Here is a 144179-nt window from a genome sequence, read left to right on the forward strand (position 1 = left end):
TCAGTCATGAATACACATTCCATGACAAAGACACATGACAAGAACATGACCAATACACATGACAAGCACATGACCAACACAAACTATGACAAGCCCATGACAAAGGAAGCCAGCAAAATGACGCCAAATGGACAAATTCAAAATGGCGGCCACACAGCTTTTGATAATTATTCACTAGGAAAGAAAAACCTGTTTATAATTTAAAAAACCATTTAATTATCAAAATTGTGTATCTTTTTAAAACCAAAACTAAGTCTGTCTGTTTGTCTGCTTGATTGATTGTCTGTTTGTCTGACCGTCTGTCTATCCATCTGTCTGTCCGGATGTCTGTCTGTCTGTCTGTCCGGATGTCTGTCTGTCCGTCTGTCCATCTGTATTATCGTCTGTCTGTCCTACCGACTGTCCGTCAAATTCCGCTTGTCCGTGTGTCTGAAGCTTAAGATCTTGGTAACCGCTGAACTTCTTGGGCTCTACACTTTAGGGAATATAGCTACTGTTTCTGCAGTGGTTTAAGCTATTTTCTTTGTGAGGGATGAAGGGGGGTAAAAACTGGTTTTCTAACTGACTACTAGGAGACATAACTTGCGGTGGGAGACATGAGTTCGACCATCTGCACGACTGCGGCTCTTGTGATCAGCTGGTTCTGGACGAGGAGGACACAAACACCACCACCACTGCTAATAGGTACAGATAGATAGGTAGATAGATAGATAGATAGACAGTCAGACAGACAGACAGACATACAAACAGATATACAGACATACATACAGGCAGACAAACGAACAGACAGACAGACATACAGACAAACATAGAGACAAATATATCATCAGACACTCAGATAGACAGACAGACAGACAAACAGAGAGACAGTCCGACAGATCAATAAGACAAACAGACTGACAGAAAAATAGATAAATAAGAGACAGACCGTCATAAAGACAGACAGACAGATAGACACACAGACACATATATTAACAGACACTCAGATAGACAGACAAACAGAGAGACAGTCTGACAGATAGACACACAGACAAATATATTAACAGACACCCAGATAGACAGACAGACAGACAAACAGAGAGACAGTCTGACAGATAGATAGACAGACAATAAGACAGACAGACTGACAGTCAGACAGACAGACAGACAGACAGACAGATAGATAGATAAATAGACATACAGATAGATGGCCAAAATAAAAAAATTCCAGGCTAGGATTTCCATAAAAAATTAAAAACCTAAGAAAATTAAATAGGTAAATCAAATAAAATTTTAAGGCTAAAATATGGAATAATTGGTCTTATTGGCATGGTGCGTAGAAACCTGGCTCTTGTGTCCGCCAGCAAGGGTTCTCACCACCTGGAGACAGCAAAGTCAAACTTGGAGACAAAACAGGATTCGGAGTGTTTGTCAGACACAACCAGCCTTCTAGCGAACGGCGGCGGCTGTCTGCCCCGATGTGACTCGCCGCTGGTCGATGTTTCCATTTGCAGCCCGCCGCCCCCGCCGTTTGAAGAAAATGGCGGATTGAACGTAGCGGCGGCGGATATTTCCCCTAAAACTCTTGAAATGATTCAGGTTTACAATTTTGTCAGGGATCTTAAGGGATAAGACAATAGACAATAAATTAATCTGTACACCCCACATTTCCCCACCATTTCGTAGATTAAAGGTTTGTACAACCAGTCCCCAAAGTTTTTATTGCAAGGAATGAGAAAACGCGTTCGTAAAATATAAACTAAGCATTAATAACTATGTGTATTTTTTAGGAATCAATATATTATAACTAGGATGTTGCACAATATTTGCATGTACTCTAATATAATGAAACTCGAAGCTAGTTAAAATAACATTACCCCCTTCTCTTCTCTTCCCTCCTACTTGATTAACGAACTGACCAATATATGAGGTTCTTGTCAGCAACCTAAATTGACGACAAATTTCCCTTGTCATAATATCCACTTAAATTATATATCCATTATTTTAGGATTACCTGTCCCGAAGCTCCCGAAGTGATGATTCCAAGTGCCTGGCATACTCAATAGAATTCTATCAAAAATCTTTCTATCCCGGGCTATATTGTGGCAGGTGTTCTACATGCTTGCAAACCAGTTGGCCTATTCCGTAGCTCTAGAATTATTTATTCTATGGAATATTGATAAGTTTATTTGTATCATTTTTTCTATGATGTAACCAACTGGTCTAATCCATTGTTATAGTCTTATTTATTCTATGGAAGATGTTTTACTCAATAGAATTTTATCAAAAACTTTCTATGAAGATTTTGAGAAAGACTAAACTACATAACTTTTGTGTCACTTTGAGGAAGACAATTTCCTTTTCTCCCATCTCTTTTGAAGAGATTTTCTTCCCCCCCTCCCTTTTTTCTTTTCCCTTAATATGACGTCATATAGGAATCGTCTTCCTCAAAAGTGACACAGAAGTTATGTAGATTCTTCTCTCTCAAGATTTTTTTACTCAATAGAATTCTATCAAAAACTTTCTATGATGGTCTAAATTTTGTTCTACTTGCCTAAAAATCTAATTTCTTGCCTTAAGTATTCCATGGAAGACGTTGTACTGAATAGAATTTCTAATGATTTTTCTATGGATAGTACTTTACTTTTTTTTTAATCTATATTTCTTATTCTATGTATGTCAAAAAAAATTTGATTATAGACATGTTTTTTTTGCTTTTTTACTGTGATCTCATAAAATATTTAAACCAATTGTCATATTTAAAAATCATAAATAATCATAATTATACCAAAAAATCATTTATAATTTAAATATATATATTTTTAATGAAGAAACCACTGTAGACATTTTTTTTAAGCAGAGTTTTTATATAAATTAATTTGTCTGTTTCTTATTTATGTAATTTTGTGGCAGGAAGGATGGGGACAATGGGCTGTTTATTACAATAGTCCCCAAAGTTTTATAATAATGTTTTCTTATTCGTTGACTGAACAACATTGGAGACTTTTAAGGGATTTTGATTAGTTGGTTCATAAAGTTGAGTGTCCAATCGTTTCAATCACTAAATGTAGTCTAGAGAAGGAATAATTTTGTGTGTCATCATTGGGTATGTACATAAATTTATCGGCCATTGTCTTATCTCTTTAGATCCCTGATTTTATGGCCTGACCGTTCTTTTAAAAAAAGTTTAATCTTAATTTATTTGGAATATATGACATTAATAAAGAGTGGTCGTAGCTGACATAATATCGACATATCGATAGGATAATGATAATATAACTGCATACTTAAACCTTGATTGGTTGGTTCAAACTAGCAGTGTACGTACAATCTATTCAACAAATGAATTTAATTTACAAACGGGGAATTTTGATTATCATAAATTCGTATATAATGCGATTTTTTTCCTGTTGTCCTATCCCATAAGATTCTTAATCATACATTCCCGAGATACTAAGAAGTATAGAGACACACACACACATCCTAATTAATTAGCTAAACATAAACAAGGATGACAACATCCATAATAGCGAAGCTCTAAAAGTCAGACGGTAGGACAAACGAACTTGTAGAGTGTCAGAATAGGAATTTATAAGTCTAATCAAAATAAAATGAAAGTTGGTCACAAAATTTCTTAACTACAGGATTCTATTGAACCTCAGATTTTAAGGACTTGATTTTTAATAAAATGATTTTAAAATGAACATGTTTTAAATGGACTTTCTAGTAACGATTTTAGAGTTGCTTATCTTTTTACATCGCATTACATGCCTTTAAATAACGATAGACTGGCGCTAATTACAGAAAAGCTTTGCTTTTAATGATTATAATTCAAGACGCATCAGATATTAAGTCCTTTATATTGAATCTATAATATACAAAACAAAACAATAGACAATGGATATAAAATATACGTGGATATATTAACAGGGGGAATTTGTCGTCAATTTAAGTTGCTACTAAGGACATATATTAGTCATATCGTTCATCCAGTAGGAGGGAAAGGGGGTGGATGGGGTGTTGTCATTATATTAGCTAGCTGCGAGCATTACTTTAACAGAGTACATGAATATGTGGTGCAACATCCCAGTAATAGTATATCGATTATGTCTACTAAATCCAGGGATATGAAGGGATAAGACATTTAGTGAAGAATTTATGTACAACGAAGTAATTTATGATAATAATGGCAACATCACAGTTATGGAGTGAAAGTAAAACCCCTTCTGACAAATTAAACATGTCTTTAAGAGCCATAGGGTGCAACCACATGATACATAGGGAATATGTGTAATTGTGTTGTGATGGTTTTAAGCTATGTATTTTGGGTTAGGAACCACCATCCTCCCTCCCTTTTTTCTATTTAACAAAAACAAATATGAATTTAGGGGTGGACCTCCCCCACACTTTGGAGCGAATTTGGCTTCAGAATTTAATATTCAGTTCCGAATGGGCCCAACGTTGCTTTATCTGTAATACAAAGTAGAATGATGTCTGTCCGTCCGTCTAGTCTGTCTGTCTGTCCGTCCCTTAGGATATCGGTAACCACTGAACCGATCGGATTCTACTCTTCAGGGAATATACCTACTGGTCCTGTGGTGGTTTTAGGCTATTTACTTGGGGGGTGTGACACCCCCAACCCCCCCAAAAATGAAAAAAATCCCCCCTAAATTTTTTTGTTTTAATTATTTAAAATTTGTGGGGGCATCTCCAGAGGTACTTATTTATTTCTTTATAATTACCTCTTGGGGCAAAGCCCCTAGAGGCTAGGGGCGAAGCCGCTAGTGTCATCATAGAGAACATGTTAACGCTTCATCATCAATTCAGAACACTATAGGTATGCTATAGATAACATTAACATGAAAATGTAACATAGTTCACATGAACTTTCAGAAATCAGAGATCCGATTAGAATTGAACAGACGCAAAAAGTCATAATTACTACGAATCTTTTAAATTTATTTATATAAACTAATCAGGATTCAAATGTACTTAATTTTAAAAATGAGTATTACCTAATACAAATAAATGTAGTTTAATAATATTCTAATGAAAATATTGAATATATTCAATAGAAAAAACTTAGTTCAAATTTAAATCGTCATGCTAATATTTTAAAAAGTTAGCTACCTCTAGTGTCATACTTTTAAACTAAAATCAGAGTAGAAAGTGGTAAAATATCTCCCAAGGCACAATTAAGACAAAATATGTCTCAAATATCAAGATCCCCTCTTAAGAAAATGTTCTATTTATCTTGCTACTGTGATACATGACTAAATATAACATATTTTCTTATGTTAAATTTTTACTATTTTAGTCTTAAAATGTGTCAAATTTTATGGTCCCCTACTAAGAGATTTTTATAATCGATATATTATTACTTGGATTTGCACCAGATTTTCATGTACTCTGATAAAGTTATGCTCGCAGCTGGCTAAAATAACTTTACCCCCCATCCTCTCCTCTCCTACTGAATGAACCAACTGACCAATAAATAAGGTCCATATTAGCAAGCTAAACTTGGGACAAATTTTTACTTGATAATATATCCATGTATATCCTATATCCATTATTCTAAAGTCCCCTACTAAGTTATTTTTATCTTGCTATAATAGAAAAATTTCTAGGATAGAGTATGTAACATGTTAAATATTATAAGGGGAGGTAGTAAAATATTTAAACAAAATTCTTAGAAATAGGATCTATGTTTAGTTAAATTTTACTCAACAGAGTTCTCTTTTTAAAGTTTTTTTATAATATTTTACTTAAAGTAAACTAATGTACACATTTTTTTACAAAAGAATAAAAATATTTTTTTTTATAAAGTATAAGTTTTGTAATCATATAACAGATATATATATATAAAATTGGGCGGTTGCACACTAGTACAGCAACTATTCATAAATTTAACAACACAGTTCAATAGTACATCTTGTTTCAACTGTAATACAATACAATTTTGTTATTATTTTAAGGAGAGTATTCTCTTATTTGCGTTTCTAAATTCAGAGGTTACGCTATGGCTATGCCTTAATGTTTGAAGACGCGCTAGAGATAAGGTGGGAGGGACTGGACGATGTCGATACCCCTTCAATTACATTTAGTTTTAAGGCACCCTTGAATCAAGGAAAGCCCAGTAAGTCTAGCGGCACCTTTTTCTAGGAGCGATTTCTCTTGGGAGGTTGGTGGTACCCTACCCCAAAATAATTATAAACCTCCCCAGGAACTATAACAATCTACATTGTAAAGGAGAACAATATAGGTTCAGCGGTGAACGAGATCTTTTCAGACAGACAGACACGCACAGAGACATCCTGTTACTTATATATAAGGATGTTCTTTTGTCTTAGCGCTTCGCTTTTAAATATGTTGTCATTCTTGCTTAAGACAGTTCAATAAAAATACTCCACTCAAGAAAAAAGCATTTAATATAATTATGATAGTTTAATTAACGATAATTAGGTTAATTAGAATGATAATTATTGCTATAGGATCATTAAATATGTATATAGTGTTACTTTGAGTTTTTTTGTTTCTTTAGATCTCAAAAACGGCTGAGTACTTTATATACAGCTGTAAATATATACATTGAACTGTAAATTATACTTGTACACAAAGTTTTTAAACAGTTTATCTCATTTCTTGGATACAAACTTTTGACACATATATTAAACATTGATTAGTTGGTTTAAACCTGCAATATCTAAACTTTTCAACCAATAATTTTGGTCTACAGAAGGTAATTTTGTGTATTATCATTGGGGATATACTTCAATTTATCGTCCATTGTCTTATCCCGTAAGATCTGTTAAAAAGAACAATGCAAAGAATAATGTTGTTTATCTATATGTGTATTATTTTTATGTTTTAACAATTTAGCTAAAAAAAATAACTAAGCTTTCATAGGCAAATGGTTTAAAGTAAATATCTATCACAGAGACATCTTTACATGCCATTTTTGCGAACCCCCCTCTTTTATTTTCATTTTATTTTTAAAATCATCCAACTAGCCTAAATAGCAGCCAATAAAATCGGGTATCTCTGTTCAATTAAACGGACTTTATTAAATTTTGATTGGTTGGTTCATTAAGTTGAGTGTCCAAACGTTTCAACTACATAAAAGCAAAACAATAGAGGGGGAAGAGGTTAAATACCTGTATGTGACCTTCCTGATGACCCTGTGGCGACTTTCAATTGGATCCTTGAAAATCAACCAATAGCTTAGGGAATATTAACAGCAAAGTCACTACAAAAGAGTAGAAAGCAATTTCCTAGCAGACGAAAAAGGTCTTTAACAGGGGGATCGAGATAAAAGTCTGTTTATACATCTATGTACACTATAAATTTATTTCAACTTCTAATTGCAATCTATAAATCTATGTGACACGGGAAAGAAAAATATGACGTAAATGGAACTTGTTCCGCAAAAGTTATACAAAATTGGGACAGTTTGTAATGTGTCAATCTATGTTTTTTTTGCGACTGCTTGGGAACACCATGTATGTCTCTAGGACAACATTATAATCAATCAAAAATATATGCTATGCCCATACAAAACAACACAAAAAATGTTCAAGTTCTGTATTAGACTTATTAGACTTATTTATTTATGGTTTCTACCATATTATATCCTGGTGTTTTAGAGATCTTGTTTGCCAAACATAAAGAGAACACCCAACTACTTTAGTATATCTAATTACTAGCGGCTTCGCCCCTAGCCTCTAGGGGCTTTGCCCCAAGAGGTTTGATCAACCTAATTTTTCGTACTTTAGATTTAAAAAGAAAAAGTAAAAAAAAAATTTTTTTTTGGGGGGGTGGGGTATTTTTCATTTTTTGGGGGGGTTGGGGGTGTCCCATCCCCCAAGAAAATAGCTTAAAACCATCACAGGACCAGTAGGTATATTCCCTGAAGAGTTGAACCCAATCGGTTCAGTGGTTACTGAGATCTTAAGCTTCAGACGGACAGACAGACAGACGGACAGACAGACATCGTTTTACTTTGTATTATAGATAAGAGGGAGGGGACACTAGGTTGATTAATACAATTAGTCCTCAAAGTTTTATAAAACCTTTTTCTTATTAGTAGGTTAACTTTGGGGGGTTTTATTAAATTTCAATTGGTTGGGTTATATAGTTGAGTGTCCAAACGTTTCAACTACTAATTGTAATCAACAGAAAGTATGATTCTTTGTGTATCATCATTGGGAAGTGCATCAATTTATTGGGAATCGTCTTATCCCTTTAGACCCCTGATAGTGATATTTAATTGTTCATTTTGTGGAAATACCGATGAATAAACAAGATTGAGCAATGACCATATAAATGAATGCTTGCCATAGAATTATTATTAGTAGAATAAAATCTAGGTACTTTGATATGTGTCATAGATTAATATGCAGTAGAAACTAGATTAAGCATTAACCAAGGAAAAAATTCTTTCCACAGAATAATTATCAGTAGAATAAATACCAGGTACATTGGCATGCATAAATTGTTATTATGTAATTGTAGAAGAAACCCGTTTGAATAATAACCAGTGGAAATAAATTCTTTTCATAGAAAAATCATCAGTAGAGTGGAATCTAGGTAGTGCTATAAGTTTGCCATAGATTATTGTAGTATGTTTTACATAGAATAATCATTAGCAGAATTAAATCAAGGTACCTTAACATTTACCATAAGTTAATATGCGGTAGAAATCAAATTGAGCAATAACCATCGACAGAACTTTATAGATAGAGAAATCATCAATAGAATTTAATTCAGGTTCCTTGACTTGTATCATAGATTAATATAGAGTAGGAACAAAGTTAATCAATAACCATAGAAATATTATCAGTAGGAAGTTATCTAGGTAATGCTATATATTTGCCATAGATTATTGTAGTATGTTTTACATGGAATAATCATCAGTAGAATGAAATCCAGGTACCTTAACATGTACCATAGATTAATATATACTATTTAGTAGAAATCAAATCGACAGAACTTTACAGATAGAGTAATCACCAGTAGAATTAATCTCCAGGTACCTTGACATTTAACATAAATTAATATGCAGTAGAAACTAGATTGAGCAATTACCAAGGAGAAAATTCTTTCCATAGAAAAATCATCAGTAGAATAGAATCTAGGTCGTGCTATTGGTATGTAGTATAGATTAACATGTAGTAGAAACCCGTTTGAATAATAACCAATGGAAATAAATCCTTTCCATAGATTAATCATCAGTAGAATAGAGTCCAGGTAGTGCTATAAATTTTGCACAGCTTATTGTAGTATGTTTTACATAAAGTATTAATAATTTGACTGAAATACAGGTTTTTGAAGGATGAAACATAGATTAATATTTATTAGAAACAATATTGAGCATTTTCTACATTAATAGATTGTAAAAATATGTAAAAAATTATATTGCTATTCAATATTAATCGATGTATTATTTCTAAATTTTGCAGCAGATTTTCATGTACACTAATAAAGTAATACTCACAGCTGGCTAAAACAACAATACACCCCATCCATCACTTCTAACCCCTCCTATTGGATGAACGATCTGATTAATACATAATGTCCGTATTAGCAAGCTAAGTTGGCGACAAATTTCCCCTTGTCAATAAATCCACATATGTATATCCATTTCTATTTTCTATTATTCTAAGGAGTACTTGTACAAATACAAGAATGAACAATGACAATTTGTTATTGATAAACATACATGTATCCGTCTGTATCAATCCACATATTATTACTTGGATGCTGCGCCAGGGTTTCATGCTCTCTGAAAGTAATACTTGCAGTTGGCTAAAATAACAAAACGTCTCATCCCCCCTCTCTCTCTATTGTACGAACGAACTGACCAAGAAATGAGGTCCATATTCTATATTAACGATAAATTTTCCCCTGTCAATATATCGAGGTATATCATATATCCATTTCTGTATAGTAATAGATATCATATCAAACATTTAATCAATTTATCGTTTATCCTTATACTTAAGTAACAGGATGTTTGTTTGTCTGTACCGAAGGATCTCGCTAACCGCTGAACCGATTGGGTTCTCCTTAACAGGGTAGCTCATAGGTCCCGGGAAGGTTTATAACAATTTTCTTGGGGGGTGGGACATCCACAACCCCCCCCCCCAAAAAAAAAAAAATATTTTTTTAACTAAAATAAAAATGAGGGGGAGGGCATCCCCCCCCCCAAAAAAAAATAAATATCGCCCCCTCCCCCCCAAAATTTTTTTAAAAACTTTTTCTTTTAAAATCTAAAATAAGAAATTGGGTTTTCAAATTCCACTCTCCTCAAGTGCCCCTAGAGGACTCTAGGGGCGTAGCCGCTAGTTTATTCATATAGTAATTTATAATTTATTATTAAAATAATACCCCCCTTCCTGATAAATTTTTAATAGTTATCAATCATATCGTATTACAGACAGCTTTCCGCGGATATTAAAAGGAAAAATTATACGATTTAACAAGTTATGGTATTAATTTTATATATTTTTTTTATATCTGAGGAAAATTGTCTGTAATACTATGCTATTCATGATTTTTTAGTATGGCTGAGAACAGTTTCTTTTACAGTGGGCATTAATCGGTTTCGAAAACAATGTGGAAAATTCTTTACTTATTTTGAAGTGGTTTTAGAGGCCTCGAGGGGCGCAGCCGCTAGTAAAAAGGAAAGTACTACATTATATTTAAAAATCTTTTCAATGATGTAGATATCAATAACACCCATGAATAACTTCCAGGGAGGGAGGGAGGGAACATTGGGCTGTTTATTACACTAGTCCCTAAAGTTTTATTAAAAACCGTGTTATTTGTTGGCTTAACAACTTTGGGGACATTTATCAAATTTTGATTGGTTGGTTCATTATGTGTCAAAACGTTTCAACCTCTTAATTTTAATCAACAGATGGGGTAATTTTGTGAATTATATTCGGGGATGTTTATCAAAGTATCGGCCATTGTCTTATCACTTAAGATCTCTGGAGTAACTGCAGTTAATAAATATAAATACATCTTATCTTTAGTGTATGCAATATACAATAGCCAAGAAAAATAGATATAAATTAGTTGTCTTTATAGAATGTAACTCATAGAAAGATATGGTTGGCTCTGTAAAGAGCCGTTATCTGTTGTCTGTAGGTCGGTAAGGCAATAATCTTAAGCACGTTCTCCACGGATTCTCCTGGCGAGCTGGATATCCTTGGGCATGATGGTGACTCTCTTGGCGTGGATGGCGCACAGGTTGGTGTCCTCAAAGAGACCAACCAGGTAGGCCTCGCTAGCCTCCTGCAGAGCCATGACGGCACTGGACTGGAACCTGAGGTCAGTCTTGAAGTCCTGGGCAATCTCCCTGACCAAACGCTGAAAGGGAAGCTTGCGGATCAGGAGCTCAGTGGATTTCTGGTAACGTCTGATCTCACGGAGAGCAACGGTACCGGGTCTGTATCTGTGGGGTTTCTTAACTCCTCCGGTGGCGGGTGCAGATTTCCTGGCGGCCTTGGTGGCCAACTGTTTGCGGGGAGCCTTTCCTCCGGTGGATTTGCGGGCAGTTTGTTTGGTACGAGCCATTGTAGATGCTGAAAAATTCAACTGAGTAATGTTGACTGAAGTTTTATATTTATAGTTGAATTCATTATAGTATTTAGGGGGTGGGCATTTTTCCTTATGGGGGTGGGATTTAATAATTCAACCTATATCTAATAAAAAAGGGAGGGTGTATTTAACAAAATGCTAAGGGGGTAAGGTATGGGGGAGGGGAGAAGTGACGCTAAGCAGCATATATGCTTGGAGGGATAGAAAGGGGATTTAAAATTACCGCGGGAACAAATCAAAGATTTATACAGCAAGGATAAGTCAGTGGCCGATAAATTTAAGTACTTCCCCATTAATGCTGCACAAAATTATTCCTTGATTACAATTAGTGGTTGAAACGTTTGGACACTAAAATTAATGAACCAACTAATAAAAATTTATTAAAAAGTCCCCAAAGTTGTTAAGCCAACAAATAAGAAAACGTTGGGGACAAGTGTGTAATAACTCCATGTAACATGTCCCCTCCCTCTCTCTTTATACAGGCACAGAAATGTTTAGGGGATTAAAATTAAAAAATGTTTGACAAAGCTACCTGACGCTAACTTATTATGGATCGGGGGAAACTATACCGGTTTTGTAATATTTTTTATGGCTTCGAAACTGATGGATGACAACCGGTTCGCAGACATACTGAAAATTCATGTACTGCATTGCATTAAAGACAATTTTCTACAAATATTATATTATATATTATAAGATTAATACCAGTTTTGTTAGCTCGGACTTTCGGCCAATCGGGGCTAACTAAACTGGATTTAATTTTATGATTTTGATATTCGCAGATGAGCTGTCTATAATACGATGTAATAAATAACTATACTTAAAATTTTAAGTAAACATTTTATTTATAAGCCTATGCATGATGAAGAATGAATTTATTTTATTTTTATAGGCAAAGCTTTCAGGGATCTAAAAATATAAGACAATGGCCGATAAATTGATGTACATCCCCAATGTTTATACACAAAAATACCCGTTCTGTGGATTACAATTAGTGGTTGAACGTTTGGACACACAACATAAAAAACAAACCAAAAAAATATTCATTAGAATTCCCCAAAGTTGTATAGTCAACGAATAATTATACGTTTGTAAAACTTTGGGGACTAGTTTAATAAACAGTCCATTGTCCCCTCTCTCTCAGCAAAGCTTCTCTACATGAAGGGTCGGTCCGTCCGTCCGTAACAGAAAGCTTTTTTGATATCTTATAAGAATCATCATCTATCTAAAATTTTTCATCTGATTCTTAAGCAAAAACATACAATAATTATGTTCATTTCATTCTATGTTAACGGTGTTTTTGTAATACCAATAATTGTATAGGACACGAAATTAATATTTATTTTCAATCATTTATTAATTTATAATTAACTAGCGGCTTCGCCCCTAGCCTCTATGGGCTTTGCCCCATGAGGTGATAAAAAAATTAAGGCGATTTCGTTAAAGGACCAAGGAAATCTTAAGCATAAAAAAATGGGGGGGGATTTTTTTTGTTTTTGGGGGGTTGGGGGTGTCCCACCCCCCAAGAAAATAGCTTAAAACCACCACAGGACCAATAGGTATATACCCTGAAGAGTAGAATCCGATCGGTTCAGTGGTTACCGAGATCTTAAGGGACAGACAGACAGACGGACAGACAGACATCGTTCTACTTTGTATTATAGATAAGCCAAATTCTTTAAAGTTTTCTAGACTAACCTATGAGTTTTCTAAAGTAAACTTAAGAAATGTTATAGGAATAGGAGTAGGACAAAAGCTTTTATTTCAACATTTATTAATTATGGATGTAAACTAATTTTATCATGATCATATGTTAAACAATAAACATACCATATTTTGTTTTAAAATGTAAAAAATCTTAATTTGATTTTTTAGAATTTTCAAGGAGGACAACACCCAAATAAGCGAAGCTCTATTCTGAAACGGAAAAACAAAGAAGCATTAATACTTTTCACTGAATAAGCAGAACATAAATGTGCAAGTCGACACAAAATTGTTAGTATATTTGTTGCAAAACTGCTTAAATACAACATACTCTTTATTGACATGCTTACATATTTTTAAGACTATAGAGAAACTTTGTTGCTATTGTTCCAGGCCAATAGGATTTTTATATCATATCACATAAAAAAAGTTAGAAAATAGCTAACGGTTACAGGTCATCATGACTATATTAGCTATCCGGACCCTAATTATGAAAAAAATTTAGAAAATGTTTTTATATGTATAATTTATATTAATTGGAATATATATTATAACATTAGATTAAGATAAAATATATAATATATTTGAGGTTTGTAAAGAAACCTAATGTTTTGTTTTGTGATTTCCCTCCTAACTTCTTTGTCCTGATATTACTCCTCCTTCTCTTTCCCCTTTTATCAACATACCCCACGCCCCCCCCCCCCCAAGCGGCGAGTACTCAAACTACTGATGCGCGCTGTTGTACTGGATCGACGAGACGTGCATCCAATAGGAGGTCGAGGGATTCGTGTGAGTTGGGTATAAGTATAGCGTCAACAACTACATCAACAAAGTTTCATTTTTGAAATCAAACTATCAAGATGACCGGAAGAGGCAAAGGAGGAAAGGGACTCGGCAAGGGAGGCGCCAAGCGTCACCGTAAGGTGTTGAGAGATAACATCCAGGGTATTACCAAGCCCGCTATCCGCCGTTTAGCTCGCCGTGGCGGTGTCAAGCGTATTTCAGGTCTGATCTACGAGGAGACCCGTGGCGTACTGAAGGTCTTCCTAGAGAATGTGATCAGAGATGCTGTCACCTACACTGAACACGCCAAGAGGAAGACTGTCACTGCTATGGATGTTGTCTATGCCCTGAAGAGGCAAGGCCGCACCCTGTATGGATTTGGAGGTTAAATGTACTGCTCACTGGATGCAACAAACGGCCCTTTATAGGGCCAACCATATTAAACACATAAGAGATAATCTGTAAAAGTAAGCTGATTTATCATCAACAACTAGCGTATAGAAGATGAAATAGAACACAAAAAAAATAAAACATAAATAAATATAAAATAACTTATTTCATAAACAGCTAAAAGAAAATAAACACATGGTATGCTTCAACTTGTTTGTATTCCACGCCTTATTATGATAATTAAATAATCAAATTATGAAAAGAAATCTGTATGGTTCTCCCCACAATAAATTAATTTTACTAAATGCTATGACATACCTAAATATTTGTGTTTATAGTTTTTTTTTCAGGTTCTTACGGTTTATCATCCCCATAATATAGAAACAGTTTGTATCATAATTTCTCGCTAACCGCTGAACCAATGTAGTTTTTCTTTATTGGGTAGCTTCCCATTGATCCCCGGTAGGTTTAGGACTTAATTTGGACAAGATGGTTAAAATTAATAGGAGGAGTATCCCCTCATCAAATATATAGATGGTAAGGACTCAGAAGTACCTATCTATTCAACGCAATACATACATTTCGACGCAAATTACTATTAAAAATTTTTCTGTCACCAATGAGAGGGTTCTGTATTAGTTTCTTTTAATTTTAACTTTTAAGGATTGCATATTTACATTTAATAGAAATAGTTGAATATATTGTAAGATCATAATATAGATACATTTATTTGCATTGAATACATAAAGTAAAAACTAATATTTTTTAACCTCTAGCGAGTAAAATTTAAACTAAGCTAAGCTTATGGATTCAAACATTTTTGTTTATATAATTTTACAACCTAAATTCTCAATATTTAACATGCTACAAATATTTCTTTTTTAAATATTTTAATATAGCAGGATAACTAAACCATTTTTAAAGTCCCCCACTTAGTTTTTGTAAGATGATATCTTACGAGGGTCCTAGGACAAACGCTGGAGTGACAAACGTCGGAGTGGAAACCTAACCTATTTTAAAGCATCTTCTAGGTTTTTTAAATGCCTAATCCCTGCGGGGGGCTTATTTGCTTTTTATCACCAAGCTAGATTTCAATTTTAATTCTGAAAAAGTATATAAAATCATATAAAAGATAGTGGATAGAATAAAACACAAAAATAATAAAACATAAATAAATATAAAATGACTTATTTCATAAACAGCTAAGAGAAAATTTACATTAGGTTTCAATTGATCTTGAAACGTTCAAATCTCAACTTAACCTAACCTGTATAGAAATACTTCACTAAATTAATATTTTACCACTCCTGCGTTTGTTCACTCCGACGTTTGGGACTCAACATATAATATAAAAAGTTTATTTTTTTAGCAAGATAAAGAAGAACACGTTACTTTGGGGGTTGGGTCTAGAATCTTAAAAGGGGTAGTTGCGCGAAATGCATTTAAAATTTAATTTAGTGAACTGCATATTTTTTCCTGTTCTATGGTTTATACATTTATAGGGTATATATTTAAAAGAATTTCAATTTTTACCATGTAGTTTTAAAAAAAATAAGACTCAAAAATCACTTTGTGATAAATGCATTCTATATAGCTGGCTTATTTTCACACCAAAAAAAAACAGCATGACGGCTAATTTAGTGATGCCTAATTCTATGAAATCTATTGTAAAACAAAATTATATATGTTTGATGGCATTCTTGTAACTTATACTTGAAATCAGGTTTCTGAAATGCACTTCATGCAATTATCCCTTTAGGATATTTTCAGTTTAAATAAAAATAAAGAATTATTAAGATCTGTATCAATATAATACAGCATAAAAAGTAGAATCCATTTGATGGGGCAACTTAAAATTTAAAGACAATTTTGACCCCAATTGTATCAAGAAGGAATTAAAATAATAATGGTTTTCAAATTATCTTAATTTTCCTCGTGTTTCAATTCTTGAAACTAAATGGAAAGAACGATCATAAACTTTGTATGTAATATTTTTGTCATTTCAAATTATAGGGTGCTACATATAGGTCATATTATTCTTAAGTGAAGCCTTTGCATTTATTTTCTATAATTGTATTCAATGCCTAGATGGTTCTTTTATATTATATATTTTATTTTATTTTTCAGATTTAATTTTAAATTCTTTTTTCCATCATAAAAGCAATCTTGAGAAGAAGAAAATGCAGGCGCGAGAATCTGGGTAAGTTATTTTGATTATTATATTGTTTTTTTTAAAAATCTAGGATAAACGGAAGATTTAAAATCTTATTTTAATATAAAAACTTGTAAGGTTAATGATTGGATTAATTTTTATTAACGTGTTACATTATAATTCATTAAATACTTAAAATTTAAAGATTTTGTTAAAAGAATTGGAAAGTTTTAATGATTGTATTATTTTGAAAACGTTTTTTTGGGGTAAATTCGGTTTTAATATTTTAATATGTAAAAATTTTAAAAGATTTATTCTAATTTTATTTAGATTGATTCAATCTGCTAGTAGTTATGGGAAATTCATTCCACAGGTTTTCTCCAAAGAAATTGTAAAAACTGGGGCAGTTTTTACAGCATGTGCTAGGGCAAATTCAAGAGGCGATTCTTTAAATGGAGAATTTAAGATTTCGGCTTTTTCTACAGAACCTATTGATTTTGTGTTTAATTTGTCAAGCATTTTTGGAGAAACAAATCCAATTCCCGGTTGCAAAATGTCCTGGCCTAAATTGTTACAAGATCTTAAATTCATTGATAATAGATGGCACACTTGTTGGTATTCTCTACAGGACGAAATCAATGCTGGTAATATGTCTTTCACCAAAGAAGGTGTCACTGAGGAACCGTATAATGATTTTTTGAAGAGAATGAGAGCCCCATTTGCCAACAAGGAGCTAGCTATGATGTTTAGGTTAGTTTTATTCTATGAATATTAATTCTTTTGTGAAGTTTTAAAAAATATTTATATTTTAAGTTTTATTTTGAATTTTAAGACATTTTTTGTGTTAAATTTATTTAGTCTTTATGATAATTTAGAGTTCAATTTTAGGATTGAATGTTTTTCTCCTCCTTCTGGCTCAAAGATGTTTTTTGGAATCCGTATATTAATATATATTTGGCATTAAGTCATAAAAGTAATAATTCCAAAAATCTATCTTTAAAACTTCTTTAGTTAATATTATTGTAAAATTTCAAATAATTAAAATTCACATACATATTAAGAGATACGCTAAATTAACCTGCGACCGTATCTCAACACGTAAAGACTAAGTTACAAATTATTCATTCTGCTGCTTTGTCAGGTGAGCGAAATAAATATACAAAGTAGGGGGAACATGAGTAAGCTTTTTAGGAAAAGCTTTATTTACTAGTGTACTATTCTATGCAGACATCATATTTTCTCCTAGCAAAGTTTTCTCCTACTTTATATCTCAATCTGTCCGTCTGTAATGATCTGACGGTCATTTGATTTGCTGCCATTAAAGAAAGACACTGAATCAACTAATTTTCTTGGTCAATATTTTGTAAGAAAGTTTAAATTCTCATTATGATAGGTTTAGTTGGTCCTGTATAGGACCGTTGTTTCCATTGGGCAGAAGATCAACTTACTTGGAGCTGGTGTACTTGGTGACAGCCTTGGTTCCCTCAGAGACGGCGTGCTTGGCCAACTCTCCGGGAAGGAGAAGCCTGACAGCAGTCTGGATCTCCCTGGAGGTGATGGTGGACCTCTTGTTGTAGTGAGCCAGACGGGAAGCCTCAGCAGCAATGCGCTCAAAGATGTCATTGACAAAGGAGTTCATGATGCTCATGGCCTTGCTGGAGACACCAGTGTCGGGGTGCACCTGCTTCAACACCTTGTAGATGTAGATAGCATAGGACTCCTTCCTTCTCAACTTCTTCTTTTTCTTGTCTCCCTTAGCAATGGCCTTCTGGGCTTTGCCGGACTTCTTGGCAGCCTTTCCTGAAACTTTGGGGGGCATGGTGATTGATGTAGATATCAGATAGATGAATCTGATTCTTTCTTAATTCTCCTCATATAAATACATACCCTGTGTTGAGGCACTTCTCTGTGTAATTCCCGCCCATTTCAATCTCATTGTTGTGGACAAGGCAGGTGATCTTTATCACAAACATAAAGGGGGAGAGGGGTGTAAAGCTTGGGGTGTCCGTGACGAGCCGGCCCGCGCGAGGGATCATGTCGAGCAATGAGCCATTAAAGCCCTCCCACTTCTCGTGTGCGCATTGAATGTACAGGCACGACTATACAACATTGGAGGGAAATTTCAATTGTTTAATAAGAGAAAATAAACTTTTTGTCAAAATCATGTTTTTAATGAACCTACAGAATTTCTGGTAACGATTATACAGTTGCTACGAATTCTAAATTGTACCTAAATGTTACAGGAAACACCATGCAAAGTTTGAAATTCTAACATGCCTAAATTGACTTGTATAAATTTAATGATCAATTTAAACCAAGTTAAAAAGAATTTTTCATCTTAGAAAAAATCATATAAATATCTGAGAGTTAAGGTTTTCACTAATTCTCACTATTAATTACGAGTTAAGTTAACTATTTTCTTTATCCTTTTTTATAAAGTAGTAAGGTTTCCTAACGTAACTAAAGCTTAAGAGTTCAATTACTTCTTAATTGATTTATTTATCTATTTTAGAAAAGCTTCAGTTAGGTCATGTGATGGTTTTTGGCTATATTATTAACAGATTTAGGTTTCAGGAGGGTTTAAAGCTATTTTATAGCCACTCTGTCCTCCGTATCCGCTTGTATTATATAAAGTAGCAAGCTTTTATTTCTGTAGCAAAGGATCTCTCTAACCACTAAAACCAATATGGCTTTCTTTTACAATAGAGCTTCTTACAGGTTCTGAGATGGTTTTAGGCTATTTTGAATTTGATGTTCTTCCATATAACTCCCAATCTATAGCCCCTTGGTGTTAGGGGCGCAGCGACTATTTATCTATTAAGAAAGAAGGAAACTCAAAGTCCTAGCCTAGCACAGGAAAATTTATGTGATTTGGGCTATTATTTCTATTACGTTTCTGTTTAAAGTATTTAGGCATGTAATACGATATTTTTAAAATAAGTTATTTTGAAATTGCAAAATCAAATACATTTTGATTTAAACTTTCTTTGAAAAAAAATTGATACCTCTATGATATACATAAATTGCAATAGTTTCATTCACAAAAAGCTTCATAATCACGAGAGAAAATATAATTTACATGTATTGTCTAATTCCTTTTCTGTCTGTTTTCATATTAGATTTAAAGAAAGTGTTTGAAGAATATTAACAAATAAGAAGAAAATTAAATGTGAATTGTAAAAATTACATCGAAAGGACAAAGTAAAACAAAGAGTACTTGAAACAAAACTTTAGATATAGTCGGGGAGTACCTCAAGGTTGCATACTAGGTACTTAATATATAAAAATCCGTTAAAAATTAATTTGGCGGGAAAGGCAGGTGTAATTTTGTGAATAGGGAGGAGATACACATACAGCAGGGGGAGGGACATATTAGAGTTCAAAGAGATAAAAAGGGGGAGGGGGATACATTTGGTCTCAAAGTCACTGAGAAATGGGGAAAAGGTCTTATCAGCAAAAGAGAAGGAATTTCTAAAGATATTAAGCTCCGGTTGGGTATAAATATGGCAAATTTAAATTAACAATTCAGTTTCTATTTTAGCCGAAACAACCTAACCTAATAATCATTATGTCTGGCCGCGGAAAGGGAGGTAAAGTGAAGGGAAAGGCAAATAGCAGGTCTAGCCGTGCTGGTCTGCAGTTTCCCGTTGGACGTATCCACCGTCTTCTGAGGAAGGGCAACTATGCTGAGCGTGTTGGAGCTGGTGCCCCAGTCTACATGGCTGCCGTCATGGAATACCTGGCCGCTGAGGTTCTTGAGTTGGCTGGTAATGCCGCCAGAGACAACAAGAAGACAAGAATCATCCCTAGGCATCTGCAGCTCGCCATCCGCAACGACGAGGAGTTGAACAAGTTGTTGAGTGGTGTCACCATCGCCCAGGGTGGTGTCCTCCCCAACATCCAGGCTGTTCTCCTCCCCAAGAAGTCTGAGAAGACCAAGGCTTAAAAAGTTGACCGTTGTATCTGCTACTCTACTCTGTACCTGAAAACGCTCTCTTTATAGAGAGCCTAAAATATTACTTATTGAGAAAATTCTTCTTGTAAATTATAAGACAAGACTTAAATTAGCAAATTAAATAAACTAAGGACTTGTATAAAGTTTACCTATAAAAGATAAAGGATGTCGACACCCATAAAAGCAAAGCTCTGTAACCATAGAACAAACTAACATTAACGATAAAAAAATCAAGTAAACTTATTCCAACTAGATACTGGATACAAAGTACATAATTACAATTTTAGGAATTAATTGTAGAGATGCTTCGCTTCTATATTTATCGTCCTAATAATAAGTAATCAAATATTCAGAGCAAAAGGTAAATTTTATGAAATAAAAAATTGTCAAAACAGTTAATATCAACATGGTATAAACATACATTATGGTAACGAATATAGAGTTCCTACACTTTCTAAATCGTAACTAAATGCTACATGTTCTAGGTATAGAAAAGTTTAGTTATTATAAAAAGGACAAGAAATGTGCAATAAATCTTATAATAAAATCACGAAACATTTAAGAAAGGATGTGTTTGTCTTTTGCAACACGAAGGATATAAATTTATTTCAAGTGTATATCTTAAATAGAAGCCGAGCAAATCACATTAACTCATTATCTTTAAGTACGGACGGACAAAGTGAATTATGAGTAGCTTTGGTACTAAAAAGATAACTTAATAAAACAATTTAATTATAAAATTTATTTTATTAATTCAAATATACAAAACATATCAGAAGTGCTAAGTTATGTATTCTTTTAAGTAAGGGACATATCAAATAAAGAAAATTTATTTTGCCTCCAGATTTTCATCTGGACATAAGGGACGAATTACCTAATCATTTTCTATTGGCGTTAATATTGAAGGCAACAAATTTATTCATGTAATAAAATAATCCCCCCATTATTAATTGAATATAACACCCTTAATAGTTATTTATCGCATAGTATTCCGTGAAAGCGATACTGTAAAACCATGTATAGAATCGAATTGCATAAATTTTCCACGGATAAAAATCGAAAAATACTATTTTTTTAAGCCCTGAGACATTTTTAAATATTCGTGGATAATTGCCTGAAATTCGATGCTATACATGAATCGGTACTAATCAACAGGATTAATTGGCTTTGAAGTCATACTGGAAAGGTTTTATATTAAGTAATTCATTAAACTATTCGATGGCATAATTATATCCTATTATATAAAGTAGTAAGCATTTTTTTTCTGTCCCGAAGGATCTCGCTAACTGCTGAACTGATATTGTTCTCCTTTACAGTGAAGCTTCTTATAGGTCCTGGGAAGGTTTTAAACTATTTTTGATTTTCACCCCCCTAGCCCAAAAATATTTTTTTCATTCTTTTGAAACTAAAATTTAATATGGGATGAGGTCGACTATTCCCCCTCCTAACTTAAGTGCCCCTAGAGGCATCTAGGGGGCGTATCCGCTAGTTTGAAATATAAAGCAAAAATAGCACTAACAATATAGTTCATTGTTTTTGTGTGGTACCGTTACCGGTGGTATTGGCTCCGCCGCCGCCTCCCGCCGCAGAAACAGCCCCGCCTTGACCCGTGACGGCGTTCTCAAACATCTTCGCTCTAAAAAAAGAAATGTCTAATATGGATAGATTCATATAGGATATACATACATAAGTTTGTATAGTTACAGTGGGCAAAAATTAAAAGGCCAACATGGATATGATTTATTGGACAGTTAGTTCAACCAGTAGGATGCGATGGGATGGTGTAAAGATGACAGTTGGGAGGGGACTGGTCCGTTATTTTAGCCAGCTACAAGTTTCACTTTTAATTATACGATAATCTGGTGTAAGATCCAAAAAATAATAAATCCATAAGTAGAAACTTAGGGAGGGAGGGAACTTTGGAATGTAAATGACACTGGTATCCAAAGTTTTATAACTACAATATCTTATTTGTTGGCTTAAAGCTTTGGGCAATTTCAATAAATTTAGATTTGTTGATTTCAACTAGAAGTGCCAAACTGTTCAACCAATAATACGATCTTAATCTAAAAGAGGGTCAATTCTATATGCATTATAATGGGGAATATACATTAAGAGATATAAGTTTTCCGGAATTTTAATGTAGGGAGTAGATTTGAAATCTGCATCAAATTTTAGGGATTTTTTATAAAATTCGTTTTTTGTATAATTCTTTATCTAAAAGCGGAAATACATTATAAGTTAATTAATTTTGACCAATAGGATAGGTGGATTTTAAACTACCTGCGCTCTAATTGGTTGAATGATGTACGACATCCAATCAGAGCGCAGATTTTTTAAATCCACCAATCACGGAGGCCAAAATTAATTAACTTAATTTGTATTTCCGCTTTTAGATAAAGAATTATACAAAAAATGAATTTTATAAAAAATCCTTAAAATTTGATGCAGATTTCAAATCTACTCCCTACATTAAAATTCCGGAAAACTTATATCTCTTAATATACATTAATTCAACGTCTTATCCCTTTAGATCCCTGATATATTATAACCCTTACCTTTTCCTTGAGTAATGCTGCCAGTGCAGGACGACCTGATCATCCAGGAACCTGGCGCACTGCCCGTTCACAATCTCCTTGCGGAAGGTCTCGTGTTGCAGGAGCTCCAGAAAGTGCAGACACACTGGGTATTTCAGGTACCTGAATAATCAAATTCTTCATAAGGGCTAGGGCTCTAGGCTTCTAGCAGTGGTGCTCTGGAGACGAGAGGGCTAGGTCTCGAGTTAAGAAGTAAGCATATCCACAATTCAATAAATTCATGTTATCTTATTGTCATTGTTTCAGCAAGAATAGGATTAATTTTTATTAGCTTAACACTAAAATTGTACGGCAAATAATGGAAATTGTGGGCGATTGTTTTTTTTCATAAAATATTTATTCCAGCTGGCTAATATGTATTGTATAAAGATACCCTCAAAAATCACTTGGGAGGGTGGTGGTTCCCTACCCCCAAAATAGTGATAAACGTTCTCAAGACCTATGCGATTCTTCACTGTAATGGAGAACCATATCAGTTAAGCTGTTAGCGAGATCCTATGGTACACACAGAAACACATACTGTTTTTTTATCCTATTATATAGTAAGTTTTTTGTCTATAGCTTAATATTTCAACAACTGCTTTTATGCTATTTTAGTTTCAGATTTAAATCTTGGAATGGTTTAGGCTATTTTCTACCCTAGCCTACCTTTTCCAATACAAGACCCCTAGAATGATGCTGGTGGCGCATCCGCTAGTATAAGGATAAAGTACAACGAGTATAGTAAAATATAAATAAATAAGGTACAGCAAGGTATATATAATAATACGTCCTCATGAGAATATATTTAAGAAAAAAATTACTATATATTAATAAAGGTACTAAGAAAGAGAGGTAATGTCTGATTGAGCCAATAAATGAATCGCATCGGAGCATACATGAAATCTCATTGGTTGAATTAAACTGAAGTTTTCTAGTTCTTTTCATTAGAGTTAATTAGAGCTGTTCTTTCAACTTTTACTCGAATCAAGTCCAAAACATGAAGTACTGCCTTCATTTTGTTGTTTCACATCTATGTTTTATCTGTGCATTAATAATAAATATGCTTCATCTATTGTAATCGTTGTAAAATAATAAAAATCCCTCTATGGATTTAAGTTAATAAAATCATATTTTTTTTCTTGAGTTTCTATTCAAACAAAAAAATAATATCTCGGACTTCAAATGTACATAATTTATAATCTTTAATTCGTAATTCGTATCTATTATAAACATTTAAAATACATAAATTCATAGTTTGTTTCATGTTTACCTCGAAATAAATTATATAAAAATAAAATAACAACAAATAGCAATACAACAGTACGTTCGTTACGTTTTCAACAGGACCTAGCGTAGTACTGTGTATACACTGTACACATATGGGTAAAAGGAAAGGGCATATTTTTTTCATTTTGTTCATATAAAGAGCCGGCTGTAAATAGTCGAATTTCTTAAGATAAAGCTTTTCTCACGAAAATTATATCCTGTTAAAATTTATTTTCTAGTATAGTGTAAAGCATATTACAAATCCTTTAATAAGTTAGCTATGAATTGTTGAATTCCTTAATATAAAGTTAGCTTTCTAGAAATTATATACTCAAAAAAGGGGGGGGGGCGAAAGTGACACTTTTTGAAACCAAAACTAAGAGTCAACAAAGGAACTCAACTAAAAAAAGGGTTACAGGTCTGAGATTTTGCATGGCAGTTGCTTTATAGGGGTACAATATGGAACTGTGAAGAAACGGCGGCGCAACCGCCGAAAACCGCCGTTTCCCGCCGTAATTTTTGTTGCCTTTTCTCGGCGGTTTTCGGCGGTTGCGCCGCCGTTTCTTCACAGTTCCATATTGTACCCCTATAAAGCAACTGCCATGCAAAATGTCAGACCTGTAACTCTTTTTTTAGTTGAGTTCCTTTGACTTTTAGTTTTGGTTTCAAAAAGTGTCACTTTCGCCCCCCCCCTTTTAAAGTTTTTTGTCAGCTGGAAAAGTTCCTTCGTCAGATTTACGAAAAAGGGGTTCACACTATAGTTCTTCTCTCCTATTTCTATTTATATATTAAACTGTGATTAAAACAACCTATCTAAATAAATTATTGAAGCTTTCAATAACATTTATTAACAGTTTTTAATTATTCAACAACTGGATAACAAAGTTTTGTGTATTAAAATTTAACAAAATTATACCTAGTTATTCAAGGAATTTGATTTCTTATGCATCGAAATTTATAAAAATATTTTTTTTTAAATAATGGTTTTAAAAAGTTTTTTTTTTAGCATATAACCTTATTACCCCTAGAATAAGGGTGCCCAAATAAATGTTCATTCGATTGCACAACCTTTTTTATTAGAAATAATGGGTTGGACCTGCATCTGCTATCATAATGAGAAGTAAGGACCATTTTTAACTTCTTTATTTGTGACTGACGAGGTTTATTTGTCGTTCTGAAAACGAGCCGACTTCTTTTACTTTGAGCTACAACCGCAGGCGTTCAAATGCATTATTATCCCCCCCTCTTCCCCTCCAGCCATTAAAGTATGGCAATTGGAATTCTATAATTTGTGAATTATTGATTTTTCTGGGATGTTTATTTGTTTAGAAAACTAAATATTATTTCATAATGCAGAAATAAACAAGGTTAATGATGCACATATCATTACCCGATGATGAAAAACAAAATTAGACCATCTGTAGATTATAATGAGTCTTATAAATTTTAGACATTGCTAATTTGAACCAATCAAGATTTGACATAATTTAAAACAAAGATTTTAGGATTAGGTGAGGGTTTGTAAACTTTGGTCCAATATCTCAACCCTCCCAGGAAAAGGAATATTGAATACGAAGATAAGCTTTTTTTTCTCCAAATATTGTTCTTGCACGAAAAAAATGCTGTGTTAATAAATGCTAATTAAATGGTCACATGTTGCAGTATCTAAATATCTGATAAATAATAATATTCTGAAAGAAACATCATTCTTAAAATCTTTCTTAATAAAGGGGTAGTTTCACGAAAGGCATTTTAACTTAATTTAGTGAACCGCATATTTTTTCCTGGTTAATTGGTTAAACTACATTTATATGGCATATATTTGAAAGAATTTTAATTTTCTACCACGTAGTTTTTAAAATATCAAGACTTAAAAATCGCCTTTTTAAATTTCATATACCACAAAAAGACGATTTACAAGTCTTGATATTTTCAAAACTACGTGGTAGAAAATTGAAATTCTTTCAAATATATGGCATATAAATATAGTTAAACCCATGAACTAGCAAAAAATATGCCGTTCACTAAATTAAGTTCAAATGCATTTCGTAAAACTACCACTTTGGCACATCAGCAGCCATTTATAATCATTGTAACAAATTTGGCACCATTTACATTTTGAATCTAATCAGCGCCATTTAGAATTAGAATTGAACGTTGCCGTTTTGAATTTGAATGTATAGACGCCATTTAGAATTTGAATGAATCGGCGCCATATTGAAATTGAATTGATCAGCGCCATCTTGAACCAATCATTGGACGCCATTATGCGAATTTCTCATCATCCATTTTGAAAAAAAGTAGCAGTTTGGCGCCATTTTGAATTTGAATCTAATACGGCGCTATCTTGAACCAATCACTGGACGCCATTATGCGAATTTTTCATGTGTGTAAAAAGAGACCCGGACTGGGTGTATCTTTTGCCGCATAAATGACACGAGAATCTATATTTTGAGTCATCAGTGACGTGCACGTCCATGTGGCGGGTCAGCTTGTCCTTCCGCGTGAAGCCCTTGCTGCATATCTGAAAATAAATATCTTAAATCGAAAAGTGCTGAAACAAACATACCTATTAAAATAACTTTTTCATTTTAAAACTGTAATACCATGGTTAATGATGAAATAATCAAAAACCATTCCATTGTTTCTGTAAATGGAAACCCCATAACGGCGATTGAAGAGCATACAAACCAACAATTTTACTAATTTAGACATAAGATAGAGTATTGTGAGACAAAATAATAAGATTGAAACTAGTTTTGTTAGACCCGAGGGGCCAAAAGCTCAGGCTGACAAAATTGGCGAAAATCATTCGTTTTGAAGCCATACTGTAAACAATATACATTATGTTAACATACCTGGCATTTAAACGGAGTTTCTCCACGATGATTAAGCTCATGAACCAACAGCTGATCCTTTCTAAAGGGGAAAAACAATGGATATAGGATATACATGGATATTATGACAGGGGAAAATTTGTCATCAATTTAGGTTGCCAATATATAGACCTTATTAATTAGTCAGTTTGTTCATGCAGAAGGAGGAGAGGGGATGGGTTTAAGGAGGTTGTTCGTTATTTTAGCCAGCTATGATTTTCACTTTCTTAGAGTGCATAATAATCTAGAGTAAAAACCATGTAATCATGAATCCATTTGAGTTTGGATCCTTCTCCCACTATTCAATCAGACAGGCAGACAGACAGACAGTAAGAGGGACAGGCAGAGATACAGACAATAATTATGGAGTAGCCCCGATGATTATAAACATTGTTTTCCCCCATTCCTATTGTACTTGACTGGACAGATGCTGCAAGCGTACTTGTTAGGCTCCGTATGCTTGACCGCGTGGTGCTTCTTCCGGTCCAACTCCCGGGCAAAGGACATATCACAGGAGGTGCACTTGTACGGACGGACTCCTGGTACAGGTGGCAAGTTTAGACAAGTTTTACTACTAAAGGGATGGTTGCAAAGGATCAACAGGGATAAGAAAAAAACTGATATACATCCCATTCCCCAATGGTAATACACAAAACTATCCCTTCTATAGATTACAATTAGTGGTTGAAACGTTTGGACTCTCAACATTATTATAAAACTTTGGGGACTAGTATAATAAACAGCCTAATGTCCCTTTCCTAACTGGGTAGTTGCACGAAATGCTTTTGAAAGTAAATTGATGAAGTATTTGTTCCTATGCATTTAAATAAGCATTTAAAAGAAAGTATTTAAATTTTTATCTTGTAGCTTTCAAAATATAAAGCTTTATTCTTGGGTATCTTTAAACTTGTATTCCTGTATGAATAGTTTCATGGTACTGTAGGTCATGTGGGGACCAGAATGCCTTCAAACAGACCTCACACCTGTACATTAGATTTATTATTTTTGGGTGTAAAATATACATAAAAAGACAACAATAATAAATGAATATTATATACAGTCATATTTTGTTGATATGGATATTATATGAAAATTTTCTTCCTAAATGGCATTTGAATTTCATAATAGGTAGGAATTATGCAAAATTATGTGTTCACACATTGTTTTCATACAGGCCATACATCAATACCTGTAGGGCTGAACCTCGGTGTGGCGGCGCATATGGGCGTCATACTGGTGCTTCATATTGTACTCCTTCCCACATTCTACAACAATATATATCATTGGATGGTGGTTATTTCAAAGTAATAGATAAAGGTGGATATATTGACTAGGGTTGGGCCGGATATCCGGTGTGGCCGGATATCCGGCCGGATATCCGGCCATTTTCAATATCCGGCCGGATACCGGATATTGAAACTATCCGGCCGGATATCGGGCTCTATAATTTTTTATACTTTATACCAAAAATCTCTGCTTTTTAGTAGCGAAGCTACTCTATAATTCACTTTGTCCGTCCGTCAGTCCGTCCGTCAGTCCGTCAGTCCGTCAGTCCGTCCGTCAGTCCGTAACGCTATGGGGGAAATGGGATTTACTCAGCCCCTATAAAAGATAGAAAGCTGAAATTTTTTGACAACATTCCCATCATTAAGGAGCACAATTAACTATAAAACATCAATGGCGGTCGGACGGCTTTTTAGCAGGTTTTAGGCTATTTTTTTATTTTCCACATTTTTCCTCATATCTTTGGTGTTTATGGTCCGATTTTAAAAATTTTTTCAGTTAGATATATCAAAATTAAATTATCCGTCGTTTAGAGACCCAACAATGACGGTCAGACTGCCTTTTTGCAGGTTTTTGGCTATTTTAAAATTTTTTACATTTTCCCCCATATCTTTGGTGTTTATGGTCCGATTTTCAAACTTTTTTCAGTTAAAGATATCAAAATTAAATTTCCCATCATTTGAAGAAAACAACAATTACGGTCAGACTGCCTTTTTGCAGGTTTTTGGCTATTTTTATATTTTTTACATTTTCCCCCATATCTTTGGTGTTTATGGACCGATTTTCAAATTTTTTTCAGTTAAAGATATAAAAATTAAATTTCCGGTCATTTGAAGAAATCAACAATGACGGTCAGACTGCCTTTTTGCAGGTTTTTGGCTATTTTTATATTTTTTACATTTTCCCCCATATCTTTGGTGTTTATTGATCGATTTTCAAAATTTTTTCAGTTAAAGATATCAAAATTAAATTTCCCGTCGTTTGAAAAAAACAACAATGACCGTCAGTCCTATCCACGAAATTTTGTGCTTCGCTACTTATGGATGTTGTCATCCTTGTTAAAATCTTAAATGGCTATAATTTTCTTATTATTGAAGCTAGAAGAACATTTTTTCTGAATAAGTTTAACTTAATGTAAATTTATATAAGATTTCTGAAGAAACTTTTTTTTTACTACTTTAATATCTGGTAATTTGGCCGGTTATCCGGCCGGATATCCGGTAATTTGGCCGGATAACCGGATATTTGCCGGATATCCGGCGTTGACCGGATATCCGGCCGGTTACCGGATATCCGGCATTTGAAATCAGCCGGATATCCGGTATCCGGCCAAAAAAGTATCCGGCCCAACCCTAATATTGACAAGGGAAAATTTGTCGTCAATTTAGCTTGCTAATGGACCTCATTTATTGGTCAGTTTATTCACCTATTAGATGGGGAGGGGATGGAATAAAGGGTGGTATCTTAATTTTTGCCCGCTGCTAGCATTACTTGATCAGAGTACATGAAAATCTGGTGCAACATCCGGCGTTATCCTCTTAAATTTTTTTTTCAATTTTGAAAATTTTGGAAACGGAGTTGTTATTGCTTGCTTGGCAATTGAGGAAAATCACCGATAAGACAATTGTTAAGCAACCCAAATTATGAAAAGTTTGGTCACTGCTGGTATGTTGTACAACATCTCTATAAAGATTTCCCCATCTAAAACAGCTTTTTTATAGTCTTTATTAATGACACGATTTGTTAAGGGATCGAACCCGACAACTACCGGAAATTTGTTGATATTACCTGCGCACGTAAAAATATTCTGATTGTAGGATGGATCATGTGTTTTCTCGTGTGTCTGCAGGCCAGACTTAAACTTGAATGTTTTCCCGCATTCCTATACAACACACGTGCGTTATGGATTATAGGAATGCTTTGAGCTTAGCTTTAGTTGTAGAATAGTTGCGCTTATGGCAGGGCTGGCAAGAAAAGTCCAGGGCAGTTAAAACCACATGGTTTTTTCCGGTTTTAAGCTCCAACAAAAATCCATATCAAAAGTCCACCTTAAAAAATTGCTGTTTTCGCCTTCAAAAAGGTCCTAAATTTACTAAATTTCTTAAGAAACTTCTTATTTTTCATAAAACGCCTTTACACACAGTATAAAAACTTAAGAATTAAATATTTACAACAAAAAAGACTTCTTTCTATTTTTTACAAATAAAAATGTTGCTTTCGAAAAATAAGTCTTTTTTGTCATAAATTCCAATGTTTTTACACTGTGTGTACTATGTTTTTTTTTTTAAATTCTGTTTTTTTCCCACGATTTAAAAGGTTAAAACCGGACATTTCAATTGTCCGCGGACTTTTCTACAAAAACCTGGATTTTTGCCAACCCTGATTATAAAACCTTAAAGACTTAAATCTAAAAATGAAATAGCCTAAAACCATACCGGGACCTATGTAAAGCTTCCCTAAAATTGAGAATTAATCCAGTTAAGTAGTTATTAATTCTATTTATATAATAAAATGACGTATCTCGTCCTATATACAGGTTATCCCCAAAATAATGCGCACATATATCCTTCCTTGCAACTGTACTGCTGACCGTCATTATGTACTGCCAGATGGGCCTAATTGTACAGAATATTTTATACAAGTTTAATAAATGGTAGGGTGATTATTGGATTGCATCAGCTCGAACCAGAAGATGGGAAAGTTTGTAAGTTTAAAAATTGAATCACTAAATGAATTTACGGGGATCTAAAGGGATAAGACATTGGTTAATAAATTGATGTATATCCCCCAATAATAATACACAAAATTACCCCTTCTGCAGATTACAATTCAGGGTTGAAAAATTTGGACACTAAACTTACCCAACCAATTCAATTGAGCAAAAATTCCAAAGTTATTAAGTCAACGAATAAGAAAATTAGGGAATGGGGTAGTTTGTTTGTTTTTTACTTTCGGTCAGGTTTGGTACTGGGTAACCCCGCAGGGTTAGGCATTGGAGTGAAAGCGCCAACCACCCTTTAAAAAAATAAAATAATCCTTTCTTGTATAAATATCCATCCTGCCTTCATCTGTCGTTTGGGGAAATATTTATCACAGCTCGGGCACTGGTCCATCAGACCCTCCTACAGTACAGGAAACATTATCTAGTGGCGCAGCCGTTTTAGAAAAATAATCTATCCCCCTGTATTTCCGTATATAATAGGCATGTCGCATCAAAATAACGTAACCTAACTAGCTCTCTTAAAATAACCAAGAACCTGCCCTAAACGATATCAATTTCTCTAAAAAACTTTCAGCCCAATCGTTCGTGTTGTCAAAAAAGCAAACGGATATAATTAAAAACAAACATCCTAATACTTTACTATTATATTCTAGCGGCTACGCTCCTAAAGGACTAAACAGTGAAGGGTAAGTCCTGCAACCCTATACTATACTATACCCTCATTTCTAGTTTTAAAAAGGATTTTATCTTTTGGGATGGGGGAATATTTTGCAGGTCCCCTCATCCCAAACCATCTCTTGACCTATAAAAAACTTCACTGTAAAGAAGAAACACATCGGTCCAGAAGTTAGCGAGATCCTTTGGTACAAACACATAGATACACAGACAGCCATCCTGTTCCTTTCATCTAAGAATTGCAAGGTTGCTGGGCCCCTAAATTAATGTGTTTCCATCCTGCCTTGTACATATGTTCTTTGGTGTGCAGCTTTATTTTCATAATACTAGTAGATACAAACTCACAATCATTCTCAAAACATCTAAAAATAATAAATCAAAATTACAAAATGTGGCATATCTCTAATAGCTTTACAACTGACAGATAAACATTGAATTAATTTTTGTTCAAAATTGAAAGCGCTGCAAATATAGGTATTTTTGTTTTAGATTGACCTAGGTTCTTTGTTTTTGTGGATGTTATTTCCTTGTTTTTTTTTTTATATCAAACAGTTTAAGTTTTCCCATACATCTAAAAATGACACAATTGATGCAAACTGTATTGTTTTATGTCAAATGTCTTACAGACAACCAACCCTTTATTTGCAAGACCTGGCTTTGTCTTGCTTTGTCCTAAATGTGCACGGTAGTGTGTGGCACCTGTTTTAGACCAAAGCATTCCCCTTCTCTATCTGTTTATGTGGCGCACCTATCATAGCAGCAGTAGGAAACATTTTTAACGACTTGAGTATGACGCGGTGTCACTTCCCCGGTGACAAGTGGATGTGCATAACGTTGAGCCAAGGTCCCGAGTAAAAAGTTTCTTACTTGTATTCAATGACCCTATCAGGATGTGTGGAGGCCCAATGTTCCAGGTTTGCCTTGGATGTATCTGACTTGAGTCCACACAAAGCACATGTAGTCAGAGAAGGTATAAACCTTTTCTTTAACTTGTATACCTAGGTATATAGATATATTATTACTTGGATGTATTAGATATAAGTCCACACAAAGCACATGTAGTCAGAGAAGGTATAAACCTTTTCTTTAACTTGTATACCTAGGTATATAGATATATTATTACTTGGATGTGACAGATATAAGTCCACACAGAGCATATGTGGTCAAGGAAGGTATAAACCTTTTCTTTAACTTGTATACCTAGGTATATAGATATATTATTACTTGGATGTGACAGATATAAGTCCACACAGAGCACATGTGGTCAAGGAGGGTATAAACCTTTTCTTTAACTTGTATACCTAGGTATATAGATATATTATTACTTGGATGTATTAGATATAAGTCCACACAAAGCATATGTGGTCAGGGAAGGTATAAACCTTTTCTTTAACTTGTATACCTAGGTATATAGATATATTATTACTTGGATGTATTAGATATAAGTCCACACAAAGCACATGTGGTCAGGGAAGGTATAAACCTTTTCTTTAACTTGTATACCTAGGTATATAGATATATTATTACTTGGATGTATTAGATATAAGTCCACACAGAGCACATGTGGTCAGGGAAGGTATAAACCTTTTCTTTAACTTGTATACCTAGGTATATAGATATATTATTACTTGGATGTATTAGATATAAGTCCACACAGAGCATATGTGGTCAGAGAAGGTATAAACCTTTTCTTTAACTTGTATACCTAGGTATATAGATATATTATTACTTGGATGTATTAGATATAAGTCCACACAGAGCACATGTGGTCAGGGAAGGTATAAACCTTTTCTTTAACTTGTATACCTAGGTATATAGATATATTATTACTTGGATGTATTAGATATAAGTCCACACAGAGCATATGTGGTCAGAGAAGGTATAAACCTTTTCTTTAACTTGTATACCTAGGTATATAGATATATTATTACTTGGATGTATTAGATATAAGTCCACACAGAGCACATGTGGTCAGGGAAGGTATAAACCTTTTCTTTAACTTGTATACCTAGGTATATAGATATATTATTACTTGGATGTATTAGATATAAGTCCACACAGAGCACATGTGGTCAAGGAAGGTATAAACCTTTTCTTTAACTTGTATACCTAGGTATATAGATATATTATTACTTGGATGTATTAGATATAAGTCCACACAGAGCATATGTGGTCAGGGAAGGTATAAACCTTTTCTTTAACTTGTATACCTAGGTATATAGATATATCATTACTTGGATGTATTAGATATAAGTCCACACAGAGCATATGTGGTCAAGGAGTGTATAAACCTTTTCTTTAACTTGTATACCTAGGTATATAGATATATCATTACTTGGATGTATTAGATATAAGTCCACACAGAGCATATGTGGTCAAGGAGGGTATAAACCTTTTCTTTAACTTGTATACCTAGGTATATAGATATATTATTACTTGGATGTGACAGATATAAGTCCACACAGAGCATATGTGGTCAGGGAAGGTATAAACCTTTTCTTTAACTTGTATACCTAGGTATATAGATATATTATTACTTGGATGTATTAGATATAAGTCCACACAGAGCATATGTGGTCAGGGAAGGTATAAACCTTTTCTTTAACTTGTATACCTAGGTATATAGATATATTATTACTTGGATGTATTAGATATAAGTCCACACAGAGCATATGTGGTCAGGGAAGGTATAAACCTTTTCTTTAACTTGTATACCTAGGTATATAGATATATTATTACTTGGATGTATCAGACTTATATCCACACAAAGCACATGTGGTCAAGGAGGGTATAAACCTTTTCTTTAACTTGTATACCTAGGTATATAGATATATTATTACTTGGATGTGACAGATATAAGTCCACACAGAGCACATGTGGTCAAGGAGGGTATAAACCTTTTCTTTAACTTGTATACCTAGGTATATAGATATATTATTACTTGGATGTATTAGATATAAGTCCACACAAAGCATATGTGGTCAGGGAAGGTATAAACCTTTTCTTTAACTTGTATACCTAGGTATATAGATATATTATTACTTGGATGTATTAGATATAAGTCCACACAAAGCACATGTGGTCAGGGAAGGTATAAACCTTTTCTTTAACTTGTATACCTAGGTATATAGATATATTATTACTTGGATGTATTAGATATAAGTCCACACAGAGCATATGTGGTCAGGGAAGGTATAAACCTTTTCTTTAACTTGTATACCTAGGTATATAGATATATTATTACTTGGATGTATTAGATATAAGTCCACACAGAGCATATGTGGTCAGGGAAGGTATAAACCTTTTCTTTAACTTGTATACCTAGGTATATAGATATATTATTACTTGGATGTATTAGATATAAGTCCACACAGAGCATATGTGGTCAGGGAAGGTATAAACCTTTTCTTTAACTTGTATACCTAGGTATATAGATATATCATTACTTGGATGTATTAGATATAAGTCCACACAGAGCATATGTGGTCAAGGAGGGTATAAACCTTTTCTTTAACTTGTATACCTAAGTATATAGATATATCATTACTTGGATGTATTAGATATAAGTCCACACAGAGCATATGTGGTCAAGGAGGGTATAAACCTTTTCTTTAACTTGTATACCTAGGTATATAGATATATTATTACTTGGATGTGACAGATATAAGTCCACACAGAGCATATGTGGTCAGGGAAGGTATAAACCTTTTCTTTAACTTGTATACCTAGGTATATAGATATATTATTACTTGGATGTATTAGATATAAGTCCACACAGAGCACATGTGGTCAGGGAAGGTATAAACCTTTTCTTTAACTTGTATACCTAGGTATATAGATATATTATTACTTGGATGTATTAGATATAAGTCCACACAGAGCACATGTGGTCAGGGAAGGTATAAACCTTTTCTTTAACTTGTATACCTAGGTATATAGATATATTATTACTTGGATGTATTAGATATAAGTCCACACAGAGCACATGTGGTCAGGGAAGGTATAAACCTTTTCTTTAACTTGTATCCCTAGGTATATAGATATATTATTACTTAGATGTATTAGATATAAGTCCACACAGAGCACATGTAGTCAGAGAAGGTATAAACCTTTTCTTTAACTTGTATACCTAGGTATATAGATATATTATTACTTGGATGTGACAGATATAAGTCCACACAGAGCATATGTGGTCAAGGAGGGTATAAACCTTTTCTTTAACTTGTATACCTAGGTATATAGATATATTATTACTTGGATGTATTAGATATAAGTCCACACAGAGCATATGTGGTCAGGGAAGGTATAAACCTTTTCTTTAACTTGTATACCTAGGTATATAGATATATTACTACTTGGATGTATTAGATATAAGTCCACACAGAGCATATGTGGTCAAGGAAGGTATAAACCTTTTCTTTAACTTGTATACCTAGGTATATAGATATATTATTACTTGGATGTATTAGATATAAGTCCACACAGAGCATATGTGGTCAGGGAAGGTATAAACCTTTTCTTTAACTTGTATACCTAGGTATATAGATATATTATTACTTGGATGTATCAGACTTATATCCACACAAAGCACATGTGGTCAAGGAGGGTATAAACCTTTTCTTTAACTTGTATACCTAGGTATATAGATATATTATTACTTGGATGTATCAGATATAAGTCCACACAGAGCACATGTTGTCAGGGAAGGTATAAACCTTTTCTTTAACTTGTATACCTAGGTATATAGATATATTATTACTTGGATGTGACAGATATAAGTCCACACAGAGCACATGTGGTCAAGGAGGGTATAAACCTTTTCTTTAACTTGTATACCTAGGTATATAGATATATTATTACTTGGATGTATTAGATATAAGTCCACACAGAGCACATGTGGTCAGGGAAGGTATAAACCTTTTCTTTAACTTGTATACCTAGGTATATAGATATATTATTACTTGGATGTATTAGATATAAGTCCACACAGAGCATATGTGGTCAGGGAAGGTATAAACCTTTTCTTTAACTTGTATACCTAGGTATATAGATATATTATTACTTGGATGTATTAGATATAAGTCCACACAGAGCACATGTAGTCAGAGAAGGTATAAACCTTTTCTTTAACTTGTATACCTAGGTATATAGATATATTATTACTTGGATGTGACAGATATAAGTCCACACAGAGCACATGTGGTCAGGGAAGGTATAAACCTTTTCTTTAACTTGTATACCTAGGTATATAGATATATTATTACTTGGATGTATTAGATATAAGTCCACACAGAGCACATGTGGTCAGGGAAGGTATAAACCTTTTCTTTAACTTGTATACCTAGGTATATAGATATATTATTACTTGGATGTATTAGATATAAGTCCACACAGAGCATATGTGGTCAGGGAAGGTATAAACCTTTTCTTTAACTTGTATACCTAGGTATATAGATATATTATTACTTGGATGTATCAGACTTATATCCACACAAAGCACATGTGGTCAAGGAGGGTATAAACCTTTTCTTTAACTTGTATACCTAGGTATATAGATATATTATTACTTGGATGTATCAGATATAAGTCCACACAGAGCACATGTGGTCAGGGAAGGTATAAACCTTTTCTTTAACTTGTATACCTAGGTATATAGATATATTATTACTTGGATGTATTAGATATAAGTCCACACAGAGCATATGTGGTCAAGGAGGGTATAAACCTTTTCTTTAACTTGTATACCTAGGTATATAGATATATTATTACTTGGATGTATTAGATATAAGTCCACACAGAGCATATGTGGTCAGGGAAGGTATAAACCTTTTCTTTAACTTGTATACCTAGGTATATAGATATATTATTACTTGGATGTATTAGATATAAGTCCACACAGAGCATATGTGGTCAGGGAAGGTATAAACCTTTTCTTTAACTTGTATACCTAGGTATATAGATATATTATTACTTGGATGTATTAGATATAAGTCCACACAGAGCATATGTGGTCAAGGAAGGTATAAACCTTTTCTTTAACTTGTATACCTAGGTATATAGATATATTATTACTTGGATGTGACAGATATAAGTCCACACAGAGCACATGTGGTCAAGGAGGGTATAAACCTTTTCTTTAACTTGTATACCTAGGTATATAGATATATTATTACTTGGATGTGTTAGATATAAGTCCACACAAAGCATATGTGGTCAGGGAAGGTATAAACCTTTTCTTTAACTTGTATACCTAGGTATATAGATATATTATTACTTGGATGTATTAGATATAAGTCCACACAAAGCACATGTGGTCAGGGAAGGTATAAACCTTTTCTTTAACTTGTATACCTAGGTATATAGATATATTATTACTTGGATGTATTAGATATAAGTCCACACAGAGCATATGTGGTCAGGGAAGGTATAAACCTTTTCTTTAACTTGTATACCTAGGTATATAGATATATTATTACTTGGATGTATCAGATATAAGTTCACACAGAGCATATGTGGTCAGGGAGGGTATAAACCTTTTCTTTAACTTGTATACCTAGGTATATAGATATATTATTACTTGGATGTATCAGATATAAGTCCACACAGAGCACATGTGGTCAGGGAAGGTATAAACCTTTTCTTTAACTTGTATACCTAGGTATATAGATATATCATTACTTGGATATGTTAGACTTAAGTCTACACAAAGCACATGTGGTCAGGGAAGGTATAAACCTTTCTTTAACTTGTATACCTAGGTATATAGATATATCATTACTTGGATATGACAGATATAAGTCCACACAGAGCACATGTGGTCAGGGAAGGTATAAACATTTTCTTTAACTTGTATACCTAGGTATATAGATATATTATTACTTGGATGTATCAGACTTAAGTCCTCACAGAGCACATTTGGGATATTCCTCTTGAGAGTGTGATGATCTCCACCAAAATATTAATAAACCTACCCAAGACCTATGAGCAGCTACACTGTAAAGGAGAACCATATCGGTTCAGCGGTTACCGAGATGCTTTTGGACAGACAGACTGACAAACACAGATACTTTTACTTTTTTATAAGGATGTACATTGTACGCCTTTTAATTGTTCAGGGCATTTATGAGATTTATAGTAAAAGCGAGAAACAAATATTATATACCTGTCGTTTGGCTGATGGATCATCCTCTACCTCCATCAGCAGATACCGTTTCTTTTTCCGCTTTTTCCCGCCGCCGAGAACGACGCTGCCACCACCTCCTCCTTTAGCAGTCAACCGTTTCAGGTAACTGGGCAGCAGCGATGCCGGCATCCCCTTGTTGCCATCCACAAGCGGTGCTAGGGGATCTTTGCTGTCGCCGCCGCTGTCATTATCATGAACCAGCGGGGGTTGCGGCGGCTGTATAGAATCGGTAACTTTAAATTTGGCTAGGAAGAATTTGTGTGAATTGACAATTTGTTGGTTAAATTGGAGTGTTACCTCCACCTTGGCGAGACAGACAGGGCAGACAGATTTGGGTAGCTGGTCATCCTGGACAGGTCAGGTCAATCATTTAATGTTCATAGGGAAGGAGAAGACTATGAACTGTAAATTAAACTGTTACCAAAAATTTTATTATCATGTTATACCGTTCATTAGCTCAAAATATTATTGGACAGAAGTATCAAATTACCAAAAAGTGTAGGTACCTTAAAAAACTGCTGTATATTGCTAAAATTGCAAAATCATAATTAAATCGTTATATCTCGAAATCGCAACGAAATTTGCATCTTAAGTTAATGTATAAGATAAGCAGCGGCTCCACTAATAGTATCTAGGGGATCTTTATTTAAATAGGTATAAAATTGGCATAAGAATAGCCTAAAACCATTCCAAGAAATAAATCTAAAAATAAAACAGCCTAAAACCACCACTGGTCTTAAGTAAAGCTTCCCCAAAAAGAAGAACTCAATCAGTTAGTAGTTGTTGAGATCTTAAGATTCAGACGAAGAAACTGTAAGTAATAGGATATAGACATTAAATGATTGCCTTTGAAATAATGATAGGAAAGTATGTAACAAGTTTCTCATACAGATTCATATTCAAACATTTATCCGTTGCTTCACTTGCAAAAATATTAACCGGCGAATCAGTTTGATTTGCACAGAGCCGGCAGTACTCCAAATCACCGCCGCTGGCTGAATATGTATCGCCGTTATTCTCAATTTCGGCGGTTACCGCCTCTGATTTGATATGAGTTTGATCGTTGTTTGATGGTTCAAGGTAGATAGGTTGATCCGATAAGATATTTTCTTTCATTACTACTAATATCATTTGTTTTGGGTTAAGTTAATATAGTTATTTATTACATTGTATTATATACAGCTTTCCGCAGATATCAAATTAAAAATTATAAGATTAAAAACACGCGGGGATTGCCTTCGATTTAGAGTGATATTAGGTTTATAATTATCCAACAGAAAACAAACCCTTTGATTGCACGACCTTAGTCTGGAATTCCCAACTGTGCATGGCAAAGAGTAGCAACTGTTTTAGGGACAAGGCATTCCCCCTACTCTAACTATCATTGTCACGTGCCGGACATAGCAGCAGTAGGTAAAATAGTAGCAGCAGGGAAAATAGTTCTACCAATGATTACTCATGCCAAGTTTCATAACGAAATTCGGATTCTAAGTGCCCATTTGCACACTGATTACAATATAGTTACCTTACCCCCCCCCCCTTATTAAGTTTTAACTACGAATGAAATATCTAAATTTAAATTAACTAAAACATTCCTGGTTTAACTTCTGTCATCTTGGATTTATGTTTTGTTTGGATTTCAAGTTTCAAGTAATACAATTATCACAGTTTGATTCTTTGATATATCAACAATTTTCATTAAGTTTTTTTCATTCTCATGTTTTCAAAAATGTTTTTAAAACTATTTTGATCTTAAAATGTACCTATTTTTGTCACTAAAATTCTTCTACATAGATAAATCTTTTTATCTTTACAAAAATAATTTCTGCAATATTTTGATTTGTGTCATGTTTTGATTTTCGTAGATTTTCTGGTTTGGTGTGGCAGATTTGGATACAAAGACGACATTTAATTTGAAACTTTTTATTATTAAGGAAGATTAATTCAGGAGATTTATCAAATATAAATACAGATATAATAATAATTATGATAGGTTAAAAGATAAGAAAACATAATAAATGCATTCAAGTATATTGTACATAGTATTTAAGTATATATGTAAACTTTATCAGAGTACATCAATATATATAGAATATACGATTACGTGTATGTACGACCGGGGGAAAATTTTCGTAATTTTAGGTTGCTATTTCACCTGTCATTTATTGTTCAGTTCATTTATGCAGTAAGAGGGGAAGAAATAGGGTAGGGGTGGATGAGGGAGATCTTTATTTTAGCCTGCTACAAGGTTCACTTTATTAGAGAAAATGAAAATCAGTTGTAAGATCCAAGTAATAATATATCCCTTACCAAAGCAAAATTCTTTATTTAATACAGATTACAAAATATAACTATAAATACAGGTATAATAATAATTAGGTTATATGTTATGAAAACATAAAAAATACATATATACCTATACATTATACAAGTATAGATATACATAGATACAGTATTTATTTGTATAGTTAAACCTTTCTTAGTATACTTCTTAATCTTGTTAATTAATAATACAATGCAATGCAAGAAACTATTAGCTGCAAGTTTAACCCTAACATTTAAAGGAAGGAAGGCAGTAAACTAACCTAAAACCATCCCGGGTCCTAAGTAAAGGTTCCCAAAATCAGATGAATAGGATAATTATATCATACAAAACAGTTGTTGTAATTTTTTAAATGACCGTACGGACTTTCTGGTAATGATTATAATATTGCCACGCTTCCTAAATAGTACCTAATTTCTATAGAAATTATCATGCAAAGTTTTTAATTGATAGGACAATTCTATCATATCTAAATTAAGGAAAAGAGCATCTTACTTGACGTATTGAGGTTCTTGCCAGTATTGAAGATATTTGAGATAGTTGATGAAACTGGCGTCCTTCATAAATGGATATAGTAAATACATGGATACTTTGACAGGGGAAAAATTTACGTCAATTTAGGTCGCTAACATATAACTCATTTATTGGTCAGCTCGTTCATCTAGTAGTAGGGGAGGGGATGGGGCAAAGGGGGTATCGTTTTCGAAGCCCGCGGCAAGTTTCACTTTATTATAAAACTAGCGGTTACGCCCCCTAGAGGCCTCTAGAGGCACTTGAGGAGGGGAGAGTCGAATTTGATAACCTAATTTATTATTTTAGATTTGAAAAGAATAGGGGGGGGGGGAGTGGGAACTTTTTTTTGAGGGGAGGGAATTTTTTTTAGGGGGGGGGGGATTTTTTCTAGTGGCGATATCTCTTGGGAGGGTGGTGGTACCCTCCCCCAAAATAGTTATAAACCTTCCTGAAGCTACCCTGCTAAGGAGAACCTGATCGGTTCAGCGGTTAGCGAGATCCTTCGGTACAAACAGACACACAAACAAACACACATCCTGTTAACTTAGTATAAGGGATATGAAAATCTGGTGTAGCATCCACATAATAATATATCATTATCCATTCCTTCATGTAGCCTCGCTGGGCCAAAAAATGGAGATAATTTGGATTCCCAAGACTTTGCACAAATTCCAACTCAATCTAAAATGGTAAAATCTCTTTAAAATGCAAAAATATATCCAAAATTAAATAAAGTACAATAAAAGTGTTGGAATAATGTTTTAAGAAAAGGGCCATAGATGAATTTATGGGATAAAAAATGATAATAAAAAAATATCCTTTATATTATTATATTGTTTAATAAATTTGGACACTGAATCTGATTGATAGAAGTTAACTAAAAACTGTAGGTACCAATATATTTTGCAGTCCAATGTCAACAAAGCAACGTGATTTCGTACAGAGATCTAAAATGATCATCATAAATTGATGTACATCCCACAAATTATCTCTTTTGTAGATTACATTTAGTGGTTGAAACGTATGGAAACTCAACTTAATGAACAAAAAAATCAAAATACAATAAAAAAAACCAAAGTTGTTAACCCAACGAATAAGAAAACCTTTTCATAAAACTTTGGGGACTGGCCTTGCGAACTTTGTACCTGGAATCTTAATTTCTGTTGTTCGTCAGGTTCTACTCCACCAGAACTGTAACTGGACAAGGATCCAACGTTCATCTAAAAGAAATATAGATGTAGAACCAAAACAACTACTTGGTTCCAGTGGTATAGACCTTTTCCATCTGCTAGCAAATTGCCCTTGTGCTCTTTTGTAGCGACTTGGCTGTGTTTAATTTTCTGACGTTAATGGCTATTAAGCTAATATTTTAAGACCCAATTAAAGTCAGCAAAAAGTCCACACCCCGTGAACAATAACATAAAGTTTTTTTAACCCCTTCCCCCTCTAATCTTTTACTTCAACCATAACAAAAATATCACACAAGGCGTTAATCAATGTCCGTCCGTAATGAATCTATTTTCCCTTTTTTAGACATAATATATTTTTGAATTGTATACCTAGCAAAGCATTTCAGGACGGGATATACCACGAATTTCTATTATCTAACTATCTATGTCACGCAGCTGACATAGCAGCAGTAATGACCGTTTTTAACGTTGTTAGTTATGATACCTTGTTAGGCCGAGATTCCAACCTATCACCTTCCCGACATTGAGCGAATACGCCACTTATTAAGCCACAGTCGCGGGTTAGAACCCCACTTTTACCTGTGATGAGTTATGTGACGGAGAATTTCTGATGGTACTGTGCTGTGAAGAAGGATGAGAGGGCGAGTTCCTCACCCCCTGCATGCCCTGCGGCGTCGAGGGACCGTGCGAGGGCGAGCGCCCTACCCCACCAGCGGCTGTACTCCCCATACTAGAGGCGCTATGCGATGGTGAACTACGCACACCCCCGGGCCCAGTTTGACCGCTCAGCTGTGAGGAGGGATGGGAGGGCGACCGTCCAACCCCACCACCCATCTGGGAGGATGGGTGCGATGGGGAGCTCCGCACACCGCCCTGCATTTGGGATGGGTGTGAGGGGGAGTTGCGCACCCCACCCCCGCCCATCTGGCCGGGGTGTGAGGGGGAGGCTTTGGGTTGCTGGAATGTTGGTGGGGTCGGCACAGGAGGTTGCAGGTTCATGTTACCTGAAGTTTATAATATTATGGTTTTAATAATAAGGTTTATAGGTATTGATCTATAGTATACAGGGTGCGCCACATAAAACCGGACTTTTTCTAAGGTGGGGGGGGGGGGGGGTTTAATGCAACCATCTCGTAATCAGTGAGCAAATGACACTTAGAATTCGAATTTCGATCTGAACTTTTGCATGAGTAATCCTTGGTAGGTCTATTTCCCCTAAATCGAACAAAAAGTTGGAAAAGTAACGGCTAGCGGCTCAGCCGTTCAGCCGTTTTTAGCCTATTTTCAGGGTAAATCCATCATCAATTACGTAGGAATCAACTTTTTAAAACATATTTTTGGTTTAATTCATGTTAAATGATAGCAATAACCATTTTTAAAACTTCTAGCACCAACAGCTACCGTGCAGAACCGTTTGATAGCGTTTTGGAGTAGAAAAGAGTATTATGTTGAGAGAGGTTTTGTGACTAATTTGCAATATAGATATCAAAAAAATGACAAAACAGCTGAGCCGCCAGCCGTTAGCCGTTACTTTTCCAACTTTTTGTTCGATTTAGGGAAAATAGACCTACCAAGCATTACTCATGCAAAATTTCAGATGGAAATTCGAATTCTAAGTGCCATTTGCTCACTGATTACGAGATGGTTGCATTAAAACCCCCCCCCCTTTGTGAACAAATGAACATAAAATCGTCAATTTTAAAGATTTTATTGAATTTTAAAAACTGGGAAGCTAACTAGGTATATGACTATAAGATCATTTAATAAAATCGCCGCCAGGATCAATTTCGGCCTCCACCCGCCTCCTCAACCGCCGGCAGGCCCAGGTCAAAATGTACCTGTCCAAATTGGCGAAGTTCTCCTTGTTAGTGACAATAAGAGGTCTTTGTGGTGGCTATACTCAAAAAACGCCTATCTCAGAAAACGCCTATCTCAAAAAACGCCCATCTCAGAAAACGCCTATCTCAAAAAACGCCCATCTCAGAAAACGCCTATCTCAAAAAACGCCCATCTCAGAATTCGCCTATCTCAAAAAACGCCTTTTTCATAAAATGCCTACTACATTTTTAAGAATTATCTTGTAGTGAAACATGTAAGTCTAAGAAGGTATTGTGAATATTATACAATATGTACATTATAAATCTTCTTATTGAAATATCTATCCCTGAAGTATAATGTCACTTTTGTACATTCCTTAGACACTTTTTATTTTTGTAAGCCTTTTGAGTAACAACATACTACAGGTTTGCTTTTTGAAAATTGATCACAATTGAATATCAAAAACTTTTATCTAGTTAATTCATCTTTTATTTTTTATTTTTTTCATATATCTACTGCAAACAACCCAGTTTACTTTTCAGTTATTACAATAAGATGAACAACTATGAGCTCTATTAAAACATACTTTTTATTTCTCTATTATTTGACCTAATATCTTGAATTAACAGAATATCAGGTTGAAATGTTGTAAATATGACTAAACCTAGTAAATTTGTTAAGAGATAATCATAAAGATGTTGTGAAATTTAGATTCATGTTATATAATTATTAAATACACAAATAATATACAAAATATTTATTAAGTATGATATGCTTTAAATTATAAAGCAATTTAACATTTTTTTAGATTCTACTTTCCATAGTTGATGGATTTTGGGGGAAAAATAGGGTGAGGTTATTTTAATGTCTTATCCCTATATTCCTTTTTATTCTTACCAGATTAAAAAATGATATACTTTTAAATGAGCTTCAATAATTAAACTCTTTCCTTCAATGAGAATCTTCCTCCAATAATTTTCTCCCATTTATTTAAACTACCCCTTTTCTCTAAATATAGCAGCTACTCTTTAGTTTACCATTTTATCCATCTTTGTACATAGTTTATAAAATGGTTGATTTGGTAACTATTTATTTGTGTTTTAAATAAGAGATCATGAATGACAAGTTTTGTATTATTCTTTTGAATACTATTAATAAATTAGGCTTTATTTTTAAAAATGTAGTGGGCATTTTATGAAAAAGGCGTTTTTTGAGATAGGCGTTTTCTGAGATAGGCGTTTTTTGAGATAGGCGTTTTCTGAGATGGGCGTTTTTTGAGATAGGCGTTTGTGGTATGGGCACGTCTATTGGTGCATACTTCAAAGTAGCTCCAGGCCCAAAAGTCCATTGAATTAAGATCGGGCTGCTGGGAGGCCACATTTCCTTAGGGAATTGAGTAACTGCAGGATCCAAATTCACCCAACTTTCAAGCTGCCCTTCAACACGGCGGCTCTCATTTGGGCCAAAATTGAGCTAGAACGACGCTCTATACCTTTTTCAAAATGGCATGAAGATTCAGCTAGGATTGTCAGCGCAATCCATAGTCTAAATTGAGTTTTTAAGTCCCATGTGGGTCTCTAACGTCGAGAATCGAGAAATTTTCACGATTTTTGACGTTTTTTGACATCTCTAAATCTGTCACGTTTCACTTTGCCGGAGTACTACAACCAAGCTTTTTTAGATAGAGAGCTCTAGTCTTTTCTAGTGTCTTACTTATGTATCTAACAGTATCCCCAGCAAGTTACATAACTCTACCTTATCTACAAATGGGCTGAGGTCCTATTTAGTGGGCTGTAGTCGAGAATCAATATTATACCACCAGCGAATTTCGAATTTGCCTTGTTGAACATAAGTGCGGCCAGCTCAAAGTTCGTCCAAAGATTTCTTTTAGGACCAGAGACTAATTCTTCATTTTTGTACATCTTTTCAAGGCACATAATTTGTTATTTATACATCAACCGCCTTCGGCGAACCGTTTTGCCGTTATTCACCGCCAAAGGCGGAATTTTGACCTTTTTCACTGTTCTCAAGGTTTTAACGGGCATTTTTGGTAAGAAGGCGTTGATTTATCAAGTTCACGCTGAAATACTTTTATATAGGTTATTTTATTTACTAAATTTCATGTGATGTAAAAATTTTTGTATATCCAACCCATTTTTGTCAAAAGGAATTTTAAATGGATGTGATTTATGTTTCTTTTATTACTAATGTTATATCAATTATTAATATTATATTCACTTCATTCACTTATTTTAACAATTGAAATCCATCTTGACGAAAAACGGTTAGATGCACAAAAATTTTTACTTCACATAAAATTTAGTAAATAAAATAACCTAAATAAAAGTATTTCAGAGTGAACTTGATAAATCAACGCCTTCTTACCAAAAATGCCCGTTAAAACCCCGAGAACGGTAAAAAAGGTCAAAATTCCGCCTTTGGCGGTGAATAACGGCAAAACGGTTCGCCGGAGGCGGTTGATGTATAAATAGCAAATTATGTGCCTTGAAAAGATGTACAAAAATGAAGAATTAGTCTCTGGTCCTAAAACGACTCCTTCCCCCCAAAAAGGGGCAAAAACCACCATTTTTTAAAAAATGCACAGGGTGTCCCAAAAGTGTGTAAATTTGTAAAATAGGCAAATATTATTGTTATAAGTCAAAATCTTTATATATATGATAGCTTTAGGTAACTTGAAAAACAAAAAAAATAAAAAAAAATAAAAAAAATTTCTCATTTTTTTGAAAATACAGGGTGTCCAAAAAATACAAAAATTGTAATCTGGTCAGAAAACACTATGGCCTAACATACTTAGATACTTTGTATGCTAATTTGAAAAAATAATCAATTTGAACCAATTTTTAGCTCTACAGACGCAAAAATCACTTTTACAGGGTGTTTCAAAAATTTCTCAGGTGTCCAAATTTGGAGTTACCACGCCAAATTTACTTCATATGTGTTGTAAAATGGATGATATTCACTCTCAAGGCAAGAAATGGGCAAAATTCGTTTCCTGACAGTGTCAAAAGTTTAAAAAACCTGTTTTGACATTTTTCTTGGGACACCCTGTAATTCATGATTTTTGTGATTTTAAAGACAAATTCTATATTGTACCCATCTGGGGGATTAATTTGATATATAAAACATGTATGTAAGTTGAAAATTAATGTAAAAATTTTAAACTTGAAAATCATGAAAAAATGCCTTTTTTCATTGTGAAAACACCACAGTGAGAAAATGCGCCAAAAATCGGACTTTAAATGGATTAAAAAGGTTAAAAATCACCCAGCCCTTAGTTTTATGACGAAATGAAGGGGACTGGAAGTTTTTATCAAAATCTGAGACCTCATGCAGAAAAATGTTTTTTTCGTAAATAATGTGCCACTGTAAGTGGTTGCGAAGGGGAGATATAGTTATTCAACCCTTTCTCCCTCTAGTGTTTTACTCTAATTATTGAAGCATGACCGACCGACAGACGGACAAAAAAAATGTATAGATTAGATGCGCATATATATCTTAGCAATAACTGCAAATCTATGTGTTTATCTTTAGTAGCAGCAGAGAAAATCAGAAAATCGAATAATAGAGTAGCTTCTCTACTAAAAAAAACTCTAACCTGAGCCAGAGCCTTGGCCACTACCGTAGCCCTGATAATTGGACATTTTCAACTCACAGATTTTTATAAATCCCTTGTCATTAATTAACTTTTCTTTTCTTTTTTTCTGAAAAAAATATTTTTTTACATGATTTGACACTCAGTTTTAAAACATAGAATGAACGATATTTTATTCTTTAACGTAACACTAGATTTTCATAATATCTAATAAAGTGAAACTCGCAGCGGGCTAAAATATCGATTTTTCGTCAATTTAGGTTGCTAAATTGGTCAGTTCGTTTATATAGTAGTAGAAGATGGATGGGGTAAAGGGGATGGCCGTGATATCGGATATCGTTATTTTAGCCAGCTAAGGATGGCAATTTTTTTTCAACGAAAATCCAAGAAATTATATAATATTAGCCCCATTTTTTAGGATCTTGAAACTAGGTTCCAGCTAAGTAGTGAAACCCCGTGTGAGTGCAATTCCATTGAAAACAATTTTAATAGGTAGGTAGTGTATAAAATACGGATAATAAAATAAAAACGGCAATATTACAATTAATGTTTAGTGCTATGTGATAAACGGGGCAATTTGAGAAGCACCATAAATGAATTTTTACCGAAAATAGGTTTCAAATGAAAATATATATGAAATGCTAGCTAAAATACGAATTTAAAATATACATTTTTGAACACAGCCACGAATTTATAAAAATAGCAATAACATATTTTTCAATATGGCTTCAAAAACCGATTATTATCGTTCTTAGCCATGCTGAAAAATCATGTAAAGTTATTAGTATCGTATTACAGACAATATTTTCCAGGAATATTAAAATAAAAATCATAAAATACCAGTTTTGTAAGCACGAGCATTCGGTCCCTCAGGGTTAACAGAATTTGCTTTAATCTTATAATTTTTTATATCCGCGGAAAGCTGTCTATAAAACGATGCGATAAATACCTAAACTCTTACATTTCATAAAACAGCAAATACAAAGAATTAAAAACAAATATACAAACAGCTGACATAGATAAAAACATTGAGGATGAAACTATAGTACTTAAAGTTTATGAGCCAATGAATAAAACTTTAACTTTAATTAAAATGTGGTGTAATCCTTTTTTAAGGAGCGGGCTTTAGGCCCTTTTGGGTCAACAGAATAGGAAATGATAATTTTTTTTCTTTTCCAATATAAAAATTTAAAGAAAAACAACAGATCATTTTCATGTGATATTTCTTATTTCATTATCAATAATCATCTCTTTTACGCTTTACCTCCCAATCCCTTCTTCCCCCGCCGCCGTCGTTATTATACCGCCGATCACCACTGCCGCCGCCGTGACTGTGGCGGCGATCCCCGCCATCATGGTGTCGCCGATCCCCGCCTCTATGATGTTCACGGTAATGCCCACTGCCGCCGCCTTCCCGGCGATCCCAATGTCTCCCGCCGCCGTTGTTATCTCGACCACCCCGCCAACCACCGCCTCCTCTGTCACGGCGGTATCCCCCGCCGCCACCGTCGCCTCGGTGGTCTTGTCGGGGCTGCCAGGGATGGATAACTGGCTGTTTGATTGGCTCGGCGTCTCTTACCTTAAATAAATAGCGTTTTTGGTATACTTAAGTTGAGGCCAAGGCCTTCTATAAAAGTTACAGGATGTCTGTCCGTTGTGTGTTGCAAAATATCTGGCTATTCTCTGAACCATTATAGTTTTCCTTTACAGTAAAACTGCTAATATGGTAGGAAGCGAGAGAAATGAACAAACCTCCCAGTTTTCTTTTCCTTTTAAAGGCTAAAATTAAATGGTCGACTTCCAACTTCCCATTCCTCAAGTGACCCTATAGTCTTCTAGTAGAGGCAATAATGGATAACAAAATTCATACACAATAGATTAAATTATACGACACGTGGATATTATGACATGGAAAAATTGAGGTCAATTTAGGTTGCTAAAATTAAACTTCATTTTGGTCCGTTCGTTCATTCCAAAAGGGATAATTGAATGGAATAGAGGGGGGATGGTGGAGATTTTAGGCGGCTACAGGTTTCACTTAATTAGAGAACATGATAATCTGATGTAAGATTTTGGAAGACAAAATACCTGGACAAAACTTTTATCCTGGTCAGTAAATCTGGTGGCGAACATTTTCTCCAGTGCAGCTATTTCCTCTTTCTCTTTATCAATGACGTCATCAACAACATTTTGATCATCATCATTAGTATCTTCTACTTCACCTGTTTCAGGGATACAGGCATAAGACAATGAGTAAAATAATAGAATTTCCCCCCCTCCTTTGGAGGCCGTCCGTTTATTCGTAGATCTAGGGATGTTAGAAATGTCCTATGGATTGTAAGCAATGCATAATGATAAAATTGAAATTGTCTTTTAGTCTAATTTTAAATATTCATTCTTTGGACAATTTGTTAATTATGCATAATATTTAAAATCATAGTCATATCTAATTCAACTAGACAAGACTTCAAAGACATTTTTTGAACCCTCCTTATATTTTTAAGTTATATGCATGGATCTAAAGTGATAAGACAATGGTGATACACAAAATTACCCCTTCTGAAGATTACAATAATTGGTTGAAAAGTTTGGACACTCAACTAAATGAACCAACCAATTAAAATTTTATAAAAGTCCCCAAAGCCAACGAATAAGAATCGTTATTTGAAAACTTTGGGGGGTCTAAGTAATAAACATCCGAATGTCCCCTTTCTTCATGCTTTTTTTTACCTGTGATGAGTTATGTGACGGAAAATTTCTTATGGTACTGTGCTGTGAAGAAGGATGAGAGGGCGAGTTCCTTAATAAACCCAACAACCAGTCTCCAAAGTTGTTAAGTCAAACAATAAGAAAACAGTATTATAAAACTTTGGGGACTATTGCACTATGTGCCAAGGCAATGCAAAAACTCCAAGATTCCAAAAAATGCAATTTTGGATATTGACCAATTTTATAGTATAAGGTTAATATTTGTCATATTTGAGAAGGATTCCCAAAGCAAGAAGTGAAAATATCAATTACTTATGATTTTACAGCCTCTAGAAGTAGCCTACCTAAATATTTAGGATTTTGTAATAAAGCCTGACTATTGAAATTACATTTTATATGCAAACTTTAAATTATCGTCAAACTACCAAAAATTGAGCTACAGTAATAAATTATACCTTTTTTTGAAAGCTTATTGAATATACTATACAATTTTAAGAAGCAGAAATTATAATATTTTGTCATAACTTTCAACTTCAAATAGTTTGATATATATATATATAGGCCGCATATCAGACCTTTATACGTGTTTAATCAAGGCACTCAGAGAATGAAGCCCGTTGGTTTCATTGGCGGCCTCGTTAGCTGAAATTTTTTTTCTCGCATTTTTGTAGGAGCGGTCGGACCCATTTTATAGCAACTTTTACATAATAAAGACGAATTGAAATAACTTTTTTTACAAATCATTTTATCGTGATATTTATAGTTCTCGATGCAATTTTTTTTTATACAATCCCTTATTCTTATTGCTTAAAGTCTCTAAAGGATATCCTTGCCCACCCCCCCCCCACCCCTGGAGGGTGGGAGGAGACCCCCCATGCACACCCCTAGGAATATTTATTTAAGCTATGTTATCTAACCTGTTGCTTCTAATCAATCAACATTCTTTTTAAATCAAATGAATATCATCTTAAATGTTTCAATTTGATAAAACTAAAACCTAATCAACCCCGTATACACGCTCTAAAGAAATAAAAGAGTCAAGCAAACTTGTAAAGAAAATAAATGATTTCAACCAATTTGTTATTAAATGTATATTATACATACATAGAGCCTATGAGTATGAAGGCCTAGGGATCTAAAGGGATAAGACAATGGCCGATAAATTAATGTACATTACCAATAATGATACACAGACTTACCTTTTTTGTAAATTACAATTAGTGGTTGAAAAGTTAAGACACTCGACTTAAAAAACAAACAAGAAAATGTTATTATAAAACTTTGGGGACTAAAGTGATAAACAGCCCAATGTCCCCTCCCTTGTTGATAAAGGCCCTATTGCCGACTATCAATGCTTTGATTGCAATGCCTTTGGATTAAAGTTCTTAGTGCTTTTGTGGTGATTTGTGATAGATTTGTTTTTATTTTCTAAACAAGGATTGTTTTGTCTATACGTAGCGCAGCAATAATAGGTAAATTTTTTATGAAAAAGTACAGTAAAATGGGTTATAGTAAAATAGAAAATTATTTTACAAAATGTTATTGACGTGTACCTATCCTTTTTATAGTTAGTAATTTCAACAAATCCAGGGATCTATGGGGATAAGTTAATAGCCGATAAATTGATGAACTTCCCCAATGATGATGCACAAAATTATCCCTTCTGTAGATTACAACTAGTGGTTTAAAGGTTAAAATTCAGTAAAAGCCCCTAAAGTTGTTAAACCAACGGATAATAAAACGTTATTATAAGATTTTGGGGACTAGTGTAACAAACAGCCCAATGTCCCCTCCCTCTCTGTTACAAATCAATTGATATATAAGTATAACATTGATAATTCATTTAATTTAAGCAAAAACATATAATAATACATACGAGAAAATTGTTTTAATTTCCAGAAGGATCTCGTATACACGTGGACTTAACAATTTTTAGGGTAGCTTTTTATTGGTTCTTTATTGGCGTAAACCTAAAATTAAACAAGGGGAGGGGGAGGTAATAATAGAATTTAAATGTCATTTGAATAATTAAATATGTCTGTCTGTCAGTCTGGATTAATCTAAAATATATCTTACTATCTGGTGGACCGATTAGGATCTGCTTTTCAGGGAATATCCCTACTAGTCATAAAATGATTATGGTGATGGAAAATCATTAAGCTACAAGTATAATTCCTTATAATAAAATTAAAGGATGTTTGTATGTCTGTCTGTGTTTTCAATATATTTAAAATCTTTAAAAATCACTAAACCTTTACTGCCAAAATAGCTAAATAAGTGTTTTTTGTCGATATTATTAATTTTTTTTTATTTTAAAGCATTTTAAGGTATCCAAAATAAAACTTAAATCAATTATCCTTCATTCAGGGGTGTATAATCTACATGGGATCCCCTGCTCAGGGGGGGGGGGGGGGGGGGGAAATAAAAAATAAGTGGTGTGAGGGGAAAAAAATGTAAAAATTAAGAAAACTGAAAACATTTTTTCCATTTCCCCACCCTCCTTGGTTAAAAAACCAAAAAAAAATGTGTGGTAGGAGGGATAAAATAAATAAAATATAGAGTTCTTTAAATATTTTTCCATTTCCCCCCCCCCCCTTCTTGGTGAGAAAAAACTAGGGGGAAAAAAAATAAAAAAATTTGTAGCAGGGGAAAAAAAAATCTTGTGCAGAATATACATACACCCCTGCCTTCATTTAAAAAAAAATTCTTAATTTGAAGCAAAATTAACAGAATTATGAGTTTTTGTTTTATTTTGGAATTCTGGGCACATAGTGTATTGGGATAAAGAGCCAAATGTCCCCTCCTCCCTGTTTTATGCCTGTATTCCTGCCTTCATCGCTGCTTAAATTCTCATGATTATCATGATTGAATTGTTCGGCAGCCGCCGCAGCTGCAGCTACAATATCTCTGTCATCATCACTACCACTAGACATCTTGTCAGTTGATTTTTTTTTCACTTGAAAGGGGATAGTTCCATGAAGTTTATAAAAATAGTTTGACTGAGTAAACATCAGGGATTGACCTTACATAAAAGTAACGAATCTGTGTGTGAATATGCACCTAAAAGGATCTCGCTACCCGCTGAACCGATATAATTCTCTATTACTATGTAGCTTCTTTATAGGTCCTGGGAAGGTTTAAAAATAATTTGGGAGAGAATACCACCACCCTCCTAAAAGAAATCACCCCTAGAAAAGAAAAAACAAAAAAAAGTGCGCCACTGAATGACTTTTTAGGCCTCCCTTAGTACAACTTTGCGTAACTTTTTCTTTTTAAAACTAAAATTTAAGTGGAGGGGTTGGGGGTGGGGTTACTTCCCTCAGCCCCCCCCCCCCCACATAGAAATGCCCCGGATTGACAGATAAACTTAAAATAGCTACCTACTTAAATAATGTAATTCGATCTTCTCCATGGAACTTTACCTTGTATTAAACTTGATTTATAGATTGATATTATTTTTCACTAGGTAGGTATTTAACTATTCTCATCAAAGCTCTGAAATCTTAAGGGACAAGACAATGGATGATAAATTAATAGAAGATTTAAATCCCATATGATAAACAACAAAATTACCCCTTCTACAGATTAAAAATTTAGTAGGGTACAGACTGGCCAGCCAATTTTGAAAATAAAAAACGTACATAACGTACACAAAAAAAATACGTTACGTACATAAAAAAAGTAAAAAAAACGTACAAAAACGTACATTCCTAATAAAAATAAGTTAAATAATTTCCTAGTTACCTATTGTCAATACATTTAAATCTACTAGCAGCTACCTGTAAAGGAGAACCATAGCGAACTGACAGACACAAGATATCCTATTACTCTATTTAAAAGAACTAGCGTCTACGCTCTTAAAGGCCTCTAGGGGCACTTGAGGAGGGGAGAGTTGAATTCTATAAAAAAACATGGATGACAACATACATAAGTAGCAAAGCTCAAAAGTTATTTATAGACATCTGGAAAAAAATTAACTTAAAATCAGTGAGCAATTAAAATTCATTTTTGGGGGGAGGAGGTATTTTTTTTTCTAAAGTCAATTTCTCTTGGGAGGGTGGATGGTAATACTCTTCCCCAAAATAGTTATAAAACTTCCAAAAACCTATGAGAAGCTATCCTGTTAAGGAGAACCATATCGGTTCCTTGGTTAGCGAGATTCTTTGGTTCAAACAAACAGACATCCTGTTATTATGTACAAAGTATATCCTATTATAAGGAACAGCGACTACGCCCTTAGAGGCCTCTAGAGGAACTTGATTAGGGGGGGGGGGGGAGTTGAATTCAAAAACCCATTTTTTTATTTAAAAAAAAGTAAAAAAAAAGGATGACAACATCCTTAAGTAGCGAAGCTCAAAAGTTATGGATGGAAATCTGGGAACTATATAAACTATAGAGTAGTGTCGTAAAAAATAAGCATTTAACTTATTTAAATAAATCACAAAACCTTTTAAAAATATATAATAACGTGAAAATCTAGGAATAAATTCAGCCCCCCAACAAATAAGCAAATCTCAATGAAATTTATCGGAAGTATTAAGAATGAAAACTAATACAATCCCTGAAAATTACAACCGTCTATAAGGAATATGAGTAGACAAAATCAAAAAAACCTATACATCTAGGAATCGATCTAGCACTGCAACAAATAGAAAAACCTTAAAGAAACTTTTTGAAAATATGTAGAATGTGAATTTATTTATTCCCTGAAAATTTCAGCCGTCTATCTTGAATAGAAGTCGAGAAAACCATGAAAAAAAGAAAATCTAGGAATAGATCTAGCACCCCAACCAAAAGGCAAATCTCAATGAAAATATGTAGAATGTGAACTTATTTAATCAAAAAACAGGAGCCGAGAAAATCACGTTTCTCCGATAGCATAACGGACTGACAAAGTGATTATAGAGTAGCTTCGCTAATAAATTTTTTAGTGAGGGAGGGGGGAGTAGACCACCCCCATTTCTGATTTCAATTTTAACAAGAAAGAAAAAATAGGGGAAGGGTGGTGATTTTTTTCTAAGAGTAATTTCTCTTGGGAGGGTGGTTGTACCCTCTCCCAGGACCTATGAGAAGCTACCCTGTAAAGGAGAACCATATCGGTTTAGTGGTTAGCGAGAACCTTCGGTACAAATAAACTGACAGAGAGACATACATCCTGTTATTACGTACTAAGTATATTCTATTAAATAAAGTAGTAAGTTTTTTGTCTGAGGCTTAAGATTTTCATAACTACATCATACAGTTACCGAGATGGTTTTAGGCTATTTTTCTACCATTTTGAATACAGGTTCTTGAAGGGATATGGAAGGACAGAGAAAATAGCCTACAACCTCACAAAGATCATGTCGGTTCAGCAGTTAGCGTGATTCTTCGTTACAGAAAAAAGGATTTATAGGATAAATATATAATAGGATATAGGGTTATTTTGTCTATTGCTAAAGATCTCAGAAAATACTAGTCTTTAATACAAAGTAAATCAATGCCTGTCTGTCTAAAGCTTAAGATCTTGGTAACTGCTGAACAGATTGGGTTCTAATCTTCAGGGAATATATCTACTGGTCCTGTGGTAGTTTTAGGCTATTTTCTTAGAGTGTGGGAAACCCACCCCCCCCAAAAAAATCAACCACCCCCAATTTATTTTTGTAAACTAATGCAAATCAGCGGGGTGGGGGAACCCCCACCGCACCCTGGGGCGAAGCCTAAATGAAAAAAATAATCACAATCTTTTTTTTTATTTTTTTTTGGAAAAATTTCTAACAAACGATTCTATAAAAGAGGGGACGAAGCCTCTAGAGGCTAGGGGCGAAGCCTCTAATCCTTGTAGAAAGTAAAAAGCTTTAAGTGTCCCTCCCCCAAAGAAAATAGCAAAAAACCATCACAGGACTATTAGGTATATTCCATGAAGAGTAGAGCCCAATAGGTTCAGTGGTTACTGAGATATTAAGCTTCTGATATACAGACGGACAAGCAGACGGACAGACATTATTCTACTTTGTATTATGGATAATATACTATTTTTGTAATACTTTTTGTACAAATACAAATACTTTTATACTTATATTTGATTCTTATTCTTTAAAAACTGAAGATATTAAAAAATAAGACTTCTCAATCCTAAACTGAGCACCATATGATATCTCGGAAAATTTACCCAAGTATATAAAGAATTTGAAAAAAATTATCGTAAAATCTATTAAAAGGGTAGTTGCATGAAATGCATTTAAACTTGAATTTAGTCAACTGCATATCTCTTTCTGTTCAATAGTTTAAACTAATTCTATAGGACATATAATTCAAATCCATAAATTTAAACTGTAAGTTCTAATAACATATATGCATAATTTACCTACATATTTTTGTTCTATGAAAATTGAAGATATTATTGAATTTATTTGATATAATACACCTATTGTTTTTGCAAAAATTTTCGTACAAAACATACAAATTACTTTTCTGCTAATATTTGATTCTTATTCTTAAAAAAAACGTAAAACGTACAAAAATACAAATTTCAAAATACGTTACGTACACATATCAAAATAACGTCCAGAACGTACATAGATTCGATGCGTAACGTACAAAACGTACAAAACGTACACTCTGGCCAGTCTGAGGGTACCAGTATAAATTACTATCCAATGTCCCCTCCCTGCCTGTTAAAACTTGTTTCCAGAGATTGTGACTGTATGGGCGAAATCTTCGTCGATAACTTTCTTCAAAATTATACCATAGAATCCAGCCTTATAATAAAAAAGTTTTAAATAAGAAATTAATATGATTGACATCTCGTAATGTATTAGATATTGAAAACAAAGCTATTATATAATTCGAAATGTATGCCAGTCATTCGGAGCACTCTATGAGGGAAACGAAAATATCTCAGCTGCTATTCAAGATGTACAATCTTCTCAATGAAACAATCAATCAAATTCAATCAAAGTCCCAACAGTTGTTAAGCAAATGAATAAAAGAACGTTATCATAAAACTTTGGGGACTGGTGTAATAAACAGTCGAATATCCCCCCCCCCCTCTATGGTTAAAACTAGTACCTGGGAAGGTTTTAGCTGACCGTCTGTGACTAAATCGTCAGGTTCAAACATCCACCCCACATGGGTCCTACACTTGGGGCACACACACACCCGCCACAAGAATCCGGGGAACCAGGTACCCTGCTTCTCCCAGTTACCTACCCCTGTACAACCTGAAAATATAGGTAGTAAGATTTTCTGAAGCTTAAGATCTCGGAAACTTCTTGTTCGAATTGATTATACTTTCGGAGAAGTTTTATTAAGGTTTTAGGCTAGTTTTTTTTCTGACCTCCTTTGCCATGCATTAGTAAAATATATTGATTGTAAAAGAGGGATATTTAACAGGAATCGTTGACATAAGACACTGGACGAAAAATAAATGTAAACTAAACACCCAACTATGTAATTTTTAAAGTACCTAGAGTTTTTAAGCCAACAAATGATTTTTTTTATAAAACTATGGGTACCAGTATAATTTACAGAACCTTATTGCCAAGGATTGCAATGGATAAGATAATGGACAATAAATTGATACACGTACCCAATGATAGTAGATAAAATTACCCTTTTGTAAATAACAATTATAGGTGGAAAACTTTGGTTGCCAGTGTCATTTACCTACACAGAGTCCCCTCTCCCTTCCTGCTTTGCTTATTGCCTAACCTGCTTTGTCAAAGCTGACAATTTCGAACTGAACGCCCGCAGGGTTGACGAGCTTCTCAACAGACACTACCTTGTCCGAACCAAACAGGGAGGTATGATTTCTTCTGAAATTGAAATATCAAATTAATTTTTCAAAGCCAAAATATAATTAGGGTCGGTCAGTCCGTAACAGTTAGCTCTTTTCGTTATTTTAGACATGTTAGAAAAGTCCTTTAGATTTAAAACTATGCATGATTATTTCTATAACAGTTAGGAATGATTCTATATAATAGTTTCCAGAAAGCCCGTACGTCTATTTAAATATTATAATTATTAACTATTTGACAACAACTTTTTGTATGATATAATAATCCTATTCATCTGATCCATGGAATGATGATTCCTAGGACAACAAGGTCTATCATCATAAGTGACGCATCTCTATAATTGAATCCTAACATGCCTATTTCTTCTATGTTGTAAAAATAATTGAAGGACATACGGACGCGCTACAAACCTGGCTAAAAACTCTGGCGACAGTTGGGATGTGTGTAGATAATGCGGGTCCGCAAGACCGCGTCCACAAGACCGACACAACACCGTCTCTTTGTCGACGCCTAGCTTGCTTGTATCCGCCGCCGCTGAACTTATCAGGTCTTCCTGACCGCCGCTAGTATCCGCTGCTAATATTTGTAATAAAATTGATGAGATAACTAAGCCTAATTGCATATTAGAGTTACATCAATTATAAAAAAAATGCGGCAGATAGCAAAGAGTCCAATAAGATGCAAAGAGTCTAATACATTTTTATCTGAAATATCGTTTTATTTCACATCTTTAAATGTGCTATTCATTAACAATTTAATGCCTAAATTTTACTAGGTGTTTAAATGCATTATAAAAATATGTTTAAAATTTAAGTCATTTTTTTGTTATTATCGTCAAATATAAAACAAGCGTTTTTATGTGTCATTTACTTTTATAATGCACGACTAAGACATTATACAGTTCTTTACAAGTTTTTAAAAATAAAACATATTATATATATCATTCTATAATTTAATTGTCCATTAAAACATCATAATAAAATAACCCTTTACACTGTTTCCTTTTTTACTTGATAAGGTCCTAGGACAAACGCAGGAGTCCCAAACGTCGGAGTAGACAAACGCAGGAGTGGGCACTTAACCTAACAAAACCTATTTTAACCATATTTTAGGTTTTTTAAATGCCTAACCCCTGCGGGGGACTTATTTGTATATTCATATCTTAACCTAACCTAACCTGTATAGAAATACTTACTTAAATTAATATTTTAACACTTCTGTGTTTGTCCACTCCGACGTTTAGGACTCCTGCGTTTGTCCTGGAACCCTTAATATATACATTACTTTACTAGTTAATAAAATACCATAACGATTACTTTTCTATTCCTTTTTATTAAAAATTTTTTTTTAGGAGAATAAATAGCAGGTATCTACAGGCGATAAGAAAATGGCTTAAAAATTGATGTACACCTCCAATGATGACACACAATATTAATATGTAGATTACAATTAGTGGTTGAATTGAACTGTTTGTTTATTCAACTTAATGAAACAACAAATCAAAATTCAATAAAATCCCCCCAAAGTTAAGCCAACAAATAAGTAAAAAGTTTGGGGGCTACAGTAATAAACAGACCATTGTTAAATATACATTAAAGCGTCTTAATACAACTATTAAAGAGATTATTGATAGGTTGAAAAAACTATTTTGGTAATAACGTTGACAACATGTAGGGCCGCTTGTTATTTCTCGCGTCTTTGCCATCGACACCATGCTGCGACCGAATATGCCGCCGCAGTGCTGACATTTGTGTGGCCGCATAGCCGCACTGCTCGCACGGATACTTGACCCCCTCGTGAATGCTCTCTATGTGCGTCTTGAGCGTCGCCTTACGCGTGGCCAGGAAGCTGCACAAATGGCAGGGAAACCGCGAGCCCTCGTGCACGTTCAGCACGTGCTCTTTTAGCGCGTTCTCGTCGCTGGCCTCGAAGGTGCACTTGACCTGCGGACACACGTGGCGCTCGATGTTGTGGTCCTTTTGTACGTGTTGTTGCAGGCGGTAGAATGTTGTGGTGTTGTACGGACAGAAGTCACACGTATATTTGCGGTCCACTCCACTCCTAGTATTGCCATTGGTTTGGATTTATATTCAAATGTCTCTGTGTGGTGGCAATGGATTGATTAATACTTGGATCTTACACCAGATTATCATGTACTCTAATAAAGTGAATCCATCTTCACCCCATCCCATCCCCTCCCAGTCCCTTTACTCCCTTACAAATTACAAATCTGTAGATTTAAATTAATGATTTAAAAGTTTGAACATTGAACCAACATATCAAGATTTTATAAAGTACCCTAACTTTTTTTAGCCAACGGAATAAGAGAGAATAAGCTACCAGTATAATTCATAATAATGTATATAAATATACGTAGGTAGATATTATGACATATAGGGGAAAATTGTCGTCAATTTAGCTTGGTAACATGGAACTCGCTTATTGGTCAGTTCGTTCCTCCAGTAGGAGGGGAGTGGATGGGGTACAGGATGGTACTGTTTTTTTTAGCCCACTGAGAGTTACACTTTATTAGAGAGCAGGCAAATCTGGTGTAAGATCCAAGTAACAATATTCATATCCATTTTTATCCCTAATAAGCATAAAGTTTAATCAATATTTGAATAAAATGCCTTGAGTTCATATCCACATGCGGGGACTGGGCATTCTCGGGAATCCCATCCCAGGGGGAGGGGTAGCCAGCCCCACTGGATGCCTGCACAGCGAGAACGATACTTAAAATATTTGCATTAAAATATATTTATTTAAGGATTCGACTAGGATTTTTTTTAGGTTTTTCAAAAAGAGTGGTAATTTTGCAAAATAAAAATACTACCTACATGCATAAAAGTTAGCATAATGGAGAGAAAAAAAACAAAGTTAAGGGTTTTTGTCGTATTTTACAAGAGGCTCTTTTCCTATTTCTATACCTTCCTAAATGTATTTTAGATGCTAATTTTTGGTTTATTACTTTTAAGATCGAGTAATGACAACCCTGCATGGTCTAGAAAACAAAAACAAAAAAAGGGGAGGCTTTGTGGTCAACTTTTTCCAAATGAACATAAAACAGTATCTATAAGGATAAGACAATAGCCATTAAATTGATGTATATCCCATTCTCCAATGATGACATACAACGTTTCCCCTTCTGTAGATTTAAATTAGTGGTTGAAACGTTTGAACACTAAACTTTAAAAAAACCAATAAAAGTCCCCAAAGAAAACGTTATTGTAAAAATTTGAGAATTAGTGTAATAAACAGCCCATTGTACCTTCTCTCTTTGACAAAAGAGATTATCAATATTTTAAGTATCATTCCTGAGAGGCTGGGCTATCATACCCAGCAGCCCCCATGTTTAACACCCCCACTACGGACGGCGAAGACGGGGCGGGTGACGGCGAGGCAGAATGGTTAAAACTGGAGGAGGTATTATTGACAGCGGTGGCTGATTTGGAGTTTTTCATCCCATTCCCGAGGTGGTATTTGGCCACAAACTCTGTGGCAGCCTTGCGGGTGTAGTTGATAAGGTCGACCCGCTTCATGTCGTGGCTGGCGGGCATCACCAGGGTCTCATCGCCATTACGGTTCACCTACGAAAATAAATGACGGTTATTACTTCAGCAGACTACTGAAAGAAAGGAGGAGGGCGGATGTGACACTTTTTAAAAGTAAATCTAAAAGTAAAAGAAACTCAACTAAAAAAAGGTTACAGCACTGAAATTTTGAATGGCTGTAGTTTTTAAATGGTACAATGTTAAAATGTGAAACAATGGCGGCGGAACCGCCGCTATCGCCGAAAAACCGCCGATTTTTTTTGTCTTTTCCCGCAAATCTGACATTTAAGAATTATCTGAGACAAACTTATTCTTTCATAAAATTGTTTTTATGATTTTGTTTAATATTCAAACACATTAAAAAAAAATCAAGTGTCGAGTGCAAATATAAGAAAAAGTTAGGAAAAAATGTTTGTCTCAAATGTTCAAAATTGTTTAATTTGCCGAGAAAAGTTTTAAAAAATCAACGAAAATGGCGATTTTCGGTGGGAGTTATAGTTCCGCCGCCGTTTCTTCACAGTTCCATAATAAACCTCTTTAAAGCAACTACCATGTCAAATTTCAGTGCTATAACTCTTTTTAAGATGAGTTCCTTTGACTTTTAGTTTTGGTTTCAAAAAGCCACCCTCCCCCTTTAATGTAAAAAATGACTAGTGAATTATTTAACACTAGCAACTGCGACCCTAGTTTAAAGGGGCATCTTATATTTGAACAAACATAATACAAACCAAAGTATAAATCCGCAAAAACGAGGTACCTACCTTTTTAGTGTGACTACTCATGTAGGCCGCGGTGGCCGTCTGCAGGGTAATCTTGACAAACTGACACATTTCACACGGGAAGTAGATGTTCCCACTGCGTCTCCGAATATAGTAGATTCTACCGCTGACTTGGCTGGTTGAGAACTCGCACAAGGCACACTTGTAGTCGAAGGGGGACATCTTGTCTTTGATCAACTCCACGCATTCCTCCGTGATTTCAACCTCCTTTGCATTCGTAAATCCTTGTCATAGTCTAAAGCATTGTTTTTTTTGTAGCGAAGCTACTTTATAATTCAATTTGTCCGTCAGTCATTCCGAAAAGCTATGGGGGAAATTTGCTTTTCTCGGCTGCTATTCCAGATACAGCTGAAATTTATATTCAAGATTCCTTTAACCTATGTACCGTCCTAATATCAATAGAAAAGCTACACCTTACGTAGATTAAAAGTGTTGATTTAAAAGTTAGGATATGCTAGCATGAACTAACCAATTAATTTAGATTTTTTAAAAAAAAGTAACCAAATGTTTTTAGATTACCAAATCAGAGAACATGTATTATATTTTGGGGAACCGTTGCCATTTCCCGTCTCCATTTCTCCTCCCTCCCCTCATATTGATGATTGTTGTTTATCGCACCGTATTATAAACAGTTACCACGAATATTAAATAAAAAATTATATGGTTAATGGTTCGAAGGCGTGGCTGTTGGGCTAACAAAACTGGTTTTAATTTTATTATTTATATTTTAATATTGGTGGAAAATTATCTGTAATACGATGCTATACATGATATTTATCTGGAAAACCGCACCGGTTATAATCCAGCGGATATTAATCGGATTCGAAGCCATACTGGAAATTCATTTACTCTCCGCTGATAAAATAAAAGGATTTATCCCTGTGAGAAGAAATCATCTGCTCCGCCAAGACTAATTTCCGGTACAATCATGAGCGGCGGCGGTTCCTCGTCGCCGCTAGAGAAATCATCGTTATCTCCGCCGCTTTGTGAAACATCGGTCAGCATGTCCTTGCAACATCATATTTTGAATTACTGGCGTTGCTACAAGTGGTCTATTTACAAAAGGTCTACCCCTACAAAAGATATACTCCTATAAAAGGTCTATTCTACAAAAGGTCTAATCCAAAACGCCGAATTACTAACAGTTTTTAAAGTCTTGATATTTCTAAAACTACAAGGTAGAAAGATAAAAATTCTTTCGATTATCATTTTTATTTATAGGCGTTTGACATCAATATTAAGAGTATGGGGAATGTCTTGGCCCATAAACAGGTGCAACTCATTGCCATGCAAAGTTAGAACTTCTAGACAACGTTTGTACAATCAAAGGGTTGGTTGTATGTTATATAACCTAATATCCTTGGGTGTAGAGTATCACATCCCATTATGTGGTGCTTTGGATTCTCTATATGATGACTTAAAATCGAAGGAGATTCCTGCCATTACGAGTTAAGGTAAAATATGATTGTTGCCTTATTATCAGAACTTGTGTTACCGCCGCCGCTACGAGAGATATAGGTACCAGAATCCGCCGAAGTATCCATATTCTCAGGGATCTAAAGGGATAAGACAATGGCCTTTTCATTGATGTACGTACAATGTACATTACCAATGATATTAAAATTAGTGATTGTAACGTTTGGACAATCAACTTATTGAACCAAAAATTTAATAAAAAGTTTCCAAAGTTGTTAAGTCAACAAATAAGAAAACCAGAGGTGTATACTCTGAAAATTTGACCCTGGTGAGGGGCGGGGGGTAAACAAATAAAAAGTATGTGGTTGGGGGGGGGAAATGTAAAAATTAAGAGAACTGAACGCATTTTTTTCCATTTTTCTCCCTTCTTTAGTGAAAAAAAAACTAAAAGAATATGTGGGAGGGGGGATAATATGAATAAAATAAAGAGTTTTGAAAATATTTTTCCATTTTATCCCCTTCCTTGCTGTAAAAAACTAGGAGGGGAAAAAAAAAAAATTTTGCAGCAGGGAAAAAAAAAATCTTGTGCAGAATATACACCCCTGAAAAAAACTAAAAACTTCGGGGACTAGTGTAAAAAACTGCCCAATGTCCTCTCCCTCCCTGCATTTTCGTGACAGGATTCACACTTCTTTCAATTTTGAGGGAAGCTGCGCCAGCTGTGTTGTTGTCATATTCAGACACTTCCTCAAGCATCTCCAGCTGGTCAGTTATGTCGGTAATTTCCTCCATTTTCTCCTTTCATCTGATAAAATTCTTCTTTCAATTTAAAACTATTTTTATTCCATAATTTTTTTAATTAAAAATTTTATTAAAACTTTAAAACAAGCTTTCTAACATTTTTGTTATTTTCTGAAAAGGATTAATTTTTACAAATATTGTAGATTTTTCTAACTATATTATTTCATTATGGTTTAAATTACATTTTTACAATAAACATCTTTCTTCAATTAAATTAGTATCACATACAAAAATATTTATTTCTCGTATTCATTCGAAACCGATTAATATCCAATGGATTAGAACCGGTACTCATCCATACGAAAAAACTATGTGTACTGTGTAGCATCGTAATATTATATAATATCCAGTTTTCTACGAATATAAAAATTTATACATTGTAAATGTACAACCAAAAGATTAAAACCAGTTTTTTTAGCCCGTGCCTTCGGCATCTCGGGGCTAAAAAACTGGTTTTGATCCTATATTTGTACATTTTATATCCGCGGAAAGCTGTTTATGATACGATGCGAGAAATAACTATTATATTCTTATTAATTTTTTCATGTTCAAACAAAAAAAACTATTAGGTAGGTAATGCTTTAACTTTTCTACGAATAAGAAATATTATAATTTCAAGCATAAAATCAAAAACATCATCGTTTTAAGAATTTTTATAAATAAGAGCGGAAAATTTTGAGAACAAATAAGTTAAATATTTAATAAAGGTATGCTTCCAATTTCCCATAGCTATTGAATTATATTATGATATTACTTTTATAGCATTAATTGTTAAAAGAAATTGGTCTCATAATCTAACTATAAAGGTTAGAACTTTTATTCCAGTATGGATTCGAACCGATGAATATCCGCCGGATTATAACCGGTTCTTAGCCATACCAAAAAATCATGTATAGCATCGTATTACAGACAATTTTCAGAGAATATCAAAACAAAAATCTTAAAATTAATATCAGGTTTTGTTATCTCGAGCCTTCGGCCCCTCCGGGCCAACAAACTGCTATTAATCTTATATTTTTTTATTTTGATATCCGCGGAAAGCTGTCTATAATACGATGCAATACATAACTATTATCCCCAGGGAGGGAGGGGACAATGGAATATAAATCATAATGTTACTATTTATAAACACGATCTCTCATTATTGACTTTAAACTTAAAGAGACAAAAAACTCGCCGATTTACTGTTTTTCATAACTTTTGACAAAACATATTTTTCAGTCTGGATTTAAGACGTTTATATGCGCTTTGCGATGACTTTAAATAATTTTGCAACGCCCGCAGACTTTCAACTTGCTGCCAAGACTCTATCGAATGCGGCCGTTTCGCCCTTACCGCCGCAATACTCTCATCCGCCGACAGTCCCCGAAACCGCATCAAATACGCGGCCAGAAGCGTGCCTGTCCGCCCGTTTCCACCTCTGCAGTGCACAAGAACTGCTCCGTTATCCACCAGGCCGCCGTCGGCGGTAAACAGGCGGAAGAAGGCGTTGAAATCGTCGATGGTGGCGCCGTCGAAGTCTTCTATAGGTATGACGGTCCATGTTAGGTTGGGTATGCTGCTTATACAGTTGGGCGGCGTGGCTTCTAAAATTTATATCTAATGTTAGGTTTAAATCAAGGGGGGGGGGGGGGGGCAGACATAGAACCTTAGATTTTATAAAAACTTCGGGGACTTTCATAGAATCTTGATTGGATTAAAAAATCTTCCAGAATCTAAACTTGTCCAATAATTTTACTGTACATGTGGTTATTTTGTTAATCATAATTGGGGGGTGTACATTGATTTATCACCTAATGTCTTATCCCTTGGGCTAAGATTCCTATTTTTTTGGTAATTTTTTATTTAAACATTAAATATTCCTGGAGATAAGGTGACGACATGATTAATTCCAACTGCTGGCAGATACCGTAGCTCCAGCTCTACCTGGGGACGGCCAGATCCTGCCAGCACACCAGCTACCAGCCAGCCAAAGTTGTATGGGGGCTTGGCCCCCTCTTCAAAATTTTGGCATTGTTTTTCAAATGTTTTTAACTTCTTATTAAACATTATTTTTCACAAAAATTAAATAAGTACCTAGTTAACCTATCACGTATAAAGTTAATTTAAAAACAAGACAAACATCACAGAAACAATACAGAAAGATGTAAATAACTAATAAATATATATGTTTGTTCTGGCTGTTTGACCGCTCTGCTGACAGCCGCGAGCTAGGCAGAGGCGGGCCGGGGCTTCAGAATCAACCGGCCAAAGTCGTCACAGTCCATACTGAATAACAAAAGAATCATGGAATAAAAAACGAAGTAGCGGGTTTCGTCATATTTTCACAGTAGCATTTGATAGGTTATTTTAGGTTTGGTAAATTTTTATGGTTGTCCCGCAGAGTTAGAAAATTGGTCCCACAGTGTTAGAGCCCCTTGCAAGGGCTAAAAATAAGAGATAAGCTACAATGTAAATTCGACGAAACCCGCTACTTCGTTTTCTTTCCACGATCCAAACAAAATTGTTATTTTTGTTTTGACTTTTGTAATGGAAATAGAATATAATTTGAATATTATCACAGGGGAAAATTGTCGTCAATTTAGGTTGGTGTAATGAATGTTATTATTTAAGGACTTCTGTGATTTCCCCCAAACAAGCAAGTGGATCACGTGCAAAGGAAATTAAGAAGCCTAGAGAAGAAAGAATCTATAGTTTTATCTCTATTGTATTATGTACGTCCTTAGATGGTTTTAAAAGGTTGGAGTTGTACCAACCAAGCCTTCTTTGTATGTATAGTTTTATCATGTTTTTAATGATAGGGCCTATCAATGTAATTTGATTAGGTTTCCAAGGTTTTATTTTATATTTATATCTATTTCTATTTTCAGACCAATTTCACTGTAAAAAATGTATGTACATCTTATGCTAATCTGTGATGTATTAAAGGTAAATATTTATGTATATTAATAGTATTGACGAGTCAAAGCAACCAAAGATAAAGTGATACGCTCCTAATACGCTCATAACTACGATTATTCTATTCATTATATAAGAAAGACACGCTCCTAATGATATAGAAATACGTTTGAAGAATGAAAGTTTCATGGCTTTAGCTTATACTGTATTCTCTAGGCCTATGGGGAATGCTGTGCACGCTGGATTCACTGACACAAGCAAAACCAAACCGAGAAGAATGCCATGGATTACTCAAAGATTAAGCTGCTTGGGATTGGCCCGAGCTTTACCAACTCTTGCACAATGTAAGATTTTAATATTTTATTTCATTATATTTTTCCATTTTTACAATGCCTTTGTTTTATAGTAACTAATCTTGTAATAATTGGACACTGTAAAAATTAATGTCCACAACTTTTAATGTGAATTGGTCTGATAATTTTGTCCTTATAAAGCTTTTAAGAAATTATTAATAGATTCAAACAAAAGTAAAGTAAAAGACAATTAATTCTTTCTTTCTTTTTCAGGTTTTTAAACCGTTCAAAGTATAACCAAAGCTTTATAAAAGTATTGTACATGAGCTATATGTGAACAGTCTGAAACTGTGTTAAATTTTTCAGAGTGTAAAGTGACTAAATACGGGTTAGTTTGGCCAAAACCCAAAAATGATTTTTTACAGTGAATTGAATCCTAAAGGTGAGAAATAAAATATTTCCCGTACAGTTGGACATCATTTATTGGTCACTTAGTTCATCACAAAATAAGGGAAGGGGATGGAGTAAAGGTGGTGGATGATGAATATTGTTATTTTAGCCAGCTACGAGTTATACTTTTTAAGAGTACATGATAATCTGGTTCAACATCCAAGTAATAATAAATTGATTGTGTTTTCAAAGTTTTTAAAAATCCGTTGTCTCATTCGTTTGCTTTTTCCAAAAATTGTTATCTCCCGACAAAATATTTTGTTATTTCCTCGCTGATTTAGACATTTTTAATCATACAGGGGTGTATCATTCTCTCCCTATGAGGGGAAATATGATAAGGGGAGGGGGATGAATTAAGTATCTAAGACGGCGTATTTTGGCGGTTCAGCCTCCGTTACCTCACAGTTCCATATTTTAATACATTAAAGCAATTGGCATGCAAAATTTTAATTAAGTTTGGCGTGGTTACAAAAATATGTTTCGTCAGCTTAATTCCCCCCCTAAATAGTTATTTACCGCATCGTATTATAGACAGCTATACCGTGTATATAAAATTAAAAATTATAACTTTAAAACCAGTTTTACTAGACCCAAGAGACCGAAGGTCAGGGCTAACAAAAGAGGTAATAATTTTATGATTTTTATTTTAATGTTCGTGGAAAACTGTCTGTAATTCGATGCTATACATAAGGGGGGGGGGGAAGTTCTGCCACTTTCGCGTAAACAGTGTGCAGTGGACTAGGTATTGATTTTAGATTATAGGTTATTTAGGATAAAAGTTTACTTTTGGGTATTAGTTCACGTATATTTAATAATTTTTTGAATAGGTCTCCAGGTTCAGGTGCTGCAGGCTGGAAGGTCGTTTCTGGACAGGTAAAAAAATTAAAAAATTTTTGTTTGAAGAGTTAGAGAGCAACTTATAAAACAAAATATGCTTCTTTTTGAATGTTATTAACATATCTGCAGAAAAAATTAAATTCGGCCTCCAGGTTCAGGTGCTGCAGGCCTCCAGGTACACTCTGGACAGGTAAAAATTTAAAAAAATTATTTGAAGAGTTAGAGGTACACTTATTAAACCAAATATGCATCTTTTTGAATGTTATTACCATATTAGAAGAAAAAATGACAATTGGCCTCCAGGTTCAGGTGCTGCAGGCCTCCAGGTACACTCTGGACAGGTAAAAATTAAGTTTTCTTATTTGAAGAGTTAGAGGTACACTTATTTAACCAAATATGCATCTTTATGGATGTTATCATCATATTTGCAGAAAAATTTAAAATCGGCCTCTAGGTTCAGGTGCTGCAGGCCTCCAGGTACACTCTGGACAGGTAAAAATTAAGTTTTCTTATTTGAAGAGTTAGAGGTACACTTATTTAACCAAATATGCATCTTTTTGGATGTTATTACCATATTTGAAGAAAAAATGACAATTGGCCTCCAGGTTCAGGTGCTGCAGGTCTCCAGGTACACTCTGGACAGGTAAAAATCAAAATTTCTTATTTAAAGAGTTAGAGGTACACTTATAAAACAAAATATGCATCTTTTTGGATGTTATTACCATATTTGAAGGTAAATTGACAATCGGCCTCCAGGTTCAGGTGCTGCAGGCCTCCAGGTACATTCTGGACAGGTAAAAATTTTTAAAAAAATATTTAAAGAGTTAGAGGTAAACTTATTAAACCAAATATGCGTATTTTTGGATGTTATTATCATATTTGAAGGTAAATTGATATTCGGCCTCCAGGTACAGGTGCTGCAGGCCTCCAGATCCATTCTAGACAGGTAAAAATTTAAAAAAATTATTTAAAGGGTTACAGGTACACTTATAAAACCAAATATGCATCTTTTTGGATGTTATTATCATATTTACAGAAAAAATTCAAATTGGACTCTAGTTTCAGGTGCTGCATGCCTCCAGGTACACTCTGGACAGGTAAAAATTAAAATTTCTTATTTGAAGAGTTAGAGGTACACTTATTAATCCAAATATGCGTGTTTTTGGATGTTATTATCATATTTGAAGATAAATTGACAATCAGCCTCCAGGTTCAGGTACTGGAGGCCTCCAGGTCAACTCTGGACAGGCAGATAAAATATTTTTTAATACTTTTTAATTTGGAAACCTTACCTGGATCCTGTTGACTGCTGGTTGTTGGTAGCCAGTTAAAAAATCCTAAATGGTTATTTTTGAATTTATAGGAATGGTTTCTAAAAAGAAAATGGCTAAATTATAATAATTTAGTATAATATAGCATTTAAGGCTCCAGACAGGCTTTAGGCGGCCTCCAAGAGCCTGCTGGACAGGTAAATCAAATGTGTAATCTTTTATTTAAAAGAAAGGTATACTATGTAGAAATAGAAAAGAAACTTTATATAAAGAATTAGAGCATAAAATTTGCAATGTTATCCTAAATAATATTCACATAACTTTCGTCATTTACTTATTTCCAGTGAACAATAAATTTTTCTTCATTTTAGAACTCTGAAAAAAATATTTTACAGATCAAATTATCTTTTTTAAAATATGTACAACTTACATTATCAAAAAGAAATACATTATTTAATAAAATCCTGCTTAACTAGAAGACTAGATTTTTGTATCTTAATACTTTGTATTTAGAATATAAAAAAAACTTGTCAAATCATACAAATACATTATATAACAAAATACTGCTTAATCAACAGACTAGATTTATTTATCTTAATACTTTATATTTAGAATATATGAATAAAAATTGTCAAATCATACTTATTCATTACCAAGAGAATGTAAAGTTAGTATATAGGGAAGAGCAATTCAATCCTGATTCACTATCTCTAACAAATCATCTATTTCAAAAAGTACTTCATTTTTTTCAACAACAAGTAAAACTACATGTTTTTCAATATAATCAACATCTACCTCATAGATTGGACGACTATCATCATTTACATAAAATCTATTGCCAATCTTATGGACAGATATATTATGTCCTGTATTATTTATATCAGAATCGTGGAGTCTTGAGGAAAATTCATTTAATTTGTATGTTAAAGAAATAGTATTACCCTCAACTTAAAGAAAAAATTAACCATGAATACCCAGATTGCCTGTAAATGAAAATATATTGATAAGAAATTGATAAAGTTAGTACTTACCCATTCACTTGTATGCATGCATAAAAATTAGGGATGGGAATCCGTCGAATTTTTGGGCCGGATTCGGATTCCGGATTCTGAAGGAATCCGTCAAAAAAAGTGACGGATTCTTGCGGATTCCGGATTCTTATTTTTGGCGGATTCCGGATTCGGATTCCGGATTCTAGCAGTATTTTAAAAGGCCGTCCGTCACAGAGGGATAGTTTTTTTCGTTAATTTATCACTATGTTACTTAGTTGAAGCCTTGATTTGTTGAAAGTGTTGACTTTCAGCATAACTAAAACATTTACATCACATTAGTAAATTTAAAAATTTAAGAACTACGTATGTCCTAAAAATGTGCTTGGTATTTTCTAACCTATTTAAATTAAATTTAGCCTACCAATTTAGAATCCGGAATCCGCTATAAAAAACGGATTCCGGATCCGGATTCGGATTCCAAAATTGGCTGAAAATTGGGCGGATTCCGGATTCCGGATTCGGATTCCGGATCCGGATTCCCATCACTAATAAAAATGATAAGAATTGTGTAAACAGACCTAAAGAAAATAATTTTAAATCATGAGCAAATGAAAATTCCTCAAGCTAAGATGCAAAATACAAGATATTACATTTAAATCATTAAAATCAATCTGAGCTTTAACTTTATGTCCAGTCTCGTAACTCAACCTGTTTATTTCTATAAAAGTCAATCTTCCCTCACAGTGGATTCTTCTACCAAATATCAAATATTACCTTTATTGGAATTTACCTTGCCAGCGGCCACAAGCAGTCACCAGTGGTCACCAGGATCCAGGTAAGGTGTCCAAATCAAAAAGTATCAAAAAATATTATAACTGCCTGTCCAGAGTGTACCTGGAGGCCTGCAGCACCTGAACCTGGAGGCCGATTGTCAATTTACCTTCAAATATGGTAATAACATCCAATAAGTTGCATATTTGGTTTAATAAGTGTATCTCTAACTCTTTAAATAAGAAATTTAAATTTTTACCTGTCCAGAGTGTACCTGGAGGCCTGCAGCACCTAAACCTGGAGGCCGATTGTCAATTTACCTTCAAATATGGTAATAACATCCAAAAAGATGCATATTTTGTTTTATAAGTGTACCTCTAACTCTTCAAATACGAAATTTTAATTTCTACCTGTCCAGAGTGTACCTGGAGGCCTGCAGCACCTGAACCTGGAGGCCGATTGTCATTTTTTCTTCAAATATGGTAATAACATCCAAAAAGATGCATATTTGGTTAAATAAGTGTACCTCTAACTCTTCAAATAAATGTTTTTAATTTTTACCTGTCCAGAGTGTACCTGGAGGCCTGCAGCACCTGAACCTGGAGGCCGATTGTCATTTTTTCTTCAAATATGGTAATAACATCCAAAAAGATGCATATTTGGTTAAATAAGTGTACATCAAACTCTTCAAATAAGAAATTTTAATTTTTACCTGTCCAGAGTGTACCTGGAGGCCTGCAGCACCTGAACCTGGAGGCCAATTTTAAATTTTTCTGCAAATATGATGATAACATCCATAAAGATGCATATTTGGTTAAATAAGTGTACCTCTAACTCTTCAAATAAGAAAACTTAATTTTTACCTGTCCAGAGTGTACCTGGAGGCCTGCAGCACCTGAACCTGGAGGCCGAATTTAATTTTTTCTGCAGATATGATAATAACATTCAAAAAGAAGCATATTTTGTTTTATAAGTTGCTCTCTAACTCTTCAAACAAAAATTTTTTAATTTTTTTACCTGTCCAGAAACGACCTTCCAGCCTGCAGCACCTGAACCTGGAGACCTATTCAAAAAATTATTAAATATACGTGAACTAATACCCAAAAGTAAACTTTTATCCTAAATAACCTATAATCTAAAATCAATACCTAGTCCACTGCACACTGTTTACGCGAAAGTGGCAGAACTTCCCCCCCCCCTTAATTAGTATGGCTGAGAACCGGTTCCAATCCACCGGATGGTAATCGGTTGCGAAGCACTACTGGAAATGATTGTACCAATTCCTACGGACTATCAGGGGTGTATATATTCTGCATGAGATTCCCTGCTAAAGGGGGGGGGGGATAAAGATAATGTGGGAGGGGGAAAAAAGTAAAGATTACTTGATACATTTTTTCCCCAAGAAGGGGAAAACTAGAAAAATATGTAGGACAAATAAAAAACGAAACATTAAAGTGACTGAAATTTTTTTTCCATTTTTCCATCTTCTAGAACTAAGGTGGGGGGGGGGGGGGGGGGTGAAATATTTTTCAGCCGGGGAAACAAATTATTCTCTTGCAGAATATATTATACACCCCTGCGGGCCTTCAAAGTTGACCTACCTAAAATCGAAGAGGACCTCTCTGGTTCTGTTGACAATGATGGACGGGGCCACAACCCTGCGGTGCACCCCCACTAGGAACAACAGGACCATCAACAGGGTGCTCAGCGAGAAGATGGGGTGCAACCACATGGATTCAAGGAAGGACACCTGCATAAAATCACCCATTATAGTAAACAAAATAATCATTTTTATGTTGATTAAAATTACAAGTTTGGACACTTTTAGTTTGGAAACAACCAATTAAAATTCAATATAAGTACCCATAGTTTTGAGCCTACAAAAAGATAACGTGGTTATAAAACTTTGGGTACCTGTGAAGTGCAATTAACAGTTATATGTCCCAAGGATCTACATTCTACAGGTATAAGACAATGACCGATAAATTGATGTACCTCCCCAACGATAATAAACAAAATTAGCCCTTCTGTAGATTACAATTAGAGGTTGAAACGTATGGACACTCAACCAAATAAACCAACTAATTAAAATTCTAAAGAACCTATAGTTTTTTTACCAAGATAACGTGGTTATAAAACTTTGGGTACCTGTGCATCTTTGGGTCCCTAATTTTTACCTGTGCCGTGGAGGGATCACTGAGCCAATAGAAGGCGCCGACGGCGGTACAGATAGACACTATTAACAGACACACCCGCCTAAAATAGAGTTTGAGATAAAATTCTGCCGACGCCCGTCAATAAATCCCTAAATATGACATTTTAATGGATTTAGGATATACGTGGATTTATTGACAAGGGAGTATTTGTCGTCAATTTAGCTAGCTAATAAGGACCTCATCTATTGGTCAGTTCGTGTTTCTGTAGGTATATCTTGCTAACTTTTTGAACTTACTAAATTCTCCATAGGGCAGGTTAACATTTTTGTTAGCCCCGAGAGGCCGATTTTTTATTTTAATTTTCGTGGAAAATTGTCTTTAATACGATGCGATAAATGATTTTTTAGTACGGCTGAGAACCGTTTCTTATTCTACGGATACTAATTGGTTTGGAAGCCGATGCTGGCTAATTACTTACCATCGTCTGGCGGACGGATGGCTGGAGGCGATGATCTCAGTGAGCCTGCGCTCAAACGCCTTCAGGTCATCACAGGCCACCTGCTCCAGGTTGTTGGACATGGCGAGACAGCTCCTCGCGGCTCAGGTTCTCACGTCCGTACTTCCTATAAAAAAAGTGTTTTTTTCAAGAAGTTTTTCAGTAGATAGGTAGGTACTTAAAATTTTTCCCTCCCACATATATTTTTCTTGTTTTTTTTCCCTAAGGAAGGGAAAAATGTAAAAAATTTTCAGGGCTGTTTATATCTTCCTTTTCTCCATTTTTTATCCCCAAGGATGTACAGGATAGAGTTATAGTTAGGTAATTTGCAAGACTATCTGTAATAATAAATCTATTATGTTAACTTACTCAAGGAAAGTACAGGAGAGAGTTATAGTTAGGTTATTCTGCTTGACTATCTATAGTAATAAATCTATTATGATAACTTACTCTAGGAAAGTACAGGAGAGAGTTACAGTTAGGTTATTCTGCTTGACTATCTGTAGTAATAAATCTATTATGATAACTTACTCTAGGAAAGTATAGAAGAGAGTAACAGTTAGGTTATTCTGCTTGACTATATGTAGTAATAAATCTATTATGATAACTTACTCTAGGAAAGTATAGGAGAGAGTAACTATATGTAGTAATAAATCTATTATGATAACTTACTCTAGGAAAGTACAGGAGAGAGTAACAGTTAGGTTATTCTGCTTGACTATCTATAGTAATAAATCTATTATGATAACTTACTCTAGGAAAGTATAGGAGAGAGTAACTATATGTAGTAATAAATCTATTATGATAACTTACTCTAGGAAAGTACAGGAGAGAGTAACAGTTAGGTTATTCTGCTTGACTATCTATAGTAATAAATCTATTATGATAACTTACTCTAGGAAAGTATAGGAGAGGGTAACAGTTAGGTTATTCTGCTTGACTATCTGTAGTAATAAATCTATTATGATAACTTACTCTAGGAAAGTACAGGAGAGAGTAACAGTTAGGTTATTCTGCTTGACGTACTGGAATGCTGCCTGGGCTAGCACCCCTCCTAAGCCCTGGCCACGAAATTCTAAAAAAAATACAACTATCAAATTACTATAATACATAGGTACCTTACAAAATATTACTTTTAACTAAAAAGTTATTATCTCCACATAATACTCTTTGCCAAACTAAAACGCTATCAAACGGTTCTAGACGGTAGCTGTTGGTACTAGAAGTTTTAAAAATGGTTATTGCTATCTCTTAACATGAATTAAACCAAAAATATGTTTTAAAAAGTTGATTCCTACGTAATTGATGATAGATTTACCCTGAAAAACGGTCAACGGCTGAGCCGCCAGCCGTTACTTTTCCAACCTTTTGTTCGATTTAGGGAAAATAGACCTACCAATGATTACTTATGCTAAAGTTAAGATCGAAATTTAAATTCTAAGTGCCCCTTGCTCACTGATTACGAGATGGTTGCGTTAGTCCCCCCCCCCCCTTATATACAATAGGTACTAAAATTAGCTAGGTATATTAGAATGAATCGAATCTTATTTTTACGTTTAAGAATAGCTTATTTCTTACAACTTTTATTCATTTAATAGGTAAACATAAAACACTTGCGACAAAAAGATGGTTGCATTTAACGAGTTCAGGAACTTGGAGTGGTGTAGAATATGATAAAAATAGGTAAGCTGGCACGATACAACAATTCTCCACAAATACGAGGATCAGAGTACATGTAAATCTGGTACAACATCCAACTAATAATAAATCCATTACCTACCTATGGGTACTTCTGTGTGATAGAAGTCTAGATGTGTTGGAGATACACGTTTATACAACAATTCTCCACATAAACGAGGAGCAGAGTACATGTAAATCTGGTGCAACATCCAACTAATAATAAATCCATTACCTACCTATGGGTACTTCTGTGTGATACAAGTCTAGATGTGTAGGAGATACACGTTCATACAACAATTCTCCACATATACGAGGATCAGAGTACATGTAAATCTGGTGCAACATCCAAGTAATAATAAATCCATTACCTACCTACGGGTACTTCTGTGTGATAAAAGTCTAGATGTGTTGCAGATACACGTTCATACAACAATTCTCCACATATACGAGGATCAGTGTACATGTAAATCTGGTGCAACATCCAAGTAATAATAAATCCATTACCTACCTACGGGTACTTCTGTGTGATAAAAGTCTAGATGTGTTGCAGATACACGTTCATACAGCAATTCTCCACATATACGAGGATCAGTGTACATGTAAATCTGGTGCAACATCCAAGTAATAATAAATCCATTACCTACCTACGGGTACTTCTGTGTGATAAAACTCTAGATGTGTTGCAGATATACGTTCATACAACAATTCTCCACATATACGAGGATCAGAGTACATGTAAATCTGGTGCAACATCCAGCTAATAACAAATCCATTACCTACCTACGGGTACTTCTGTGTGATAAAAGTCTAGATGTGTTGCAGATACACGTTCATACAACAATTCTCCACATATACGAGGATCAGTGTACATGTAAATCTGGTGCAACATCCAAGTAATAATAAATCCATTACCTACCTACGGGTACTTCTGTGTGATAAAAGTCTAGATGTGTTGCAGATACACGTTCATACAACAATTCTCCACATATACGAGGATCAGAGTACATGTAAATCTGGTGCATCATCCAACTAATAATATATACATTACCTACCTACGGGTACTTCTGTGTGATACAAGTCTAGATGTGTTGGGGATACACGTTCATACAACAATTCTCCACATATACGAGGATCAGAGTACATGTAAATCTGGTGCATCATCCAACTAATAATATATACATTACCTACCTACGGGTACTTCTGTGTGATACAAGTCTAGATGTGTTGGGGATACACGTTCATACAACAATTCTCCACATATACGAGGATCAGAGTACATGTAAATCTGGTGCAACATCTAACTAATAATATATCCATTACCTACCTGCGGGTACTTCTGTGTGATACAAGTCTAGATGTGTTGCAGATACAAGTTCATACAACAATTCTCCACATATACGAGGATCAGAGTACATGTAAATCTGGTGCAACATCCAACTAATAATATATCCATTACCTATGGGTACTTCTGTGTGATACAAGTCCAGATGTGTTGCAGATACACGTTCATACAACAATTCTCCACATATACGAGGATCACTCTGAAATTAAATAAGGATCTTAATAATGACATGGGAAAATTGTCAAGTTAGGTTTCTAATATGGATATCATTAGTTGGTCAGTTCTTTCATCCCATGGATGTGGGTTAACGTTATTTTAGCTCGCTGCAAGTTTCATTTTAGAGACATTAAAATCTGGTTCAAGATCCTAATAATAATATACAGGGCGACAGGGTTTCGGATCCGTATCCGCATATTTTCGAGTCAAAGGATCCGGATCCACAAAAAAATGCGGATCCGGATCCTTGGACTCAAAAAAATGCGGAAAAAATGGAAAAATCTACCTAAATTTATATAAAATCTCAAGACATTCTCTTGATGAGAGCCAATCTTTAAGGTTTAGGGTCAGACTTGAAAATTAAAAGTATTTTTGACTTCGAATTAAAGAATAAATATTTTTGAAAAGTTTTGTGATTTTATTTTTATTGTCAAGGATCCGGAACCGGATCCGGATCCGCACTGACCAAATTTGGAGGATCCGGATCCGGATCCGCAAAAAAATCAATGCGGATCCGAAACCTTATATATCATAGAGATGATTAAAACTACAAATGGAAATGTTATGACAAAAAAAATCGATTGATTTCTAATTTAGTACCTAGTCATTTGTGAATAAAGATTTGTATAAACACGTTCTCTCATTCGTTGAATTAAATCTCTGGGGCACTTTTATTAATTCTTAATAGGGTTGGTGCAAGCTAAAATATAGTGGCCAAACTTTTACACCAATAATTAAAAATCTACAAAAGGGGTAATTTTGTTTATTATCATTATTATGGTCCAAGTCATATTACTTAAAACACTAGGATAGTATTCGGTCGTTTATCTGAGATACTCATAGCAAAACAAAAAAAACTTTTTAATTTCATACCTAGCGAAAAAGGGAATTCTAATAAATGGCAAACCTTTTCCAGTATGGCTTTGAAACCGATTAATATACGCTGGATTCGTACCGGTTCACAGCCGTACTGTATATTTATGTTTAGCAAATAATCGTATTGCAGACAATTTTCCACGAATAATAAAACAAAAGACATAAAATTAAATCCAGTTTTGCAAGCACTGGCCTACGGCCCTTTTGGGGCTTACAAAATTGGTTTTGATCTTGTATTTTTTTGTTTCAATATCTGTGAAAATCTGTCCATAATACGATGCGATTAATAACTATTACGAGAATATGTGATAAGGAGAATATTAGAAAGGCAGTGCACACATTGGAATGTAAACTAATCTGGTCCCCAAAGTTTCATCAAGATGTTCTCTCATTAGTTTCCAAACTTTTCCACCGATAATTTGAATCTTAAGAAAGGGTAATTTTGTTTATATTTTGTGTGCATTAATGCATAGTCCATTGTCTTATCTTTCCATAGTTCTATCAGTTTCTTTTTAAATACAGGGGTGTTTATTCTGCACAAGATTATTTTTTTCCCTGCTGAATCTTTTCATATTTTTTCCCCCTCCTAGGTTTTATCTAGCAAGGAAGGGGAAAAAATGGAAATTTTTTTTATAACACCCCTCCTACATATTATTTTGGTTTTTTTCACCATAAAAGGGAGAAAAATCGAAAAATGTTTTCAGTTCTTTTTTATTTTTTTTACAACCCCCCCCCCCCTTGAAGCAGGGTCAATCTTGCAGAATATACACCCTTGAAAAAATATTAAATAATAGTCGTCCAAGGGTGGGGGTAAAGAGTTGTTTACCACCCCCCCCCCCCCCCACTCAAACAAAAGCTTGGGCGTCAACATTTTTAGTAATTAAAAAAAGTTTGAACACAGCTAGTCTCTAAACCTTAGATTTAATGATAGCGCCAAAAGATATTTGAATAAACAATAAGAGAACGTGCTTATATAAACTTTGGGATAATTTTAATTTCCAGTCCAATGTCTCATCCCTCCCTGCATGCGAGTTACCTACCTCTGACAGGCTCAAAACAAACTTTTCATCTTTTTCAAGATGTTTCACATTTTTCATTTGAGGATCTGAAAAAGCAGTTTTTTGGTTAGCTTTTTTTTAATAAGTACCTAGATTTTCAAAAATTAAATATCTATAATGCAAAGTAGAACGATGGCCGTCTGCCTGCAGCTTAAGATTTCGGTAACTGCTGAACTGATTAGTCTCTACTCTTCAGAGAATATAGCTATTGATTCTTTGGTAGCTAGAAAAGCTATATCTTTGGGGAAGGGTGACACCCCCAAACCCAAACAACCCTCACCCAAAATTTTCCTATTTTGTATGTCAAATGAGGATAGTAATCGCATCTTGAGGCAAAGTCCCGATGAAATAAAATGCTACCCCAACCCTCCAAAAAAAAAAAGAATTCCCCAAAAAATATATTGGGGGACCGTATGTATTTGTTAAAAATATATTAAAAGTTTTGATGGTTCTTTCTCACATCGAATTATAAACAGCTTTCCGCGGAAATAAAATGTATAATTATAAGATTGAAACCAGTTTTTTTAGCCCCGAAAACAACCTATTTTAATCTTATGATTGTACATTTCTATAATCGCAGAAAGCTGGATATAATACGATGCTGGACATAGTTTTTTCGTAGGGATGAGAACCGATTCATGTCCACCGGAGTCGAATGAATACGAACAGAACCGATTCATATCCACCGGAGTCGAATGAATGCAAACAAAATTTAGTTCCCGTGAAGTTTGGGCAAATATAGGTATTTAATTACGCAAATTAAAACATAGAACAATTGGGGAGAGAGGACTAACAAGAGAAATAACCAACACAAAGAAAATAAATACGGCTACTCCCAGCGGATATTTTAGTATACATGTCCCTAGAGACCTCGAAGGGCGTAGCCGATAGTATTTTAAATACTAATTGAACTAACTAATTTAAATTATGTATAAAAAAAAACATTTTAAAATCTGAAAACATTTATGAAAAAACAAAAATCATTTAATTTCACATAATATTTATTTAAATTATTTTACTACTACAAGTATAAAGGATAAAACGAAGTTTAAAATATTACTTTAGGTTTGTTATAGTATGCATGTATGTAGCAATAATTCTCTGAAGTTAGGATTCAGATGGACACGGAGATTAAGAGGTGAGAATCATTTGGCCAATCATAGATTGGTAAGCTTCACGCACAGCTGGGTGTTTTCTATGCTGCATTACAAGCTGACCCGCAATTCTCGTGTCGTATCTTCCAATATCTCGTACAAAAAACCAAGGATACTCTGAACAACATTTCCTTAAATAGAAATTACTTTAATAAACTAATAAAAACCTTAGCCATGACAAACATTCAAAAAAAAAATCCGTAAAGGCGTAATAAAATAATCGAACAGCACAAGACAAAATTAAAAAGGAGGAATCAAATTTTGACGAATTTTATAAAAGATATGAAAAACTAGACATATTAGGTCAGTGTTACAGAGAGGGAAAGCCCTTTGTCATGTTTGAATTCTAAGTTACAGCGCTCGAAAATTTTAATTCAGTTTCTCGTTTTCATTTGAATCCGGTGGATAGGAACCGGTTCTCATCCATACGAAAAAACTATGTCTAGCACCGTATTATATCCAGCTTTCTACGAATATAAAAATGTACAATCATAAGATTTAAACCAGTTTTTTAGCTGGTGCCTCTGGCACCTCGGGGCTAAAAACACTAGTTTTAATCTTATAATTGTATATTCTATATCCGCGAAAAGCCGTTTATAATACGATGCGAGAAATAACTATTCTTGAATCGGTGCATAGCTTTTAAGCAAGCAACTATTTCTTTTTCTTTACTGGCACCCAATCTTGCTGCAAATAGTCTAAGTCTCCTACTTTTTCGATAGATTTTTTGTCTGTCCCCTTTGAAGAATGCTAAATTAGTTATTTTCCGCGATTATTAAAATGAGAACTTTAAGGAATTGAAACCAGTTTTGTTTCCTAGGGCCCGGACTAACAATACTAATACGCTATTATTCTATTATTCGTAGATAACTGGCAATAAAACGGTACAGGATTTTTCAGTATGAATGAGAACCGGTTCTAATCCACTGGATATATTAATCAGTTTCGAAGCCATACTGGAAGTTTCTCAAAACTAGGAAATATTGCAAAATAGGATTTACCTTTGTTCTGTTTACCCATAGAACATAGGGCTACAAACTTCTTCATATGTTAAGGATCAATCATCTAATCTCAATCTAGGCGTCTTAGTCCACGTTAAACACATCCTAATTATAAAAGGACAGTTCAACAATTTAATTAAATTTCTCTTATATAAAAATAATTTTCTTTTCATGATATACATCAACTTCTTTATATCTTTCATCAGGGCAAAACAAAAACTAAATGGACATAAAACACCAACAAATTTTGAAAATACTCTTGTGCATGTTAAAATTAAGGTGGAAAAGTTCGGGCACTGAATGTTTAAAACATAATTGAAAAAAATATTTCCAATAGGATAATACCAAATTAAGGTCTTCCTGTGCTTTTAGGCTACTTTCCTGACCTCTAGCCCTCCCTTATAGGCTAGGGACGAAGTAACTACTTTGTATGACAGTATTAATGAATACCTTCAATTCATGATGGTTCAAGTCCAGTTTTCATAAAGCCTCTGCAACCGATCCCAAGAATTTCAAAATTCCCCTTCATTTTTATTCTGAAATAGTTTTTCATTTTACAGAAATGTTTTAGTTTCTGTACAACAAGAATCCTTAAACCAACCAAGCAAGATTAATCCAAGAACTCTTCTTTTTTATCATTTTGTTTTGACCATTGACCGTTGTAAGGTTCAAATTATAATAGAACATGGGAACAAGAGATTGAAAGGTATTTAATTTTTTTGCAATTTTTATACCGAGGATGTTTATCTCAAGAGCTACGCAGCGGTTTTGGCGCGCCACTCTGTGTTATAAAGAGTCTGATTTTTAACAGCACATAATTTTAGATGAATTTACATATACAAATATGACATAATAATGTTGTAGGTTATTATTATTCTTAACGGGATCCAGCAACGGACACCTGCCAGACACGGATCATTCTGTCGCTGTAGCCGGCAAACAGGGTCTGGCCGTCAGCGGACCAGGCCATGGACAGACACTGAGGAGGATCAGCCTTAGCGGTACCGGGCACATCGGGCTTGGCCTCCACAACCAGGTTCTTGGACTCCAGGTCCCAGACATTGATGCAGGGTCCGCTGGCGGCGCACAGCCAGTACCTGTTGGGGCTGAAGCACAGGGCGTTGATGGGGTCCTGGTTCTCCAGAGTGTATAGGTGCTTGCCATCGTTCAAGTCCCAGAGCATGGCCTTGCCGTCCTTGCCGCCGCTGGCGCACAGGCTGCCGTCGGGGGACATGGTGACGGTGTTCAAGTAGCCGCTGTGGCCCATGTAGTTGGTCTTCAGCTTGCAGTTAGACAAGTTCCACACCTAAGAACAAACAATATGTCATTTTTTATGTAAAATAAAACTATTGAAGAAAATTATTCTCCCAATGAAAGAAAATATTTATTTAAAAACTTTAGGTAGTACACGTGCACAAGTCTAAATAGGAGTTTTGAAATATCAGAAATATTTAAAGCAAAGATTTACTTTCTTATTTGTATCAAATGAAGCGAATCGAAACAGCAATTAAAATGCTGGAAGATATAACTTTATTGATCGTATATTTCTCTAACAGTTAAAAACGCCAAACTATGAATTATATTTGCCATGGTTTGGAGCTGGAACTGTAAACTAAAACGCCTAGTATAGAAACCAATGTTTTAGAGGTCCTAGGAACTTAAAATGTATCAATTGAAGCGTATCGAAACAGCAATTAAAATGCTGCAAGATATAACTTTATTGATCATATATTTCTCTAACAGTTACAAACGCCAAACTATGGATTAGATTAGCCATGGGTTGGAGCTGGAACTGTATTATAATCATCCTTATATAAAAAGTAGATACTAAAATTGTATAAAAGAGGACTATCCACGAACAAGAGCACGTGATTCTAAGTACCTTCCAGCATTGATCCTGAGTATTTTCTTTCAGAATATAATAGGTCACTATTAATAATTAATATATTGACAAGAAAATTTATGTTTCACCACTTCAAGTTGAAGAAAAGTAAAAAAATGTCCACCATTTTTCGTTAAAATTCTATCAAACGTTTTGTTGATTTCGGGGTGTCTTTAATTGTCCATGTTGTCAAATGATAAAAATTAAAAAAAGTCAAAAGCACATTTACTATATCTTATATGTTATGTTTAAATTAATGCTAATATGGATTAATTTACAATCTATATAACACGAGTATTCGCATATGTATTATCAAGTATCCATTTTATTAAAATAATTAGCTTTATAAAAGTTTTCAAAATCAATTAAAATACCTAAAAAAACATGGTGAAACATAAATTTTCTCGTCAATATATTAATAATATATGGTGACCTATTATATTCTGAAAGAAAATACTTAGGATCAATGCTGGAAGGTACTTAGAATCATGTGCTCTCGTTCGTGGATAGTCCTCTTTAGCGATTCGAAACAGCAATTAAAATCCTTGGTAGGTCTATTTTCCCTAAATCGAGCAAAAGGATTGAAAAGTAACAGCTGGTGGCTGAGCCGTTTTTTGTGTGCCTATTTTCAACTATTAATCAACTTTTTTTAACGTATTTTTGGTTTAAAAGTTATAGCAATAACCAATTTTTAATTTCTAGTACAAACAGCTACCGGCTAAAACAATTTGATAACGTTTCGAAGCAGAACAGAGTATTATGTGGAGATAGGTTTCGTGACTAAATTTCTCTCAAGATAGCCAAACAACTGAGCCGCCAGCAGTTACTTTTCAAACTTTTTGTTTGATTTCGGGAAAATAGGCCTGCCAATGATTACTCATGCAAAATTTCAGATGGAAATTCGAATTTTCAGTGCCATTTACTCAATAATTACGAGATGGTTGCATTACCCCCCCCCCCCCCATCTAACAGCTGGAACTGTAAACTAAAACGCCTAGTATAGAAACCAATGTTTTAGAGGTCCTAGGAACTTAAAATGTATCAATTGAAGCGAATCGAAACAGCAATTAAAATGCTGGAAGATATAACTTTATTGAGCATATATCTATCTAACAGTTACAAACGCCAAACTATGGATTAGATTAGCCATGGGTTGGAGCTGGAACTGTATACGAAAACACGGCTAATATTGAAGAATGTTTCAGATATCCTAGAAACCTTAAATGTAGATTCGAAAAAAAATGACATTAACCAAGTTCATTCATTTTAAATGTATCAAATGAAGCGAATCGAAACAGCAATTAAAAAGCTGAAAGATATAACTTTATTGATAATATATATTTCTCTAACAGTTACAAACGCCAAACCATGCATTATTTTAACCATGGTTTGGAGCTGGAACTGTACACTAAATGAATAGAGTACAAAGCAGACAAAGATTTTACCTTGACGTACTTATCCCAGCTGGCGGACACAATGATGGGGTTCTGGTTGTTGGGAGAGAACCTGACACAGGACACCCAGTCCTGGTGACCATCCTCCTGGATGGTGTACTTGCACTGGGCCAGAGTGTTCCACAGCTTGATGGTCTTGTCACGGCTGCCGGACACAATCTGTCTGTTGTCGGCGGAGAAAGCGACGGACATGACATCCTTGGTGTGGTCTTCAAACCTGCGGGTGGTCTTACCGGTGCCCAGGTCCCACAGACGCAGGGTCTTGTCCCAGGAGCCGGACAGGGCAAAGTGACCGTCGGAGGACAGGACAACGTCGCTGACAAAGTGGTGGTGACCTTGCAGACGCTTCTGGGGGACTCCGTAGTTGTGGGGGTCATCACGGGTCAACTTCCACACCAACAGAGACTTGTCCCTAAACAAAGTTTCTTTCATAAATAATAATCTATTGAAGTAAACTTACCATCAGAAACCAATTAAAATGGGTGAAATACGAAAGCCAAATACCTAACGTTTTTATTAACTTTTCAGTTCTCTACTATTTTACAGTTAAGTAAAAATAATAACACTTCCATATTTATACAAGGACAAACATATTATTTACGTTGTACAACAATGACAATATTTTGCGTAATCAGCAAAAAGTTTTAGGAGTTAAAAAATATTTTCATAAGATAAAATCCATTAAAAGAATAAAGCGAGGTGAGGGGTCAATGCAAGCATCTCGTAATCAATGCGCAAATGGCAATACAATCCGAATTTCAAGATAAAATTTGGAAGGAGTTATCCTTGGTAGGTCTATTATCCCAAAATCGAATAAAAAATGGAAAAGTAAAGGCTTACGGCTGCCAGCTCAGCCATTTTTTTATAGCATTAAGCCCGCCCCCCCCCCCCCTATTAACTTTTTAATCTTAAAAGGATTGACTTTGGGTATAATCAATATGAATTTACATCAATTTACCAGGCGTTGTTCAATCCCTCTAGATCCCAGTCTAGAACGACAGATGTGCTTACCTGGAGGAGGACAGGATCATGTCAGGGAACTTGGGGTTGGTGGAGATCTGGGTGACCCATCCTTGATGGCCCCGCAGCTTTCCTTTCAGCATCAGCGTCTCCGTCGCCATGTTCTATACAGTACTTCTCTGAAAAGCAGAAATAAAATATTTTTTTTAAATTAATATAAAAAAATAGTAAATGTATTGAAAATTAATTAAGTTAACAAAATATTTACGTAATTTAGAGTCAAGTTTCATTTGACAAACTTGATAATTTAAAAACTTGAGGATATGTATTGATATTGTGACGAAAATTTATGAAAATTTTATAGATCTGAACAAGATAAAGAAAACTTATACTTAATAAATAAAAATACAGCCCGATCATTTAACTTAACAGAAGTAATCCAGTCTTTAATGTATATAAGTCACAAATATTAAAAAGCGAACATGAATTTAGGATATTTTTGGCCACCTTCTTAACTATGAAAGCAATGCCCCTAGGGGGAGCAGACAATTTAAAAAAAATAAAGTTCGGCTTTAAGTTCGAAAATTTCTAGTCGAAATGTGTAGTACTTAACAAGAAAACTTACATGATTGTCAAGGGATGGTTTTAAACTATATTCCAGTTTGCCCAAGCCTATCATAAAGAGTAAAACTTAAGCAACTTACAAATAAAACAAAATAGTCTTAAAAACTTAAAAAAAAACTCTTATTAGAGTTCAAACTTCAATTTAAAACATATTTTAGACATTAAAACGTAAATAACTAATGACAAAACATTAATTTATCGCACACAGAATGGATTTCAATGATCACCAAATTAAACTTAGAAACATATAATTTTCATCATAATTAGTTTTTCCAAGCAATGCGGCTGCCTTTAGTCGTGGAGTCCACACGTTGTGTGCGGATACTAGGGAGCGCGGCATTCTGCGCTTTATCAAATACAATGTCGTCTTTGCTCATTTTGGGATAAGGATTTAGGCGACTTTTTATTATAAGATGGATTATGAGTAGAATTTTTTAAAAACTGAAATATTTCAAAAACAACAATTTTAAAATGATTGACAATATGAAAAATAGATTAAGAATAATAAAAAATGTAGGAAATTGTTAGTTTTAGGACAAGATTTTTAGGCAACGTTTCAAAATTTATTATTGTGGGCGACATCCAAGGGGGGAAAAAAATCCCTAGCCCCTTATAATCTTTAGTTTTTAAGGTTTGCAAGATTTATTTTCTAGTTTTAAAAAGTTAAATATTCAAACGAAGCGTTAAAAAGGACATTTCAAATGCAATTTGCAGTAATGCTTTTAGTTTAGAAGCTTTATATCTAATGTCGGTACGATCGTCCATCATAACGTTACTAAACGTCGAATTGTTTAGCAAAATGATAATATGCTTTGCTTTGCTTCTATGCGTATTGCAAAAATTGTATGTATTGTATTTACATAGGGGAGGGGGTAAAAGGATGGCCCGGATGGGAGTTATCGTTATTTTAGCCAGCTGCTAGCTTTACTTTATCAGAGTTCATAAAAATCTGATGCAACATCCGGGTAATAATACATCAATTATAATTTCTTCTATTTTAATTTCTATTGCTTTAAATAAGCTGATTAGTAGAACGGCTTAGCAACATAGGTTACGCAACTCTCCAAAAAACGGAAGAACGCTCCCGTTTTTGATTATTTTATAATTTCTTTTGAATTAATTTTATTGTTTAAATTTTTCTCTGTCATACAGTTTACTCTGTAAGTTGCTCAAAAAGAGGAAAAAGTTTAAGATAAACTTATATGCACATTATAAACATTACCATAATAAAACTAATATTAGTTTTATTATTTTTATTTTAATATTCGTAGAAAATGGATAGTAATACGATGCTATACATGATTTTTCAGCATTCCCGAGAACAGGTTCTAATCCAGCGGATATTATAATCAGCTTCGAAGCTAGAAATATTGTTATTAAAAATAACACAATCTTAATATATAAAAGTTACAGGATGTCTATCTATAGCCAAAGATCTCGTTAACTGCTGGATTATTTAGACTCTTTTTTTCATTGAAGCTTCTTGGAGGTCCCAGGAAGCTTTTATAATATTTATGGAGACATTACAGACAAACAAACGGAGAATATTACATCTAAGTTTTATAAAAAATTAAAGTAAGTATTTTTTTTGTATATGGTAAAAAGAAATATTGTAGTAGTTATTTATCACATCGTTTTATAGACAGCTTTCCGCAGATAATAAAATAAAAAGATTTATAAATCAAAAATCAATAAATATCAGTTTTGTTCTCCCCGAAAACCCAAAACTCGGGCCAACAAATCTGGGATTATTATTTTAATGTTCGTGGAATATATTTAGGGTTAAAATTAGGGTTGGGCCGAATAGTTTCAATATCCGGTATCCGGATATCCGGCCGGATAGTTTCAATATCCGGTATCCGGATATCCGGCCGGATAGTTTCAATATCCGGTATCCGGCCGGATATCCGGCCCAACCCTAGTTAAAATACTGGTTTAAATCTTATAAATTTTTATTTTAATATCCTCGGAAAGCTGTCTTTAATACGATGCAGTAATAGTTTTTTCCCACATCGTATTATAAACAGCTCTCCGCGGATATAGAATGTACAATTATAAGATTAAAACCAGTTTTGTTAGTCCCGAGGTGCTGAAGGCACGGGTTTTGGCACCTCGGGGCTAACAAAACTGGTTTTATTCTTATGATTGTACATTTTTATATTCGTGGTGCATTATTTGCCAAATGTACCACTTTTCTGCACTACCTCTCCAATTTTGTTAATACTCCATATTTTGGTCCGTTGGGTCATTCAAGGATGCTGGATGGCCAAAAAAAAGTTTCAGAGTCCCTGGATGTCTAGATATCTAGCTATCTATGAAGGTAGGTAACAAAAATGTAAAAAACACCCATTTTTTCACAATTTTAAAAATTAATTTTTTCATCAATCTTACATCCAATCTATACATTTTATACACCAAAATGATCGTTTATTCATGTAAAAAGCGCACATAATGCTATTTTGGCCAAAACTCTAATTTTACAGGGTGTCCAACAAAAAGTGTATTTTGGATATCTAGCGTAATACCCAAAATACCTGTCCGAAAAAAAATCATTTTTTTTGGCTTAAATCCTGTGTTTTATCTGTGTGCATATGTGGTATATAACGGTTCGGACCACCCGGGACTATAAGGTTGTCAAATTTCACTTTAGGACACCCTGTAAATGTGATTTTTGCGTCTGTAGAGCTAAAACTTGGTCCAAATTGGCTATTTTTTTCAAATTACTCTAATATGTGTCTTAGTATGTTTGGCCATAGTGTTTTCTGACCAGATCAATATTTTCATATTTTTGGACACCTTGTATTTTCAAAAAAAGAGAAAAAAAAATTTTGTTTTTTTTTAAATTTTTTTTCTATTTTAAGTTACTTAAAACTGTCATATAGATACAGATTTTGACTAATAACAATAATATTTGCCTATTTTACAAATTTTTACACTTTTGGGACCCCCTGTGCATGTTTTTGAAAAATGATGGTTTTTGCCCATTTTTGGGGGGAAGGAGTCGTTTTAGGGCAATAGACTATTTCTTCATTTTTGTGGAACTTTTTAAGACACATCGTTTGTTATTTATGCAAAAACCGAACCGTTTTGCCGTTATTCACCGCCAAAGGCGGAATTTTTTTACGTTTTTGCCGTTCCGGAGGTTGTAATGGGCATTTGTGGTAAGAAAACGTTGATTTATCAAGATCCCTTTTAAATACTTTTATTTAGGTAATTTAATTTACTAAATTTCATATTAAGTAAAATTTTTTGTGCAGCTAACCGTTTTTCGTCGAGATGGATTTCAATTGTTAAAACAAGATAATGAAGTGAATATAACATAAATAATTGCTATAACATAAGTGATAAAAGAAACATAAATCATGTGCATTTGAAATTCCTTTTGACAAAAATCGGTTGGATATACAAAAAAAAATTACTTCACATGAAATTTAGTAAATTAAAATGCCTAAATAAAAGTATTTCACAGTTATCTTGATATCTTGATATCGGGAATGGCAAAAAACGTAAAAAATTCTGCCTTTGGCGGTGAATAACCGCAAAACGGTTCGGTTTTTGCGGTTTTTGCATAAATAACTAATGATGTGTCTTGAAAAGTTCTACAAAAATTAATTTTTAAAATTGTGAAAAAATGGGTGTTTTTTACATTTTTGTTACCTACCTTCATAGATAGCTAGATATCTAGACATCCAGGGACTCTGAAACTTTTTTTTGGCCATCCAGCATCCTTGAATGACCCAACGGACCAAAATATAGAGTATTAACAAAATCGGAGAGGTAGTGCAGAAAAGTGGTACATTTGGCAAATAATGCACCACGTAGAAAGCTGGACATAGTTTTTTCATATGGATGAGAACCGGATCCTATCCACCGGATTCGAATGAATACGAGAAATAATTATTCTTGTTTTAGCAAAACAGTGTCAGACATCTTTATTTAGTAAGTTTCATAACCTATTTTTTTATTTTCTTTTAATTTACCTTTTGAAAAGAAAAAATGATAATACGTGGTTTTGATTTTCTTTGTTCAGAAGGTACATTAACTATATATATGATACAGTGTGGCTTCAAAACCGATTAATAACCGCTGGATTAGAACCGTTTCTCATCCATACTGAAATATTATGTATAACATCGTATTACAGACAATTTTCTACAAAAATTAAAATAAAAATCATAAAATTAATATTAGTTTTGTTTACAGGCAAGCTTTCCTTGTAACAGTGGATAGCTTACATGCCTTCTTGGAATCTGGATCACATGTGACATGGATCTTACCTTTTATAAACCCGACCATAATCATCATGATTTACAATATACAACAATAGTAATAATTAATAAAAATATTTTATTTGTAACACATTGTCAATTTGATCTCATGTAATAAATATTTTAGTATTTAGTATTAGTATTTATTATTATTAAGTTTTTATTTTAATATCCGCAGAAAGCTATTTATTTTGCGATGCGATAAATAAATATTCTTGTTTTAGCAAAAGAGCCTCAGACATCTTTATTCAATAAGTTTTATAACCTATTTTTTTTATTTTTCCTTTAATTTGGTAAAAAGAAATCTGACGACAATATATGGTCTATTAAACTATTATGAATAATATTAAAATCAAAGCTTTCTAAAATGAGAGACTGTCCTTACTTCTGTCCGTCTGTCCGTAAAGTATATCGCTAATTTAGTTATGTTATCATAATTTTTAAAGCATAGCAACTCAATAATCGTTAACGGAAAGTTCATACGTTTATTTAAAACAAGCGGATTTTTTACTTTTTGGACAACAATAATCTATAAGATATAATTATCCTATTCATATGTTTTTTAAAATAATGATTCCTAGGACAACAAGCTACAATAACATCATCTATGCATCTCTATAATCAAGTTCTAAGAATGTAAGTGTCTCCTTAAACAGTATCCTGTATTTGGAACAAATTTATATAAATTTTGTGTAGCCTTCATCTACAAATATCAATGTTCGTTTGTCCTAGTCCAGCCGTCTAATTAAAGAGCTTTGCTTTTATGGATGTTGTCATCCTTATTATCTTTTTAATTTGTTAAAAAAGAAAAATATGAAATAGTACGTGGTCTTCATTTTCTCTGTACAGAAGGTTAATTAAATATTTTATAACAAACAAGGATGACAACATCTATAAGTAGCGAAGCACATCAAAATCATGGATTGACAAACAGACAAAGTAAGTTACAGAGCAGTTGTTCAGTCATCAATCATACAAAGTAGAATGATGTCTGTCTGTCTGTCTGTCCGTCTGTCCGTCCGTCCGTCCGTCCGTCCCTTAAGATCTTGGTAACCACTGAACCGATCAGATTCTACTCTTCAGGGAATATACCAACTGGTCCTGTGGTGGTTTTTGGCTATTTTCTTGGGGGGTGGGACACCCCCAACCCCCTCCAAAAACAAAAATTCCCCCCCCCCCCCCATTTTTTTTGTAGGGGATTTCCTTGTTCCTTTTTTTATTTTTTTTTGTAGAAGATTTCCTTGGTCCTTTTACGTATTTCGCCCCAAAAAAAATTTTTATCACCTCTTTGAGCAAAGCCCCTAGAGGGGCTGGGGGGCCGGGGGAGGGGGAGTAGGTTTTCCATTATTATTGGATCTTACATCAGATTTTCAGTACTCTAATAAAGTGAAACTTGCAGCGGGCTAAAATAACGATTCCTCTCTTCCATCACCTTTGCCCCATTTTTTTCTTTCCTACTGGATGAACGGCTAAATTGGCGATAATATTTCCCCTGTCATAATATCCACGTATATTCTAAGTTAAGAGAGTACCTGAATTTTGTTAAAAGAAATCAACGTTTTGTACGGTTTGTTTTTCACAAAAAATGGTATTACACAAGGTCAATTATGTTAACAAGCAGCGAAGCTAACGTATGTAATTATCAAAATAATCCTTCATATATAAAGTAACAGTTCTCTGTGCGTTTCTGTTTGTCTCAAAGGATCTCTCTAACCGCTGAACCGAAATGATTCTCCTTAACAATGTAGCTTCTCATAGTTCCTGGGAAGGTTTATAACTATTTTGGGGTATTGCACCATCACCCTCCAAATAGAAATCGCCCCTAGAACAGAAGTACCAAAAAATATATTACGATGCTGACGCTGTTACTGTAAGACATACTGTGCTACCCTTTGTACAAGGGTGCCAAAACTAATTCTTTTAAAAGCGAAGCTTTTCTATAATTAGGGTCGGTCCGTCCGTCTGTAACGGATAGCTTTTTTCGCTAATTTAGGCATGTTAGAATTGTCCTATTGATTTCATGGTGATTCCTGTAATAGTTAGGTACGATTTAGAAAGCGTAGCAACTCTATAATCATTACCAGAATGTCCGTACGTCCATTTTAAACATGTTTATTTTTTTTACTTTTTTAACAACAAATTTTTATGTGATCTAATAATCCGATTGATCTGACTTTTGGAATACTGATTCCTGGGAAAACAAAGTACATTGTTATAAGCGAAGCAACTCTATAATCAAGTCCTAAAAATGTAAGTATGTCCATAAACATTATCCTGTATCAAGCAGTTTTTCAACAATTTTACTTATAATTTTGCTTCGACATTTATACATATATTCTGTTTATTCAGTTCTGACACTATACAAGTATTAGTGTCCGTTTTTCCTACCGTTTCAGTAAATAAACGCCGCAACGCGTTATATGTCGGAGAATGTACTCCATCAAAATTTTACTTAAAGAATACAACATAAGATAATTATGCTTATTCATTAATTTTGTGATTTTACTATCATAATAATTTGCTGTAGTAGTCTAAAATTACCCAATTTTGGTTATTGCATAACTGTTACAAAATTACAAAATGTATAATTTAATAAATAACAAGGATGACAACATCCATAAAAGCGAAGCACTGAAACGGTAGGACAAACGGACATTAACACTTGTATAGTATCTAAACTGAATAATCAGAATTTAAAAGTATAAGAGCCGAAGCAAAATTGTAAGTAAATTTTAAAAAAAGTGCTTGAAGCAGGATAATGTTTATGGACATACTTATATTTTTGGACTTGATTATAGAGTTGCTTCGCTTATAATATTGTTCTTTGTTGTCCCAGGAATCAATATACCAAAAATCAGATCAAACGGATAATTAGAACACTTGAAAATTTGTTGTTAAAAAAGTAGAAAAATCAACATGTTTAAAATGGACGTACGGACATTCTGGTAATGATTATAGAGTTGCTACGCTGCTAAATCGTACCCAACTACTACAGAAATCATCATGCAAAGTTTGAAATCGATAGGACAATTCTAACATGCCTAAATTAACGAATAAAAGCTATCTATCTCGGACGGACGTACGGACCGACCCTAATTATAGAAAAGCTTCGCTTTTAATAATTTAACTATTTAGGGAAAAAAAATGTACATTTTTTATTTAAAGTAAATAGTATAAAGAATTAATTTAAAATAGAACTCTGCTGAGTAAAATTTAAATTAAATATAGATCCTATCTAGAAAAATTCAGTTTAAATATTTTATAATATCCCCTCATAGGCTCAGTAATTTTTGTCATAAATTGATAATATATTTGTTATAATTACATTTGTCATAAAGGTACACTTGTCATAAAAACATTTGTCATAAAGGTACGTTTGTCATAAAAACATTTGTTATAAAGGTACATTTGTCATAAAAGTACGTTTGTCATAAAGGTACATTTGTCATAAATGTTTTTATGACAAACAAACCTTTATGACAAATGTTTTTTTGAAAAGTGTGCTTTTATGACAAATATATTTATGACAAGTGTATTTATGACAAGGAATTTATGACAAAAAATACTGAGCCCCCTCATATAATATTTAGCTTGCTACTTTTACTATTTTTAGAGCAAGATAAAAATATCTTAGTAGGGGACCTTGGAATTAATGTATATCCCCAATGATTATACTAAATATTACCCCTTCTCTGTAGATTAAAATTAGTGGTTTATACGTTTGAAAACTTAATGAATTAACCAATTAATGTTCACAACAGTCCCCAAAGTTGTTAAATTGGATTTAGATATTGTAATGGATATATTATTACTTGGATTTTCATGTATTCTGATACAGTTGCTGGCTAAAATTACTATACCCTCCCCCCCTTTACCCCATTCCCATTAGTTAGCTAAGTTGGTGACAAATTTCCCCCTGTTAATATATCCACGAATATAGATCCATTGTGTATTGTTTTGCTTTGTATATTTTAGATTCAATATGAATGGATGTAGATGGAGTACGTGGATGTTATGGCAGGAAAAAACCTGTCGTCGAATTAGGTAGCAATTTACCCTCGCTACTGTTGATCGTGACGTGCTAATAGTGAGAGGCTTTCCTCCATCAAAAAGTAAGACTAATCTAGGATACCGATAATTCATGGACACAAATTTTTCGTAATTTTTTGTGTATATACATTTATTGTAGTAGTTTAAAATCACCCAATTTTAAATATAGCATACCTATTATATACTAACAAAATAAAATATTAAATAAAAAATGTTTTATACAAATATTGCAAAAAAAAGTATGCAAACATTAAATATTTAAAGTAAATAATTATAGAAAACATTTAAAAACAGTACTCTGTTGAGTAAAATATAAACTAAAATCATATTCTATTTGAAAATTCAGTTTGAATATTTTACAACCTCCCCTCGTAAAATATTTAACATGCTACAACTATACTACTCTATAAAACATGCTAATATAGCAAGATAAAAAAAATTAGTAGGGAGGGAACCTTGGAATTTGACACATTTTAAAACTAAAATAGTAATGTTTTAACATAACAAAAATATTTATATTTTGTTATGTATCACAGTAGCAAGATAAATAGAACATTTTTTTAAAAAGGGATCTTGAAATTTGAGACATATTTGGTCTTATTTGTATATTGGGAGATATTTTACTACTTTCTACTCTGAATTTAATTTAGAAATATTACACTAGAGGTAGCTAACTTTTTAAATTATTCATATGTCGATATTAATGTAAATCTAACAGCAATTTTAAATTCTTTTTATTTTAACATATTTAATATTATTAAATTACATTTATTTTTATTTATAATAGTGATATTTAGAACTAAAACATTTCTTTAAGATATATAATTTATTAAATAATTAACTTTACAGTCAATTTCGCATTAGAGCTTCTTTTGACGCAGTTCAATCTTAAATATATCTGAAAGTTCATATGAACAATTTAACCATTACAGCAAAGAAGTAAATTAGGATTTGATCCATTTTTGATAGTTTAATAAATTTAGATAATTAAACTGCGTCAGTCATTAAAAAATAGATAGTTAACAGTCTTAGTTTGACAGATGATGTACTTACAGAAATAAACTAGTAATTTACAATATGAAATACTAGCGGCTTCAGTATGGCTGAGAAGAGCGGATATCAATCGGCTTCAAAGCCTTACTTGAATAACCATTCCTGTAAAAAGCGTTCTCTGGATGGATGTAACCCCTGTCAAAACTGACAGCATTTTGTCGACTTCTTTTCGTCAAGTATCCTTATGGCTGTGGACACATTATTGACATCCTATCTACAAATAAATTCATCGACATTCGACAAACTTTTTGTTAATTTTTCAAATAGTAGTCATGGGTTAACATATCTGGATATATAATGGATGTTTTGACTACATATTTACATATAAGTAGCGAAGCTACTCTATAATTCACTTTGTATGTCCGTCAGTCCGTAACGCTATGGGGGAAACTTGATTTTCTCGTCTCCTATTAAAGATAGACACTGGACTGCTGAAATTTTTAATGAAGATTTCTATGACATATGTCTATCTAATCTATAAATTGTTTTGTCCATTTGAGGTGCTAAATCTGTTTCTAGATTTTCAAGTTTTCGTGATTTTCTCAATTCCTATTAAAGATAGAAGGCTGAAACTTTCATACATTCTACATATTTAACCAAGTTTTATTAAGATTTGTTTAATAATTTGGGTGCTAGATAGATTCCTAGATTTTTAGGTTTACGTGATTTTCTCTATTCTTATTTAGGATTGACGGCTGAAACTATCAGGGATTGAATATGCTCATGTTCTACATATTTCCATTACGTTTCATTAAGATCTGTCTATCAATTGCGGTGCTAGATCGATTCCTAGATTTTTAAGTTTTCATGATTTCAAGGTTGCGTGATTTTAAACGGTTCGTGATTTCCCTATTTAATCAAGTTTAATTAGTATTGTATGACACTGCTTCATGCATAATAAATTTTTTCCCGATATCCATTCATAATATTGAGCTTTGCTACTTATGGATGTTGTCATTCTTGTTCTTATATTGAAGTAACAGGATGTCTATTTATGTGTGTGTGGCTGTACTGAATTAAGGTTCACGCTAACCGCACAACCAATATGGTTCTCCATTTTTAGGAGGGGATAGCACATTTTTGTTAGGACTTATAACAGAAAAGTAAATCTCATTTATGTTAAATTGAATATTCTGATGGACGAAGAGACTTAAGGATTAAAACCATTAAGTAATAGCTGCACTTTTTTAAGCCAGCAAAAGGGAACATTTAACGTTCAGCCAACGGACAAAGTAAGTTATAGAAAAACTACTCTATCAAGAAATAGGATCATAGAATATAATTCCATTCTTGGAAAAAATTAACAAAAAACTTTTAGTTTTATCAATAATAAAATAAATTAAGATTTCTTTAGAAATCTTATCTCTTTGACATATTTTTTTAAGCAAAGCTTTTCTTTATTTACGGACTGTCGTACGAACAATCGGATACGTTGCCGTTCCTGCAACTGGCAGAAATACAGTAGATGTATTTTTATATCTTCATAACCTTGAATAGTGTATGTATTTTTATTAAAATTAGGTTAAAAATCATTCCAAATTTAAGGCATCCTATGTAAAAGGTAAATGTTTTTTTAAAATAAATTTTTGTCAATATTTAAGTCAACAATATGGCTTTAATACATAGAGAAAAAAATAAAAGAGAGGAATTGAAGCAACTAGAAGACGAAAATAGGCAGTGGGCCCATAGGCCTAATCAGCGCTATTGCCGCGCTAAATTTATTGCTATTCCACCACTTTTCAAATGGGAGGATAACAAAATTAATATGTAAAGTTTTAATAATTAGAATATAATATTTAAATTGAAAATAAAAAGATTTTATTTTTATTTTAAAAAATTTGTGCATGAAAGATGAATCCTTCCATTTCCAAAAAGGGGGAAATTTTTTTTATAATAAACATTCAGCTGATTCTGACCGCCCCACGGCTGTTTGCTAAATATTGATTTTCTTTTTATTCACATTATTATTTATGATTGACATACAAAAAGCCCTGGGTGGCTTTTGATTTTCGTCTGCTAAATTTTCTCTAAAAATTTAGGGATGGAGAAGTAATATTTTACCATGAAAAGGGGGTGAGTATTCATCCTCTTATCCTTTTTCCTTATGCTTTAATAAAAAGTTCTAATGACATTATAACTACACTCTTTTGTTTACATAAAAAAGCTAAACACTTATGTTGACATAATAAAAACGACATAAACTTTGACAGGGTACATACAATAATATAGGATATACATAAATATATTTACAGGGGAAAATTTGTCGTCAATTTAGCTTGCTTATATGGACCTCATTTATTGGGTAGCTTGTTCATCCACTAGGAGGGGAGGGGGGATGTACTTTTTTAGAGTACATGATAACCCGGTGTAATATCCAAATGATAATAAATCCATTACAATATTAAAATTTTTGTACTTTTGTTAAAATTCAACCTTCTTTGAAGTTCGACCCTAAAATAACTTTTCTTGTACTTTTCTGATTTGAAACATATGTCTTTTTCTGACGCGCACATTGTATTCTATAAAACTAAGACTTCCCAATTTGGATGACAACATCCATAAGTAGCGAAGCAAAAAAGAATCATGGAATGGACAAACGGACAAAGTGATCTAATCGAATATTCATTGGTAATAAAAAGAAAGAAAAAAAGGACTTTAGAATAAAAGTTACTAAGAATGCTAAAGTGCGATTTTTCTTTCTCTTTCGCCCACAAAATAGTTATAAACCTTCCTTAGACTTATAAGAATCTTCACTTTAAAGGAGAACAATATCTGTGCTATTGCTTAACAGAACTCGAGTTGTTAAATTGGTAGGTAGTTTAAAAGGGCTAGAGGCAATTAAGCCAATTGCTTACGAAAATTCATTTTAATTTATAAAATAAAGTTGCGTATTTATCTTTCCAGTATGGATTCGAAACCGATTAATATCCGATGGATTAGAATTGATTCTCATTTATATCGAAAAATCATGTTTAGAGTCGTATTACAAACAATTTTCTACTAGTATTAAAATAAAAAAAAAATAATGAGGATTAATAACAGTTTTGTTAATAAGGGCCTTCGGCCATTCGGGGCCAACAAAACTATTTTTTAATTATATAGTTTTTCATTTTAATATCCGCGTAAAGCTGTCTATTTTACGATGCGATAAATAACTATTTTCTGTTTTGAACATTTTCATTCTTAAACTATATTTGCATATGACTTGAAATAATGGATATAATATATGTGGATATTATTAAAGGGAAAATTTTGTCAACAATTTAGGTTGCAACTTTAGTCCTCATTTATTGGTCAGTTTTTTCCTCTGGTAGGAAGAGAAGGGGATGAGGTAAAAGGGGTGTATGGGGGGTATTGTTATATTAGCCAGCTAGAAGGACCATTTTGTTAGAGTTCGCGAAAATATGGTGCTACATCCAATTAATTATATATCGATTCTTAGAATATTCGTTATAAGAAATAAAAAAGGTTAGACTTTACTTAGAATTTGGTTAAACTATCTTTATATGGTTTAACTTTTACCTGACCAATTATATTAAACATAATAACCCTTCCTGTAGATTAAAATTATCCGTGATATAATTAAAGTCCTCAAAGTTTTTAGACAATGCTAGAAAACTTTGGGTACCAATATAATTTACAGTCCAATATCCCCTCCCTGCCTCCCTGAGTCCTCGCCTTGCTCTAAATGTCATAACTCAGCTTCAAAGATGACCACTAGATGACACTAGCATTTCAAACTTTTCTCTTCGGCCCCTCAAAGAGCCTGTTAAGCTCAGATAACAAACCGTCCTAATTATCTAAATAAATTGAAAACAATGATGACAACATCCATAAAAGCGAAGCTCTGAAATGGTATGACGAACGAACATTTACAATTGTATAGTGTCACAACTTAATATACAAAATATAAATATATAAGGTTAGACAAAATCATACGTAAATTTATTGCAAAACTTCTTACATACAGAATTTTGTTTAAGGCCATACTGACATTTTTAGGACTTTATTATAGAGATGCTTCGCTTATAATATTGTACCTTATTGTGATAGGAATTAGTACTCCAAAAATCTGATCAATCGAATGATTATATCACTTAAACAATTGCTGTTAAAAAGTTAAATATCATCATGTTTAAAATGGACGTACGGACATCCTTGTAATGATTATACAGTTGCTACATTTCTTTCTAATTTGTACCTAACTACTACAGGAATCATCATGCAACGTTTAAAATCGATGGGACAGTTCTAACATGACTAAATTAATGAAAAAACTATCCTTTACAGTTGTCCGGACATGCGGATGGACTGACGCTTATTATAGAAAAACTTCGCTTTTAAAAAGCATACAGAGTATTTTTTTTCTGTCTAACCTTAACTTCCAGCCACACAGTTATAGCCCCAAAAGGAGGGAAAGCCCTAACAATTTTTAAATATCTTTTCACCTTTACCTTATAGTCTTTTTTTTATATTTTGATCAAAATGTATAAAGTAGAAAGGCAGCTATGGGTCACTTGCTCCGCTAGCCGCGCCGGTTGTTCGCTCCATTTACCTGATATTGAAAAGTAAGACAGGGGGGAGAGGGAAGGTTGTTAGGGGAAGGTTTGCTTGAGAAGAGGGAAAATGAAGAAAAATCTCAAAGAATGGGAAATTCCTGAAATAATTTAGATTAGAGACATAACAGCTACAGTTCACATAGAGTATTTTACAATGAAAATCACATTTCCCCCATAGCGTTACGGACTGACAGACATATCAATTGAATTATAGAGTAGCCTACGGCACCCCCAAATTCGTTTAGGGGGGGGGGGTTAATCACCACTTTACCCCCACCCCCTTGGACGTCCTTAAAGACAATGGCCGTTACATTGATGTACATCTCCAATGATGATACTCAAAATTAAACCTTCTGTAGATGAAAATTAGTGCTTTAAACATTTGAACCAACAACCAAATGACAAAGCCATTCAAAATGCATTCAAAGTCCCAAAGGTTGTTAAGCCAACGAATAAGAGAAAACGTTATTATAAGAATTTGATGACTAGTGTTATTAACAGCCCAATGTCACCTCCCTTCTTGAATTTTTCAGAATGCCTCTGATCTAAATTTAAAGGTTGACTTGTAATTTTAATTTGTCTACTTTTGAAATCTTAGTGGGGGAGAGTACAAACTAACTACAAGAAGAAGACGGAGTATAGGGGGGGGGGGGGGAAACGCCCCTCGGAGCAAGATGAATTTTTATTTGTACTTTGAAACTGTACACAAAAATAAAGAATTTCTAAATTGACTAAGAATTTTATAAATGTACTTTAAACTATTTCTGACCCTATATTTAATTTAGTAGCGAGGGATTTTTCATCGGGAAAAAAACTATGTTGTATTCAAAATAATCAAATGTTCCAGGCATTGAATTTTACCAGGAAGGTCATGAGCGTTCTTCATTACAATGTAGTTTCTGATATAGGTCCTTGGAAGGTTTATAACTTTTATGGTGGGATTTTACTTTTTCTTTTTGAAACTTAGATAAAAAACAACACCACCACAAGTGCCCCTAGAGGCCTCTATGTGCGTAGCCGCTAGCCACACAATATTCCAGAACAATCATATTCAACATTAGCAAAAGAAAACTGAATTTGCGCAAATTTACAAGTCAAAGGAGGTTTTGTTTACTTTTTAGTTTGTAAAGCTTACAACTCTCCCAATTTTGGTTACAGGGGGGTGTCAGTCAGGTATCCTACACATTTCCCTAATTCGATTTCCACTGTTTAGATTCCCACAAACGGATTCCCAGAAATTCGATTCCCCTAGTGTTGAATATCCTATGTTATTCTTTTCCCTATGACACTTTGGCCTGATGCACTTAGCCTAAATGCCATAAATCCATGAGATCATATTCGCTTTCGACAATTAGCTCCACATCAGATATCCATAAACACAATGTTCTTTTATTATTAATTTTTATTAATAAATTTAAATATACAATTAAAAGTGAAAATGGACAGTGCTTAATTTTACCCTTTTCAGTCTAAAACATTATACTTCCACTGCTTATGTTTGTAATACAATACAATCCCTTTCGGAAAATGAATGTAGAATTTGAGCAGTTTTATTGGTTCAGCCCCCCCCCCCTTCCCCCTTTTTAATTTAGAGACAATTATTAATTCCTAGGGTATTTAAGAAGAATATTAAGGACACGTGGAAATGTAAACTGTAGGATATATGATCCGTCGCCAAAGTGTAATCAGGATGAGTGCATTATGGATATCATAATTTGCGGGTATAAATTTTAAAGGGAATTTAAATTAGGGGAATTCGTCACTTTGGCAAAATGAAGTTTGGGAATTTAAAAGTGGGAATTCGATTTTGGGGAATCGATTTGTGGAAAAGTACCTAGAACCGTCAGTCAACCCCTGTTGTAACTTTTTCGTGACGTAAAGGAAGTAATTTGAGGAAATCAAATGTCGTCTTCAATTTATGTTTTTTTTGGACACGTCGTCTTCTATTAAAAAATAATTCAAATATTTTAAAAAAAGGACACTCCTCTTTATATTTTTATTTCAACAAGGATAACAACATCCATAGAAGCAAAGCTCTACAATCAGAAGGAAGGACGAACAAACAATAACTCTTATAGTGGGACAGAATGAAATATGTACTTAATTCTTTTTGCAAAATTAATTCAAATAGCAATCAATAAAAGGATAGCAATCAATCAATAACGAATTATTCACATTATATGTATATATGAATGATATATATTAAGGATTAAAAACTAATAGGGAAATTTTGCGGGCATGGAGGGGATAATTACTTTAGTCCCCTAAGTTTTATAATAAGGTTTTTCTTAAAAATTTGCATTAATATATCAAATTGATATAATAAAGTATCTTATTTATTGGCTTAAATGTCCTATTTTACTAAGCAGGTTTTTTTTTGTATATTAAGATCTCAAAACTACTTAACTGTGTTTTCTCTTTTAGGTAAGCTTATAAACTTCGTTTTAAGCGATTTTTCTAGCCCCTTGATTATACAGAGCTCCATTATGCTTGGGGTATAACCGCTAGTATAAAATACAGCATGATTAAATTTGCATTAATGTTGTGGGAATGTCATTAGGATTACGACATAGTTGAATACTTAATAAAAAATAAGGTAAAACTAAATGTTCATTTATGTTGTAACTTAATTATCAGCAGCCTCTATAACCTATCAAACTAAATAAAAACAAAGCTTTAGCATTTTTCCTCTTTCATTTTTTATCTGCATAATTTATGATAAGAAACTAAGAGTAGTAAATATTTGGAGTGTCCTTTCAATCTCCTTTCTTTTAGGAATTTTTATGTCTGTTTTTATGATTATTAACCAAAACAAAACTAAAAAAAGACAATAATGTCGTCTTCAACTTGGGAATTGAAGACGACATTTGTTTTCCTCAAATTACTTCCTTTACTTCGCGATAAAGTTACAACACCCCCCTGGTAAAATCCTATGCACGTTGCTGAATGTAATTTTAAAAATTCTATTGTCTTATTTTCAGAAGTAGATAAATGAAAAGTGTCATTTTTCATTCTTGCAACTTTTAAAATCCTATGCACGTTGCTGAATGTAATTTTAAAAATTCTATTGTCTTATTTTCAGAAGTAGATAAATGAAAAGTGTCATTTTTCATTCTTGCAACTTTTAAAGCTTTAAAAACCTAACTAAGATTCACCCCAAGTTGAACACCTGAAGCTTTTGATTTGTGACCTAGCTGAATCGCTATATATTTATACTTGGATGTTGCACCAGATTTTTATGTACTCTTATGCTATAATTAGGATACCCCTATCCCCTCATTCTGGTTGAACGAACTGACCAATAAGAGAGGTTTTAATTAGCAACCTAAATTGACGACAAATTTTTCCCTGTCAATATATCCATTTTATGCTTTAAAAAATAATTTATACTAAAAAATTCACCATTAGTTAAAAAACCTAAGGCTCTTGATTTGTGACCTAGCATATATAAGTTTAATGATGTAAAGATTGTTCATAAATGGGACAGACGGACAGACAGCTATGGATAAATTATATAATAGCAGTCATTTTTGTAAAGTTTAAGCTGACAAAAAATGAGTATAAAACTATTTTTGAAATTAGTTAATAAAACAAGGATGACAACATCCATAAGTAGCGAAGCTTCAAATTTTAAAAAAATAATAAAAAGAACCTTATAAGTTATAGAATTATCCATCCAAGAATTCAATAGAACATCAAAGACTTTTTAAAGAAACTTCTAGAAGAACATCAAAGATTTCCTTAGAAACTGTTATAAGAACATCAATGAATTTCATAGAAACTTCTAGAACATCAACGATTTTTATTGAAACTTCTAGAACATCAAAGATTTTCATAGAAACTACTAGAAAATATTAAACCATCAAATTATCCATCAAAGAATCCCATACAACATCAAAGACTTTTTATAGAAACTTCTAGAAGAACATCAAAGATTTCCTTAGAAACTGATAACAGCAATGAATTTCATAGAAACCTTTAGAACATCAACGATTTTATTGAAACTTCTAGAACATCAAAGATTTTCATAGAAACTTCTAGAAAATATTCAACCAATCAGAATTATCCTGTTATCCCCCATCCCCTCACCCCAAAAAACCTATAAATTTTAAACGTTTTTTATCATGATTTTTCTAGAATTTACTATAGAAAATCTATATATAGCACAATTATTACCCTTTTTAATTAGTTATAATTATAGATTTATTTAGTGATCATACTATAATACAAATAGTCATTCGTGATTTAATTAAAATTAAAGTTAATTTTACCAAAAAGTGAGTTAATGAGAGTTACAAAGTGAATAAAAGTGAATTATATACAATAGGGTAAGTAAGGAATATATATGTATATAAATTTGTTTTATTTTTTTGTTATTTTTATTTGATCCTTATAAAGATATTTTTGCTTAAAATTATACTAAGATTTTTAGGGAGAGGGAAGGGTGTCTTAAACAATTCACGAAGTAACACATTAAATTTGAATTTTGTCATGAAAATTAACATTGGTATAATTTTCTTCAGCTGCCATAAGTAGATATGGCTAATGACAGCTTAAAATAGATTTCATTATAAGGTATATATAAACTATAAATTTATATAGAAATATGTCGATTTTTCCTAAATTGAAATTGACAGATTTATTCAACATATTCCTTACATATTTTCCAGTTAAATATTGTTGAGATATAAGAGACAATAATAGTGCCCATACAAACTATAAACATTTCTTGTTATCCTAGTGAATATCAAGCTTAGTTTAGTATCGAGCATTATATAATAATTATTTATCTGTATTGGACACATTTGTGATAAAACATAGAAAACTAAAGGTGAGAAAAATAATTCATGTTGAAAACCTATATTTTTTCAAATGTCGGCATTATTTATGATTAATATCTATGTTTACTTAAGCAAATAATGCTTATTATTAGCGCAGACACTCTATAACTAGAATATGTCTATCTATTCTTATATGCCAGAAAAATTTTTTACATTTTGTAGATAACAAATATACAGTATTAGGAAAATGTAACAAATTGCATTATTTTGCCACTATATTTTATGTTACATTAAAGTGCTCACTGTTCTTTTACTATTTAATCTAACTCATGTTTCTTTACTTTTATACCATATTGTCTTTGATACTAAAGAATTCAAGGGCCTTTTATATTATTATCTTTTTTATAACAATAACTTCTCTTTAATAAAGGTGCTTATTTTTTTCAATTCTTATATATTGAAAAAAAGAATTAATCCAAAAATATTTAGCTTCGAAATGGGTGATCCTGATGTTGTGAAATTTATGAATCAGAATTTTTCAAGTGAGCCTGTTACAGTCCCATTATTAAGAACAACAGGAGATGGTGACTGTTTTCTCCGTAGTATTCTTCAAAGTGTCCTTGTTAATGATTATGTTACTGGAAATGAATTACATTTCAAGCATATTTTTTCAACAGACTTTATTAAAGAAACAGAACAGGAACTAAACTTGACAACTCCATATCCATATGTTGAATTTAACATAAATAATATAACAGCATCTTATACACAGGAATATGCAAAACCGTTCCTGAGAATATTAAGATATGCGCTAATAGACAAAGCAAGGGTTTTCTTTCGTGATAACCAGATGTGTTTAAAAAGTAAAGATGAATGGGAAATCGCTAAAAATGATTACAAAAGTGAATGTTTTGATTATCTAATTTCTTATATATCCTATATAATCAAAAGACACTTGATAATTTTTGATCAAGAATCTGGTCAAATAATTGTTCAAAGCGGAAATGCTTTAGCTGAAGGCGGTGCAGGAAATGTAGTGAACATTACCCCTATACTTCTGGCAAGGATAGTGCTTGGCAACAATGTTAGTCACTATCAAATTCTCAAAGCAACAAATTTGCAATACTGGCGGTCTTTTGTATGTAGAGAAATGAAAATACCAGACAATGATGAAATAATTCAGGAATGTTTGAGACATAAAATCTTTAATAAAATAATGATGGTTTCAATCAATAATTTTTGTTTTGTATCTTATCTAGGACATCAGAAACCTTTATCTTACAACATAAAATGATATAAGAATATAAAAAAATTAGAAGTTTAGGACATAGATTTAAATGAATTATATTCTGAGGTATGTAAGTTTTCTTTAGCTATTTATAACAGTTATATTTAAAAGAAATTTAATATGTCTTCTACATAGAATATCAGTACCAATCCTAATATTGAAAATCATAGCATCACCATTGAAATTCAAGATTCTGTTAAAGAACCAGAAACATGTCGGAAATGTTTTGTTCCTCTACCAAACATTTCTGAACATTTAAAAAGTAACAAAGATTGTTCTAAGTATTATTTCATTGAAGAGTATAATGAACACAAAATATTATTAGAAATTCAACAGGAAAATATGCTAAAAAACATTAGTCATTGTCCACTAGTTTTATAAATATTTTATCTTTGTCAAAAAAGAATTTAAAAAAGTTCATGTAAGTGTAAAACCTGACCTTCAATTCGTTTATTTCTTTCAATTAACAAAGTATCATTTCTTATTTAAACTTATTAGATTTTAAAATTTTAAAATAATTTCTAAAATAAAGTTGTAGCACCTAAACCTAATAAATTTTATGAATTGGGTTAACCTTAAGCAATCAGGCCCTCTATGAGTTCTTAATTCATGGGGGGATGGGGGGGGGGGTAAGCATTCGCACACCTTTTTTAACCACTATTTAGGCAACTGTTATCTATGAGCTTAAAATATCGTCAACTTTCCTATTGTTCTGTAGAAGTTGCGACTGTAACATGGTAATATTTTGCATCCTTACCCCTTCTTATTTTGCAATTCTTATCTGTAGATCTTTTTTACATAAAAAATGTAAATCTGCTAAAAATAGAGATACAGTTTTGTAAACTTATATATGTTAAGTTTCCAACTAGAATAAAGTTGTACCGTTTTTAAAAATTTCTTACCTCTTTTATTTTGCAAACTTTATCTTTATGTCCTTCCTACATAACACTTGTAAATCGGCTTCTAATAGATATAGAGTTCTGGATTTTTTTTTAAATGCAAAGGCATTTTTTTTATTAGGTTCGGTCCGTCAGTTCGTCCGTATGTCTGTAACTGTTAGCTCTTTTTGTTAATTTAGGCATGTTGAAACTATGTATGATGATTCCTATGACACTTAGGTACTACAAAGATGGCGCAGCAACTCTATAATCATTACCTGAAAGTCAGTACTTCCATTTTTGTATGATTATCCTATTCATCTGACTTTTGAAATAATAATGTTTATGACAATTGGATAAAGTATTATAGGCGAGGCAACTCTATAATCAAATCCTAAAAATGGAAATATGTTTTTTACTGTATCCAATATTTATGCAATTTTGCAACACATTTATGTAAAAGAGGACTATGCACGAACAAGAGCAAGTGATTTTTAGCATGTTCCAGCATTGAACCTTAGTATTTTTTTGGTAAAATACTAGTTTTATGTTTAATATTAAGATATTATTTTTTTGTGGTTTTATATGAAGCCTTTTTTTCATATGAATGCTGTAAATTGCAAAAGTACATTAATTAAACTATTAGCACTATTACAAGTTACCACCCTTTCTCGAATTCTACATTTTCATCGACATAAAATACTTTTATCAAAGCTTTTGAAACATCAGTTTGAACTCAACAAAACATGTGATGATATTTCATCAAAAAATATCTAAATTTAAAAAAAAAGTTTTTTTCATATAAAACTATGGTGAAACTTGATTTATTTTAGTCTTTAAAACTATATCAAGCATAAACCTATGCAAAAACAAAAATAAAACAACTCAGGTTCACTGGTGAAGGTGCCTAAAATCTCTTGCTCTCCCTTTTATTTATACTTATGGTCTTTATGGATGTTGTCATCCATGTTTTATGTAGAATTTCAAACTTTTGCCTTCATTACCCCTTTTATTGTGCAACCTTTATCTATAGTTTATTGAGTAATAAGTATAAAATTTTTGCATCACTTAAGGCTGATGGACTGACAGACAAAATGAATGTTATAGTAAAAGCTTATTTATTTACACTAACCATTGATAACAAAAGCAGTTTTTTTATCTCTAATAGTAACAGACAGACTAACATACATATTGATAAGCAGACAGACAGTCATTAGTAAGGAAAATCATCATAAAAATTTGCATTCCCATCTTTATTCAATATTAAAACTTACTTAAATACCTTACTTAAAAAACGAAAAGGTTCGACAAAACAACCCCTCCCCCACTCCCCCTGATTGTTTAGGGTTAAAGAAAGTTATTGATAATTTAGTTTTTAGTTCTTTAGCATATATCATTTCTAGACTAAGTGCTTTAGTAAAAAGGGTTTTGTTGAAGACAAAATTCAGGAAAGCTTCAGATTTATAAAGTATTAAAAGTTATAAAAAAATAACAATTTAATTATTACTCATTGGTCAAATTAATCCAATGTTTTGCACAATATATATATCTACTTTTTCACACCACTAATAGGGATTACATTTGGTTGAGATTACATTTTAATAAAATAAAATAATTGAAAAGCTTCTTAATTAGAACTATGAGGAGACTAGATACGTAACCTGTAAAGGATGTGATAAAAATCAAACAAAACTTTTTCATCACTTCAAAAGTTCTTCTGCTTGTAAATCAAGTTACACATCAAAGGAATTGAATGAAATTAAAGAATATAATATTAAACTTTCAAAACAATTATATAAGGAAAGTTGTTTCATTTACAAACTTGACAAGTAAATAATTCTTATCAATAATTTTTATGACCTCCATTGAAATTTTGAAAATAAAAATATAAAATGAATCATACATAAAAAAAATTATTGGCCAATTATTTGAACTAACATTATTTGTTCTACTCATTAAAAAATAAAAAAAAAATAATGAAACAAATACTTAGAGGAAGCAATCAGATAAAAAAGACACAGATGGATTGAGAATGGTTCAATGTAATGGTTGCAAGAGAAATTTTAATCATCTTAAACTACATTTAAATAACAATCAAATGTGTGCCTTAACCTATAGCAAAGAAAGTCTTCAAAAATATTGTGAACAAAGAAAAAAGAATAGAAATGATAACTATAGGGATAGAATGAAACAAGATGATTTGATAGAATTAAAGGAAAAAAAAAGATTGGCTTTGGAAAAAAGTAGAAAAAATTTAAGAAACCTGGATCCAATTTCATACAAAGAAAAAGAATCTGCATCCAAACAAAATAGTAGAAATAGTTTAAGAAACCAGGATCCAGATACTTTCAATGAAACTATCCGGTTATCAAAAGCTAGAAGTAGGTCAAATTTAAGAAGCACAAATATAGATGCATATAAAGAAAAAGAATCTGCATCCAAACAAAATAGTAGAAATAGATTAAGAAACCAAGATCCAGATGCATATAAAGAAAAAGAATCTGTGTCTAAACAAAATAGTAGAAATAGATTAAGAAACCAAGATCCAATTACATACAAAGAAAAAGAATCTGTGTCTAAACAAAATAGTAGAAATAGTTTAAGAAACCAGAATCCAGATACTTTCAATGAAACTATCCGGTTATCAAAAGCTAGAAGTAGGTCAAATTTAAGAAGCACAAATATAGATGATTATAAAGAAAAAGAATCTGCATCCAAACAAAATAGTAGAAATAGATTAAGAAACCAGGATCCAGATGTATATAAAGAAAAAGAATCGATATCTAAACAAAATAGTAGAAATAGTTTAAGAAACCAGGATCCAGTTACATACAAAGATAAAGAATCTGTGTCAAAACAAAAAAGTAGAAACAGAAAAAGGAAAAGTGATCCAATTATATATAAACTTCATGAAGCTCAACACAAACAAAAACGCCGAAAAATTATACTAGAAAATCTTTCATGGTTGGAAAGATTCAAAGAGTTTAGAAAATCACTTCAATTTGGAAGAAAATACAAATGTGAATCTTGCCACAAAAGGTTACATCTAACAGGACTTTGTTTAGTAAGTGAAAAATGGATTTCTTCTGTTAGCAATTTGACAAATTTGAGTTATTGTACTAATCATGCTGATCCATATCAATTAAAAGGAAAATATCTTTGTAATACATGCAGTTTAAAATTAAAACTTGGCAAGATTCCATCCAGCTGCCATAAAAATGGTCTTGAACTGTTCGATTTACAAGAGTACCCAGAGTTAAAAGACATAACTGAACTAGAAAATAGTCTTATATCCCGTAATATCATTTTCCAAAAGTTTGTAATATTGCCAAAATCCAGGATGAAAGGACTAAAAGGAAAAGTTGTAAATGTTCCAATTAATGCTGATGATATAAACAATACTATCAACAAGTTACCAAGAACATTAGATCAGGCAAACATTATCACAGTTCCTGAGGCAAGAAGTAATATGGATACTGAAACCAATGTTATACCTGTATCATTTAAACGAAAATTAAGTTACAAACATGCATATCTCAATGAATACATAAATGTATACAGAATAAAAAAAGCAGTAAAAACCATGAAAAATTTAAAAAATCCATTTTATGCTGATGTACAAGATTATTTTGAAAAATCAGAGGAAATAACTTTATCTAGGTATTGCACAGGAATATCAATAAACAATATTTCTTTGTTTTAGGGGAAGGGGATGCGTTTATTGTTAGCTGTTTCAAAATCTGGTGAGAAAATTATCACCAATAAAGCTTGTTTCATTATTTTATTCCTAAAAATTAAAATACTTTATTGAGAAGTTACCCTTAATAAGTTACCCAGAATTTAGGAACAAATAGAAATCTTATTTCCATTGTATAACATTTAATAATTTTTGAAAAGGAAGGGTAGTTGTGTCAGAGAGTGGGTGTATTGCTGTTAAAACACATAGAAGGAGAAATTTAAATTTTTAAGACTATACTAATTTTACCTAAAGGTTTATTGAAATTTATTGACAGTGATGATTCTGATGAAGATCCAGACTATTGCCCTGTTGAAGAATCTTTATCTGACACTGACTTTGAAATTGAAAGTTTAACAAAAGAAGAAATGAGAAATTTGAATCAAAAGGAAAATGTTGATCCAATAGGTATGCAAACAGCAAAAGTTTTAAATCATTTGATAGCCAAATTCTTATCTTAAAATATAAAACCATTAAAGGACGCCTGCAAGAAATACCACGCTTTAACTGCTGAAAGACTGCCACAAGTAGATCCAATACCCTAAATTTTAAGCCTTCAGCTTCAATAAAAAAAAAGTTCTAGGCATTTCAAAATAGCATTTTATGTACAATGAAATTTTTGAAAGATTTCCAATGCTCATAAAAGAAAAAACAATATTGAATTACGTCGCCTAGACACAAAATTATAACCTTATCTTTGTCAGAAACTTAGAATGCCGGTAACCAATTACATTTTTACAATAAAAACACCACATTTCATTTTCAAAATCTATGAAAAAAATTAGATTTAAATTGCATTTTTACACGAAAACCATAGCGGAAACAAAGGGGGAAACTAATCAAATCTCAGCTGTGATTGGTTGTTAAGCTGATTCAGCCTTCTGATTGGCCACAGTACACTCGGTACAACACAAGTTAAACTTAATTTTTTTTAATGATTTTGACTATAAAAATGGGTATTTTTATTGTAAAAATATAATTAGTTACTGGATACCTAAATTTATGACAAAAATAAACTTATAATTTTGTTTCTAGGCTATGTAGTTTAATTTCAAAGTTTTCAACATGAGCATTGCAATTCTTTCAAAATTTTCATTGTACATAAAATGTCACTTTAAAATGCCTAGAACTTTTTTGTTATAGAAGCTGAAGGCTTCAAATTTGGGGTATTTGGTCTACTTGTGGCAGTCTTTTAGCAGTTAAAGCGTGGTATTTCTTGCAGGCTTCCTTTAATTTACTTGTTCTGTCTTTACCGATTATTTTAAGTGGTAGGGGGGTAATTTTTTTCTAGTCTTAAAATATAAGCATGTCCATACAAAAAAAAACTTTAATTAGGTTAAATTTTTGAGTACATTTTCAGTTTTTAATTTTTAATTAATGTTGAATTTTAAAATGTTATAATTTTCTTAATGACTGTTTGTATGATCTATTTGCTTTTATTGTTGTTGTTATATCCATAACAGAATTTCTGATAATAGGGGGAGGAAGGAAGGGAGGAGGGGAAGGATGTTAGGTACTATTATTTAAGGCTAAATATTTCAATCTTAAACCTCAGAAAAAATAATGATTTTTGATTAATAGGTCAATGGAACTTTCCAACTGATGAGGTTACTGCCCTTTTAAATGATTATCCTGAAACTGCAGTGAAACCAAATGTTTTAAATAGTGATATACTATCCTTTGCTCCTGGAGAGGGTAAGGTACCCACAAACATTCTTTTTGAGGAAAATTGGGAGCCTAAAACATTCCCAACCTATTATCCAGATGGTAAAAATTCTTTGGATAGAAAACGAAATATAAAAATTACTCCTCAACAATTTTTCACACAGAGGATTCTCAATAATGACACAAGATTCTGTCTAAATCCTCATTATGTTTTTGCAGCAACAAGCTTTATTGAACAGTTTCAAATCCAAAGAAATATTAATATTGCCTTCCTTCGTGGAAAAAAGAAAACAAATTCTAATAATATTGCAACTTATCATCTGGAAGATGAATATTCAGTATTTGAAAACATTAAAAATACTCCTCGTTATTGGAGGAAATTAAGGTATGTGCAATTTAAACAGATTTATATTTCTTTAAATGATAGGTATGAGTGTATCTGTAATAAATTTGATAAACTATAATCTAATCAATTTTTTAATAATCTTATAATAAAGTAACAGGATGTTTGTTTGTTTGTTTGTTTGTCTGTTTGTCTGTTTGTCTGTTTGTCTAAGTGTCTATGTGTCTATGTGTCTATGTGTCTATGTGTCTGTGTGTCTGTTTGTCTGCGTGTCTATTTGTACTAAAGGATCTTGCTAGAATCACCCCTAGAAAAAAATACCAACATAAATTATTTTTTAAAGAAGGTGTATTAACTTTTTTGCTTTTTATTTAAGATAGCTAGCCGGTGCTTTTAGTAAGTAGTAGATGTAAAATTTTTCATAGAATTCAGATATGTAATCGTTTTTTTTGTAGACCTCTTATTTTTTAAGTAATTTAAGTTTTTTTAAAAAATAATAAAGTCGGTTTTAAGGTACTAAAACGCAACAAAATAAAAGAAGAAAATGGCCAGTATGAACAAAAATAGTAAGATCTTTAATTTGACACCTTACTTTTAAAATTCTGTTGAGTAATTATTGAAAAAATCTATTTTTTTAACCTTGGTTTAATAAAAACTTTAAACCTAAATATTTTCTCAAACAGACACAAAAAATATGGGTTCATATATACCTTTAGAATCAGAAAAATATTTCGAATCTATTCTAAGCAAAATTGAAAAAGTTTTATAAAACTATAATAAAAAAAATAAGTTTATTTTAAGAATCATAATTTTTGGCTTTAAAGGGTTGACTTGAACAAAACCTAAACAAATGTACATACACTGTAACAAATATTTTTTAAACACAAGAAACAATAATGCATTTTTAACTGCATTGTTTTGAAGTTTATAAACAGACTGAAACATACTTGTTCATAATTTTTCATTCTTTACATGTTATGTAAGTATTACTATATTATTGTAGTATCTATTCTATATATTGTTTGAACATTATCCTTTTTTTTGTCAATTCTATTGGTTAAGTTTTGAGGTGAAGCTTCTTGATTTGTCAATTTTAGAGATTTTTGATTGGCTAGTTTAATAGTTACAATTAAGTGTTGCCTGTAAAAATATAATATTTTAGGCCATTTTTATTTTAAGTTTTTACTTTTTTTCAATTTTGCTTAGAATGGATTCCTAATATTTTTCTGATTCTAAAGGTATATATGAACCCATGTTTTTATGTCTGTTTGAGAAAATATTAAGGTTTAAAGTTTTTATTAAACCAAGGTTAAAAAAATAGATTTTTTCAATAATTACTCAACAGAATTTTAAAAGTAAGGTGTCAAATTAAAGATCTTACTATTTTTGTTCATACTGGCCATTTTCTTCTTTTATTTTGTTGCATTTTAGTACCTTAAAACCGACTTAATTATTTTTTAAAAAAACTTAAATTACTTAAAAAATAAGAGGTCTACAAAAAAACCGATTGCATATCTGAATTCTATGAAAAAATTTTACATCTACTACTTACTAAAAGCACTGGCTAGCTATCTTAAATAAAAAGCAAAAAAGTTAATACAACTTCTTTTAATTAAAATTTAATAAAAAAATAAAAAATAATAAAAAAATAAATCCCCTCCCCTAAAATTTTTTTTACTTATTCTTTTACAAACTAAAATGAGACATTAAGTTATTCAATTCAATTCCCCTCTCCTCAAGTGCTCCTAGAGGCCTCTAGGGGCATAACCGCTAGTTATTTACATATTTCACAATGTAAAACTTAAGTCAATAACCTGCATTATAGTCCATACAGAACAAAAAGATTTTTAATTTTTCAAATTTCAATCTGAATTATTGAACATTGCTAACCTTGTTAAAATTGCATATATATGATAGGCATGAATTAATGGGAAGAATTGAAAATCATGGACCTTTTCATTTCTTCTTTACGCTCAGTTGTGCTGACCTGTTATTCAGTGAAAACTTTGTATCACATCTAGAAGATTTTAGTGTAGAATACAAATTCAGTCAAGGAAAGGAATTTGTATATGTTAACGGCAAACCTTTAGAAGAATTTATGAAGGACAACATAGACATTTATGATTTTATTAAGAGAAATTTTGTCAACACCACCTTGAATTTTCAGCATAGGCTAAAAAATTTCATCAAGCATATAGTTATGGGTCCTAGTAGTGAATTGAAGATAAAGTACTATGGATACAAGGTGAGAAATTGCATTAAAATAAGTTTTAAAGCATCTTTTCTAAATTGTAGTTATGTTAAATGTTTTGCTGACATCAAGGTGTCTATAAGTAAGAGATTATTAATTGAAAAATATTCTATGGTAAAATTTAGCACATATCTATGGTTATTAGATATAAAAATTAAATATGCAATTTCAAAAGTTTAATTGTAATAACAAATCAGTTACAAGGATTTGGAATTTTATAATGTTTGTGGCTATGGTATTATTGAAATTATTATTTAAAGGAAGCCTGCTGAAAGATTGACACAGGTACACCCAATACCTTAAATTTGAAGGTTTCAGCTTCAATGAAAAAAGTTATAGGTATTTTAAAATGACATTTTAAGTAGATTAAAATTTTTATATTTTTCCAGCACTTATTATAGAAATATCAATAAAAAATTACATCAGCTAAAAGTAAATTTATTGAGATATTTTAGTCATAAAGTAAGGATGAAATTCTGTAAATAATGAAAATTCTGTATTGTGAGAATTCCACATGTTTAGTTTCCTTTTTTTCCAGCCAGGATTTTACATTTACACACAAAAGTTAAACCACTTTTTTTTAGAGATTTTGACAAGGAAATGTATTGTTTATTCTTTGTAAATTTTGTAATCAGTTACTATCATCCTAACTTTATGCCCTAATAAAGCTCATAATTTAGATCTATCTGATGTAATTTTATATTGTTATTTCTATCTGCAGTACTGGAAAACTTTCAAAATTTTCATCTACCTAAAATATCATATGAATTGCCTATAACTTTTTAGTTTCTGAAGCTGAAAGCTTTAAGTTTAGGGCATACGGTCAATTTGTGGCAGTTGTTCAGCTGTTAGGTTGGTGTAATTCTTGCAGGTTTCCTTAGAGCTTTCAAATTTTATATATAAATATCAACTATATACAAATATACAGTATTTCCTGTATGCCTAAGAAATCTAGAACCTATTGTTAATTTTTTTAGGTGGAGTTTCAGGCCAGGGGATCCCCTCATGTACATGGGATTCTCTGGCTTGACTGGAAGGATATGGCTAAATCCGAAGGATTAGACAATGTTAACTTTATCAAAGGTGCTTTTAACAGTATAAAAAATGATGCTTTACTTATATATGAAGAGGAAAATGCACTAATTAATTTCATAAATAGACATGTAACTGTAGATAGATACAATCCACTAAGTGAAGAAATAGTAAACAAAGTAAATGTGCATAGACATTCCCACACATGCTATAAACATGAAAAAAAATGTAGATTCAATTTTCCACGTTTCCCAACACTTAAAACAATAATTAGTATTCCTGCTAGAATTTTAGAGAAAGATGAAGAAAAAAGAAAAGAATTAATAGTGAAAAGTAAATCTATTTTGAAAAAAGTTAAAAATACATTGGAAAATGAAGATGAAATGAAACAAATAAATTTGATAGAACAAAAACAATTTGAGTACTGTGTGCTTTACAAAAAGTGTGTTCATAAACTATCTTTATTGATACACGAAAATCTGCAGGAAATAGAACTTGATAAAAATGAGTTTAGCATTTTGGGCATTAATATAATTTGGAATTCAGATAAAGCTGTACTAACTTTGAATGAATTAGTGTCTTTTTATGAAAAAGCAAAAAGTAATCTATTGAATATTAATGAAATTGAAGAATCAATCTTAAGAAAGAGATTGTTAGCTTTGTTAAAAGTTTCAAACATTAATGATGAAGTTAATGATAGTGAACTAATAGCATTGTATGAAAATGCTTTGAAAGTGAATGAGAGGTGCTTTTCATTATTTATAAAACGAAAAACGGACGAAACATTTATAAACAATTATAATAATGAGTGGATTAATGCTTGGTCTGCTAACATGGATTTTCAACCTTCACTTGATTTTTATTCTGTAATAACATACATATCTGAATACTACAGGCATGTTTATGTACAATCTTTAAGTTCATATATTTTTAGAATAATGACCTTAATTGAAATTTTTAAAAAGCTGTTTACGTTTTAATGCATAAATTTGCCTATGAACTAAAAAACAAAGAGAATTAAAAATATCATTTATTACAAATTTAAACATCACAACCCTCCCCCCCCCCCACCCAACCTCACATTCGTCTCAAACACATAAATTTTCTAGATAAGGTTAACATAAACACACATTCCAGTAAAGATGATACTGGCACCACAGACGCAATAAAAGATATGCTGAAACAGAATAAAAATAAGGAGTATCAAGAAAAATTAAAATTAGTGGCAAGAACATTCATGACATTTAGACAACTAGGAAATTATTAACAACTTAATGAGAAAGGATGGGTGTCTGCCATTGCAAAGATTTCTTTAATTGCTAGAACCACACAATTTTCATTTGATGTAAAGCTTCTTATGTGTTAAATAAAAATTGAAAAGGTAACAAAAAATCCAATATAAATAAAACTTGATAATTTAGTTTATAGGTCTTCATTTTCATTTTAAAAATTGGAAATTGTCTTTGAATAGATATCTTAAGAGATAAGACAATGGATAAAAAATTTATATCAACCCCCAAAATTAAGAGAAAAAACTTAATTCATATAAAGAAAAACAATCTTACCCTCCTCCTTACTGTTTAAATAAATTTAAAAAAGGGAGAGGTTATTTTTTTACCTGTGAGTCTTATACTTGCCATGAAACAACCCTGTGGGCCGACACTGTACTCAATATAACCTACTCTGACCTAAAGTTAACACAAATGCAGAAAAAAATATCCCCTCTTTATTTTAATTGATTTTAGAATACACGGGGAGGAGGAAGAGTTCTGTGCCTAACTGAACACTTTGAGGGAAAACCCTCCATAAATACCACTAGGGCTTAAAGCTTAGCTTAAATGGTGAAAGTGTATTTTAATATCTATGGGGACCAGAATAATTTACAATCCAATGTCTTCTCCCTTCCCTTATAAAAAGAAATGTTTCATTCCAGAACATTTTATATAAACTATACTACATAAATTTAAAATTTTCCCGCCTTACTAATGTAATATAAGAATATGTGTCTGGTTACTCTGTATATATACATGTACTTTAAGATCTCATAAATTATATCGTTGTAGACTATTGGGCAGGGGATAATATACCCTCTCCCACCACCATGAAAATTTGTTTTCTTTAAACATTGATAAATGTGTTGGGGGGGGGGGGGGGGAGGTAGGGTCCTTCACCTTCAGATGCAAAGCAATAGAAACTGAGTGTCAAAGCCACAAGTCTGAAAAAAAAACATTTTAAGTTGTAATAATTATTAAGGTCCATGTGAAGCAGTTTTTCGTCTCATTCCATCAATGCAATTTAGCTATTTTAATGTAGACACAATTTTTATTCCTACTGGTTTGAAAGAAAATCAAAGTAAATTTCTAATAAAAACAGAAAAATGTGAAAATGCTGTTCAAGTTGAAGGAAGAGAGGGTTGGTATAAGGAGAAGGTTTCATATTATAACCGATATTGCACAAGAGATACTGAGCTTCAACCTTATCTTGAACAAATGTGCTTCAGCCAATTTTGTCAGAGGTACACACTGTACAAATCTAATAATGAAGAACCTATTATTTCCGATAATTTGAAAGTTGTTCAAAGTGATATTGATGAAGGAAATTTTATAATAACACATAATCCTCCAGAGATTGGTAAAAGTTTTTGTTTGCCAAAATTTATAAAAATTAATTCAAGCAATGGAACAGAGTATCTTAAATTGAGAACTCCTCTGGTTATCAGATATCACAAATACAATAAAATAAATAATGCTCATGAGTATCGTCTATCACTATTACAATTGTTCTATCCTCATAAAAATGAAAAAGAACTTGGACCCTACAATGAAAAACTATGTGAAAAATTATTTTATGAAGTTAACCAATCTGGTACTCAAAAAATACATGCTGTGAAACTGCAGCTGCTTGAACATTCACTTGACTTACAGGAAGCTTTTCAAAAAGCTTCTGATTTCAATATTGGAGATGTTCTTGATCCTGAGTATGAGGCAGACCAATTAGAATGTGCTTTAGAAGGGTTCACTGATGATCCACTGAATTTACAAACAGAGCTGCAACCAGAAAATGAAAGATCAAGATGTGATTCTTTTAAACAAGTTAAACTTGTATCAAAGGAACAGTTGAGAAATATGTATCTAAAGTGTGACTTTGACCAACTTATTGTGATAGATTTAGCAACATCTTATGCAAATTCTTTGAGAAAATCTAGCAAAGGTTTATCTAAGCCAGATACAGCTCCATTAGTCATTGTAACTGGAGGAGCTGGTACTGGTAAAAGTCATACTATAAATGTATTAGAACAGACAGTTGAAAGAATATTGAGAAAAGCTGGGGATGATATTGAAAGTCCCTACATACTTAAAACTGCCCCAACTGGAGTAGCAGCTGCAAATATTTCAGGAACTACACTTCATTCTGCTTTTTCATTTAGTTTTGGCTCTAATTATGAAAGCTTAAGTGATAAAAAAAGAGATATGAAACGAAATGAACTTAAAAATCTTAAATTTTTAATTGTGGATGAGATAAGTATGATTGATAGCGACATGCTTTATAAAATCCACTTAAGACTTGGAGAAATCAAATTAAAACCCCATGAACTTTTTGGGGGTGTGGCAGTGTTTTTGTTTGGGGATATACTTCAATTACGACCAGTTAGATCTAATTACATCTTTGAAAAGCCAAAAAATGACAAATTTACTTTTACTTTCATCAATGATTCTATTTGGAAAAGATTTAAACCAGTGATATTAAAGACAAATCATAGACAAGGTGAAAACCAAACATATGCAGAGTTATTAAATAGAATTCGTATAGGCAAGACAATGAAATCTGACCTCCAAACTCTAAGGGAAAGAGTTATCAATAGATCTTTGAGCTTAATTCCAAAAGATGTATTGTTTGTAACTTCTACAAATGCTGCTGTAAATGACTATAATGAATACTGTCTTAAAAATTTGCCCGGTGATGAACAACATTCTCTTGCTATTGTTGAAAGGTTTGAAAAAATTATAGATAATCCTAAACTTGAAAAAGGAACTTTAAATGTGAAAAATTCGCCACTTAAATATGACTTTAGATTTAAGATTGGCGCCAAAGTAATGGTCACATATAATATTGATATATCAGATGGTCTTATAAATGGGGCATTTGGTGAAATAGTTGACTATGAAGAACATGACAACAAAATTAGTATGATTTATGTTGAGTTTGATGATCCCAATGTTGGTGAAAAATTAAGAAAGAGTTTAGGACAAAATCAACAGTTAAAAAGGACACCTATAAAGAAAATTGAATTCCCCTACAGGGAAAATACTTATGTTGCTTCTGGTCGTGTGATCCAATTTCCACTGAGGTTAGCATTTTCTTCAACAATTCATAAAATACAGGGAATTACAGTTAAAAGTCCAAAATCTTTAGTTATAGATATAGATTCATCATTGGAAGCAGCACAATCTTATGTAATGTTATCTCGTGTGCAAGAGTTATCTCAAATTTTGATTTATGGTGAATTTAAGGACAATAAAATAAAGCATTGCCCTAAGGCTTTAGAAGAAGAAATGAGCCTTGCTGAGAATGCAATGATTTCCTTCACAAATGTGACATCTGAAAACATAATATTGTCATGTGTTAATGTATACTCATTAAAAAGAAACATTGATATATTAAAAAAACAAATAAAAAATTTTTCTGATAATATCATTCTTCTCCAAGAAACATGGTTAACAACAAATTCAGGTAGTTGATTGTTTAATATTTTTTTTCTGAAAGATTAATTTATACACTTATTACCTTTAAAAATGTCCCAATCCCTTTCCTTCTATTTTGTTTTATCTCGTGTTGATTAGTAAACTAAAAAAGGAAAACATTAATTTACTTATATCAACAACAAAATTTGTCTGCAAATAGGAACTGAGTTCTTATTAATTTACTTATATCAACAAAAAAATTTGTCTGCAAATAGGAACTGAGTTCTTACAAGTTCTACTTTTTTTGTATTTTTTTTAAAAGATTATTTTAAACAATCAATCTTATAAGTTGCTGAGAGTCTGGAAATTCCTGGATATAAATTATGTCTTAATAGCTGCTCAAGAGGTAATGGTGTTGGAGCTTACCTTAAAAACGAATATTGTGAAGTATATGATATTTGTGAAAACAGTTATCAAATTTCAGCCTACAAATCTTCCAAGAGAGTAGTGATTAATGTTTATTGTTCTTCAAGTGCAAATCACAGATTATTTATTGGTGATCTACTAAGATTCATAAATAACTTTTCTGAACAACAAGAATTATGGATTTTAGGTGACTTTAATATCGACTACATTAAAGATAACAATAACATAGTTATAAGAAAACTTAAAGAACACAATTTTAACCAGATTGTGTCAAAACCAACACATAACCAAGGAAATCTGCTTGATCATATTTACATACGTAATGTGAAATTAGATTTACAGGTTGTTCATCATTCAATAACATGGTTAGACCATGATATACTTCATGTTATTGGTCATTAAATTATAATTAACCAATTGTCCCCCGTTTTTAAATAAGCTGGACACAAATTTTAAACGGGTGATGTACAATATGCTCAGAATGTGATTATGAAGTGTTCTGAGAATATAGTCCATTTCCCACCCCTCTATCTACAAATGTGTCCATTACCCAGCAGAACTTATCTACAACAAGTGATCAACAGCTCCATCAATCACAGGTAATTAATTGATTTCTACAATACTGTTAAAATTTAATTAACACACAAAATCAATAGGTATGTAAAACATATAAAAATAGCCAAAAACCTGATAAAAGGCAGTCTGACTGCCATGATTGTCTTTAAACGACGGGAAATTTAATTTTGATATCTACAACTGAAAAAAATTTAAAAATCGGACCATAAACAATGAAGATATGGAGAATAATGTGAAAAATAAAAAAAAAATAGCCTAAAACCTGCAAATGGACATTCTGGCCGTCATGGTCGTTTTCTTTAAACGACGAGAAATTAAATTTTTATATCTATAGCTGAAAAAATTTTGAAAATTGGACCATAAACACTGAAGATATGGTAAAAAATGTGAAAAATACAAAAATAGCCTAAAACCTGCAAAATGGCAGTGTGGCCGTCATGGTTGTTTTCTGTAAACGAAAGGAAATTTTATTTTGATATCAATAACTAAAAAATTTTTGAAAATCGGACCATAAACACTGAAGATATGGAGAAAAATGTGTAAAATACAAAAATAGCCTAAAACCTGCTAAAAAGCGGTCCAACCGCCCTTGATGTTTTATAGTTAATTGTGCTCCTTAATAATGGGAATGTTGTCAAAAAAATTCAGCTGTCTATCTTTAATAGGAGCCGCGAAAATCACGTTTCCCCTATTCTGTCTTACACGGACAGACGGACGGACGGACAGACGGACGGACGGACGGACATTTCGAATTATAGAGTAGCTTCGCTACTAAAAAAAAGTAGACCTTAAAAAAGGTGTTTACTAATTATCTTTTTTCCCCTAAAGTAATTATTATGTAAGCCTATAACTTGCTGTCAAACTCTAAAATGTATGGTAATATGAGTGTGTGTGTGTGTATTTTATATGTATGTATAATATATATATAGCTTGGAACAAAGACCTAGGGAGCCTTGGAGAGATTCTTTATGCTGGGGCCGAGTAACCCATAATAATGGATATAGGATGTTTGTGGATATATTAACATGGGATAATTTGTCGTCAATTCAGGTTGCTATTATGGACCTCATTTATTCAGGTAAAGAGGGGGTATCATTATTTTAGCCAACTGCGAGCTTCAGTTCATAGTACATGAAAATCTTGTGCAACATCCAAGTAATAATATATCGATTACCAAAACATAAATAGAATGTTTTATTAGTTCTGTTGGAATTATTAAAGCTAGCGCCAATTATGAAGCTGTTTTCAGTTAAAAATGAGACATAAATGATTGTTTTAATAATTTTACTTTTGTTTTAGAAGGTTTTTAAAACAGCTGACCTGACCACAGATACATTAATATGTTGCATTTTAAACTACTTTGTAATTTCAGCTTTTACAACGGCCATACCGGGTTATGAAACTACCATGCTGTGCTTAAAGTTATGTGAATATATGTTGATAATATAATATAATATAATCTATTGTATAAATTGTATGAACATTCTCCTTTTCAATTCTACTAGCGGCTTCGCCCCTAGCCTCTAGGGGCTTTGCCCCAATAGGTTTGATTAAACTGATTTTTCGTGTTTTAGATTTTAAAGAAAATTAGAAGAAAAAAATTTTTTTGGGGGGGAAAGTCGACCCCACTATTTAAATCTTAGTTTTAAAAAGAAAGGAAAAAAATTTGTGAGTGGGGATTTTTCATTTTTGGGGGGGTTAGGGGTGTCCCACAAACAGACAGACATTGTTCTACTTTGTATTATAGACTAGCGGTTTCGCCCCTAGCCTCTAGGGGCCTTGCCCCAAGAGGTTTGATCAAACCAATTTTTCATATTTTAGATTAAAAAAGGAAAATTTAAAAAAAAAATTTTGGGGGGGGGAAATTTTTTTTTGTTGGGGGTTGGGTAGTCGACCCCACTATTTTAAATTTTAGTTTTAATAAGAAAAAAAACAAACAGACAGAAATCATTCTACTTTGTATTATAGATTGGTTAACTTTTGATATAAAGCTTCCTGATTTGTCAATTTTTGGTGATTTGTGATTGGCTGTATAATATAACAGGGCAATAGTTACATCTTGCTTTGGAAAAGTTTGGTCAGAAATGATCATTTTTCAAAAAGAAAATTAAAGCTTACAATAGTTTAATTGACCCTTAACAGTCAGGAGAGTGGGGGGGGGGGAGGGAGTTAAGCGCAACACCCCCTCCAGTTTTTCTATCTCATTTTCTGTGTGTGAAAGAAAGAGGGCTATAACTGGATGACTTTTTAAATATGGGTATGACACATAACTGAAAGTTGAAATATTTTGAATATCTCGATCCTGGCTGGCACAGAATGCTGGCAAACCTGGCAGGGTCATCCAGTTAAAGAGCAAAAATATTTTTTTTTGACTTAAACAAAGCATTTTATCTTACCAAAATACTAAAATATACCCTAGTAGTAAACCCTTATATGAAATATAGATGTTTTAGTCAATTTAAGGTTCCAGGTATGATCCTGCAGGTCCTGATCCTCCAGGTCTCCATAAATCTTTAAAAGCCTCCTGTAACTGCAATTTTTGACTTAAAGACTTCACATTTTAAACTTAAGCTTTTTTACATAACGTCTTAAAATTTCATAAAAATCCGCCAAGTACAGCTGTGGCCGCCGAAATTGATGTTCAACGCCCCCCTCCCCCCCAACTGATTAAGGGGCCTGACTGTTCAGGGTTAAGAAAGCAAAGTTTTTGAAAATAAATTTGTTTTTGTCTGCTCGCATGAGGGTAAATGCTCTGGGTCAGGTTGTTATCTCTACTTATACATTTATTTAACAATTGAACTTTATGCAATTTAAGAATGATAATTTGTTATTTTGTCATAGCAATTGATCTTAGGTAACAAAAATAAAAACTTAAAAATTTTCATAATTTGGAAGAAATCAAAATATTTAAAAAAAATATATAATTAACTGCATAATTTTTTCTTTTTGAAATAGCTGCTTTACTTATGGACATTTTTATATTTCTTTGTGAAATGTTTAATTTTTTAATTGCTAGCTCCATATCTTATTGGAAGTATTACTAAGTTCTGGGGGAATCTATCTATCTATCCATCACATAATAATATCAGTGGCCGAGTTGAGAGAAAGAGAGAGAGAGAGAGAGCTGGGGCCGAGTAACTGCTGTTGCCATGTTCCCTAAATTTTACCGATCATAGCTTTACAGGAAGAGGAGAGGGATCAGCGGAGGGAAGGGGAGGCACACAGAGGAAGGGAGATAAAGAGAGGTGGGAAGAGGAAGGGGGAAATAAATAGGGAAGGGGAGGAAGGCTAGTTGTTAAGAGCATTTGTTAGTGAAAACATCAAGCGCTGCAGAAAAGTCAGCTTTGTGTCAAAAAATTTAACTCATGTCTTTCTATTTTTTTTATTTAAAAACAAGCATATTTGAATAACAAAAATCATAAAATGTCAATTTATTAAAGTAAATATCTTAATTATATAAGTTTTATAATAAAATAAATGAATGAAAATTGTAACTAAGCAGGAAAAAATTGTCTTACAAAGAGAAATTTGAGAATTGAACAATTAAGCTTTGGAGTCAACTCTTAAAGTAAGATTCATTTACAAAAATTTCATCCCACAAAAGGATTTGTTCTAATAGTTTTTTAAAAATAAATTAAAAAGTGAAGTGTCAAGTAATAAAAAAGTGATTCTGTAAAATTTAATAAAAATTTAAAAAAATAAAAAAAATGTGGATAATGAAGATTTTTATAAAAAATAAAGTAAGTAAAATATTTTTTAATATTTAAAATAATTTTAAAATTATATAAATATAAAATAAATCTTAAGCTAATTTCTAAATATTGTATCTGTCAAAATATATTGTTACCAACGGCTGCGCTCCTAGCATTTAGGAGTTATGTTTTTGAAGGAGTAAGGAAAGTAGAAAAATAGCCTAAAACTATAATTAGCTAGCTGTTCTATATCCTTTTGAACATTTTTGTTCTTTATTCCAAATATTTTTATATTTATATATAAGATATTTCTATTGAAAAAGTAATCTATAATACAAAGTAGAACGATGTCTGTCTGTCCGTCTGTCTGTCTGTCCCTTAAGATCTCGGTAACCACTGAACCGATCGGATTCTACTCTTCAGGGTATCTACCTATTGGTCCTGTGGTGGTTTTAAGCTATTTTCTTGGGGGGTGGGACACCCCCAACCCCCCAAAAAACCAAAAAATCCCCCCCCCCATTTTTTTTTTTTTTTTTTTTTGAAGGAGATTTCCATGGTCCTTTACGATTTTTGCCATCATTTTTTTTTCTTATCACCTCTTGGGGCAAAGCCCCTAGAGGCTAGGGGCGAAGCCGCTAGTGATTAATATAATTGATAAATAAAAACCATCAATTAATATATGGAAAGTAATAATGCTTAAAAACATATTTTTCTTGTGACGATTTCTCTCAAGTAAGGGTGGAGGTTTATCTTCCCCTTAATATCATTTCCTGTACCTATAAGAAGCTTAACTGTAAAGAAGAACTAAATCGGCTCACATATATTTTTATAATTAAGGATTATTTTTAAAGTAATTTTTCACAATTTTTCCTTTTTTTTGTCATAACAACTTTTTATATAAAACTAGTATCTTGGCCCGTAGCCTCCAAAAGAAGGCAGAAAGTTCAGTAAAATAGCCTAAAACCACCCTATGACATTTATAGATCTTCCCTTAAAAGCATTTTCCGAGATCTTTAGCTTTAGAAAAAAGACTTAATTACTATTTACTACCTAATTAAAGTTTGTCTATATATCTGTAAAAAAAACAACATAATATTCATGAAAAAATACATAATCAAATTATTAAAACAATAAAAAATTGCATGACCAACTTCTTTAAGCTTAGAACAAGGACAATCTTGTCCATAAATTGCACAAAAATCCAGGGATCTAAAGGGATAAGACAATGGCCGATAAATTGATGTAAATCCCCAATGTTGTTACACAAAATTACCTCTTCTGTAGATTTCAAATATTGGTTGGACACTTAATTAATGAACCAACCAATCAAAATTCAATTAAATTCCTAAAAGTTTTGAAGCCAACGTATAAGAAAATCTTATTATAAAACTTTGGGGACTAGTTAATAAACAGCCCAATGTCCCCTCCTACTCAAAAAGACTTCAACAAAGTAATTCATAAAGAGTATATACTAATTAATCAGAAGAATGTTCTTAAATAAATTTGAAAGACAATTTAACTGTTTGAAAATCTGACCACAAACACCAAAAAGGATTACTAACTTTGGACGTGAATAAGGGACAAACTAACCTAACCTAATTATAGAGTAGCTTCGCTATTAATAACACAAATATATAAATAAATAAAAACATTAGGATAATGATTGTAAATTGTAATGTAGGTATAAACACATAAGTAATTTAGTTAATAGAATTTGTTTTTTTTTTCATTTTTGGGGGTGGAATTACCCAAAAAGTTGTTGTTTTTAGGATTTCATAACAATTTATTGGATATTACATACAAAATGCAGCTGTGCTCAAACGTTTCCACCATTCAGATATGATTATTATATTGACAAAGAAGAAACTTATTAAAGATTTCTTTATCTCTGTTGAATTGTAACTCTTAATGGATGGTTAGACGTGTGAATTCTACAGTTTTAATCTTTTTACCCAGGGAGGGAGGAGACTTAGGGCTGTTTATTACACTAGTACCCAAAGTTTTATTATAACATTTTCTTATTCGATTTTGGGGACTTTTATCAAATTTTGATTAGTTTGTTCATCAAGTTGAGTTTAAAAACAATTTCAACCACTAATTGTAATCTACATAATGGGTAATTTTGTGTATCATAATTGGGAATGTACATCAATTTATCGGCCATTGTCTTATCCCTTTAGATCCCTGTTTTTTAGCTATGTAGCATTTCTGTAATTATTTTATGTATGTAGGTTCATTATATAGATTATGTATAATGTATAATGAACTGTAAATTACACTGGTACCCGAAGTTTAAGATCAATATTATCCTATTTGTTAGCCTAAAAACTTTATTTGATTTGATTGGTTCCTTCAAAAAAAGTAGTGTTCAAACATTTCAAAGAAGAATTTAATTTACATAAGGGGTAATTTTGTTAATCATAAGCGAGAATGTGTATCATTTTATCGTCCATTGTCTTATCCCTGTTGAAAAAAGTAAACCCATTATTTTACATGTTTTAGTGGTATAGTCAAAACAATGGATATATTATTACTTGGATGTTGCAACAGATTTTCATGTACTCTGTTAAAGCAATACTCGCAGCTGGCTAAACTAATTATACCTCCCATCCGCTTACCTCCTATATACTAGATGAAGGAACTGACCAATAGATGAGGTCCATATTAGCAAGTTTAATTGACGTCAAATTTTCCCCTGTCAATATATCCACATATTTTCTATATCCAATACCAAAACTAGTCTAGATAATAATCTTAACTTTACATTTTTTATATACTTTTACTTCTAGAACGTTTTTACTCTATAATAAGGCTCTGTCTGTTTGTCTATCCGTTTGCACGTTTTTAGTATACATACTTATACTAAAAGGGGAAATAGGTTCTTGCTTTTGATGAAATTAAAATTAGATAAACAATATCATTTAAATTCTATGTTTTTCTGACAAAATTCCCTAATCATACTGTATTATACTTTATTGCTTGGGAGGGAGGGGACATTGGGAGGGGTTTATTACACTAGTCCCCAAAATTTTACAAAAAATGTCTTCTTATTCGTTGGTTTAACAACTTTGGGGACTTTTCATCCACAAATTGCAATCTAAACAAGGGGAAATTTTGTGTATCATCATTGCGGATGTACATCACTTTATTGGCCATTGTCTTATCCCTTTAGATCTCTGTGTCGCTGTGTTTTCATGAACATAATTGTTCTTGTTAAAACACGTATTGTATTAAATAAGATAAAAAAACATATTCTTTATAATAAAAAGTTGTAAATAACTTTAATTTATTTTTTATATAAGGAACTTAAAATTATATATCCCATTCCAAATAATCTTAAATAAGACAATGGACGATAAATTGATGTACAATACATACCCAATGATAATGCACAAAATTATCCCTTCTGTAGATTAAAATTAGTGGTTGATAAGTTTGGACACTCAATTTAATGAACCAACCAATCAGAATTTAATAAAATTTCCTAAAGATTTTATAGTATAGACAGCCTAATGTCCCCTCTCCCATGCTTGACAAACAGACAAACAGATTGACAAACAGACTGACAGACAGACATACTGACTGAAAACATGTCAGACTGACAGACAGACAGACAGATAATCTTTACAGGAAACTTCCTTCTAGTTGGCGGGTTGATTAATGAAACTAATCATATGTTTAAATTCATCCCAAAAAATGTTCAAAACTTTTAATGAGAAGTTTTAAAGTTTTAATTACTTTTCAACAGGGGTGGATATTCCCCCCCCCCTCTCTTCGCCCGGGAAAATTCAGGGGAGGGGGAATTTTACTTTGGACTAAATTATACTGGTACCAAAAGTTGTTAACACGATCTGTCATTTGTGAACTTAAAATTTTGGGTTCTTTTGTTAAATCTTAATTGATTGGTTCAAATTTACAGTGTTCAAACACTCCCAAGATTTTATGCTACAAAAGGGGTAATTTTGTTTATCAGAATTGAGGTTGTACATTAATCTATCGTCTATTACCTAATTCTTTAAGATTTCTAGAACTCAATCTAATTATGTATTGTAAAAAATAAACCAAAAAATGTAATATAAACCCCTGTATGTTGAATATTAGAAAGCATAAATTATATATTAATTTAAATATATCTAATATATATATAGTTGCAAGGATAATAATCTTTTCAGTATGGCTTCGAAACCGGTTAATATCCGCAGGATTAGAACCGGTTCTCAGAACTGAAAAATCATGTATAGCATCGTAGTTCTGCCAATTTTCCAAGAATATTTAACTAAAAATCATAAAAGCAAAACCAGTATTGTTATAATTAGCCTTTGGCCCCTCGGGGCTAACCAAAGTAGTTTCAAAAGTATGCTTAAAAATGCTCCATGGTTATAGGATTCTACACAAGAAAATTCAGACGCCTATCTCACATGGCAGTCAAGAAATTCTACCTTTTATATACATACTCCACCAAACACGGATAGACACGACTCAATTATAGAGTATGTTACGATTTTAATAAAATCTTTTCCTTATAAAAATAATTAAAATTTTTCTTTAGATTATTCAAAGAAGTTGTATCAACTTTTTTTTTTATAGCTAGCCGGTTCTTTTAGTAAGTAGTAGATGTAAAATTTTTCATAGAATTCAAATATGCAATCGGTTTTTTTGTAGACCTCTTATTTTTTAAGTAATTTAAGTTTTAAAAAAAAATAATTAAGTCGGTTTTAAGGTACTAAAACGCAACAAAATAAAAGAAGAAAATGGTCAGTAAGAACAAAAATAGTAAGATCTTTAATTTGACACCTTACTTTTAAAATTCTGTTGAGTAATTATTGAAAAAATCTATTTTTTTAACCTCGGTATAATAAAAACTTTAGACCTAAATATTTTCTCAAACAGACATAAAAAACATGGGTTCATATATACCATTAGAATCAGAAAAATATTACGAATCCATTGTAAGCAAAATTGAAAAAAATTAAAAAATTAAAAAATTACAGAAATGGCCAATTATTTTTTTTGTTCAGACAACACTATTGTCTTCCCTTTTTTACCCCCTCTTTACCCCCTCTTTACCCCCTTCCCATTTTTATACTCAATTGAAGAATTAAGACGTTGCCTGTACAACATAATATGATATTTTCATATAATTCCTTTTATTGTAGTTTATATACTATATTGTAAACTTTTTTTTTCAATTTTGCTTACAATGGATTCGTAATATTTTTCTGATTCTAATGGTATATATGAACCCATATTTTTTTATTTGTGAAATAATAAAATTAAGTTCAAAGTTTTTATTCTCGTGGGTTTAAAAAAATCGATTTTTTCAATAATTACCTGACAGAATTGAAAAAGTAAGGTGTCAAATTAAAGATCTTACTATTTTTGTTCATAATGACCATTTTCTTTCTTTTTTTTGTTGCATTTTAGTACCTTAAAATCGACTTAATTTTTTTTTTTTTAAACTTAAATTACTTAAAAAATAAGAGGTCTACAAAAAAACCGATTGCATATCTGAATTCTATGAAAAATTTTACATCTACTACTTACTAAAAGAACCGGCTAGCTATAAAAAAAATAGTTGATACACCTTCTTTTCAAAAAAAAAAATTTGTAAAATCAAAATAAGTTTTTACTTTACTTTTTTCCCCTTTTTATTGAAGTTACCAAATTTGTAAAACCTTTGGTTACTTTTATTGAATTGTGATTGGTAAGTTCCAAACTAGTAGTGTCTAAACTTTTCAAACAATAATTTTGGTTATCATCATTGGGGATGTGCATCAATTTGTCATTCATTTTCTTATCTCTTAAGATCCCTGCATGAACCATGTAAGGTTTTAATGAATACGACATTTGACAGGGGAATGCAGGGGCGCAGCCAATAGCTATTTAAAATGCAATAATAAATTTGCCATTAATTTTTTTGCATAATAATAATTGCACAAATTTCAGTGACAAACCACATTTCTGTGTGTTTGTGTGTGTGTGTATGTGTGACACACGGCTGTGCAAACACATTCTGTCAGCAAACACACACACACACACACACACACACATACACACACACACACACACACACACACAAACACTCTCCTCTTTAAACCATGAAAACTCAGGGAGGGATGGGACAATAAATGATAATCAATCTTCAACCCTTTCTTCCCCCTTACCATCAACCCAAACCGTAGTTTTACTCATTATAAATAGGGTTGATAATTAATCTATGTCTATTGCTCTATCCATGATTCCGTGATGAAAACTATAGATTCATTCTTCCCCCCCCCCTCTATAGGAGCCATGCTCTTTTTATTATATCCCCCCCCCCCTCCCTCTGAACCATTTTGTAAGTAAAAGGGATATAATTCTACTGTTACTAAGCCAGAGTTTTAGAACACACACACACATACACACACATACACACACATACACACATACACAAACACACACACATACACACACACACACACACAAACACATGATACATAGGGGTACAGTACACAAATACAATGAAAAACTCTGTGTAGCTAAATAAATTATACACAATACAAATGTATTTTAAATAAATCATAATTTATTAAAATATTTTAAATTGCTTTATTTTTTTGCAATACTAAAGTAGTAGGATGATTGCAGGGAGTGAGGGGACGTTTGGCTGATTATTACATACTAGTTCCCAAAGTTTTCGATAATAACTTTGGGGTCTTCTATTGAGTTTTGATTGGTTGGTTCCTTAAGTTAAGTGTCTTGTCGTTTTAACCATTAATTGTAATCTGTAGAAGCGATAATTTTGTGTATCATCATTGGGGATGTACATATATATTGGCTATTGTCTTATCTATTTAGACCCCTGACGATAATGTATTCTAAACAGTTGATACTATTGGCAGGAAAGCTTATTATTGGTCCAGGCTTAAGAAAATAAATGAAAAGGTGGGAGGGGGGTGGATTTATCAGTCCCCCCCCCCTCCCCATAAGGCGAAGCTTTTATAGAGTGAATAATAATAAAAATCAATATTATTAAAAAATCAATAATGATGATATTCCATAGAAACCCCGATAAATTAAGAGGGGGGGGGGGATTGTGCAAGCAGGGAGGGGATATTACACTGGTACCCAAAGTTTTGTAACCACGTTATCAAAAACTTTGGATACTTTCATTAAATTCTGATTGGTTGGTTCCAACTTCAACTAATGATTTAAATCTACAGGAGTTTTTTCATGATTTAGGATGTATAAAAATCATCCATTGTCTTATCCCTTAAGAACCATGGCAATTTTGTAATTATTGTTTATTTATCTATCTACCTATCTAACCTTCATATAAAACTTTTGTATTGGTGACATTAAAAACTTTGGGGACTTTTAGTATATTTTGATTGGTAGGGTCAAACTACCAGTGTCCTATCTTTTCAACCTATAAATCTGAAGTAGGGGTTATATTGTTTATCATCATTGGGAACGATTATCGAGGAGCTATTTTTCTGATGATACTAAAAATAACTTTTCGATATTTGTTATGTAAAAAAAGGTTTTCGTGCTTTTTTGGATTATGTTTCTTTTTATACCAGACAAAAATTATTGAATATAATGTACAAAAAAATCTATTTTTAGATAATTAATAATATAAAAATCGGCGGATGCGCCCCTAGCATCTGATGCTTTGCTTTTAAAATGGGTAAGAGGAAGGCAGTAAAATAGCCTTAAACCATCGCGCCGCTAGCATATAGAGGCTTTGCATTTTAAAGTTGTAATAGGAAGGCAGTATAATAGCCTAAAACCATCTCGCCCCTAGCATCTGAGGCTTTGCTTTTAAAAGGGGTAAGGGGAAGGCAGAATAATAGCCTAAAAACCATCTCGCCCCTAGCATCTGAGGCTTTGCTTTTTAAAAGGGGTAAGAGGAAGGCAGTATAATAGCCTAAAACCATCTCGCCCCTAGCATCTGAGGCTTTGTTTTTAAAAGGGGTAAGAGGAAGGCAGTATAATAGCCTAAAACCATCTATGAAGATTCCCTAAAATGGAAACTCAATCTTTTCTGAAGTGATTGAAATCTTTTTATGATAGTCAGGGATGCTTGATATCGGTTAAGAGCAGGTTTAAGCTATTTCAAAGAGATGTAGCGTCAACTCAAAACCCGCTATCTAGCTAATAAATGGCCATTACAAAAATATAACCTCCCAAATTTATGTTAAATGAGATGTATATGTAGCAATTTGAATTAAAGCAATTTTTATTTGTTAAATCCATCAATATACAAGGATTGCATAGGGTTTTAGTTCAGGGATCTAAAGGGATAAGACAATTGCCGATAAAATTATGTACATCCCCAATGATAATACACAAAATTACCCCTTTTCTAGATTACAATTAAACGATTTAACGTTTGGACACTCAACGAAATAAAGCAACCAATCAAAATTCAATAAAAGTCCCCTTGGTGGTTAATGTTAAAGCCAACGAATTAGAAAACGTTATTATAAGACTTTGGGAACTAGTGTAATTACTGTTTTAGTTACTTAAAAGCTCAGGAATGGTTGGAAACTAAACCTGCCACCAGTAAATTTTGCACAAATCTTATTAAAATTTTGTGCAAATCTGTTTTGACCTCCACATAGTTAGATATAGATTTAGTTCTGGGAGCAAAGCATCTCTGTAATCTGTTTTGACCTCCACATAGTTAGATATAGATTTAGTTCTGGGAGCAAAGCATCTCTGTAATCTGTTTTGACCTCCACATAGTTAGATATAGATTTAGTTCTGGTAGCAAAGCATCTCTGTAATCTGTTTTGACCTCCACATAGTTAGATATAGATTTAGTTCTGGTAGCAAAGCATCTCTGTAATCTGTTTTGACCTCCACATAGTTAGATATAGATTTAGTTCTGGTAGCAAAGCATCTCTGTAATCTGTTTTGACCTCCACATAGTTAGATATAGATTTAGTTCTGGGAGCAAAGCGTCTCTGTAATCTGTTTTGACCTCCACATAGTTAGATATAGATTTAGTTCTGGTAGCAAAGCGTCTCTGTAATCTGTTTTGACCTCCACATAGTTAGATATAGATTTAGTTCTGGTAGCAAAGCGTCTCTGTAATCTGTTTTGACCTCCACATAGTTAGATATAGATTTAGTTCTGGTAGCAAAGCGTCTCTGTAATCTGTTTTGACCTCCATATAGTTAGATATAGATTTAGTTTTGGGAGCAAAGCTTCTCTGTAATCTGTTTTGACCTCCACATAGTTAGATATAGACATGTTAAACTTGTCCTATTGATTTCAAACATTGCGTGATGATTCCTATAACAGAGCGATTAAGATTCGTATATAAAGGCAGTACATCCATTTATAACATGCTGATTTTTAAAAACTTTTTTGACAACAACTTTTTGTTTTATATTATTATCTTATTCATCTGATTTTGAAATAATGATTCCTATAACAACAAGGTACAATAGTATGTCCTTTTACTGCATCCTGTATTTAAGCAGTTTTGCGACAAATTTATGTTCGTTTGTCTTTCCTTCTGAATTTAGAGCTTCGCTTTTATGGATGTTTTCATCCTTGGTTTCTATAATTTACTGTAAACAATAACAAAGGTCTTTCAAGTTCAAAAAGATTTTTTTAGGGGCGGGGGGGTGAGATCACTTGCGCATATAATAAAATATAAAAAATCGCAATATATAAAAGTAACATGTTATCTGTGTGTTTGTAGCAAAGAATCTCGCAAATCAAGGACCCGATATACAGTAGTTCTCCTTTACAGTGAAACTTTTCATAGTAGTTCCAGGGAAGGTTAATACCTATTTTTTGGGGGGGAGGGGGGAGGATTTTGATCGCACACACCCATTTTTGTATTCCGATCTTAATTCTCTTTAAGGTTGCTTGATAAGGCCTTACAATTTGGATACCTTGATCCATAAGTAGCGCAGCTATGCGACCTTGCAATTTTAGTTTTCAGGCATCTTAAGGTATGAGACAATGGAAGTTAGATTGATGTTCATCCCCCAATTATCCCTTCTGTAGATTGAAATTATTGGTGGAGAAGATTGGACATCAAGATTTAATTATAGATCCATAAGTTTTTAAGCCAACAAATTAGAGAATGTATTTATAAAACTTTGGGTACCAGTATAATATAGAGTCCAATGTCCTCTTCCTCCCTGGTTTCCTTTGAAAGGCCTACTTTTGTGCAGCTAGTCAAATTGTACAATCTGTATGGGTCAGAGCGTGACTTAAAAATAGCCAGGAAAAAAATAAGAAAATAGGTTTAAAGTTTGTAAAATGCACAACCCTAACATGATTCAAATATTTATTTATATTTCAAACTAGTGTAATGCTACAACCCAAGCAACTAGGAGCTTTATATTTGTAAGGAGGGGCTGAAAAATAGCCTAAAACTATCCGAGATCTAAAGATACATTAAAATGGAAAACTCAATCAGTTCGGTAGTTATCGAGATCTTAAAGGACAATCATAAAACCCTGCTTCTTTATAATAACAGGATTGCAAAAAGCAAAAATACTCATCATTAATTTTTTCTTGCGAAAAAAATGCCGCGCCATTTTTTTCCTGCTCGCAACCTGACGTGATTCTAAGGTCAAGAAACTTAAAACTCCCCCCCCCCCCCTCAGGGCTCGACAGCCGCCCATAAGCCTCAAACATAAACATAAAGGTTTAGACTTCCATAATTTTTTTAAATTTTTTAAATTTTAGATTAAAGGTTGTTTTCCCTTAGGCTTACAAGCGTCTGCCTAGTCCTGATTTAAATAAAATAGATAAAAAAAATTTAATAATAAGTTTATTAATAAATAATACTTTTTTAGGTAAGTTTGAACTTAATTCGCTATTTTACCTCCGCTATAACCTGCTGTTAATGTTTCTGGAGAAGAAAAAAACAGTCATTTTTTTTCTTCCCCCTTTCAGAATTTTCTAACTGCAGCGGGGCTGAATATTGTATCCCAATTCAAATATCTATAAACAGGGATATTAAAAGGATAAGACAATGGATGGAAAAATTGATGAAGATGGTAAAAGTCCCTCCACAGATTATGACGTGATACGATAGAATAACCAAAGAGAGGCCAGCATAAATTTTACCATTGGTCAATTACAGTGTATACTGGCCTCTCATTGGCTATTCTATCGTATGACGTCATAATCTGTGGAGGGACTTCTACCATCTTCAAAATTAAAACTACAATTAATCCTCCGGAGGGTTAAAATAATTGGTGGAAAATTTTGAGACCACGGAAAATTGAAGCCAATGTGTTTATGTAACTTTGGGGACCAGCATAATTAAATAATACTGGTCCCCAAAGTTTTAAAACCCTGTGGAATGGAAACTTGGGGTACTTTCATTGAATTTTGATTGGTTGGTTAAAATCTTGTAAAGTCTAAACGTTTCGACCAATAATTTCAATCTACAAAAGAGGAATTTTTGTTTATCATCATTAGGAATGTATTTAAATTATTCCCCCATTGCATTGTCTTATCCCGTAAGATCCCTTCCATTGTCCCCTCCCTCCCAGAATATGGATTAATTTATCATCCAGTTTCCAATCCCCGAAATTAAATAAACATTAGGAAGCCTAAATATAAATATAGATAAACAGATAGAGGTAAGAGGCGGGGATCTAAAGGGATAAGACAATGGCTGATAAATTGATGTACATCCCCAATAATGAAACATAATATTACCCCTTTTGTGGCTTACAATTAGTGGTTGAAAAAATTGGACAATCAACTTAACCAACCATTAAAAGTCCACAAAGTTGTAAGCTAACGAATCAGAAAACTTTGGGGACTAGTGTAAAAAAACAGCACAATGTCCCCTCCCTCCCTGTGTAATAGGATAAATATTTTTTCTAGTGTCTGTAAATTAACAAGTTGGGGTTAGTTCAGTGCAAGATATTTTTATTATTACCCCTAAGATTCTATCATTTTGGCAGTTTTTTGGGTCCCTTCAATGAAATATGATGACAGGCCAATTAAGAGCCAAATTTTGTACAGTAAACACAGTATATTATTTATAATAGGGTTTATACATCGAGTTTTTAAAAGCGAAGCTTTTCTATAATTAGGGTCGGTCCGTCCGTCCGTACGTCCGTCCGTACGTCCGTCCGTCCGTCACGGATAGCTTTTTTCGTTAATTTAGACATGTTAGAATTGTCCTATCGATTTCAAATTTTGCATGGTGATTCCTGTAATAGTTAGGTACGAGTTAGAAAGCGTAGCATTTCTCTAATCATTACTAGAATGTCCGTACGTCCATTTTAAACATGTTGATTTTTTTTACATTTTTAACAACAAATTTGTATGTGACCTAATTATCCGATTGGTCTGATTTTTGGTATACTGATTCCTGGGACAACAAAGTACAATATTATAAGCGAAGCAACTCTATAATCAAGTCCTAAAATGTAAGTATGTCCATAATCATTATCCTGTATCAAGCAGTTTTCAACAAATTTACTTACAATTTTGCTTTGACTCTTATACATTCGCATTCTGATTATTCAGTTCTGACATTATACAAGTGTTAATGTCCGTTTGTCCTACCATTTCAGAGCTTCGCTTTTATGGATGTTGTCATCCTTGTATAAATATATTTAGAAAATATAGAACAAAATATCAATCCCATTTTTAGAATCAGAATTATAGTGGGTTATTTGACTTTGTACTTTTTTGAGTTGCGTACATTCTCAGCCTTCAGAATATCTGCAATGAAAAAAATACACCTTTCAGCATAAGTAAATGGGTCAACCCAACGCATACACAGACACACACACACACATACACAGACACACACACACATACACAGACACACACACACATACACATCGCTGAAATAACATACAGGTCTTTGTCCTCTTTCTATCAATTATTTAACTTTTTTTAATAGTCGGTGAATTGACCCCTGAAAAAAATATATTACGCCTCTATATTTAAAATTTTAACTTTAAACATTAATAGTTCTTTTACTTTATTTCTAACTATAACAGGATGCTCTTTTACAATTAGATTTTTAAGAATGAATCAATAGAAGTTCTTTAAGACAAACTTGTTTGTATTGAGAGGTTTGGGGGGTCAACCCCTTCCCCCCTCATTTTAAAGCCCCAATAAACTGTACACATATTTTACGACTGCATTCTCTTATACAAAGTTTCAAAAATGTATTAGAAAAACATTCTAAAATCAGGCTAGCCTTAACAGAAATTCATCTGTAATTTCACAGCTGAAAATGCCTTTCATTTGCCAGCAAAGCTTTATAACTTTGCTGTTAAAATAGACTTAATACTATAGATAACTAATATCTTTAACCAAAGCGCCACTAGAGGCCTCTAAGGGCGTGGCTGCTGGTTATTTATATTTTTATAACGTCCCAATGTCCCGAAATAACGTTTTATATTTCTTATTCTGTAGCCCATTTATCTTAAGGTCCCTTTGAGTATAGCATCAATGAATTGACTAAAGTAACGATTTCTCCCCTCCCCTCCTATTTAATGAACAAACTGACCAATAAATAAGGTCCTTATTAGCAGGCTATATTAACGACAAATTTTCTCCTGTCAATATATCCATGTATATCCTATATCAATTGCAATAACCCTATTCTGATAATAATTTTATGATTACATTTTTCTATTTTATTTACTGTAATGTAAATTATTTAGTAGTTGCTTTCCTATTTTAATTTTTAGTTGAGCATCTACTCTATACTACAAGGCCGTTATTAAGTCCGTCTGAAGTGATAGTCTAAAGAATGCTTTAGAACGCAAAAAATTCAATAACATAAATAAATGTATAAGTATAGATGTATAAAGATGTATAACCCATACAACTGCCTGGCTAAAGTTTTGGGGACCTTTTTCATTTGCTAGCAAATTGCGTTCTGCTCTATTGTAGCGACTTGGCTGTATTTATATTTCCGACGTTATTGACTGATATTCAAAGACTCAAGTGAAAGTATTTAACCCCGTTTGTAGAGTTACATAAAGCTAGTGCCCCCTCTTTTCTTTTACTTTAATATAAAATCTAAAATATATAATTGATATCTAAGTTTGGCTCAAATTACAGAAAATCAGCAATGATATTTTATGTTTCTATGCAACGTTTATTTATTGATATGTTTGCAGTACAGAATCAGATATCATTGTACAATATGTATTTTTGTACATTTTTAGCTGTAAAAAATTAACGAGGTAAAAAAAACCTAAATTTGCTAATAAAGCACAAATTAGCAAGGCTGCGATTTCAGGGAATTTGGGATAAGTAAAAAGTATTTTTTTTATATAAAGCGGTTCTAGTTTTGACGACTGCTACACTAAGCCGCTTGTTTTTGGCGACTTTCAAAATTCTTTTTTGGTGATTGACCCTTCCCTGAAACCTTAAAAGTTGCATCTCTTAACTAACCCCCCCCCCCCCCCATAAATTTTCAATTCCCCCTTTCCTTTGTACTTCCTACCTCTTTTTCTTCCTAGCCCCCCCCCTATGATCTAGAATTGCAAATTTTGCGAATTTTTTTGTGTCAAATATTTGCGTATAAATCTTTGTCTGTCTGTTCATCTGTCTGTCCGTCTGTCCGTCTGTCCGTCTGTCCGTCTGTCTGCCCGTCTGTCTGTAAGTATGTAGTTTGCTTGGCGCGTGGAGGAAATATGATTTCGAGTGATTTGGGATTTTCACAAAATTTTCCTTAACCCTAAAATGGTGTTAACTAAATTAGCCCCCAAAGCTGTAAAAACACGTTTCTCATTAGTTGGCTTTTTATTGAATCTGGATTTTAAATTATTAGTTATTTATCGCATCGTATTATAGATAATTTTTTGCGGATATTAAAATAAAAAAAATTTAAGATTAAAAGGGAGGTTAGAACTTAGTTCATTCAGTTGAGTGTCCAAACGTTTCAACCAATAATTGTAATCCACAGATGGGGTAATTTTGTGTATCCTTATTGGGGATGTGCATCACTTTATCGGCCATTGTCTTATCCCTTTAGATCCCTGTTTGATTATATAGATGTGTGTTTATATTATGTTTGGATAAGAAAGTGTTCTCAAAAGTGTTTTCTTTACAAACATCTCTCTTATAACATTATTAGGAGCGTAGCTGCTCTATAATTTGGACCTGTCCGTCCGTCTGTACAGTCATAGTTATTGATAAGAAAGTGTTCTCAAAAGTGTTTCCTTTACAAACATCTCTCATATAACATTATTAGGAGAGTAGCTGCTCTATAATGTGGACCTGTCCGTCCGTCTGTCTGTCTGTCAGTCTGTCAGTCAGTCAGTCAGTCAGTCAGTCAAAGTTATTAAACTAGATAAGGAAGTGTTCTCAAAAGTGTTTTCTTTACAAACATCTCTCATATAACATTATTAGGAGCGTAGCTGCTCTATAATTTGGACCTGTCCGTCCGTCTGTCTGTCAAAGTTATTTGATAAGAAAGTGTTCTCAAAAGTGTTTTCTTTACAAACATCTCTCATATAACATTATTAGGAGCATAGCACCTTTATAATTTGGACCTGTCCGTCCGTCTGTCTGTCTGTCAGTCAGCCAGTCAAAGTTATTTAACTAGATAAGAAAGTGTTCTCAAAAGTGTTTTCTTTACAAACATCTCTCATATAACATTATTAGGAGCGTAGCTGCTCTATAATGTGGACCTGTCCGTCCGTCTGTCTGTCTGTCAGTCAGTCAGTCAAAGTTATTTAACTAGATAAGGAAGTGTTCTCAAACGTGTTTTCTTTACAAACATTTCTCTTATAACATTATTAGGAGCGTAGCTGCTTTATAATTTGGACATGTCCTTCCGTTCGTCCGTCAGTCATAGTTTGACTGTTTCTTTGTTGTTTGTGTATCATCATTGTGGGTGTACATCAATTTATCACATTTGTCTTATCCCTTAAGATCTCTCCCAATCCAAAAAATAAATTAATAGACAAACACACATCTTATTACTATAACAAAAAAAACATGGTTTGGCAGCCGCGACAAAGACTCAAATTTAAACCCGTTTTGAAACTCTGAATTTTTTTTGGAAAAGAGTTATTTCCTTATTTGGGTCAGGTTTAGACTTTCCGCAGATTTTTAGAATTGTTAGTGGTTGTTTTCCCTGAGGCTTACAGCTTGCTGCCGCGCGGCTGCCGAGCCCTGCAGAAAAGTGTAACACTATTACAAGCTGTCAAACGATAACACGCAGACAAAATCAAGTTCTGGAAAAAAAGTTTCACAATTTTTAATATAAAAAAATTAAGCAAGTTTCTTAATTAAGGCTTGTTGTAATTCTCATTATCATATAATTATACATAAATACACATATTATATACAGGGTGACTAAAAAACATTTTCCAGTATGGCTTCCAAACCGATTAATATCCGCTGGATTAGAACCGATTCTCAGCCATACTGAAAAATAGTATATAGCAAAAAAAAATAATATGTTGAGAAAAAAAAATATTTTGCTAAATGCTAAGGGATAAGACAATGGAGGACAAATTAATATACATTTCCAATGATGATAAACTAAATCACCCCTTCAGTAGAAATCATGAGTCTGGATACAACCAATTAAAATTTAATAAAAGTACCCAAAGTTTTTGAGCCAACGAATAAGATAATGTGGTTACAAAACTTTGGGTACCAGTGTAATTTACAGTCTAATACACCCCTCCGCCTCACCCCACCAATTACTTACTTTTTTATTTTAAAATAAAATGATGCTATCACCCTGTACGTCAAGGCTTCCATACACACTTAACTTTTTCATAAAAAGATTATTGTGTCTTTTTTGTCAGTTCTTGTGTGTGTGTGTGTGAGTGTGTGTAGGTGTTTATGTGTGTGTGTGTTTCATGGCTGGATGCTTTGATATGG

General features: G+C 33.0%; 10 protein-coding genes and 3 long non-coding RNA genes across 23 annotated transcripts; 4 read left to right on the forward strand and 9 right to left on the reverse strand.

Moving 5' to 3' along the window:
- Window positions 1–11128: 11128 nt before the first annotated feature.
- Window positions 11129–11559, reverse strand: LOC145318168 (histone H3). The gene has a single exon (XM_080159514.1). The coding sequence runs from the start codon at window positions 11557–11559 to the stop codon at window positions 11149–11151; it is 411 nt and encodes a 136-aa protein (XP_080015640.1). The 3' UTR covers window positions 11129–11148.
- Window positions 11560–14141: 2582 nt separating this feature from the next.
- LOC145318169 (histone H4) lies at window positions 14142–14514 on the forward strand. The gene has a single exon (XM_080159515.1). The coding sequence runs from the start codon at window positions 14148–14150 to the stop codon at window positions 14457–14459; it is 312 nt and encodes a 103-aa protein (XP_080015641.1). The 5' UTR covers window positions 14142–14147; the 3' UTR covers window positions 14460–14514.
- A 2459-nt stretch (window positions 14515–16973) lies between these two features.
- Window positions 16974–17576, forward strand: LOC145318140 (uncharacterized). The gene is made up of 2 exons (XR_013879241.1): window positions 16974–17362; window positions 17501–17576. It is a non-coding gene; the product is annotated as an uncharacterized LOC145318140 (long non-coding RNA).
- A 440-nt stretch (window positions 17577–18016) lies between these two features.
- Window positions 18017–18433, reverse strand: LOC145318170 (histone H2B-like). The gene has a single exon (XM_080159516.1). The coding sequence runs from the start codon at window positions 18429–18431 to the stop codon at window positions 18057–18059; it is 375 nt and encodes a 124-aa protein (XP_080015642.1). The 5' UTR covers window positions 18432–18433; the 3' UTR covers window positions 18017–18056.
- Window positions 18434–20163: 1730 nt separating this feature from the next.
- Window positions 20164–20621, forward strand: LOC145318171 (histone H2A-like). The gene has a single exon (XM_080159517.1). The coding sequence runs from the start codon at window positions 20181–20183 to the stop codon at window positions 20556–20558; it is 378 nt and encodes a 125-aa protein (XP_080015643.1). The 5' UTR covers window positions 20164–20180; the 3' UTR covers window positions 20559–20621.
- A 718-nt stretch (window positions 20622–21339) lies between these two features.
- Window positions 21340–48724, reverse strand: MED31 (mediator complex subunit 31). The gene is made up of 8 exons (XM_080155642.1): window positions 48613–48724; window positions 43758–44182; window positions 43134–43208; window positions 42593–42669; window positions 41971–42030; window positions 23126–23266; window positions 22057–22203; window positions 21340–21799 (listed from the first exon to the last, which is right to left on the reverse strand). The coding sequence occupies exons 1-7, from the start codon at window positions 48656–48658 to the stop codon at window positions 22095–22097; spliced, it is 933 nt and encodes a 310-aa protein (XP_080011768.1). The 5' UTR covers window positions 48659–48724; the 3' UTR covers window positions 21340–21799; window positions 22057–22094.
- On the reverse strand, window positions 26563–40269 carry LOC145315648 (uncharacterized). The gene is made up of 12 exons (XM_080155640.1): window positions 39999–40269; window positions 39132–39500; window positions 32837–32967; window positions 32253–32331; window positions 31635–31694; window positions 31140–31187; window positions 30361–30451; window positions 28478–28553; window positions 28202–28271; window positions 27695–27825; window positions 27271–27331; window positions 26563–26936 (listed from the first exon to the last, which is right to left on the reverse strand). The coding sequence occupies exons 1-12, from the start codon at window positions 40266–40268 to the stop codon at window positions 26769–26771; spliced, it is 1554 nt and encodes a 517-aa protein (XP_080011766.1). The 5' UTR covers window position 40269; the 3' UTR covers window positions 26563–26768.
- A 1006-nt stretch (window positions 48725–49730) lies between the features above and the next one.
- LOC145315651 (protein cereblon-like) lies at window positions 49731–60439 on the reverse strand. 2 transcript variants are annotated; one of them, XM_080155643.1, is made up of 5 exons: window positions 57972–58051; window positions 54741–54820; window positions 54149–54274; window positions 50698–50831; window positions 49731–50188 (listed from the first exon to the last, which is right to left on the reverse strand). In XM_080155643.1, the coding sequence occupies exons 3-5, from the start codon at window positions 54249–54251 to the stop codon at window positions 49847–49849; spliced, it is 579 nt and encodes a 192-aa protein (XP_080011769.1). In that variant the 5' UTR covers window positions 54252–54274; window positions 54741–54820; window positions 57972–58051; the 3' UTR covers window positions 49731–49846. The 2 variants fall into 2 exon arrangements, with proteins under 2 accessions (XP_080011769.1, XP_080011770.1); XM_080155644.1 differs by lacking the exons at window positions 49731–50188; window positions 50698–50831; window positions 54149–54274 and adding exons at window positions 58369–58520; window positions 59011–59114; window positions 59507–60439 and having other exon boundaries at window positions 54736–54820; window positions 57972–58058.
- A 232-nt stretch (window positions 60440–60671) lies between these two features.
- On the reverse strand, window positions 60672–63652 carry LOC145315649 (uncharacterized). Its single transcript, XM_080155641.1, has 4 exons — window positions 63409–63652; window positions 62410–62683; window positions 61727–61808; window positions 60672–61157 (listed from the first exon to the last, which is right to left on the reverse strand). Exons 1-4 carry the CDS (start codon window positions 63586–63588, stop codon window positions 60740–60742), a joined length of 954 nt encoding a protein of 317 aa, XP_080011767.1. The 5' UTR covers window positions 63589–63652; the 3' UTR covers window positions 60672–60739.
- A 621-nt stretch (window positions 63653–64273) lies between these two features.
- Window positions 64274–65056, reverse strand: LOC145315652 (uncharacterized). The gene is made up of 2 exons (XR_013878099.1): window positions 64899–65056; window positions 64274–64434 (listed from the first exon to the last, which is right to left on the reverse strand). It is a non-coding gene; the product is annotated as an uncharacterized LOC145315652 (long non-coding RNA).
- A 731-nt stretch (window positions 65057–65787) lies between these two features.
- LOC145315653 (nuclear envelope phosphatase-regulatory subunit 1 homolog) lies at window positions 65788–81033 on the reverse strand. Of its 10 annotated transcripts, none has more exons than XR_013878101.1 (7): window positions 77860–77960; window positions 76783–76882; window positions 75790–75934; window positions 75333–75411; window positions 74757–74905; window positions 66164–67911; window positions 65788–65960 (listed from the first exon to the last, which is right to left on the reverse strand). XR_013878101.1 is itself a non-coding variant. In XM_080155648.1 (6 exons), exons 3-6 carry the CDS (start codon window positions 75888–75890, stop codon window positions 67854–67856), a joined length of 387 nt encoding a protein of 128 aa, XP_080011774.1. In that variant the 5' UTR covers window positions 75891–75934; window positions 76783–76882; window positions 78540–78589; the 3' UTR covers window positions 65788–67853. The 10 variants fall into 10 exon arrangements, 7 of the variants coding, with proteins under 7 accessions (XP_080011774.1, XP_080011771.1, XP_080011772.1 ...); XR_013878100.1 differs by having other exon boundaries at window positions 66149–67911; XM_080155648.1 differs by lacking the exon at window positions 77860–77960 and adding an exon at window positions 78540–78589 and having other exon boundaries at window positions 65788–67911.
- On the forward strand, window positions 68239–69201 carry LOC145315655 (uncharacterized). The gene is made up of 3 exons (XR_013878104.1): window positions 68239–68571; window positions 68758–68885; window positions 69108–69201. It is a non-coding gene; the product is annotated as an uncharacterized LOC145315655 (long non-coding RNA).
- Window positions 81034–83662: 2629 nt separating the features above from the next.
- Window positions 83663–88371, reverse strand: Rack1 (Receptor of activated protein kinase C 1). The gene is made up of 3 exons (XM_080155652.1): window positions 87482–88371; window positions 86462–86882; window positions 83663–84440 (listed from the first exon to the last, which is right to left on the reverse strand). Exons 1-3 carry the CDS (start codon window positions 87589–87591, stop codon window positions 84012–84014), a joined length of 960 nt encoding a protein of 319 aa, XP_080011778.1. The 5' UTR covers window positions 87592–88371; the 3' UTR covers window positions 83663–84011.
- Window positions 88372–144179: the final 55808 nt, after the last annotated feature.

This window comes from Acartia tonsa, chromosome 4 (genome assembly GCF_053477335.1).
Source record: "Acartia tonsa isolate MP-2025a chromosome 4, ASM5347733v1, whole genome shotgun sequence".
Lineage (NCBI taxonomy): Eukaryota > Metazoa > Arthropoda > Copepoda > Calanoida > Acartiidae > Acartia > Acartia tonsa.

What these genes read in the sequence shown, in the direction of transcription:
- LOC145318168 (XM_080159514.1), bottom strand. Translation starts at nt 11,559, where the DNA reads ATGGCTCGTACCAAACAAACTGCCCGCAAATCCACCGGAGGAAAGGCT.
- LOC145318169 (XM_080159515.1), top strand. Translation starts at nt 14,148, where the DNA reads ATGACCGGAAGAGGCAAAGGAGGAAAGGGACTCGGCAAGGGAGGCGCC.
- LOC145318170 (XM_080159516.1), bottom strand. Translation starts at nt 18,431, where the DNA reads ATGCCCCCCAAAGTTTCAGGAAAGGCTGCCAAGAAGTCCGGCAAAGCC.
- LOC145318171 (XM_080159517.1), top strand. Translation starts at nt 20,181, where the DNA reads ATGTCTGGCCGCGGAAAGGGAGGTAAAGTGAAGGGAAAGGCAAATAGC.
- LOC145315648 (XM_080155640.1), bottom strand. Translation starts at nt 40,268, where the DNA reads ATGAAAGAAAATATCTTATCGGATCAACCTATCTACCTTGAACCATCA. An exon ending in GATAGGGTCATTGAATACAA is followed by an intron (nt 32,332 to 32,836) that starts GTAAGAAACTTT and finishes TATTATTTTTAG; the next exon opens with ATGTTTTGAGAATGATTGTG. An exon ending in TCCCCAAACGACAGATGAAG is followed by an intron (nt 31,188 to 31,634) that starts GCAGGATGGATA and finishes CTGTACAATTAG; the next exon opens with GCCCATCTGGCAGTACATAA.
- MED31 (XM_080155642.1), bottom strand. Translation starts at nt 48,658, where the DNA reads ATGTCCAATTATCAGGGCTACGGTAGTGGCCAAGGCTCTGGCTCAG. An exon ending in CAAGAACCTCAATACGTCAA is followed by an intron (nt 23,267 to 41,970) that starts GTAAGATGCTCT and finishes TTGATTATTCAG; the next exon opens with GTACCTGAAATACCCAGTGT. An exon ending in CAGCATTACTCAAGGAAAAG is followed by an intron (nt 22,204 to 23,125) that starts GTAAGGGTTATA and finishes TTCTTTTTTTAG; the next exon opens with AGCGAAGATGTTTGAGAACG.
- LOC145315651 (XM_080155643.1), bottom strand. Translation starts at nt 54,251, where the DNA reads ATGTCTAGTGGTAGTGATGATGACAGAGATATTGTAGCTGCAGCTGCG. An exon ending in GAATTTAAGCAGCGATGAAG is followed by an intron (nt 50,832 to 54,148) that starts GCAGGAATACAG and finishes TCCCTGAAACAG; the next exon opens with GTGAAGTAGAAGATACTAAT. An exon ending in AGGATAAAAGTTTTGTCCAG is followed by an intron (nt 50,189 to 50,697) that starts GTATTTTGTCTT and finishes TATTTATTTAAG; the next exon opens with GTAAGAGACGCCGAGCCAAT.
- LOC145315649 (XM_080155641.1), bottom strand. Translation starts at nt 63,588, where the DNA reads ATGTCCCCCTTCGACTACAAGTGTGCCTTGTGCGAGTTCTCAACCAGC. An exon ending in TGAGTAGTCACACTAAAAAG is followed by an intron (nt 62,684 to 63,408) that starts GTAGGTACCTCG and finishes TTATTTTCGTAG; the next exon opens with GTGAACCGTAATGGCGATGA. An exon ending in CATGTGGATATGAACTCAAG is followed by an intron (nt 61,158 to 61,726) that starts GCATTTTATTCA and finishes TGGCAATACTAG; the next exon opens with GAGTGGAGTGGACCGCAAAT.
- LOC145315653 (XM_080155651.1), bottom strand. Translation starts at nt 75,890, where the DNA reads ATGTCCAACAACCTGGAGCAGGTGGCCTGTGATGACCTGAAGGCGTTT. An exon ending in CATCCGTCCGCCAGACGATG is followed by an intron (nt 75,412 to 75,789) that starts GTAAGTAATTAG and finishes ACTCTATTTTAG; the next exon opens with GCGGGTGTGTCTGTTAATAG. An exon ending in GAGGTCCTCTTCGATTTTAG is followed by an intron (nt 67,912 to 74,756) that starts GTAGGTCAACTT and finishes TTTGTTATTCAG; the next exon opens with TATGGACTGTGACGACTTTG.
- Rack1 (XM_080155652.1), bottom strand. Translation starts at nt 87,591, where the DNA reads ATGGCGACGGAGACGCTGATGCTGAAAGGAAAGCTGCGGGGCCATCAA. An exon ending in ATGATCCTGTCCTCCTCCAG is followed by an intron (nt 86,883 to 87,481) that starts GTAAGCACATCT and finishes AACTTTGTTTAG; the next exon opens with GGACAAGTCTCTGTTGGTGT. An exon ending in GCTGGGATAAGTACGTCAAG is followed by an intron (nt 84,441 to 86,461) that starts GTAAAATCTTTG and finishes GTTTGTTCTTAG; the next exon opens with GTGTGGAACTTGTCTAACTG.